This window comes from Arvicanthis niloticus, chromosome 18 (genome assembly GCF_011762505.2).
Source record: "Arvicanthis niloticus isolate mArvNil1 chromosome 18, mArvNil1.pat.X, whole genome shotgun sequence".
NCBI lineage: Eukaryota > Metazoa > Chordata > Mammalia > Rodentia > Muridae > Arvicanthis > Arvicanthis niloticus.
Window position 1 is genome coordinate 10,958,031 of NC_047675.1, and position 144,179 is coordinate 11,102,209.

General features: G+C 42.5%; 3 protein-coding genes across 19 annotated transcripts; 2 read left to right on the forward strand and 1 right to left on the reverse strand.

Annotated features, from left to right (window-relative positions):
* Positions 1–274: 274 nt before the first annotated feature.
* Positions 275–40,216, forward strand: Clgn (calmegin). Of its 4 annotated transcripts, none has more exons than XM_034523031.2 (16): positions 354–496; positions 5,133–5,280; positions 6,649–6,798; positions 8,166–8,242; positions 8,787–8,845; positions 13,091–13,232; positions 25,050–25,131; positions 26,354–26,546; positions 27,225–27,414; positions 30,756–30,869; positions 30,986–31,136; positions 32,998–33,213; positions 34,002–34,127; positions 34,443–34,605; positions 35,976–36,079; positions 37,101–39,167. In XM_034523031.2, the coding sequence occupies exons 2-16, from the start codon at positions 5,278–5,280 to the stop codon at positions 37,179–37,181; spliced, it is 1,851 nt and encodes a 616-aa protein (XP_034378922.1). In that variant the 5' UTR covers positions 354–496; positions 5,133–5,277; the 3' UTR covers positions 37,182–39,167. The 4 variants fall into 4 exon arrangements, with proteins under 4 accessions (XP_076771581.1, XP_034378922.1, XP_076771580.1 ...); XM_034523030.2 differs by having other exon boundaries at positions 369–615; XM_076915466.1 differs by lacking the exon at positions 25,050–25,131 and having other exon boundaries at positions 275–496; positions 37,101–40,216.
* Positions 40,217–45,012: 4,796 nt separating this feature from the next.
* Scoc (short coiled-coil protein) lies at positions 45,013–70,890 on the reverse strand. Of its 6 annotated transcripts, none has more exons than XM_076915469.1 (4): positions 70,735–70,890; positions 48,557–48,628; positions 48,125–48,205; positions 45,013–46,546 (listed from the first exon to the last, which is right to left on the reverse strand). In XM_076915469.1, the coding sequence occupies exons 1-4, from the start codon at positions 70,811–70,813 to the stop codon at positions 46,404–46,406; spliced, it is 375 nt and encodes a 124-aa protein (XP_076771584.1). In that variant the 5' UTR covers positions 70,814–70,890; the 3' UTR covers positions 45,013–46,403. The 6 variants fall into 6 exon arrangements, with proteins under 6 accessions (XP_076771584.1, XP_034378750.1, XP_076771585.1 ...); XM_034522859.2 differs by having other exon boundaries at positions 48,125–48,208; positions 70,735–70,889; XM_076915470.1 differs by lacking the exon at positions 70,735–70,890 and adding an exon at positions 51,468–51,609.
* Positions 70,891–122,843: 51,953 nt separating this feature from the next.
* On the forward strand, positions 122,844–129,498 carry LOC117723455 (olfactory receptor 10K2-like). Of its 9 annotated transcripts, none has more exons than XM_076915472.1 (4): positions 122,844–123,142; positions 124,037–124,337; positions 125,494–125,633; positions 127,039–129,498. In XM_076915472.1, the coding sequence occupies exon 4, from the start codon at positions 127,166–127,168 to the stop codon at positions 128,123–128,125; it is 960 nt and encodes a 319-aa protein (XP_076771587.1). In that variant the 5' UTR covers positions 122,844–123,142; positions 124,037–124,337; positions 125,494–125,633; positions 127,039–127,165; the 3' UTR covers positions 128,126–129,498. The 9 variants fall into 9 exon arrangements, 8 of the variants coding, with proteins under 8 accessions (XP_076771587.1, XP_076771590.1, XP_076771593.1 ...); XM_076915475.1 differs by having other exon boundaries at positions 124,226–124,337; XM_076915478.1 differs by having other exon boundaries at positions 124,263–124,337.
* Positions 129,499–144,179: the final 14,681 nt, after the last annotated feature.

Below are 144,179 nucleotides of genomic sequence, written 5' to 3' on the forward strand. Positions count from 1 at the left end.
AACTCCAAAAGTCAGGACGAAGGGAAGAAGGATCAAGAAGTTTAAGGTCATCGTTGGCTACACAAAGAGTTTGAGGCCAGCCTGGACTAGATAAGACCTCCCTGTCACAGAACAAAACAAGAGAAAGAAAAAAAACCAAAAAAAAAACTCTATCCATCCATCCATCATCCATCCGGGAGCCAATTAAGGCGCGACACGAAGAACCGAGCAGTCTGCAGAGCTGGCAGCCTGAGCTCCAGAGCGGGACTGACGTTGGGAGGACCTCATCCCCCCCAGGCGCGTGGCCGCTGGGTCCCGAGCGGCGGTTGAGCCGGCGGCTCGCGCACTGGGGCTGCCACTGCATCCTGCATCCTCCCGCGCGGCCGCTCGCGCACGCGCAGTTAGCAGTCGCTGCTGGGCGGCTGCCGACAAGATCGGTCTGGGGAGACGCCGGGCACCGAGTAGCGGCCAGTCGGACACCTGAGCTGCCGCTGCTGGACACAAGCCCGCAGGACAGGTTTGTAGACCGTGAGACACCATCCTGCAGCTTGTTCCCTGGGACCGGGTGAGAAATCGGATCCAGGTACCCGGCAGCACCCTATTCTGACACTAGAAGGCTCAGCTTGGTACGGCCAGGTGAGGCTGGAGGTTGAGTTCAGGGATGAATGTGCAGCGAGTTAGACTCTTAGGTGGGCTCTGCCAGCCTCGGGAACAGAGATCAGCCCTGGGTGGAGGGAGACGCCACCGCGAGTCCCTTGGGTCCTCCCCCTGCTTCGCTGACTCTGGGGAAGGCCAGGTTGCCCTGGCCAGCCTGGCGTCCCTCGAGTCCGTTATCCCAGCGTTGCCACGGCTGAGGTTGCCACTGTGGCCCGGTTCCACGGAACTCTACCCACGATCCCTGGAGAGTTCTTTGCATCTTTCTAGAAAACGCAAACAAAACCAACGTGGGCTCCTCATTTGCAGCCCACCTCTCTGCGAAGCCAAAAGGACCCTACCCCTCCCTCGCCCCCAACCCCCGGTGAAGGTGGCCAGAGAATCTTAGCCACTCCCTAGACACTTGGGTGGAGCCTAACAGAAGTCACTGGGGAGTGACCAGGAGTGTGTTGAATCCAGAAAACCTTAATGACTAGAGACTCATTATCGAAAGCCTGTTTACTATCAATCAGATACTTTAGCTGAATTTACGTGGCATCTGCCCCACCCAGGAGAAAGAAGCTATGCAGGGGTTTGGGGGGTTAAAGAGCAACAGGCTAGGAAGTTGGGAGCTGGAGACAGAAGGTGTAAACAGAAATAAACAAATTAGGCAAAATAAAAATTTTAAAAATTAGGTGGTCAATGGGTAAACATCTCCGAAGAAGATTAATTTATGTTGAAATTTTTGATGTATAAAATAGTAAAACATGGTTGCTTTTTCTTGCTCTGAAAATTTGACATCTCTCTAGGTAGCTCTTTTTATTTGGTAATTGTAATTTTGACCACTTTCTAGTCCATAGTCTGTTAGTTTGGTCATCCAGACACATTGTCCTGTCCCCTAAACTCAAGATAGATTTTTTTGTCTTGTTTTTCAGTTGGTCTTGTTGGTTTGTTGTCTGTAGGTGGCAGAGTGTGTTGATGGGTATGCAGCTAGCTGGTGGGTGCTGTAAAGGAGGCTCGGGCTTGTTCTGGTGTCATTAAATTTTCCTTCTTCATTACGTAATTAGAAAACAGCAACCATCAGCTTTGATAAGACTTTCTCTCATTTCATAGGAGACAAGAGGCCCAGAGCAGGGGACCAGCTCAGTTGTCCTTTGAACAACAGTGTTGGTCACTTAGTGTCAGGTATCAAGGGCAGAGAGCTTTCGAATGCTGTCGTTCTATAGCTGAGCTTCTGACGCCGCACGAAAGAATCACAGGGCATTTTCAAACATCACTTCAGAGGCACACAGATGATATCTGCTACCTCAGCCAGCCTCAGATCTGAGCACGGGCAAAAATCTTCGTGATAAGAGCATCAATTTACAGGCGTGTGAGTAAGTTAAATAGGAAAGTGCTGGGGATGGAGAGGACCCAGAGGTGGAGAACACACATTGCTTTCTGCAGAGGACCCGAATCCCACCCCCCAGCACCTGTAACTCCAGTTAGAGGGCATCTGATGATAGCCCTTTCTGGCCTCCTCTGGCACCCACACATATGTGTACATAACCACACAGAAGAGACACACACAGACACACACACCTAGAGGGGGGAGGGGGAGGGAGAAGGAGAGGGAGAGAGAGAAGGAGAGAGAGAGAGAGAGTAATAGAGAGAGGTGATGGGTAGATATATGGCAAATACTCAAGACAGAAGAATGAGTTGTGGAAGGAGCAGTGTATGACCAGAATCACTAAACATTTCTAAAGTAGTGTCTCATTTAAGAATTGTTTTTAGGGGCTGGAGAGATGGCTCAGCGGTTAAGAGCACTGATTGCTCTTCCAGAGGTCCTGAGTTCAATTACCAGCAACCACATCGTGGCTCACAACCATCTGTAATGGGATCTGATGCCCCCTTCTAGTGTGAAGGGGAATTAAAGACACAGACAAACATGTTCACAATTTTTAAAATTACATTTTTAAACCAGGTATGATTTATTAAACTAATCCCATCACTTGGGAGGCAGAGGCAGGTGGATCTCTGATTTCTAGGCCAGCCTGGTCTACGTAGTGAATTCCAAGACAGCCAGGGCTATACAGAAAGACCCTGTCTCAAAAAATAAAACTTGCACTTATGTGTTTATGGGTGGGGTGCTCGAGCACTACGACACATGTGGAGGTCAGAGGACAGCTGTGGGAATCAGTTCTTTCCCTCCACCATGTGGGTCCTGGGGGTTAAACTTGGGTCCTCAGGCTTAGCAGCAAGCTCTGAGCCATCTCAGTGGCCACAGTAAGCATATCTCAATTCAGAAGAAAGAGCAAGTTCAAATTAAGGAAGGCAGTGGGTCATCTTTGAGGGTGAATAAGTCCCCAAAGCTAAAGAATGACCTCTGAACTGTGAACTAAAGGTGACCTTTGAACTGTGAGTAAGTTTCAGGAATCCTCAGATAGCTTGAATAGAGAGAAGCAAAAAGTATATACAGTGAATGAAAAACTAAATCAGGAGAAAAGGAGAATGCATGACTGCTCCTAGGTGTGCTGCAGGAGCTAGATTACCCTAAACAAGAGGAGAGCAGCCAGAGAATGAGATGTCTGGGGAGCCCAGAGTCCTCAGGTCTTTGAACCCTGTGAGGAGAGGGTGGAGGAGAAAGGGGGAGGAGAGAGGGGAACCAGGTGCAGCAGCCAGGAGACCAAAAGTACCCATTTTGTCTAGATTTTATTGGGAAGAGTCTCCGGGGGAAGGGCAGCCCAGCTTTCATGGTAGACAGCAAAATATGCCAGACACTCTGTGACAGATAGGGACTGAGGGATGCTGGGGAAAACGTAGAGGCCAGGTCTGCTTTGGTATGTTAAATAGGCACCTCAGACATTTGTCCCGGGTTTGAAACTTAATACTTAGGAAGAGAAGCTAGTGTGATGTGCACCTGTAAGTCCCCCCACCCCCCCACCCCCGTGCTGGGGAGGCAGACAGCCCCCCTCATCCCTGGGTATCCTCAGAAGCTAAAAGCAGAATCGTCATATGATAAAGTGGACAGGAACATAGCCCCTTTGTTAATTCTCTTGTTGCTGAGACAGAAATGCTTGATAAAGGAACTAAGGGGAAGAGTTTATTCTGGCTTACAGTCTGAGGGAAGACAGTAGATCGAGGCTGGGAAGGCCTGGCAGCTGCTCACCCAGTGTTTGCAGTCAGGAAGCAGAGAGAGATGAATGCTGGTGCTAGGCTCACTGTCTCCTCTTCCTCAGTTCCGGGCCTCAGCCCACAGAATAGTGTCATCCTCACTAAGATGAGTCTTCACACCTCAACTAACACAGTCCAGACATGCCTGTGAACAGGCCTGCCCAAACATTTTTCTCTAGGTGATTCTAGAGTCTGTCAAGTTAACAATATGAACTCTCCAGGAACTTAAACTGAAATCTTATTTTGAAAGAAAAACATGTTTTCAAAATGATATTGATGTTCTTGGTTTTTTTTTACAATTATCTATTTATGTACTCTGTGTGTGTGTGTGTGTGTGTGTGTGTGTGTGTGTGTGTGTGTGTGTGTGTGTTTATTAGAGTCTGTTCTTCCAGCATGTGGGTTGTAGGGCTATAACTTACGTCTTCAATCTTGGCACCAAGCATCTTTCCTGCTGAGCCATCCCGCTGCCCTTGAGGCTCTTTGATACTGCTGTTATATTATACCATCCGCCTGTTGGGAGGGCTATTTTTTGATGGTTGTTGAAAAATGTCTTGTTCTGTATGGCTGGCCTGAGCTCCTGGCAATCTTGCCTCTCAGGCTCCTGTATGATGGGATGACAGGTGTGTGCCATGTGTCTAGCTTTTAAAAATATGTTTACTGGTTTGTTTTTTTTTTTCTTTTTTCTTTTTTCTTTTTTCTTTTTTCTTTTTTCTTTTCTTTCTTTTTTCTTTTCTTTTCTTTTATTTCTTTTTTTTTTTTTTTTGTACTAGAGATTAAACTTAGAACCTTGTGTGGGCAAGTACTCTGCAGGAAGCTCTCTCCCTCACTGAAGGAGTGAGAGCATAGCAAGTGTACCGTGAAGTGTGTCTCTATAAGTCATGAAAGGCTTAAAACAAGTTTTTAGGAGTAAGCTTTGCCATCTACAAGTGTTAGTTTCTGCACCAAAAAAATGTAGATAATTAAGAAAGCAGGCTGAATTCTTGTTACCGAGTCTAAGTGATGCCATGTCCTCTCCTGGAAATCACTCGTGTGTGTGTGTGTGTGTGTGTGTGTGTGTGTGTGTGTGTGTGTTGCCTCTGTCCATAAAAATGGCAGTACCTGAGTATAGAAAGCTCCTATTAAGGTAGATTTCTGTTTAGTGGTTTCCAGAATGTGCATTTTCAAAGTAAACACCTTTAGAAGAAATCAAGGTCATGTGGCTCAAACATCCATGTAAAGTTTTGATCTCAGGGGGAAAAAAGCTGTATCAGTTGAAGTAGTTATATGTAAAATAATGCTGTCTGTGATCTGTTTATAAAGTGTTCTAATAATATATAATTTGAGTATCATCAAGTTCAAGTGCTTAATGTGTGTAATTATATTTATAGACTTGGGTAACCACTACCAGATTCCAATATTGGACACTTGATCGCCCTCAGAAGAGACGCCCACTCGCTCTCTCCCTGAGCCCTGACTGGCTGGTCTCTCATCTGTTCTGCAGCGCTATAAGTTTTCTGACTTCTTTAAAGTGCAATGGTACAGCATTTATGATTTCTCATAACTGACTTTTCCCTAGGCATAATAGTTTTGTGTTCCTGCATTCCCGTCCTTTTCTGTTGCTGGATGCTTTTCCAGGGTTTGAGGGCTTCAACTTAGGTCTGTACACTCATGAGTTGATGGGCATTTGAATCGGTCCACGTTTGGATCGATACAGAAATGTATGTATGGCTTGTATCTAAGGATCTGTGAGGATGTTTTGGCTTACTTTAGCTATTGTTGAGTGGAATTGCTGGACATGTTGAGGCATCACATTTTTTCTACTACTGTTGGTATGATACATTGCCACACCTCAGCAGTGTGTGAGGGTTCCAGTTCCTCTGGTCTCTGTGGTTTTCAATCCTTACTGTTGATGATAACAGCAATCCTTGTGCTTGTAGCGCCATCTGTATCAGGTCCACCCTTCTTAAGTAGACCCATACACATCTGTAGTTATCAATTGTCTAAAGTCTTAGAGTTCTAAGAATCTACTTTAAAATTTTCCCCATGTTGATGTTAGCATTGTGGAAAGAGCAGTATACAAGAGGAGGAGTAGGGGGAGGAGGAAGAGTAGGAGGAGGAGGAAGAGGGAGAGGAGGAGGAAGGGGAGGAGGAGCAGGGAGAGGAGGAAGATGTATTATGGTGTGACTGCTTTTGAATCAATGACATGGAACTGTCTCAGTGCTCAACAGTACTCGTTTGAAAGTCTGTTGGTACTGTGGAAGAAATTTTGAATTAGTATATGCTGATGAGAGGCAACGAGAACATAATTACATAAGCCAAGCGCTTCTGCTAAGAGGACGGCAAGTTGCGTTTGGCCTTTGCTCCTCTGGAACACTGCAGCTCCGCATTGTTTGAAGAGACATGCAGTCAGATAACTAGGTGATGGAAGTTTAGGAATGGTGAGTTCAGAAGAATATGGTCCTCAGCAGACAGCTTGCTACGGCATGGGATTTGACTTTGGCAAAGCACTATTTCATTAAATGTATGATTAAAAATCCCTTAGCTTTTGGTGTTTAGATGTAAGTGGATTCTAGCGGTACAATTATCAGATGTCCCATTTTGTATAGACTTGAGCTACATTATGTAAAATAATATAAGTGAAAGTTTAGGGCTCGTGACATCTTTACATTATTTGTGTCTCATAGACACTTGCTGACATCTTTGTATTCTTGTACGTTAGCTCTTTGATTGTAGAAGACTTAGAAATGAAAGTTAGAAGTTGGTGTTTTACTTGTTCATGGCTTACTTTACATAATATTGTTAATGACTAAAGCATCCTAGAATAAAGGAGAAGTCATTTCTTCCTTTGATTCTTACCACCTGGCATCCCCACCTGGTTTTTCACTGCTGCTCTTCATTTCACAGAGAATCAGTATGCATTTCCAGGGTGTTGGACTATGCTTGGGTCTCCTGTTCATCGCAGTCAATGCAGATTTTATGGATGATGGTGTTGAGGTGGAAGACTTCAGTGAAAATTCAGACGAGAGTAATATTAAAGATGACTCTTCCTCAGGGGTAAGACGGTTGAGGAGTGAGTTATGAGCTATTCTTTCCATGGTCATAGGCGTGGCAGATCTCTCACCATATGTGTCCTTCCCTCCTGACAGCCTCTGTCCTCGAAAAAGATAGTAAACCTCCATTTTTCCAGCTGTGTTCCTTAGAGAGCCCTCATACAGCAAAAATTTGTGCTTGACGCTTAATCCAGTTGTGCTCAATAAGTACATGGGAAGTTTTTGCTGCCAAGACAGATGTGCAGGGGTTAAAGAGGGCCAAGTTCTTTAGCAAAGACAAAGGCCTTTGGTTTTAGTTCTGACAATACCAGCCTTCTCCAGACACAATGGAAGGGGCCACAATTTGTGGTTCTTCAGGATGTAAAGGGATTGGGTTTTGTTTATTTCTCTGTGGGTGAGAAAATGAGAGAGAAAGGGGCTTTAGCTGGGCTGAGCCAGGGCTCCGCCTCTGTGCTGTTAAGTTTGTACTCTGAGGACATGACTGCAGAACTCTACGAGGTTTCGGTGTATCCTGGCCATTCCCTAGAGCAGTGCTCTAGCTTCCTAGTGCTGCCACCCTTTAATGCAGCTCCTCATGTTGTGCTGACCCCGGCCAAAAAATTATTTTTGTTGCTACTTCATTACTGTAATCTTGCTACCATTATGAATTGGAACATAAGAATCCGTGTTTTCCGATAGTCTTAGGTGACCCCTGTGAAAGGGTCATTCCACCCCAGGCCCCAAGCCAAGGAGTCGTGTGTGACCCACAAGTTGAGAACCGTATCTCTGGCACTCTTACATTGAGTTTATTCACATTTAAAACTGTGATGACTAGAAATCATCCATCCTGTTATGCCTGCCAGCCTCTGTTTAAAGGGCCCAAAGAATTCAAAGAGAGCTCTCACAGATCCTTTTGCTTCCTCTCATACACACTGGATTTTTTAATATGCAAATATAAATGCTATTATCTGTTCGCAGGGAATATTTTGCTTCCCCTATTGAATCTCAGCCTCTGCACTGGTGTCTCTTTTGAAACCAGTCTTGTGATTTGCAAAGCAATGCTTAAAGTAACAACAGCTGGGGAGATACCCTACTACAGGGGTCTTTGGCAGTTCATACTTTAAAAAAAAATCAGCAAGACTGTTGATCATGCATGACTATATTTGGTGAGGTGACAAATGGTGACAAACATTAAAAATTCATTACCGAACACCAGTGTACAAAATAACAGGTTTCACTGTGCCATTGCTAAGACATGAGCTTTGTGACCAGAGTCCATGCCTCGGGCTCTCTGTTGCCCTGTGCGCTGTGTACTAGCTTCTGAACCAGCAGAATGACATCAGATATTTGCAAAAATAAATAACGTTAGCTTTTAAAAATTCTCTTTTCTAGACTATTAAATATAAGACACCTCAACCTATAGGAGAAGTATATTTCACAGAAACATTTGATAGTGGAAATCTGGCTGGGTGAGTGTTCCTGCATTTTCTTCGGTTTGATGAGTTTTCTGAAGCTATTTGTCTGTGAGAATCAGCTCTCCTGTGACCTTCTGGGATCATTTAAAGCTGTGTATTTATAGAAAGAGAGAGACACAAATTGGGAATGCAAAGAAAGCACACAGTGTTTGCTTGTTTTCATAAGACAGCTTTGAGTTTCTGTTGCAGCCACAGTGACAGTATGCACCTCTGTGAGGGTTAATACCTCCTGGTTACTGAGCCCCAGACCCTCTGCTAATAGCCAGATGTGTATTCCATCCCCATTTCCTACTGAGAACCTAGCCCTGGTGTGCATGCTTACTCCCACCCGACACCAGCAAAGCCGACCCGATTGAACTCCCACCCCTGGGATTGCTCAAAGGCTAGATTAATTTATCAACTTCTTAGTACTAATTCATTCTGAATGAAAAACCAGATTGTGTTGGGTAACAACTTCTTGTATTTTTACAGGCATTTTTATCTATAAATTGAAAATCTTATTTTAATAGCAAATATCTTTGTTCACCTTTATTTACAGGTGGGTCTTATCAAAAGCAAAGAAGGATGATGTGGACGCAGAGATTTCTATATATGATGGTAAAATACTTAGTCAAATATTAGTTGACTGCAGCCAGTGTTCACAGCCTTTGAGATTATATTTTTGTTACATTATGTTGGCTGGAAGTTCCACTCTGCCTTTCACTTGCTCCTCTACAGTGTTTCAGGCATTGCCTGCTCTAACCAGTTGTCTGACTCTCAGACTTTGGTTGGACTTTGGCCCCTGCACGCTCACTTGCACTGAGCTGCTCTGGACCTTTGGTCTCAAACCTGGGCACTCATAGGTTGAGTGCAGAGGTGTATTAATGAGCACTGTAAGACTGTGGTCACCAGGCAGCCTACAACTTCAGGCCATGCCCACTGTCCACAGGATCCCTGATGCTGCCGCCTTCAGACTTGCTATGGAAGTGTCCTTCAGGGTCATATTTCCTTCCCTAAAAGGACCACCTCAGAGAATGACATCCACAAGCAGATTCCCCAACCATCATGTCCAAAAGGAAGGTCTCCCTCTGCTCCAGCTGAGCAGGAGGGGAGTTCCACTGTCTCGGAGGTCCTCACACCCTGAAGCACGTGACCAAGGCAGTTAGAACACAGCATGTCCTAGGCTTCTATGGCCAATTTCTTGCTCCTGGCTTCCATAATTGTGTAAGACAAAGACCATGCCGGCCTGCCTGCCGGCCTGCCTGCCTCGTAGAAGACATTCTTTGTCCCTGCAGATCTCTAATGCTTCTACATGTGTGTACGCTTCAAATGAACCCATGGACAGACCAGTTTAAAGCCGTTTAGAGAATTCTTTCCCTCAAAGAAACAATGAGTCCAAGGAACATGCCGCCCAAAGTAAATCCAAATAAGTACAGTATTACTTACTGTCAACCAGGATGTCTGACTTTAAACATCTGTGCTTAAGCTCTTCACAGTCTCTAAGAGAAGCCAAGTAAAATGCTCATTCGGGAAAATAGAATACAAGGCGGCAGAGGGTGCTTTGCGGAAACCAGCAAGCATTTATTTTTTTTTAATTGTATTCATGTATTTATTCATTATTATACAAGGTTACATAAGAAAAATTTCACACAAGTATATAATGTACTTTGAACACATTTCTCATCTACCCAAAACATTTAAATTTATGACAGTTCTTACACATATGCACATGTGTGTGTGTATGCACACAATTACTCCCACCTCCCCACCCCCACAAATACTAGAAAACACAAAATTGTAGTACGAAACTACAAACTGCTTTAAGTATCCCAAAAGAAGTAGAGAATAGACATGGACCAAAAATTCACAAGGACCAAAACATAAAAACTAGGAAGAAACATGATTCTTTCTTTCTTGCCTTTTGTCCACCTACTATATATTCTTTTGCATCTTAATAATAGACTTTGTAGCTACAACTTTCTTTTTAGAAATGCCTAGTGTTTCAGTCTTTTTCAGCATATTTTTCTCACGTAAATATTAATTAAATGCACATCTATCATCAAACAAAATTTTTTCTGAATACATAAACATTAAATCATTTCCTATATCAGTAAGCTCTTTTTGTATTTATTTTTATTTTTTATTGGATATTTTATTTACAGTACAGATGTCATCCCCTTTCCCCATTTCCCCTCCCTAGAACCCCCTATTCCATCCCCCCTCCTCCTTTATGCTTTTATACCATTTTGATTACATGCATGTATTAAGTTCAGTTCTAGGTTGAGGGACTAACAATACAATAGATGCAAATAGTCAAGGAACAAGCAAGACAATAAACACAAATAGTCAAAGAACAAGCAAGGCATTACACCCAATTATGTGAACACTCCTGTGATCACTGATTCTAAGGGCTTATCAGGATGACCAAAGTATCTGAGCCTACTACTTCCCTGTCTTAGCCCAAGGTTATTTTCATGTCTGAAACCTACTTCCTTGTTCTAGCCTAAAATTTAGATTCCTGTCTGAAATTACTTTTTATTCTAGCCTAAGATTTAGATTTCTACCTGAAATTACTTCTTTGTTCTATCCTAATGTCAGATTCCTGCCTGAAGCCTACTTCCTTGTCCTTGGCCAATGTCATATTCATGCCAGGCAGCCCATTTCCTTGTTCTTGGCCCATGTCAGCTTCTTGCCAAGCAGCCCCAAAGGCTCTCCACCTCGCCCCCTTTTTTATTTCATTAACAAGACTGAGCCTGTCTTAGGTCATTCTGACAAGAATGCCTTCCTTACCCATCATGGAATATGCATTATCAAAAGCAACGCACTTCTGTCTTAGGTTGGTAAGGCTCTGTGCAGAATCTTATCCGTCCTTGGCTTGCCAGCCTGTTAATTTAATATCTCTGTCTGGGGGTCCATTTTCAGTTTCAAGCCATGTACTTGGCTGCCAGCATGTTGATGTTGTTGAAGAAAAGCTTTAACACAATGGGCAGAAATAAAAGAATTCCCAGGACAAAAAAAGGCTAGCATGATCAAGATATATATGCCATTTTTGAAGTTTGACCAAAATAGAAATACTGACCTCAGGCCATGGGTAATTTTATCTGCTGTATCTACTGCATCAACTCTCAGCAGAGCAGCATTCTTGAAATTCATAAGTTCCCTATGTATCGTTAAAACATCCCAAGAGGTGTTAGAATTATGCCAAATACACTGCATGTGTCATTAAACTTCTTTATAATTATAACGACTGCTACTGTAAATTGTACAACTAACATGAATTCAATGGTATTTGGCATTACACTAAAGATGGCTCCTTACCCTTAAATTCTGAACCTCCTTCCAGTAATTTGAATAGGATAAAGACCATCAACATTTATTTTTAAGATGGGTCTTGCTGTATAGCCTAGGCTGCCTTCAAACATTCAATCCTCCTGCCTCAGCTATGAGTAATGGTATGATTACAGGCATGTGCAACAATGTGTTGCTTCCTCCTGAAACTTTTTCTAAAGAGTACTTTTAAAATCCCAATAATTATACAAAATGACAAAAAATTCAAGCTGCTTTGATCATGGGACTTGAGGTAGATGGGCTGTTTTTTAGGAGGGAAAGCAGTCTAGTGATTTAAACATGCCCATTAAAATAATTGTGAGTTGAAACATTATAGCAAAGTAAGCATCTTTTACTGAATTGGGTTCGGTTAGAACAGACAAACATACATAATTTTCAAAACTGTAATATTTTATATAAATTAAACTAAGCTTGATTTTGTCCTTTTTTTTTTCTATTCTAAAAAGAGGTGGTGTCCAACACAGACCTCTGCGGCTACAGTTAGCCCACCTGGCTTATAGCCTGTGTAGCCCCATGGTCTGACAGAAGAAACATTCAGATCTGAACACTGAGATCCCAGCCCAGAGCCCCAGCTCAGCTTTGGGGCTTTGCTGGCTTAGGTCCTCTCTGGGCCATTGCTGCTTTTCTGTCCTGGAGCTCTCCCAGCCAGGAGCCTTAAGCAGGGAAGGGTTTGTGTGATGAGAGGGTTTTCAAGTGCTGCTGAAGTACTTGCAGGACGCGTTGTCAGAACACGTGAGGAGTGTGGCACAGACTGCGCTCTCTGGATTAATGATGTGCTTTTGTTTACTTCATGCACACTTTTAAATGTCTCCTTTTTCTAATTTTTTTTATTTTATCCATTTTATTTTAAGTATCTGGACAAGGCAAATTTTGCTCTTGATCAAGAGGGTGCACTCAGCAGGGTGACACACAGACAGGAATGCAGAGTCAGCATTCATAGAGCTCATGAGAGGAACCACATTGTTATCACCGTTGTTTTACTGAAAGTAGGTCAAGAAGACCTAATCTTAGAATCCATCTTAGAGGTATACCTGAAATGTTATTTATTACTCTTTGGAGTTTTTTAAAGATTTATTTATTAACTTTATGAGTACACTGTCTTTGTCTTCAGATGCATCAGAAGAGGGCATCGGATCCCATTACAGATGGTTGTGAGCCACTATGTGGTTGTTGGGAATTGGACTCAGGACCTCTGGAAAAGCAGCTCTTAACCGCTGAGCCATCTCTCCAGCTCCATCTTCTGAGTTTTAACTCAGGAAATGAAGCCAGTTTCTGACAAATGATAAGAAAAAGAAAGGAGGGGGGGTGGAGAAGAGAGGATAGAAAAAGAAAGGGAGAGAAAGGATGGGGAGGAAGGAGAGGGGGAAATACAGATTTCAGGAATTATTTTCTGATGCACTTTATGGTTTTATTTTCTCCGTAATCAGTTTTCATGGGAAAGGATGAGCACCGACAATGCTGAGAGGTGAAGTTGTGTCTTCTGCCGCAGTTCATTCCCTTTGCTTTCTCCTGCAGGAAGATGGGAAATCGAAGAGCTGAAGGAAAACCGGGTGCCTGGCGACAGAGGGCTGGTTCTGAAGTCTAAAGCCAAGCATCATGCGATATCTGCTGTCCTCGCAAAACCCTTTATTTTTGCCGATAAACCTTTGATAGTTCAGTAAGTTTTAAGACTTTTTCATTTGTATTAGTCTGCTATAACTTGGCATCTGAATGTATGTTAGGTTTTGATGCTGTGCACGCGCACGCGCGCGCACACGCGCACACACACACACACACACACCTTTCCCTTTCCAGGTCCATAGACAAACACGTGTATACATAACCACACCCTGGGCTGCGGGGTGGGTAGAATAGGTTAGTGACAAACAGTCACATCTCGTATCCTATAGGCACAATCCTGGCTCTGTAAAGGATGGCAGTTAAGTCACCACTCTTGTTTTAGCTTTTCTAGTTCCGTGCTGTTGAGACAGAAACCTTGGGATATTCAGAACAGAGCTCAAAGGAAGCAAATTGGCTTCAGCAGGGAAATGTGCTGCAGGGCAGTGTCCTTCGAGCATGCAGCTCTTTTTAAAGCCCCATGGTGTCTGAAATCTCTTCCCGGTGCACGGACATCTGCCCTGGGGTCTGCATGCGGACTGCCCCAAGGTCAGGTAGAAACTCACAACCTGCTCTCACCACAGAGCTTGAAGCCAAAGTGAGGGGGGCTCTGAAAACCCCTTCCTGTCCAACGGCAGAGGAAAGGAAGTGAGCCAGGGTTAATCACAGGCTGCCTTAGGTCAGAAACGGTCCCACATCAATATGTCTCCAGAGGAGCCATAGTACCCACAGGCCTGCAGACTCTGTCTGCCAGTACGGTGAGCGGTGAGCGGTGAGCGGTGAGCGGTGAGCGGTGAGCGGTGAGCGGTGAGCGGTGAGCACTCCTTCCTGGGCTAGCCGCCCCATCTCAGCTTAGTCTGTATGAGTCCGTTTCAATAGCTATCCAATCCCATGTAGACAAGGAGGGTTATATAAACTAATTAAAGTAACATTAGCTACATTGGTATTGTTTATTATTAAAATTTGGTCTGATTTTTTTGTTTTTCTTGATAATTTTCTTCTTTCCCCCCCCCACCCCCCCGCCATGGCCTTCCTCCATAGTGTGTGTGCAATTGTGTGTTTGTGTATGTATATATTTGTATGTGTACATAGAGGTCTGAGTTGATGCTGGGAAGCATCCTTCATCCACCCTATTCACAGACACAGTCTCTCTGTCTGCAGCATGGCTGATCTCTGTAGCCAGCCTGCTCTGTTAATCCCCTATCCCAGCCTGCTGAAGCTGGAGCCACAGGCTGGCCACCATGTTCACCTAGCGTTGTACATGGGTTCTGGGGATCTGAACTCTGGTCCTGATGCTTGGGTGTCAAGCACTTTCACTACTGAGCCATCCCCACAGCCCTCCCTGGAGAACTGGAAAGTAGCCTTTCTAGTCTCTTAGAAGTTAGGTGTACATACTGTCACTCTGTGAACACACCATTCATTTAAAAGGGGCTGTAAAGGAAGTCAAGACAAAATTCAAGTTCTCAGTAATGCTTTCAGTATATGTCACAAAAGAAAAAAAAAAGTCTTGCCAGATAAGAAGCAAACAAGAAAATACACCTAATAATTTCTCAAACAACTGTGAAATTATTATTTTGAAAAAATAGGGGGTCAAGAACTGAACAGCCATCAAATGGGCTAAAACGCTATGTTGAATGCTGTGAGTGGCACGTGGTTTCTGCTGACATTTGTGGTGCCATTTTTCCATGGCCATGTCAATGCATGTTTGAACATGCCTGACCTGAACTCTGAAATGCTTTGAAGTTTGGAACATTTTTCTAATCTCTGTGATCACTTCTTCAAATAGCAACAGTTTTGTGCTATTTTTTCTGTACAATATTTGTTTTAAACCTTAAGTTTACACATGTACTTGCTGTGTGGTGTTTGATCATTTAATATATGTGTTACAGTCGGTGTGGGATGCAACCTGACATTTCTGTCTCTTTAAACACTTGTCACATCTTTGTGTTGAGACCCTGTCTATCTTCTGGTCCTTTCTAGGACATAAGTTATTGTAGTCACCTACTGATGCAGAGGCCAGAGAACGTCCTCCTTTCTGAGTGTATTTGGTCCCTGGTCTTTCTCTTCCCTCCTTCCTTCCAAACCACCATTAACTCCTTTTCACTTCTATTAAATCAATATTTTCCTTCAAAAAAGGAATGAGAGCAGATGGTGTATGTCTGGGGTGGGTTTGCTGGAATTATCTTACTTAACGTGTTGCTGTGAATACGGTTACTTAATGCCTTCAGGTGGCGGATCAGTATTCCTGTGGACCACCTCTTCCTTAGCCACATGTCAGGCCACTGAGGACAGGCCAGCATCTTGTGAGCTGATGCACTCTCTCCCTGTGACTACATTCCCAGTCTTGGGAGAGCTGACAATGGCTCACGGTACACTTCTGATGCCGTTTCTCATCGTGGCTGCATTGATCTGTGGTCCCACCGTCAATGAATAAGAATTACCTTTTTGACATTATAAACAGTTTTTTGTTTATTTTGGGGTGTTTTGGGGTTTTTTTATTTTTGTTATCTGTTTTTCATTAAAACTATTCCAGCTGGGTAAGGTTTTGGTTGTGTTTTCCTGATTCATGGTAGAACATTTTTAAAATATGCTTCTTTACTCATGTGTGTCTTCTTTTGAGAAACGTCTGTGTAGGTCTGTTGCTTTTTTCTTTTCTTTCTTCTTTTTTTCTTTGTTTGTTTGTTTTCAGATGGAGTCTCTCTGTGTAGTTTTGGCTGTCCTGGATCTCACTCTGTAGACCAGGCTGGCCTCCAACTCAGAGATCGGCCTGCCTCAGCCTCCTGAGGCATGCATTCTTTTATTAATTTATTTACTTTACATCCGATTACAGCTTCAGTTCCCTCTCTCCTCTCAATCCCTCCCACTCACCTTCCTTCCCCCATTACCCTCCTCCCTTTCTTCTTAGGAAAGGGGAGGCCTCCCAAGGAGATCAACCAGCCTTGGCATCTCAAGTTACAGTGCAGTGCAACCAGGCACATCCTCTCCAAATGAGGCTAGACAAGGCAGCCCAGTTGGGGAAAGGGACCCAAGGGCAGGCAACAGAGTCAGAGGCAGCCCCTGCTCCTGTTGTTAGGGGTCCACTTGAAAACCCAGCTGCACAACTGTTACATCCGTGCAGAGGGCCTAGGTCTGTCTCTGTGGTGTGCACATACTTTTAATAGGATTTTTGAAAGTTTTTTTTTTTCTTTTTGCTCTTGAGTGTTCCATATAGTCTAAGTATTAGCCAATGGTTTCTAATTTGTGAGACTCATTGTGTAGACTAGCATGTGGTCTCTCATGGAGAAAGCCCAGGGGCCTGATGGGTAAAATGTGTATCTGCAGCTGCTCAAGAACACATTCTGTAGCCACTTGTTGGTCTGGAATAGTTTAAATCCAGTGAGTCTTTGCTTGACTGGTCTGTTCACTACCTGGTAAGAGGAGAGTCATACTCTTCCATTTGAATGACAAACCTCCTACTTCCCATCCCATCTCTCTGAATCTTACCTGTGCAGCGTGCTTCCTGTGTGCAGCTCAATAACCTAGCGTTTACACTGCTTCTGACCACGCTCATGCTTGCCTATCAAGATCAGTGGCCTCTACCAGTTTTGTGCAGCAGACAATGAATGCTAGGGTGCTGCCTGGGCAGGCTGCATTGGTTTAAGTTCTCCGTGGACATAATGGTGTGGTGTCACGTAGCATCTGCAGCTATTAACACTGACGGCTGCAGGAGTCTCAGTGATGTGGGTTTGCAGGGGGTTGTGGGATTTCTCTGTTGGCTGGAAATGTAGCTCTTTCAGATGGAGCATGTTTGGCAATTTCCTCGGGTTTGCTTTGGGTTTTTTGGGGGAGTGAACGGTACGCCAGTGGATTCAGGGTAGCATGGTGTAGCATTCCCACCAGTCGGGGCAGGGAACTCATTGGTTTCTGGGGGCTTAGCATGGGTCATGTTTGGGTAGCTGAAGGTCATACAGAGTCTCTAGAGCAAGGGCTCTCAACCTTCCTATTAATGCAAAATCTCCATTTGCATCTCTGCCATAGCCCTAGTATGCTTCACACTCTCCCTCAAAACGCCTTTAATCTAGTTACTCATGTTGTGGTGACCCCCAACCATAAAATTATTTTCATTGCTACCTTATAACTGTAATTTTGCTTAGAATATGAATTGTAATGCAAACATCTGATATGTGACCCCTGTGAAAAAGTATTTCAAACTTCAAAGGAGTCAGACAACATACAGGTTGAGAAATGACGCTTTCGATGCTGTGGTAGCACGTTCCTGCCTACGGGGCAGGATGCTCATCCAGCCGTGCACCACGGCCTTCGGAGGACCTTGTTAGACTGAGGTGGTGCTCAAGGTGGACGCCCCGATGCTTCCAGGAATTGAAGATCGATTTGCCTTGGCCTCTTGTTTGGAGCCTTGGTGGGCCAGTCTGTGTAGGGCAGACTTCTTGGTGCTTTCTAGGATGAGGGCAAATGAGTGGGCAGCTCACCTGCTCTGCGGGGCCACAGCTGGGCAGGTTCTCATCAGACACCATATGAGCTTGTGGGTAATTGCTGGGAACACTGAGGGTTCCTCCAGGCTGGAAGTTAGGCACAGCTGCTCTGGCTCCACAGTTCCTCTCGAGAAAGTCCATGGGTTTTTACAGCCTTTAATGTCATGGCAGATGGTGGATGAATCTGGATGCACCCCCCACAAAACCCAGGGCAGACCTGAGTTAAATAGGGAGGGAGAGAGGGGGAGGGGCTGGGGAAGAATGCTTAATTGGCTCCACTCTCTGGCCTTTAGGTACCTCATTAGTATGTAAATCTCTCTAGGGCCTGAGGCCTGTTCCTCATGACTGTTGGCCATAGACCTCTCAGTGGGAGGGGTTGTTGGAGGGCTGAAGCTAAATGAAAAGAACCAGGGTCTGGGAGCAGAGCTGAACTCCTGCCATCCACTAATGGTCTGGGGTTCCAAGCTCGTGCTCGACCAAGCACCCAGCTGCTTCTCACAGCCCACTGCCCCACAACTCCCCCCATTTTTTTAAAAGAAAAAGGGGGGGGTCACTGTCATTTGTAGTGAAAATTTTGGATGAGGAAGTCAAAAGAAAACACTATGAAGGCCATAGGGTGTGGCACAATTAAGCCACAGGGTAAGGGGAGCTGGGAGTGGGGGTTAGGAAGGCAAGGGATCATTGAAACAATTAAACACAGGTGGTACAGTTTGAAGGTAATAACATCTGATTAATCTAGATAGACATTATGTTTTCCTTACTAACATGTAACTTTTAGCTATGTGACTTTGACAAAAGAGTTCATCTGCAGCTGGAAGGTCTGGATCTGTCTTCTGTAGTGAGAGTCTCTGGGTTTGGCATGTGTCTCTGGATCTCAGTGTGCATCTCTGGGGTCTTCAGTCAGAAATGGTGGCTGGAAGAAGGTAGCTTGGCATCACAGGCAGGTTCCAGGAGATGGTGTTGTCTCTGCTGGACTTGTGAGAGCACCTATAGGATAATCACAACAGGGAAGCAGCACCCCGGCAGGGGGATGTCTGCAAAGGGTGTGTAGCAAGCATTAGGCTTCTTGGGAGCAAGCATGGTCTGTGGTTGAGATCCTAGAAAAGCAAAGGTGTTTGAGGAAATTCAGTCTTAGAAGGCACCTTTGCGTCTGCTTTGGATGTCTGAGGAAGAAAAACATGTTAATTATGTATCTGAGGTAGGCAGCAACAGTTTGTCTGTAGAAGGTAACTAGTTGTTAATTAAGAGCTGAAAAATGTTGATCAGCATGTTGATTTAACCTGTGGAAGTCGAGTAGATGACTTTTGAACCTTAAAGAAATCTTAAAAGTTGAAAAAAAGTTGGACATATATCACTAGTGTTAGAGAGAAAAGGAAACATTTAAACAACAACAACAAAAAAAAAAAACAAGAAAATTTTTGATTGAGAATCATGAACATTGTTGCTTCAGGTGTTCCTGTTAGGGAGAAAAGGAAACGTTTAAAATTTTTGCTTGAAAAACAGGAACGTTGTTGCAGGTCTTCCTGTTGGGGAGAAGAAGCACTAATGGCAGGTTAAGAAGCAGTGGGGGAGGGCCTGCCCTGTCATGTGGTGGCTGTTCCACCGTGTGGTGGCTGGGTGTTCCAGCAGAGAGGCCCCTGTATTCCCCATTTGTTTTTCTTAGCTGGTAAATCCTAAATGTAGAGAAGGAGAAGAAAGGCCAACCTTGGAAAAAGCTCAAAGCTAGAAACATAGGGGCTTGTTAGGAGAGTCAGAAGCAGTGAGAGTCTGTGTAAGACTAAGCCATAGGAGACACATGGGAGCTGGGTTGGAGCTGGCAGCTCCTGGGAGAAGCTGGCAGGCAGCAACCAGGCCTGGCATTTTTAGCCATGAGGAAGAAACTGTGAGGAACACAAGGGCGAAGGGAGCAAACAGGGTTTGCTTCAGGCAAGTAGGATGAACTAGGTAGTTGTAGCCTGCTGCAAATGACAGAGGAGGAGGGGAAGCCTATGCTAGCAGGCAGCGTGTGAAAGGCTGACCCCCTGGGGAAAACCCTGGGAACTAGAACTCAGAGTCAGTGTTCCTGAGAAGTTAGCAGGCTGCTCTCTAACGACTGACCCCTGGGGGAGGGGCAGAGAGTAGAGATCAGGAAGTCACCGCCATCTTGTTGAGTTGGAGAACACGTGGAAAGAGAGAAAGATAGAAACTTATGTTAGCAGGCAGCGCACAAAGTCTGAAGTTGGCGCTTCTGAGAGCTCAAAACAAAAGGGGCCAAGGGAAAGGGTCTTAGAACAAGGGACACAACAGGTGCTGTGGCTTGAAAGACAGCTGTTAGCTGTGAAGGAGCCCCTCTGAGGAGCTGGGGGGATGGGCAAAGTGGAGGCTAGAGACTCCATCATCTTGCCCTTGAGATGGAGAGCACGTGGAGAGGGAGAGACAGAGAGAAAGAGGAAGAGAGAGGAGTTAAAGCAGAGAAGCTGACCAGGAACACATGAAGAGAGAAAGAGAGGGACCTAGTCTTTTGAACTAGGCAGGAGCTAGCAAGGAACACGTGGAGAGAGAAAGAGGGGAAGGGAGACAGAGAGAAAGAGAGGCATGTCTGGTCTTGTGAACCAGGCTGGATTTACTCACTGTCCAATGAGAGGCTTTTTCCGCGGGCACCAGCCGGGGTGGGGGCACTCTTGGAGCTGGCTTTGCACGTGTCCTCTACCATCTTCATGGGCGTGAGTCTGTGTTGTGTTGTGGGTCTGTACATCTGTCACAACTCAGTTGACTGGAACTGTGGCTCAGCATGGCAGAAGCAGAAGTGAGGGATCTTTGACTGAGTTGGTTCCGCAACGCATGGGGGGGGGCACTACAGCCCCACCCAGCAGGGAAAGTTCTCTCACAATCTGAAGTTCCGTGGTGCAGAGCTCTTGGATGGGGACCCCCAGGCAAGAAGGTTTGTGGGGATCGACTGGTCTCAGACTCCTGGGCTCCCAGGCACGGTTGAAAGCTTCGGAAGAGTTGAGACTGGGGGCATGCAGGCTGGATCAGCCTGCAGCCGAGAGGGGCGAGAGGGAGAGCTCTGGTGGCGCCCCACAGGGTGAACGTCACTCACTTGGCAGGGTTGGCTAGCTTGGTTGAATCGGCAAGGAATGATTAGCTTGTGTGTGGGTGCAGGCATGGCTTTTTGAATCTCGTTGGGTTGTTGTGATTCCCACGGCTCCAAAGAGACTAGAGTGAAGCGAGGGAGTCTTGACTGAGTTCACTCCGCTCAAGGCACTGGGAGAGCGCAGCAGAGCCCTGCTGGGTGTGGGAAAATCTCAGTCTGTTTCCACAGGGGTGCAGAACTCTTGGATTGGGGATCCCTGGGCCCGGAGGTGGCCAGGGACTGACTGGTCTCAAGCCCTCGGGCTCTCAGACCGCTGAGAGGCCGAAGAAGGACCGAGACTGGGGGCATGTGGGAGAACGACCAGGTAGCCCACAGCCAAGAGAAATGAGGGATGGGGAGAAGAAAGAGGCCCTGGCAGCACCTCACAGGAGAGAGGTTACTGTACTTGCTTGGTTGCCTGGATGATCGAGCTCTACATTGGTCATGCCTGGGAACACTGAGGGTTCCTCCACAATGGTTGCTCGCCAGGCCACGAAAGACACGAAAAGTCCAGGATTCCAAAACGGCTTTATTAGCATGATGGATGATGGTTGAGTCTGGATGTGCACCCCCAGAAACCCAGGGCAGACCTGAGTTAAATAGGGAGGGAGGTGGGAGTGGCTGGGGAAGAATGCTTAATTGGCTCCACCCTCTGGCCTTCAGGTACCTCATTAGTATGTAAATCTCTCTAGGGCCTGAGGCCTGTTCCTCATGACTGTTGGCTATAGACCTCTCTGTGGGAGGGGCTGTGGAGGGCTGAAGCTAAAAGAACCAAAGTCCGGGAGCAGAGCCGAACTCCTGCCATCCACTAAAGGTCTGAGGTTCCAAGCTCGTTCTCGACCAAGCACCCAGCTGCTTCTCACAGCCCACCTCCCCACATGAGCTGGCATCAGACACTGTATGAGCTGGGTAGTTTTTTATGGTAATTTGGTGGTGTGGGTTTCCTAAGCTGAGCTGTGTTTGTGAAGGCTGTGTGGGCTTCTTCTGTAGCAACTAAGTCATCAACCATAGCATTAGTTGGCATTGTCAGAAGCCTCCTGCTGGCCCTTTATCCACTTTGTGAAACCCCTTTGGATTCAAAGTTGGTCTTGGCTGGAGAGATAGGATGATAGATGCTGTGTGCCTGACCCTTCTTTATGAGGTGCTCCCAGGTCTCCATTGTGCAGCTCTGCTGTACCCTTCACAAACTCCATAGCAATTGTGAAGTTAGGGTTGCATGTAATTAAAAAAAAAAAAAAAAAAAAAAAAGCTTCTGCCTTCTTGGGAGCTCTGCTCAAGCTCCCAGCTAGGCTCCGAGATCAGCAGCTGTTGGTCTCAGCTTTATCAACTGCCAATTGGCCGTTTTTCCCAGGAGCTGCTATGGCCTCCCCTTCCCCAGCCCCTCACAGCTACCTTCATCAGCCCCCAACAACTGCCCTGGCTACCCTCTTTCTCTTCCTGTCCACCTTAGCCCCACAATGGAAAACACTAGACAGTTTAATTATTTTAAAACTAGCCAGATAACTTAATGGCTAGCTCCCACCAACTTCCTTGGCCCCCTCCCTCGGCGGAGGCTACAAACTCTAGGTGCCCCAAAACCTATATGACTGCAGCTTCCTCCTCATTCGAAAGCCTGGACCAATTTCCTCTTTCTCTGAGTCTCTTCCTCCTGGGACCTGGAAGTCCTACCTTTTTCCCTTCGCCTAGCAATTTGCTTCCACCTCTTTTATTGACACAATCGAGAACCAATTAGAGAATCAACACCTCCCTCTATGGTTTGGGTTTTGGTTTGGGGTTTGTTTGTTTGTTTGTTTGTTTTTGCTATTTGTTTGGGGGTGCAGGCATGTTGTTGTGGGTCTCTTTCAGTTTCTCAAAGCACCTAAATTAGCTATTGCTCTGAAATTTGAAATAGTTTGATTGACCTCATGATTCTCAAAGTATTTTTGATTTTGGAGTGTTTCAGATTTCAGATTGGGATACACAGCAGGTATCCCTAGAACATGGGTCCCCAAAGGAGCATCCTGCCTGTGTTTGCTGTAAGATCACACAGGCTTTGAAAACTTGAGATGGTCGAGCTTAAGAAGAAAGCATGCGAGCCCATGTCAGGTTTGAAGATCTGCACATTAAACCGTTTGTAACTTTACTGTTATTTCCCCAAGCTTGCTTGACCATGTCCATTTGTTTTCCTCTGTTAACCATTTCATAGAATGGTTTGGTAAACAACATTTTCATTCCTGAGAAATGAGGATTAACACAGGGCTTTGTGTGCTCTCGGTTTCTTGTGGCTCGATATTTAGCAGCAGCCTCCTTATGTGATAAGAGACATTTTGTTGACCCCCTCCCCCAATCCACTGTGTATGGTTCATGCTAGCAGGTTAGTGCTCGTGAGTTTGTGGGTTTGTTTCTAATGGTTCTGGGGATTGAAACCAGAGCTTGCTGCATGCTGGGCAAATACTCTGTCTCTGATCCCCAGCTATTTGCAGTTTTTATTTTGAGACAAGGTCTCACCAAGTTGCTGGGCTCTATGTAACTTAAGCATCCTCCTGTCTCCGGTTCTGAAGTTTCTCAGATCACTGTCTTTGCAGACAGACCCTGCAGGGTCGATGTTCAGAAACAGAAAGTTAGCCGGTCGGTGGTGGTGCACGCCTTTAGTCCCAGCACTTGGGAGGCAGAGGCAGGCGGATTTCTGAGCTCAAGGCCAGCCTGGTCTACAGAGTGAGTTCCAGGACAGCCAGGGCTACACAGAGAAACCCTGTCTCTAAAAACAAAACAAAACAACAACAACAACAGCAAAAAACCAGAAACAGAACGTTTGCAGGATAAGAAATAAATAAACAAAGTGCCTGAGCCTCAGCCTGGCAGGATAGCAAAGCCGCTCACTGTCTGTCTATAGAGCTGTGTGTGACGTTCTTCTAGCATGTACACTTCCTGGAGGACTCTTTGGCCCTAAGTCACCTGGAATACAGCAATGTCTCTTCATATTTAAATTTCCTGAAAATGACCACCTTTAAACTACACCAGGCATCATTTCTCCTGTTTCATTCTTCAAAGATATGAGCCCCATGAAGAAACTGTCAAGTTGTGTTTTAAGTAAAACTTAACACTAGGGGAAACAAATGGTTTTTTCCAACAATTGTTTTTGCTAAGTCCCATAACAGAATGTGACATTTTTCAACCTTTATTCCTGTATCATTGAAATCACCTTAAGTTCTTTAAGTGGGTGAGGCCCAATCCCCACACCATAGGTAAGCAAATAGAATGCTGCTCACACGGGATGTGATGGGGGCAGGCAGATGGATCAAGAAGTAGTTTGGGTCTTTGCTACTTGAGAGGATTGCATAGAGCGCCCTCGTGTGGGCAACTTTGGAAATACAGCACAGGTGGGATCGTCCACAGGCTTGCAAGTTATATACTTAAATATTTCTCTCTTCCCCTCCCTCCTTCCCTCCCTCCCTCCCTCCCTCCCTCCCCCCCCTCTCTCTCTCTCTCTCTCTTCCTCTTTCTCTCTCTCTTTACTGTTTTTCATGTTAGCAACTACTTTATGGATCTTCCCCCATGTGGCTCATTAAGTCATCAGACACCTAGGCTTCTGTTTTGTTATCTTAGCAATGTTATTTTTTTTAAGACACAACCTAAAAAAGAATAAAATTGCCGGAGACTTGTCGTATGTTGCAAATCTATGAAAGACTCATAGCTGTCATCTTAGACAGTGGAGGTTTCCCTTTCTCGTGGCCATTTTGGTGAAAATCCAATTATTGGGTGAAAATCTGAAACCTCTTTGCTAGAGAAACTCAGTAAACTAAAACTGTTGGGCACAGTTTAGGTGGATTTGAGTTAAAATAAAGATTAGTGTTGGGTTCTGAATCTCCAAAGTTATCATTAGGCTCTGGGAAACCTGATGTAGCTCGTTTTATGCAGAACGTGGAGGCCAGGGACTGGCTCAGTAGTAAAGTGGTTGCCCTGGGTTTGATACTCCGCTAAGGAGACTGTAGGGAGAACTTACCGCATCATAGTTTGAGGTTTCCTGTTGCAGTTTTAGTTAAAAATCTCTTTATCCCCACGTTAATACTTTTGCTGAGAAATTATGTAAATGAGGTGTTTTTTCTTCCATTGACTGTAATTATTTCTAAACATTTTAACATCATAACTTGACTTGTAGATGAGACTAGCATTTCTGCTCACAATATTCTTCATATGAGAGAGCTTGGTGGTAATGTAATTCTGCTTAAGGGAGGTGAGAGTAATTCATTATACTTTAACAAGCAATGAGTAATGTTTACTTATCAGCAGTGTGGTTCTTTTTCCCTCCATTTAGATATGAAGTAAATTTTCAAGAAGGTATTGATTGTGGAGGTGCATACATTAAACTGCTAGCAGACACTGGTGATTTGATTCTGGTATGACATTTTAATATCTAAGAACACCTTGTTAAAGTCAGTAAGTATTTTAAGGGCTGGTTGACAACTGAAAATTCATTTTCAATGTCTTTACCAACATGAGTTTACATGGCCTTTACAGTTCACTGTCAAGATTCATACACAGCTGTACTGTGTAATGAAGACATCGACTCTGTGCTCTCTAGTAACATAAATAACTGTGCTCTATCTGTGGGTAGAAGTTACGGGTGCTTAGAGATGTTCATGAGGTATCAAACTGGAGTTCCTCACAAGTTTATTCAGAGAAGTCAAATGACGGCACAAAGCCCACATTAAAAGCTGCCTCTCCTGTGTTGTCTACGCACAGAAAAGACCAAAGTAGCTTTGGAGTTCTGATAGTTTGGGGACATTTCTTACAGGATTCCACAGTGGGATCTCTGCCAGGGGTCTGACTATAACAGAAGTAAGAGCCCCTGTTCTGGTTGAGATGGCTTTGCTGTGGGACAGCTCCATGGTGCACAGCAGAGACTGCTTTCTGCACTGCTGGCTTTAGGATCAGATAAGAGAGGCCGTCTGTAGGATGTAGTGACTCCTCTTTTAGATCTTGTAGGTCTTAGTGGAAGAGTGGCAAAGACATAGTTGGCTTAAATTCCTTTAAGTACTTAATTGGACCCAGCACATCCTCAGAGCCTTTCTAAGGTAGGAGCTGCCATCTCCACATTTGAGGCCTCACGGGAATCCCGAGGGCACAGAAGCCTGCTCAGCCTCAGTGTAGTAGCTGGAGGATCTGAGTGCAGCAGACACACGCTCTGGAGTCAGGATAGCATGCTGGAGGAACACACCCAACAAGGAATCAAGTATGGAGTGCCTCTCTGTGTCTGAGCACAGTTTTTTAAACTAAGGATCATTTTCTGGTAACTTCCTAATAATGGTAATGAATAATCATTTAGTCTAAGGTCATGGATAGATGTGCCTGGTTCCCCATGAGCTGCTAATACCAGTTTGCATAAAGCAACTCAAGCTCTTCCAAGTGTTCTCAGGAAGGAGTGATGTGTGCGTTTGTAAAGTAACACGATGCTTTGAAGCACAGTTTTCACTCTGCCATGTCCTTTATTGTCTTTGTGTCATTTGATAAGTTGGCATTTAATGTAGTCTGTACATTCTGCCCACTGGACAGAAGAGAGAAAGCCCAAGAGCGTGCCATGAACTCTGGACTAACTGGGACCATCCTCTCTCTTTGAAGGAAAACTTTTATGATAAAACATCCTATACCATCATGTTTGGACCAGATAAATGTGGAGAAGATTATAAACTTCATTTCATCTTCAGACACAAACATCCCAAAACTGGAGTTTTTGAAGAAAAGCATGCCAAACCTCCAGATGTCGATCTGAAAGAGTTCTTTACAGACAGGAAGACTCACCTCTATACCCTCGGTACGCCTTTGATTTATTCATTCAAAAGTTCTTGTTTCCATGGAGATGCTGATGGCTTGTGCTTTCAGGAGAAAATAAACCTTTAAGAAGTTTATCTTTGGGGGAAGATAAGTTGTGTTAAATAAATGGGGTGTGAGGGGCGTCAGAAGAGGAGATTCCAGAATGGCGGCTACTCAGCAATGCATCTCTCCTGGTTGTGTTCTCTGGGTGGGGTTATGTACATTTGTAGGAAAAACCATTTTTAAGAGCGCAATGTATGCTGGGTCAGGAACTCTCAAGTGGTTCTGAAATCGTTTTAAGTTCTTTGTGATATACTTGCAACCTCTTAAGTCTGAGAGGCTTGTCTTAGTATGAGGATGATTGGGCTATATTCTGTAACTGTAAAGAGGAATACTTTGTGGCCATGAATCCCCATGGGGGTCAGCTACCTGTTGGGTAATTTTACCTGTGGAGATAATGGAATTTTTCACTGTTGAAAAAATGAGTTTAAAACAATTTTATCTTCATTTTAGAAAATACTGTAGCTAGTGATTTCAGCAAGTTTTGATTCAATATATTGGTTTTCCCTGGCTAGGAGAACAAACATACCCATAAATTTTAGTCATTTTATTATTTAGAAGATTATCTTTCCATCTGTCCAGATACTAATCCTCAAGTGTTGAAATTTTTGTTCTTTAGTGATGAATCCAGATGATACGTTTGAAATATTAATCGATCAGAAAGTTGTGAACCAAGGGACCTTGCTAGATGATGTGGTCCCACCTATCAATCCACCCAGAGAAATTGATGACCCCAGTGATAAGAAGCCAGAGGAGTGGGATGACAGAGCCAAGATCCCTGATCCCACTGCAGTCAAGCCAGATGACTGGTAAGCCAAGGTCCTGGTTGCAGGCCTAGTCTGGCCTGTGCCAGCCCAGGAAGGCTCCATGACTGTTACAGCTAGTGAGACTACTGCTGACTTCAATGGTTTCCTATGAAATAATTTTCAGAAATTGATGTTGCATTGCCCTATCTTTTTAATTTCACTTTTTCTTTCATATGTTTACTTTGTTGCTTTTTTGTCATGTGCCATATATATATATATATATATATATATATATATATATATATATATATATATTACCAGTTCTGTGGGAAGATCCACAGAGTTTGAAACACCAAGGCTTTCATTTTAATTCCTGGCTTCTTGTTCTTCTTCTGTGTGTGGTGTTCTCTATAGTCATACACTTCTGACAGTCAGAGGACACCCCAAGGTAGTCAGTGCTCTCCTTCTTTAAGCAGGTCCTGGGGATTGAACTCAGGTCACCATGGTTGACAGCAGGCATCTTTATCCATTGAGCCATCTTGCTGGCCCTAAAGTGGGTTGCTTGCAGGCAACACACATTCAGTTCTTTCTTCTCTTCTTCCCATGAGTTCTCCCTGCTGTAACATGTCTGAAAATGTGTTTGTATCAGCGTAGTTTTTGAAGGATATTTTTCACTGACCGCTGAGCAGGGCTGAGCAGCGGCCTCTGACAAGGCACCCCTTTCCTGGAGACTCACAGTTCCTAATGGTGGGTAGATGATCTCTGCCCAGCGTGTCATTTATTTTCAATTTTAAGGTATTCTCCCACATTGCCGGTTTTCAGATGTTTGCTTTTGCTGTGTTCTGATACAGATTTCTTTTCCCTCTGGTGTCTTCCTGTTCTTTGAGCTTCTTAGAACATGGGCATGCAGTTTGTGTGGTGTGTAGATCTGGCCGCTACTCCACTGGGCATCCCGGCAGCTCTGTGCATGCATGTTTCATTGTTTGCCATTGTCTGATTTTGTTTTCTTTGTCTGTATGTGAAAAGTCATTTCCTCCAGTCACATGTTTGCAAACATCAGTGCAACCTGTGCAGGACACGGGGTCTTGTTCTTAGGAAAACTGAACTGTCAAATACTGCTGATCCAGAGACATGCTGCCTGTGGTGGGGATGCCCTTCCCTTCAGGCAAGCTTTACACAGGGTAGGAGCAGCGAGCACTTCCCGGCATCATTTGCTGTGAGTCCTACCGTGGAGCACAGTGGTGTGCCTCCCTGTGGACCCACACTGCTACAGGCTTGTAGACCCAGAAAGAGAAAGAAGCTCTAGATAACAGCGCCATGTTTAGTGAATTCTTTAGATTTGTGTTAGGAAATACCAAAAGAAAGGCTTTGTCAAAAGCCAGCGTCTGTTTGCTGTGAGTGTTCAGAGACTGACCCTGAGGTCGGGTTGGCTGTCTGTGCATTGATACAACTGGGTTCAGTCTGTGTTGCAGCTTGAAGTTTTCATGAGAAGCCGTGAGTGAGCTGATGGGGTCACGGCATCCACTTTTCCCTGGTGGTGACGTCATGGTGACGTCATGGTCATTGTACTAACACTCACCACACTCATGCTCCTCAGGGTTTTCTTCCTAAGTCAGTGTTGCTTTTTAAATTAAAACACTAGCTGTAAATATGGAGAGCATGAAGAATCTTTTTACATATGACATGAAGTAGAAAAATCATAAAATGCTAATTTAGCTTCTTGATAACATATGGTTTGTATATGGCAAAAGGAACAACAGAGTCATGTTAAAGGCCAGGCACTGTGTTAGGAACACGTAGCTCAGACTTGGAAAGTGTGAGCAGGAGGGTCAGGACATTCAAGTTATTCTTGACTACACAGAAAGTTCTAGGCTAGCATGGGTTACATGAGACCCTGTCTAAAGAAGGAAAGGAAAAGAAAGGAAAAGGAAAGGGAAGAAAGGGAGGAAAGGAAAGACCAGAAACATTTATTTTAAAACACATGAGGGCTGGTGAGGTGACACATTGGGTGAAGGTGCCCACCCCTGGAGCCCACATGGAAGAGAGAACCAATTTCTACAAGTTGTCCTCTGACCTCTTGTGTGCTGTGGCATAAGTGTACAATCACACAGACATGCATACGTGTCTGTGCTCTTGTGTGTGCACACACAGACACATACAGAGAAATGAATAATTAAACATGGTTTTAAAAAAAACTGAAAAGTAGAAAGTGGAAAGATTATATTTATTTTTACAGATTGTATTTTTACAGTACATAGCCAACAAAGGGCTGGTTTCTTAATGTCAAATAAATAAGCTGCCTAGAGACGTCGAATGGCTTGGCAGTGCCCTTGAACTGCTATGTGCACCCAGCTTGGATGGAGATACCTTACTCCTGGGTATCCGGGCTGGGCTCTACTCCCTACATTCCTCTCCGCATCTCCTGTCTTACCTGAGCTATGCACAGGCTTGCCCTCTGAGCTCCTGGTTCTGGCCCTGCAACCTCTTTCTACGTTGAGTCTACTCTGAAACTTTCCCAAGCCATTCTCCCACACAGACATGTTCCAGAGGCTAGGTTCCAGAAGTAGGTGTGGTTGTGGAAATGAACACATTCCTTGGTGCAAAGTGTCTGGTTAGATTGTCTTCACTGTGACAAACACACTCAGGAGTCAACACAGGAGCCAGAAATACCTGGTCTCAGCGTCAGCCATTTTTTTCCAGAGGTACAGCCACTGTTGGTGGGTGTGTCCTCAGGACACCTCGGGAAGGAGCCTGTTGTGGAACAGAGCTGCCCGCACTGTGGCATCGGGGAGCAGAGAGGATCGCTTTCTAACCCTCTGCTCGAAGTCCATTAAACTAGAGATCTGAACATAGATTAGTTTGTGAATCAAAACCTTCATGACTCAGTCACCTAACCTCTAAAGTCACCTCACTGGGAACTGAGCCTTCAACATAGAAAGCAAACCATAGCACAAAGCGTCCGGTGCATAGTTTTTGACTGAGTTTGAGTGGCAAAGGCGAAATTGAGCATGCTGAGTATGCAGCGTTAGCATTTATGTAAAAAAGTGTGTGCAATGTGTGCATGGAACATGAGACCACATACAACAAAATGGGGTGTATGTGTGTTGGCGTGTAAGATGTCCTTAGTAGGCACATAGACCAAATGATAGGACATACTGCCATGGCACCTTCTGGACATTTTGACATGCATATTTAAGAACTTTTTAAGCTGGGCAGTGGTGGTGCACGCCTTTAATCCCAGCACTTGGGAGGCAGAGGCAGGCGGATTTCTGAGTTCGAGGCCAGCCTGGTCTACAGAGTGAGTTCCAGGACAGCCAGGGCTACACAGAGAAACCCTGTCTCAGAAAAAAAAAAAAAGAACTTTTTAAAACAGTCACTGCATTATTGTAATGATGTATACACAGGGATGAGAATGAACCTGCCCAAATAGAAGACTCAAGCGCTGTTAAACCTGATGGCTGGCTTGATGATGAACCAAAATTTATCCCCAATCCTAAAGCTAAGAAACCTGAGGACTGGTAAGCATTCTTCAGTTCCACACATGGAGCCAAATGTATCTTGATTATTTACTAATTTTTATTGCTTCCTACAAAGACTTGGGATTAGTGTATTATTTGTGTTCTGATCATTTCAGGAGTGACGACATGGACGGAGAATGGGAGGCGCCACACATTCCTAATCCAGCCTGTCAAATCGGATGTGGAGAATGGAAACCTCCCATGATAGATAACCCAAAATACAAAGGAATCTGGAAACCACCGATGATCAATAATCCTAACTACCAGGTGATAGCACTGCCTCCATTCTGTAGTACGGTTGGATTGTTTTTTCTAATCCTCACCGGTGTCTGCAGCTCTTAAAAGTTTCATTTGTAATTTTATGAAGTTAAAGTCGACTGATTTAGTTTGGAAAGAAGAGGGGGCTGGGGTGGGGACTACATGGATCTCCCCAGGAGGGGAAGATAGAATAGATTTTATGGGTAGACTAGGGATGGGTGGGGACGGGAGTGGGGGAATCAGATTGGGGAGTGATGGGGTAGAGACAAGAATAAAGGGGGAGATGGCTGGGATTGGGGGGGTATTTGGGGGTGGTATAGGAACCTAGTTCAGTGAAAAGTTCCTGGAATCTATGAAGGTGATCCTAGTGAGGACTCCTGGTAATGGGGAATACAGAGTCCCAACCAGTCATCTCTCATAGCCAGGGAGGCCTCCAGTGCTGAGAGCAGGGCACAGTCACTTGAGTTGTTGGCTAAGGGGATCCCATAGAAATACCTAAACAACCCAGGCTGTTGCTGAAACAAAGGGCTCCTGTCTGAAAGCTGATGGGGGTGGGGGCGGGGAGAGTGGGGGCAAGAGAATTGTACCCAGACACTCCCGTGACCACGGAGAGAGTGGGGGCAGGAGAATTGTACCCAGACACTTCCATGACCACGGAGAGGTTGCAGTGTTGTCTACATGGAGCCCTCGCCCCGAGTTCCAGTCTGTGGTGCAGGAAGGTGCTCTGCAGGCTACTGAGAGAGAAGCATGGATGCCAGCCCTGCCAAGCTACTGAGAGAGAAGCATGGACGCCAGCCCAGCCAAGCTACTGAGAGAGAAACACGGACACCAGCCCAGTCAAGCTACTGAGAGAGAAAGAAACACGGACACCAGCCCAGCCACAAAGCCTTCAACCTACAGTCTGTCCTGCCTGCAAGATATGTTAGGGCATTGTGGCACAGAACTTGGTGAGAGTGGCCAAGCAGTGTCTGATTTGACTTATGGCCCACTCCATGAGAAGGAACTCATACCCAACACTGCTTGGGTGACCTAGAACCAGAGACTAGATAGCACAGAACCCTAGGGTAAAACCAAATAGTAATAATCTTTTAAAATAAAGTATCAATAAAAAAATTAATGTAGCATCTTTTGTTGGATATGGTCGCACACACCTTTAATTCCAGTACTCAAGAGATACAGTTAGGAGGATCTATGTAAGTTCAAGTCCAGCCTGGTCTACAGAACAAGTTCTAGGACAGCCAGGGCTATATAGAAAAACCATCTCTGTCTCTCTCTCTCTCTCTCTCTCTCTCTCTCTCTCTCTCTCTCTCTTTCTCTTTCTCCCAGATAGATAGATAGATAGATAGATAGATAGATAGATAGATAGATAGATAGATGAAGATAGAATGATGGTATTACACACACACAAATATGGTTATATATTCTAATTCTTCACTGTAGTTTTTCTTCATAGCATTCATTTATCACGAGGTGGGTGGGTTTGCATGTGCATGTATGTGTGATTGTCTTCATCTTAATTGTTTTTGAGACATTGTCTCTCATTAAGCCTGGATCTTTCTGACTCAAGTAGACTAACTGGCCAACAAATTCCAGGGATGTCCTGTCTCCATCTCCTCAGGACTGGGATTACAGCCACTGTCTGACAGCATCAGCTTTTTAAATGGTGCTAGAGACTAAACTCAGCTCCTGTGCCGTCACACAGGGGCACACGTGCCACCGCCTGAGCCCTCGGCTCCTGTGCCTTCACACGGGCACACGTGCCACCTCCTGAGCCATTTCCCCGTCCCTTAAAAAGGCTGCTTCTGCTCCTTTTTATTTGTTTAATGACATCACTTTATTTAAAAGTTTCTTCATTTATTATTTCTTCCAGGGAATCTGGAGTCCTCAGAAAATTCCTAACCCGGATTATTTTGAAGACGACCACCCGTTCCTTCTGACTTCCTTCAGTGCTCTGGGCTTAGAGCTTTGGTCCATGACTCCTGACATCTACTTTGATAATTTTATCATCTGCTCAGAAGAGGAGGTGGCAGACCAGTGGGCTACAGACAGCTGGGAGCTGAAGATAGCGGTGGCAAATGCTAATGAGGTGTGACAGTGACCACAGACAAGTCATGTAGCTGTGGAGCCTCATGGGACCCACTCCTGGCCATGGGTGACACAGACGCAGTAACTGCTAAATGCCAAGGAAATTGACTTGAATACATTTTATAGACAGAATATCTAGCTTTTCTGCACAGACCTCATGGTGAATTTAAATTATAGCAGTCCTAATGAGATTCAAAGTCCAATTGTAGTTTATAGCCTTAAACAAGACATCTTTGCGTTGTCGTGTTGGCAGTGCAAGGCTGAGTGTGACAGTAATCTATATGCATTTCAACTATTTTTACTTAGAGAAATGCCAAGAAATCTAATCCAACATTAGTGTATTTGTTTCCACTGCTCTGGGCTAGCTGGCCTTGTGAGCCTGTGACTTGGCTTCCCTTCTCACCCCCACCCCAGGGTGCTGGGATTACAAACACAGGCCACTGCATCCTGCATTTTTTGAGGGCGTCGGCACTTTAATCTGCTGAGCCATTTACCCACACTCAGTTGGTTTCTTTAGACACTTGATTGTTACGAGTGAAATATGTTGTGGCCTCAGATTTTATTTTAATAAAATTCATACACAAGGACCACTTGTAAAATTGTTCATATAAAAAGAAAAAGAGAACACAATAATCCCTGAGTGATCTTACCAGGAAGCTTTTTAACAGAACGTATTATCAAGGTATCTTTTCAGTGTGTGTGTGTGTGTGTGTGTGTGTGTGTGTGTGTGTGTGTTACTGGGTAGCAGTGTAAAATGTACATAATCACTCTGTGCTGATTTCTCCACAGCCTGGTCTATTCAGACAGCTGACGACAGCTGCAGAGGAACGCCCCTGGCTCTGGCTCATGTACCTGGTAATGGTCGGGTTGCCCATTGCATTAGTGACTTCATTTTGTTGGCCAAGAAAAGTAAAGGTAAAGAAAACACACCTTTTTTTCAACTTTGTTTTTTCAGATTTGCTTGTGTTCCAGAGTTGTCTGGATCAAGCAGTGTAATGAATTCAATACAAATGTAATAACTTCAATTTCCTGTAAGATTTACTAAGTTTATTATGTACCTCATCAGTTAGTGCAACAAACAAACAAACAAAAACCAGGTAGATAAATGCCCTGATGGAGAGGACATGCACTGTCCGTTTCAATAATTAGTGTCTGTGCACTAAAAAAGAAAGATAAAATAAAAATAGGGCTTAGCCTTTAGTAAAACCAGCTTTTGTTAAACTACCACAGAAAAAATATGAAGACATGGGGCCTAAAAAAACTGAGTTATGCAAACTGCAAAGCAAGGCCACTCTGGAGCAAGAGGCAGAGGAGGAGAAGGCCCCAGAGAAGCCAGAAGATTTGCAAGAGGAAAAGAAGCCAAGTGAAGCTGAAGTCATTATCGTGGAGAAGGGTAAGACTGTGCTGGTGACTTGTGGCGCCTGCCCTGGCCTGACAACAGTGACAACTGTCTGCCCTGCTCCGTGTCTAATGTGCACAGGACCTGCCAAGAGTATGTGACTTTGGGAGCGTGATTAGCAATCCTCTGAGAGGGACAGCCCTTTGAGCAGCCTCCCTGTCTACCCTGCTGGTCCTTATGGCACAGCCTCTTGTGCTTCCGAGAGCACGGATGAGCTGCAGTGTGTGCACAGTTGTGTGACCAGGCATACCCTCACCCCATGGGGCACCTCAGTCCAAACAGTTCCATGAAAGTCTAGCTTGATGAACCAGTGGGTGGGTTCCTTACAGGTGCATGGGTGACTCAAAGGCGGCATGCATGTGTGCACATGTATGTGTCATGGGTCACCTGTAGAAGTCAGGACAAAGCACAGGACTAAGTTCTTTGAAAAGAACAGGGTGTGTGTGTGTGTGTGTGTGTGTGTGTGTGTGTGTGTAAATTCTTTAGGTTGTAAGTTCTCAGAGTCTTTGTAACTTATTAGTGTGTTATGTTAATGTTTGTCTACTTTAGAGAACATTCACAAATAACTAATTTGGGAGTACTTAACTATCAAAGGGGCCTTGTTTTAGAAGGCAACTTTGCACTTCCGCTCTGTCTTGCACTGTACAGGAAAGCAGAGGTGGCATAAGCTGGCTTTCGTTTCCTCAAACCTAAGTTTTGGCAAAGTAAATTTTTTACTTTTTATAATTCTCAGGACATGTTCTCTTTTTTGTGGTGGAATCTCCTCTTTCCCCTTCTTCTTCCTCTTCCCCCTTCTTCCTCTTCTTCTTCTTCTTCTTCTTTTTCCTCTTCTTCCTCCTCTTCCTCCTCCTCCCCCTCCTCTTCTTCCTCCTCAGGCCTGCTCCTCTCCTTATCCCCCCTCTCTTCCTCTTTTCCCTCCTCCCTGTCTTTCTATAAAGACAGTGACAAGCTGGAGATTTGGCTAAACAGAGTTTATAGGAGATTCAGTAACTGAGAAAGGTAGAGGTGACGCCCACAGGCTCCAAGATAAAGCGATAGCCAGCTGAAGAGCACAAAGGCCACCTGAGTGAAGGGGTGTCTGTCACTAAGACGTGACCACCAGAAAGCTGAGCATCCTTTGGGTTTTCTGTATGACATCATCATAATTTTAGGAACTCACCCTTTGCTTCAAAAAATGATTTATTTATAAATGTAAAATAATGAGTATTTACAATTAGCTCATTTTTTTTTCTTTTCAGTTTTAAAGGATTGAAAATAGCTTTTTAATTTTAGAATTTAAATAAATTCCACTTAATTCTTAATACTTTTCAGTAGCAAAATCCTAACTCATGTGGTCTCTGCCTTTAATGAAATCTGTATTCCAGAAGAAGTAATTGGTGAACCGGAAGAGAAGAATGAGGAAGACGGAGAAACCATAGAAGGGCAGGAGGAAGTGAGCAAGTTGAGTAAATCTGGATCAGAGGATGAGGTAAGCCCTCCCTCCCCACTCCCTCCCCACTCCCTCCCCACTCCCTCCCCACTCCCTCCCCACTCCCTCCCCACTCCCTCCCCACTCCCTCCCCACTCCCTCCCCACTCCCTCCCCACTCCCTCCCCACTCCCTCCCCACTCCCTCCCCACAGGAGCAAGCTTCCACCCCCACCCCACCCCCACTCCCCCACCTCGGCTCCTTGAGTAAGAGAAGGCAGAAAAATGCTGACACGTTGTTACCACGTCACCTGTACTCCTCACTATGTAAAGGTAGACTGCACTGGCAAAATGATCGGAGCTCTGTCAGTAGCAATGGCCAGAGATGGCAGAGTCTGTAAAATGCAGTCCTCCTGTGGAAACAGAGCTGCTGCCAGACTGTTGCCTCATCCACCCTCTAGCTGTTTTGTTTTCTGTGATATATTTGTCAATAAGGTAAGTCATTTTTGAATAGCATCAGTTTGTGAAATTGGTGTGAATGTCACATTGTGAACGATGTTAGGTGCATAATGTCTTCACGCATGTATTTTGTTCTTAAAGTTTGCTCTGAGGTACAACCAAACATCCTGGAAGTACAGAGGGAAAACTGTCAGCACGTCTTTTTACCTCTCTTCTCTTTTCTCTGGAAACTTTCATTCCAGAAGTTCTGAAATGATCTCTGTAAAACCAGCTCAGGATTCATTACTCAGAGAAACCCTGTAATGAAGTTTCTTTATCAGTGGAAATGGGCATGGCTACTTCCTATGAGACTGAGGCCCTGTTCTGAGTTGTAAATAATGTTTGGGGGGGGGGGGGGGCTAGCAGCCGTGTTTCTTGTCATGTGCCTACTTGATAAGCAGGGTTATTTGGGAAGTGACATCAGGCCAGTGTAAACAAACAAACCCAAGGCATCTTTGTGAATTCAGGAGTCACACAGGACTTGACGATTAGTGCACATAGATTAAAGAATGCGGAATAAGCCTGCTGTTGTTGACTAGTTAGATTACGTGAAAGGAAACATTCCCATCATTCATTGTTTTCCAGATGAAGGATGCTGATGAGAGCACAGGATCTGGAGATGCACCACTGAAGTCATTACGCAAGAGGAGGGTACGCAAGGACTGATGAACTGAACATCAAGTATCGCAGATCCCGGAGAGAGCAAGCTGGCGTCGAGAGTTAGGGTGCCCAAAACGACAGTGACTCTGGGCATCCGCACAAACTCTTTCTAAGTATCTAGCAATGTTACTCTTTCAGACACTTCTTTCTTTCTTTCTTTTGGGGGGCGGGGGGAAGTAACTTTGAAGTTAACTGGTCTTTGAATTTAGAATAAAAGAAAAGTGGCACATTACATGAGAGCCAAGAGATTCATCTCCTTAGAAGTTACAGTTTTAACAGTTGGAAGGAAAATCGTTTTGGTTTTATGGAGCAAAGATAACGTGCTTTTTGCTCCCATGCTATTGGAACGCCTGCTGTTGGGCTTTCCTCTTCAGTGCCTACACAGGAAGAAGCAGGTTAGTTTTATCCTGAGGTATGGGTGTGCTCTGTTGTACAGGCTGAAGGTGATGGAGTCAGTGGGTGATACTGTCAGCACTATAGAGTGTGTGAGCGAGCCACATTTCCCTGGCTTGTGTGACACTGTACTTAGCTTAGAGATTCCTTGAAGAGGTGCTGTTGGCAGACATGTCAACTGAGTGACCGTTTAACCATCACTCGCTCCATCGATGGGGAACGCTCAAGCATAGCTTACAAGATAGCAGGCTTGTCTAAACCAGATAATGTACACTTTGTTTTCAAGGTCTTGGAGCCCATGGCTTACCTCATTCACCAGATTGTGTGTGCACACACTGCTCTGGAAAATGAAATTTAAATATGTTTCCCATTTAAATTATACCCTCTGTATGGATCATAACTGGGAAGGCCTCATTTATTAGTGTGGGATTCTAATGGCTATATCCAATTCTGTAGCTATGTCTTCTTACCATGCTTCCCGCTGACAAGGTCACCCTCACAGCTGCACCTGAAGTGGGTGCCCAAACTAACTACCTTATCAGCACTATTGCTGTATTTAAAATGGTTTATTGAAGAACTTTCTACACTTAAGTACCAGGTGTCAACCCTTTGAAAGGCCATTCAAGTCCACATGAAGACCAGGGTATGACTTTAATACTGAGTCTCTTTGGAACTTCTTATGAGTTGGGGTTTATTTTGTAGACTTGCCCACCTCACTTTCTGACTCCCTCACATAGGTACATTCAGAACTCACACACTGAAAACAAACCCTAGCTTTACCTCTGTAAAAGAAGCTAAGCCGAGCCAATGACGTTGTGTGCATCTTCCGGAGTGATGTAAAAAGGGGAGCGAGTGGCTGCCCTGTGGCCAGCCATGCACTAATGTTTATAGACTCCTGGTGAATTTCTAACATAGCTAACCATAACTAGAATCTACTTAGCAATTATAGGGCTTAACATAGCTTTCAAGGGCTCCTTTTTTTTCCTTTGAACTAGCCATTTGAAATAATTATAAATAAAAATATATCTCAAAATAAACAACTATGCTTCAGAGAGATAAACCCTTTCTTACCTTGATAAAAATCGGCTTGACCTCTGACTTGTGTGTGAACACATTTTCTGAAGATTGGTTAGAACTGTTTTAACTCTTGGTTGCAGATTGACTCTGCATGGACATTTGATTAAACTTCAGGCTCTTGCAGTGGTAACATCTGAGCAACCAAGTTTTATTTTTATAATTTATTTTGTCGATACAAGGTTTTACTCTGTAGCTCAAGCTGGCTTGGATCTCTTGTGTAGCCCAGGCTGCACTCATACTTGATGCAATCCTCCTGCATCAGCTCCTCAGTGCTGGGATGGCAAGCGTAAGAAACCATGCAAATATCACTACAAATTCCCGGTTATGTTTCCCTTTGTGGATGTGCCGACAGGTCAATCCAAACTAAAACCCTGCAAGTAACACATGGCATCTATGCAACTGACAAGAGTTTTAGTAGCCAAGTGACTTTTTTCTTTTTCCTAATCTGACTTTATTTTTTATAATTACTTGAATTTATCATTTTCCCTAATAAAATATAAAATATATATGTGTATATATGAATATGTGTTTTGCTTTCTTGTTTTTTTTTTCTGCTTTTGACTAAAGTAATGTTCTAAAGATTTATTTTACTTGTATGTTCATGTGCCTGGATGTGTGTATGTACACAGGTATGCAGGTGCCATGGAGACCCAAAGAGGGCACTCACTGGCCATGAGCTTCCATGCTGGTGCTGGGAACTGAACTTGACTCCTCTGTAAGAGCCAGCCTGTGCTCTTATTGGCTAAGCTGTCTTGTCAGCCTTTGCTTCTTTTCCTTGAGAATACTCTTCAGCTGGGCTCACTTCCATCCACCGTTCTCTAGGATGACATCCATGTTGGTTAGTCTCCATTTGGAGGAATACATGGTAGAAGTTGTAGTAAATAATTATTAAAAATCCCACTGCAGGGTTTCTATCTGCCTTTGACCATTTATGTTCCCAGATGAAAGACGCACACACAGCCTTTATATCTTAATATGCCTTAGGCAGTATAATTACAGGGCAACGGCCTACTCTCCATGCTGTTAGCGTTTACCTTCCCATCGGTAACACCACGCCAGCACTGTTTACTGTGTTCCATCTGGACTGCTCTTAGCTCCAATTGGCCAGCCCACGATTCCTTAACTCCTACCCCTTGGCGGCTCACTGTCTCCCCCTCCTGGTCATTCTTTTTTCTATCATCTCTCCTCTCACACAAGCCCTCAAAATCTCAACCCCACCTATTTCTCTTCTGCCCAGCTATTGGCTGCCGGCATCTTTATTCACCAATCAGAATTAACTTGGGGGCAGACTTCAGGTCTTGGGGCCATACTTAGCATTACAATAGACAGTAAAAGACAAAACCTCAACAGGAAGTGCTTGTATAAGATGAACCACTGTGAGGCTGGAGAGATGGCTCAGTGGTTAAGAGCACTGACTGCCCTTCCAGAGGTCATGAGTTCAATTCCCAGCAACCATATGGTGGCTCACAACCATCTGTAATGGGATCCAATGCTCTCTTCTGATGTGTCTGAAGACAATGACAGTGTGCTCACATATATTAAAAATAAATAAATCTTTAAAAAAAGATGAACCACTGTGATTGATTGAGTGTACCATAAAATCTAAGGAGAGATCTGAGTTCCAAAGTTCTCCTCTGAGGAGATATGTGTGTGTGCATGCACATTTAAACTAATTTTGTATTTAATAGAAACTGTTCAGAATAGTCAACACATAACTTACACCTACCTATATGATTCTCTTCTAGATTTTTGGCTGTATGTTTTACCTTTAGCAAGATGTAAAGATGAAATATAGGGTGACTCAGACAATTGCTTAAATCTTATATATAAAATAATTTTCAGAAAACATTTCTAGTAATCTTCATTTATTTTCAAAGTATATAGATACTATATTTACGTATGAGGTGGTTAGGAAATGAAGCTCTTAATTTTTTTCTACTCCTGTGATAAGACACCATAACAAAGGTACTTATTTTTTTAAAAGTATTTAATTGGGTTTATGGTTTCTGCCAATTACACTCCACAATGGCAGAGCAAAGGTATGGCAGTGTAAGAATCCGAAAATTGCTGAAGGAAGACTCAGATAGTATGCAAAAACAAAGAGCATTTATTCTGCAGAAACATCCAGTGTGCAGGGGGTCAACCATTCTCTAAAATGGTGACCCTCAGACAAAGGCCTTCTTGTAGGGAACCGTGTAACTCTCTAGGACTAGGTAATCTGAAATTTCATTGGTGGATGCTAGGAGGTCACAGGTGGTCAGTGGTCTGCATTCCTGTCATGTACGTTTAACCATGTGATGAAATAGGGCTGCCCAGTGCAGATGCCCCATTCTGAGATATTTCCCCATTGTTGTGGTTATCCCCAGGCTGTTCTTTGGGAGGGGTTTTTATGATTTTGTTTTGGATTTTATGGTCTGTCCCTGGAGCTAGTATCTTATGACTTAGTTTCTGGGACTTAGGATCTGTTGCTGGAGCTGGTGCTTTGGGACCTTTTTGTGAAATCAGGAGACAAATGGGGTTTGTGTTGTCCTTCTAGCAGCAGGAACAGCTGAGAACTTATGTCTTGATCTGCAAGTAGGAAGCAAAGAATCCACTGGGAATGGCACAAATCTTTTGAAACCTCAAGGCCCACCCCAGTGACACACATCCTCCAACAAGGTCATACCTCCTAATCCTCCCCAGATAGCTCCACTATCCAGGACCATGTATTCAAATATAAGAGCCCATGGGGCCGTTTTCATTCAGAGCACCACAGATGCCTCTTGATGGGTTAGATTAGGCAGGCTGATGGGGAGAGCATGAACTTGGAAACATTGAAAGGTTTCATTGTTTTTTTTGTTGTGGTGGTGGTTTTTTTTTGTTTTGCTTTACTTTTTAGTTTATGTGTACGTCTACCTGGGGTAGCCTGTACCTGGGCACCCCCTGTGTTTACAGGAAGTTGTGATCTGTGCACTCAAGTGCTGGGAACTTGGCAAGAATGATATGAACTTAGCCACTGAGCCTTTTCTCCAGCCTTTGGAAACATTTAGTGTCTATGAAGACCCCGGTGCACAGAACAGTAAGGACAGTCTTAGGTAGGCACAGGACAGTAAGGACAGTCTTAGGTAGGCACAGGACAGTAAGGACAGTCTTAGGTAGGCACAGAACAGTAAGGACAGTCTTAGGTAGGCACAGGACAACTAGAAAACCATCTTTTCACACCCACCACTGTATCTTACACATTTGGTGGGTGTCTGTTAAATGAATGCAATCTGCATTCATTGTTATCTTAGGGTCATCAATAACAGACACTTGATAAGTCTTAAAATAAGATAAATACATAACTGATTACCACACATGACTTCAGCTCTGTCAAGACAGATAAACTCTGGGCTGGGCATGGTGGTACACACTTTTAATCCCAGCACTTGGGAGATAGAGGCAGGTGGATCTTTCTGTGTTACAGCCAGCCTGGCCTATACAATGAGTTCCAAGACTACACAGAGACACTGTGATGGAGTGACTTAAGTCTTTGTTATACTGAATTTGTCATTTAGATTTCATTAACTTCTGGTTTTAGTGGGGTCGACTGTAGTTTAATGGAAGAAGTAGCTAAAAGGCAATCCTATTCATTCACAGTTGTCCATGTAACAGTCTCACTTGACAAGCAATCTTAAGAATGAAAGCAACCTCTGATACTTGGTGGTGGTCATCTTGGTTATGACAACAATGAAGATGTTCCTGGCAACAATCTGGAATGGAGGACTAACTCAAGGCTGAAGAAAGCATTATCAAACAGCTAAGCTTTACAGGCTAAAGAATTAAGACCCGATTTTCTTTGCTTTTGACCTTAAAATTAATCTCAGTTTCTAAAATTCTACTCTCACTTGTATCCACATATTAAAGGGGAAAGGACTGGCCAGGAGTAAGGGTGAGGCATTACAACACAACTGGAAGTAGGTGCTTACATGACTTTTACAACAAGAGTTTATTGCTTTGTATAGTTCAAGAAAGGAAAAACTATCTCTGTTCAAGTAAATTCACAACCATGACCAGAACTCACTCAGTAGCCCAACCTGACCTCTAAGGTAGACTTGTGTATGCACTGAACAGTCACTGCATCCCATTTACCACTCATGAATTCTCATGCAAAAACAAGTTGCCAATAAATCATAACATTGTATAAAATCTGGAAGATGCTGAGTATCTGGCCCTCTAAGTTCCAAATAAAGGACCGTAGTATGCAGTGGGATTGTAGTCAGCAGTGAGAAGTTACAAGAGTCAGTATTGAAGGAAGCTCTTCTTTGGGACCCAGTGGGGAGGAGCCACCATCTGTCTGACTGCTGTCAAAATCTACAATTTAGGTGACTTCTAAACAGTAAATTTATTTCCACAGTCTAGAGGCCAAGGCGAAGCTAAGTGTCTCAGTGTCTATAGAGACACCATGAGCTGGGCAATTCAGACGTTTAGTCCATTATCATCATGGCAGGAAGCATGGCAGCATCCAGGCAGGCAAGGTGCTGGGGAAGGAGCTGAGAGTTTTATCTTTTTTTTTTTTTTTTCATTTTTTTAAACTTTTTGATTCTTTATGAATCTTACATTTTGTACCCCAATCCTAATCATCTCCCCATCCCTTCATACCTGCCCTCTACCCTTGTAACCTGCCTCATAAGACAAAAAAAAAAAATCCTGTTATGGAAACTGTAGTGTGAGAGACTGTGTCCCACAGTACACCCTCTTGTCACACTTCCTCACTTGCAAATGTTGTGGTTTGAGGCCTGCTACACTCATAGTACTGGATCCTTCCTAGGACTCCTCTTGGATATCCTGGCTTTGTCCCGTGTCAGAGATCCCACCACTTTGGACCTGCAAGGCGAGTCCCTTACAAGCTCCAGAAGTTCATGGATGATGTAGATGTTGAGGTGGGCCAGCTTTAAAAAATAATTTTTTTTTTTTTTTAAATTTGGGCCTGGGTTGTAGCTGAGCTGTCAGATCACCAGCTCTCCAACACCCAAACCACCAGGGCAAGCTCTCCAGCAACCTGGCTTACCCAATGCCACAGTCAGCCAGGGGCAAAGCCAGCTCTTCTGCTCTCATGCCCCAGGAGGTCAGCTGCCCAGGCGAGGTGCAGAGCCTACTCTCCCAAAGTATTGCAGCCAGTGAGGGGCAAGGCTAGCTCTCTAGCTCTGCAGCCCCCAGGGCCAGCTCTCCCACCTGCATTTCAGTTGGTCCTAAGGTAGTCTCCTCTGTTATAGAGTCAAGTCTTAGAGAAAAAAAGCTTATGAGTCAGGGCTAGAAGAAAGTTTGGCTGTCCCTCACACAGAGACTAAGAGTACAAAGATAAAAGGCTTCAAAGCAAGATGGCTCAGGTTAGGGTCAACCTGACTGTATGAGCTTAGTTCTCAGAACTCACGGGGATGAGAGGACAGACTCCTGTAGTCATCCTCCAACCTCAGTGTACACACACTCAAACAGATGGAACAGGTGTAGACTAGGTAAAACGCTTCAGGTTTTTGAGAAAGTTATACTAGCAAAAACAAAATTGAGCTTGACTTAAAATAATGGGCACCAAGCTCTTGCCAACAAGTGGACTGTTCTCAGCCTGAGGGGTGGAGGTGGGTTGGGTATGAAATAACTTCGAAGGGGGAAGCCACAGGAGCTAGTGAGAGGAAACCCTTGGTAAGAGTCAGGGTCTACATCAAGGGACTTGTCTCCAACTACCATTTCATGATTGCCTCAGACCTGAGTATCTCTATTCCACTTTCTATACTGAGAGCTTTTTACTTGGCTATCCTGTCCTATAACACGCTAGACCAGGGAAAGAGTGAGAACAGAGAGGCTGGGGGACCTCAAGGGAGGTCTTGGATTTTTGAGCTCACTCCTTACCTGGATGGGGCTGGGGGTGCTGGAATGCTTTCTCTGTGATAAAAAGTAGTTCCAGATACTTTGTAGCAAGAGATCAAGCTGTGGCTGGGGCTGCTATGACAAGTCCTTCACTTCCTTCTACAAGTAAGAAATCACACTGCTCAGCCAATCCAAGGCTTTGGATGTAAAGAGTCCTGGACCATTTCAAGACAGAACCCTTAATACCTAGATTCACAGTCTTTCCTGCAAAAGGAATAATGTAATTGGTGATGCAGAAGCTATGGCTAAAAATGGCAGAACAATCTATGCAACAGAGCCCTCTAGGCTGGGAACAAGGGAGTGTAAGGAGCCTAATCCAGACCCAGCCCCCTCCCTAGAACTTTAATAGAAGGGTAAGCTTCTACAACACTGTGTTACTAAAAGGTTACCGCTGTAGCAGTCTTGGGCCTTAAATAAGATACACTATTACAATGTGGTACCCAATGCAGATGCACATAGCAAGTGTATCAAAACACACACAACCTCTGAAACAGCTTTTTATTAAACAGCAAAGCAGAACTTGAACACAATTTTAAATATTTGTAACAAGATCACAAAAGGGTTGCAAAACGTCTGCAATGTGAGGATTACACATCCATACAGCTAAGGTCACTCATCAAGGCTTACATTAATACACAGATGATCCCACGAGTCAAAGCAGCCCAGTCTGAGAGCCACCAGCTACATTAGTGGGTCTTCCCTATTATAAGACTTTACTATATTTCTGATATTAGCTCCTTATCAAATGGAAGCTACAAATGGAACTTTTAAAATTTGTTAAAAGAATGACTAAAATTCTGCAAACTAAGTTGAGTTTACAGAAATTCTGGGAAAACTGAGATAAGATACTAAGGTTAATAATTATCACATATACAAAACTCTCTTATATTCATGATTCTGATACTAATATACTCTCAATTAATTTTGTAAAAGTTCATCTCCTGGGTACAAACAAACTTTGAGACCAAAGTCTTAACTGGTCTCTCTTAATCCACTTACATTAGACTCAGTCCACTTTCATATATGTCCCAAAAGTGCAGCTGTGGGCCAGAGGTAATGCACATCTGGAGGGAAACACTGGGAGGGTCTTTCTGTTTATCCAGTTTTCCTTCCTATTTCTATCTTTCCTCAACTTTTTTTCCTCAACATATGTAACCAGCATTCCGATCTTTTCAACACCAAATGGACTACTTTATGCAACAGGGAGTTTTTAGCTTCTCAGTATGACAGTTTACAATTCAAAGAAAACCCTTTATTTTTTATAGCTTCAATCTATTTTCAATTGATTAAAGAGAAACCAGCAATCCTATCTTATCACTAAATATCACAAATGGCAAGCCTTAGATAAGAAAGTATCTTATTTTGGTTAAGTGTCAACAATTACAGTTCAGGTTACTCTTGCAGGAGATGACTACTGAAGTTACTGTCAGGAAGGGAGATGGGAAGGAAGAGGCAGATGGAGGAGAGGCACAAGACGGTGCACAAGGTACAGAAGCTGTGCATTCAGTACATGGTTTTGGTCACTTTTTCACAACATGGTTATTTTCTTGTATATTTTACTAGTTAGGCTTATGATAAAAGACAGTGCTAAACCTATATATATATAAGCAAATTGGCAAAACATTCATCTTCAAGATTCATAAATATCTGTAATTCTAATATAAAGTCTCTACATGTGCACATTTTCATAGACTAACGTATACGTGTAACATTAACTCAGAGATGCTCTGTTGAGTGTTAGTATTACCTAGATCTGACATTCTCTTTATAAATACTCAGGGAAGCAAACAAAGAAACTCTAACTTTTGGATCATATCCAAGCCTTAAAGGGGAAGAAAAAAGCAGCAATCCATAGAAGAGAGGGAGGTGAACCCTTTACTTCCTTTTGCTTTTTGTATCAGTTGTTTGAAACACACTAGAAGCAGACATGAGGTTTTCTATATATTGTCCAAGAACTTGATTTTCCGATTTTAGCTTCAGATTTTCTTCCTTAACTGCATCTACTCTTGCAGAAAGATCTATATTAAAAAAATAAATAAAAATACAATTATCAATAAAGTCATGGCAATGACTCCATGTTATGAAATGAAAGACCAAGCTGAAGGGTGTGACTCAATGCTATAGCCCTAGCATGTGTGAGACCCTGAATTTGATTCCTAGCACTAACCAGAAATAAATATGACAATTTGTAGATTTTCTGTTTTTTAATTCAGATTCCTGAGGGGAAAGGCTTAGGTTAAAAAACTTTTCCTGAGTACAAATCAGAAGATTGTGACTGTTAATGGTGTTTCCCAGGAGACTTGGGAGTCTGTTAGAGCCTTTCTGTCGGCTCTTACGGTGATTAAGAAAACACTGTATTTCTAACGTATGCATATCCTCACACAAGATGACAGTGTCTTTACTGGAAATGTTTACAATGCACAGCTTAACACACTGGATTCCTACGTTGGATAAAAGATCCAAGCAGCTGCTCTTTTTATAGTTTTATATTAGTTAAAAATTCAAAAGATGCAGGTCCTAATGAACAAATAAAAATTACATCCATTCACATATTTAACAAACATATATAGACCAACAGAAGCAGGCATCATTCTAGATGCAACGGAGAACAAACATGATTGTATGTGGGCACCTGGTCAGTAACGTGGGGCCCAGGTATCAGGAATAAACATTAAACGTCAATATACAGTATGTCACAACTTCTCTAGAGAAAAAGCAAAACTGGTCAAGGGTCCTAAAAGCAGATTAGAAGCGCTGCTTTAGAGTTAACTCTTTTGCTAAGGGTCATCTGAGCAGAGGTCTGGAGGAACTCAGGAAACAAGCTTCACAGGCATGTAAAGGAAGGGACTTAAAGCAGCATTTAAAGAGATTACAGCAATTTAAAGAGAACAGCGTCAGTCAGCCCTCAGCCCGTGTTCCCGGGTAATCTGAGGTGGAGTGTGTGACTGTTACTGTCAAATGAGGAGCTACTGCTCACGTTGTGCCCCAAACAAAAGAAAACAATACTTAATGTCATTAAACATCAAAAACCAGGTAGGTGGTAGTATTAATTTTATGGAAGGAAGTTATAAAATGAAGAAAAAACCCTCAGATCAATTTTAATCTCTAGAAGTAGTGTTTCCTTTTAATTTAATAGAGCTTTCTTGAAACAAGTTGAGTAACACATTGCCAGGATTTAAAAAGAGCGCACACACTAAGTCAGCACATCTGAAGGCCTTAAAGAGGAGAGCAGTGACTGGTCTGAGGGAGGCACATGTGCCCTGGAAACCACAGCCAAACTGTAGACAGCAGGAAGAAGGGAAAACAACTGGGGCAGCAGCGTGACTCCCTGGGTAAAGACATCGCCACCCATACTAAGGACCTGAGTTCAATTCCAAGATGCATGGAATAGAAGGAATGATTCCCACAAGTTACCCTCTGACTTCCACAAGGGTACCCTGGCACACACCCACCACACAGACAAATAAGGGATATATATACATACACATGCACTTACATATATATCAATCACAAAATAACGACAACAACAAAACTACTAACACGGTCTTTGAAGTTAACTAGATGTCATTCACGAAAACTACTAAATGCAATCTAACCTTCAAGTGTGTGTTGGAGTTCCAACACCTGATTAATAAGTCGAGTCTTTTCTTCCAGTTCCACCTGATTTTCAGCATCAACTGCTGTAATAAAAAGTGTTAAACGTATTATTAATACCCACTGTGCCAGTTGTGGCATGTAACACTTAAGATTCTGCACATTTTATAACCATTATCTTAGCTGTCTTAACACAGTCCTTAACTGAGATATACAGAGCCTCTACTTCACAACATTAAGCAGAAAATAACAGATGAACTTGCCACACAGTTACAGAATGGAAGCCACCTTGGGTGCTTTCTAAAGTAAAGGGGAAGAAGTTAGTCCAGACCTAAAGCTCTAAAGACTGTTTCTCTGCTCTTCCCATTGCTTAATGAAGCAAAAGCATCCAGAAAGCCAAAAGCATCCCAGACACCAGAGGGTGAAGACCTCACCGTCCATGTCAGCATTCATCATCTTGGGTAACAGACTTTTAGCTCTTGAACGCAAACTCTTTAATGAATGGTCTGCAGAAAGAAAAAGAAACATATAATAGTAAAACACACGCTTGTTTTACAGAAGACAATACAGTTAATGTGACCCAGAGGAACGCCTGCTGTCCATGCTTTACTGCTCTGAAGTATTAAGTGTGCGTGCATAGATTAGCAAAGGACACAGCAGGACAGTTCCAGTGAGAAGCATAAGGAAAGATGACGCTGGGCTGCTCAGAAATCAAGTACCTGAAGTTAAATGCTGCACACTGCTTACTTATATCATGTGACATGTGCTAGCACAGGGAGATGAAAATGTAAATACTCAAAACAGGAAACATCTTAACTACAATCTTGGGACATCAGGATAAAGAAAGATTCAGCAACGCTGTAAATCTTTTCACTAAGGACAATTATAAAAGGAGCAAAGGTACACACACAAATCTTTCCAAGACAGAACGCCCAGGGTACAAATATGAAAGTGGACTCTCAGGCAGCTCAGTCTGAAAGCTACTGAGTAACCTTACACAGCACTACCAAACAACTAGAAAGCTAAGCCCGCTCCTGAGTGCACAAAGCCTGCTTTCTCATGCTTTCCACGGCCGCTTACAGAGTCCCTGCCCATCAAAAAAAGTAAATTACTAGTTTTTTTTTTTTTCAAAATTCTATTTTTAAAGTTATTCAACCTACTACAGTATTTGAAAATCACACTTAAAGAATTCTTCTAGTCAACAAAAGTATGAAACACTGCATGGTCATTTTCTGAAAAGTAGTATTTCCTTTCAGCTTAATCAATGTTCAATTTTTAAATTGGCATAAACTTGCTTTATGTGTACATTTATGTCTGTGTACATGTTTATGTGTATGTGCATGTCTTTGTGCACATGTAGAGGCCAGAAGCAACGTTGGCTATCTCCCTCAATCCCTCTTCCACTGTTTTGCCTTGTTTTGTCTCATTTTGAAGACCTTGAACCTGGAATTCACCAGTTCAATCAGTGTTTGTGAGCAAGCCCCAGAGGTCTTACCTCCACCTCCCAAACATGCATACTGCCAAGCCTGTAATTTGTGGGTTCACTGAATGCTGCACACGGGTACACACACAAACACATACAACCTTATACAATTATTTTGTAACTTACCACCTGCCCATTATTCTCTGAGATCTTTATGTCAGTGCTTTAAAAGACTTTTTTAAAAAATAAAAAAAATCACAGGAAATCTCAATGCCTGTGTGTATCTAGCTTGTTAGTGGATAAGAACCTTTTATAATTTAAATCCAGAATGCAGAAAAGGTAGAAGAGATCAACTTCAGGGATATGAAAAATGCTAGCCCAGGATTAATTTAAATTACCCTTGCATGTTCACTCTGTACCTTCTAAAACTTCTTCTCGAGACGATGTTTAGCACTGTGATTAAAAATCCTCACTCTCTATTTAGGCTCTGAAATTTGGTCAAGTTTAAAAATCTCAGCCTCAGTATCCTCATCCATAAAATGGACCTAATAACTATGAATCGCATGGGTCTGTTCTGAGAATTTAATACGTCCAAATATGTGTTTGTGTCCTTAGTAAGTATTCAACAGATGTTAGCAAACCTTCTAATCTCTGCTCTCTTGTATGGACCACAGAAGACACTTTAGAAAAACCATGCAGCCGAAGGACTCATATTAGGACTCATGGTCTAATCTGAGAGTGGCTTAATTCACATCACAGTAGTCATCTAGAGTCAAGGATACAGTCAATGTCCAGTCTGCTTTCCCATCATTCCACCTCAGCTCCCCTTAACTTCTCAAGGATGAGTCTGACACTCCCCTAATATCCTTCCAAACTCAACCTCCAGACTTCTCTGAAATTAATGTTTTCCACCTGTCATCCACTCACCAGAAATACAGTATTTTTAAAACTTAAAAGTCCAATGCACTACAGTAGTGCACTAAACACTTTACATATACAGTTTTATCAAAAAAGAAGGAAGCTGCAATTCACGGATGTGAATGCTAAGCCTTACAAAGGCTAGAGGCCTTGCCTCACGTTTCATTGCCAAGATATAATTAAGGTCCTAACCCAAGTTTGAAAAACTCGACTCCTTTTGGCGTTTCCACAAACAAAACAAATATAAAATTTCATCTTGCTTCAAGCTGCATCTACTCCTGCGAGATGTTTCTATCCATTCACGTTCTGCTTTGACATTTTGGGGGTTTCAAAATCAATGGAAATCGAGGAACTACATGGTCAATAAGGATCAAACTTAAGTTGGATTCCCTGGGAGCTAGCAGCATATTTAATCACTGGAGCATACAGACACTAGGATTCCTACGCACAGCTTTGAGTCTCAGAAACGGATAACGGTTTGGGGAACCTCTGTCCTTATGGCTATTACGACGTCAGTCTCCGATGGTGTAACAGAAATCTTGGTTTTTCGGGAACCTATGATTTCTCCCTCCCAAACCTTACTCCCCAATATTTGTTCCGCAGGACGCTTGAGAAAAGCTGACAAAGAAACAAACGCAAAGACATCCGTCCCACCCCAGACAGGCATGGGCCACCACGCCTGCAAACCAATCCTAGCACTCGAGAGGCTGAAGCAGGAGGATTGCGGCGAGCTGGAAGACAGCTCGGGCTGTAGAACGTCCTCTCCCATCACCGGGTCCCATCACACCCCCATGGCGTCCGGGTCCCGCACCGTCGGGCTCTTCCCACTGAGCCCGCGGCGTGCGGCCGGGAAGGCGGCTGCGCAGCGATCGGCGGGGTGTCGGGCCTCGCGGCCCCGCGATCGAGCGCCCAGGCCGCCGTCCGAGTCCCCGTTCCATCCGCCCCGCCCCGCAGGGCCTCGGCGGCCCTCCAACCCCGGCCCTCGGCGCCCCCGACTGCCTCACCTTGCGTCTGAGGCGCCGGGAGGAGGCGGGATGGGTAGGAAACCTCAGGCCGCGGCTCTCGGACCAACTGACAGCATCAGCTCCGCCCTTCCCGCCCACGGAGCGTGCGCGGAGCCGAGCGAGGAGGCGTACTCCCACCAATCCTAACGCGAGAGTACACGCCTGCGCACTGGCTGCTAGAGGCCGCGAGAAGCCGGTGGCAAAGCACCAAGGGTCCACCTTTGCCCTAACAAAAGGGCATTGACGCCCAATCAGGATTGTTGGGCGTGTCCTTAAAAAAGCAGCGACCAATCACGGATCAGAAAAGGAGATGCGCCCAAGAAAGCGGTCTTGGCTGAGGATCTTTTGTCTTGCTAGGAGCCTGGAAAGTGAGGTTGGAAGTCTCTCTAGGTTAAAAAAGAGAGTGGGAGGTGGGGAGACAGGAAGACACCGCTGTCCCTCAATTCTAAAAGCACATTTTCCTTCCCACCTCCCATTTCTAAAATTAGAAAACGCACCAAGCTATACCATTAATGGATGTTTCTCTTCGTACCCCATATTCTGGACAATTTTTAAACTTACCGTTCACCTGACCACTTCATGATGCCTTACATCAGTAGTCGCCTGACCTCGCTCGCAGAAAACCCGAGGCTTAATTAAAATTGTGTTTCTTATTCGAGTGTACATGTACAATGCCAGACTTTGGTTTGCCAGGTGGCTTCATTATAACCTAACCTTTGAAACAAAAGTGACTTGCTGTTAGCGGTCACTGACCCCATCTGCAAAGCATTCTCACTTTGACTTTATCAAAACCTTCTGATCTATAGAGGAGAGCTTACAAATACTTCTCGGCCTTTCTTTTTTATATAAGACTCTATTTTTAATTCCATGAATATGTGGCGGGGTGTGTGTGCACGTGTGCAAGGTGCCTACAGATGCCAGAAGAGGGAATCAGATCCCTGGAATTGGGGTTACAGGTGGTTGGGAACCACCTAATGAGCATGCTAAGGCCCCAACTCAGCTTCCTGTGCAAGAGCAATAAGGGCTGTTAACTGCTGAGCCATTTCTACAGCTCCCAGGTGCCTGTCCCCCACCTAACGGAACTTGCCAACTTGTGACCTTAATCCTTTATAAATAAAGTATCTTCCATTTGGTGTTTGAGCAGAATGTGTGTGGCTGGGACTACAATTCGGGATTTGAGGAAAGGAGAAAACAATGAATACGAGAAAATTGGGAAACCCTGGGTAACTCTAAGAGGAATGCCAACAAAATAACAGAGAGAATGAATAGGGGCAGCATTCAAAGAACGATGGGATTTTCCACACACTTTCTTTTCAAATGCACATGGGAGGGTCATAGAAATGGGTTTTTAAAAAAAAATTCGATTTTTTTTTATTGTATGTGTATTTTACTTGCATGTATTTCTCTGAAACACTTGGGTACCCAGTACCCGAGAAAGCCAGAAAAGAGAATTTGATCTCCTGGAACTAGAGTTTCAGACAGTTATGAGCTGCTTTGTGGGTGCTGGAAATTGAACCTGGGACCTCTGGAAAAGCTGTCAGTGCTCTTAACTGTGGAACCATCTCTCCAGCCCCTTCATTTTATTTAATTACATGTATGTGTCTGCGTGCCATTGTGCACATGAGTGATGTGTTCTCTGAGCCCAGACAGGATGTTATCTGAATCCTGGAGCTGGAGTTACAGGCTTTTGTGAGCTGCCGAGCACTGGTGCTGTGACTCAAACTTGTGTTCTCTACAAGAAGAACAGTTCTTGATCATCTCTCCAGCCCCCAACTGATCTCTTGCCTGAAAAGAAGCATCAACAAATTTAGAGTAGCTTACATAGTTGAAATCATACAAATTATTTTCTCTACCCACCTAGAAATTAAATTTGAAATCAGTAAGAAAAAAATATTTTGAAATTCCTGAAAAATTGGAAATTAAAATACACACTTCCCACAAACTGTGAGTCATGGGGGCAATCATGGGAAAATATTTAATTAAGTTAAAATATAAACATATTAAAAATAGTTTAATTAATGTGAGCCTACCAATACATTAAGTTTAAATGTAAACATCAAAATTTGTGGATACAGCTGAAGGAATGCTTAGAAACATTTTTTTACTATTACAGACTTATTTGGAAAATCAAGAAAGCATTCAAATTATAAATCTAAGTATCCCCTTTAAGAAATTAGGAAAAGAAGAACAAGGTTTTTTGCCCCAGTCCCATGAGGCATTGAACTGGGATCAGAAGACCTGGAAGAGAGAACTGGAGGACAGGGGTACACAAAGAATAACGGCTTGTCTATAATCTGATCAAACCATCATTTTAATTTTTTAAATTAAAATTTAAATAGGGTTGTATACACATAGAGGCAGGATGTGGGGAGGGGGATGACACAGGAGCATAGGTATTCTCAGGGCAAGTACAGATATCTTCCAGAACAGAGTTTTGGCTGGGTCAAGAAGCAGGGAACAAGTCACTATGACTCTGTCTATGATTCATTTGTTCTTATCCAAGCTGGTACTTTCCACCAAGGCTACCTACCCACAAGACCTATGACTACTTGTTCTTATCTAAATTGGTAGTTTTCCACCAAGGCTACCTGTCTTCAAGATCTATAGCTATCTCTTCTAGGACCAGTGTTTTCCCACAGAGACCAAGACTTTGTGTTAGCAGGCATGTATGGCTGACTTAGGCCTATGGCTGATTTAGGCCTTCAGTGTATAAGCAAGGTTGCTGCCAACAGTTTTTTTTTTGTTTTGTTTTGTTTTTTTGTTTTTTTTGTTTTTTTGTTTTTTTGGGTTTTTTTTTGTTTTTTTTTTGTTTGTTTGTTTGTTTTTTGTTTGTTTGTTTGGTTTTTAACAAGCAGAAAGAAGGAAACTAGATAATCTGAAGTCAAAAACTTTTGCTCCAGGTTTTTTGGCACACACCTAAGGTTCCAGCATCCAGTATACGGAGGCAGAAGGCCTGTGTGCTGGAGACCAGTCTGGGTTGCATTACAGCCTGTTTCAGTATTCCCCACCAGCCTCTTATCAGATGAGAAAACCATACAATCATGGGAAAAGTGAAACAGAAAGGCAGTATCTTAATTACCTTTCTACTGATGTGACCAAACACCATGACCAAGGCAAATGCTAGAAGGATGGGTTTATTTGGAGCTTATAGTTCCAGAGGGAGGGAAGTCCATCATCATCATGGTGGAGGGCATGGCAGCAGGCAGGCAGGCATACCACTAGAGCAGCAGCTGGGCACTTATATCCCCTCCTCAAAGGGAAGCATCAAGTGCAGTGGGGATGGCAAGAGGCTTTTAAAACCTCAAAGACCACCCCCAGTGATGCATCTCCTCCAGTGAGGCCACACCTCCTTATCCTTTCCAAAGAGTTCCACCAACTAGGAACCAAGGATTCTAATATATGAGCCTATGGGGGCCATTCTCATTCAAACCACAAACCACAGCACGTGTGTGTGTGTGTGTGTGTGTGTGTGTGTGTGTGTGTGTGTGTGTCTATGTGTCTATGTGTCTATGTGTCTTTGTGTCTGTGTGTGTATCTGTGTGGTGTGTGTGTCTGTGTGGTGTGTGTGTGTGTGTGTGTGTGTCTATGTGTCTTTGTGTCTGTGTGTGTATCTGTGTGGTGTGTGTGTCTGTGTGGTGTGTGTGTGTGTGTGTGTGTATGTCTGTGTCTATGTGTCTTTGTGTCTGTGTGTGTCTGTATGGTGTGTGTGTCTGTGTGTCTGTGTGGTGTGTGTGTGTGTATGTCTGTGTCTATGTGTCTTTGTGTCTGTGTGTGTGTGTGTGTGTGGTGTGTGTGTCTGTGTGTCTGTGTGGTGTGTGTGTCTATGTGTCTTTGTGTCTGTGTGTGTATCTGTGTGGTGTGTGTGTCTGTGTGGTGTATGTGTGTGTGTCTGTGTGGTGTATGTGTGTGTGTGTGTGTGTGTGTATGTCTGTGTCTATGTGTCTTTGTGTCTGTGTGTGTATCTGTGTGGTGTGTGTGTCTGTGTGGTGTATGTGTGTGTGTATGTGTGTGTGTATGTCTGTGTCTATGTGTCTTTGTGTCTGTGTGTGTGTGTGTGTGGTGTGTGTGTCTGTGTGGTGTGTGTGTGTGTGTCTATGTGTCTTTGTGTCTGTGTGTGTATCTGTGTGGTGTGTGTGTCTGTGTGGTGTGTGTGTCTGTGTGGTGTATGTGTGTGTGTATGTGTGTGTGTGTGTTCTGATGCTGCATTGAAGTCCCATACAAGCCAAGCATGTGATTTACCACTGAGTTACAAGAGTGGGTTGGTTTTTTTGTTGTTTTTTTTTGTTTTGTTTTGTTTTGTTTTGTTTTTTAAGGAATGGTAAAATTTACAATCAAGGAAGATTCATCCTGAAAGAGAGGTGGGGACATTACTAATTACCAACATCAGTGATTAAAGCCAGGGCCTCACGGTCCATCCTGTAGATGTCAAAGGCTATAAAGATACTACAGCAGCCTTGCAGCAGGGTATGGAACTTGGAGGAAACTGACAATTCTTTGAAAAGAAAAACAACACCAAAGCTCACAAGAACAGATGACACCCAGATGACATCTCTATTTAAAACTGTCAGTGAGCTGTTCCTACAAAGACTATTGCAGATCCGGAAGGATCTGTGGTAAAATTTTCCAGAATTTTTAACAAAATTCAATTCTGTACAGTCTTCCAGGAAACACACAGAAGAGACCATTCTCCAAATTTCAAAAAATTCCTTCAAATTTCAAAAGGAGGAAAAGTCCACTAGTCAGAGGCTGGGAACACCTCAAAAGAAATGATGGCACTTTAGGGATGCCTGTGGCATGAATCAGGTGGCATTTTGTAGCTTACTCCTGACCTTTCTTTTACACCATTTAACCTAACTTCTCCACACTTCCAGGCTGGGTGAGAGTGCAGTGGGTAATTTGCCATGCTAGCATGAGGACCTGTGGAGACAAACCCAAGTGTGGTGGTGAGCACTTTTAATTCCCTTGTTGGGGAGAAGACTAACAGATATCCAGGGTTTGCTGAACTGGTGAGTCCCAGACCAGGGAGAGACTCTGTCTTAAAAACACAAGGTGGGGTAGGCATCCTAAGGAATGTTTTCCAAGGTTGACCTGTGGCCTCTACAAGCACAGGTGTATGTGTAGCGACCTAGAAACACATACACACAAGGGGGTGTAAATAAAAACCTACATGTGATTTGTTTTAAACAATTGGCTAAACTAACCACAGGGAAACAGGGCCAGACCCCTCTGCTCATCCTGGCAAAAGCAGAATGTTCTGAAAAGCCTTGCCACTAGGGGGCCAAGGCTGTTCTAAAATTCAGTGGCAACTAGTTTAAGTCTTAAGAGATGTTAAGCTATGTTGGGGGGTGGGGGGTGGGGAAATTCCTGAAGTTAAACACAGAACCCGATATGTCAGATGCATTCCGGACAAGAGTGAAACCTGGGTTTCCCTTGTTTCATTGTGAGTAGATCACAAACAAGCATCTCTCAGTGGGAAGGAATGTAACACGCGTCTCCTTCATCCACAGATGTAGGACATCTGCGTGGATCTCTCCACCCCTGGTGTTCATTGGTACAATGTCTTTTCCATCCCAAGAGTTTTGTGCCAAAATAAATGTTACCAGACGTTTGCTAACAACCTTCATAGACCACAGTCCAGTCAACAGTTTAACATTTCATGCAAATGTATTTGTGGTTCTCTTTTAGATTTGATGTAAAAGGCCTATCATGTCCTCTATTAGAGAAATGACAGCCCCAGCCTCAGGCAGACACACACCATAATCCCAGCACTTGGGAGGCAGAGGCAGGAGAGTACAGATTCATGACCAGCCTGGACTGCATGGCCTGAACTGCACCGAAAGTTCCTGTCTTAAACAAAGCACACTGACCTCACTGTGCCGCTTCAGACTACAGAAACAGAATCCCCGTTTTGCCTTTCATGTTTGCAGGGAAGATAAGATAAACAGAAGGGAAGCCTGAGTATCAACTGGAGCTGAACAGAAATCCCTGCATCTGATTTCTTATATTCCTTGAGGACAGCAACTGTGTTCTGTCCACAAATGGAGCTGCACTGCCCAGCATCTCGATGTGATTCATAAACTGCCTGTATTCCTCCCTGGGCTCTCCACTTTTCTGGGTTGAGAGAAGCATGCTTGTTTGGCATGATCTCCATGTCATGGTACACTACTGACCTCTAGTGGTGAAACTTAGTCAAAATAAGTTTCTCCACACGCAGAACTTTATGTTTCATATGACATTTTCTGCTTGTTAAGTGACTTTGCCACTTTACGTGGTGATTAGTGTCTGTTTGTACTCAAAAGGCATAATTTTGGCATTTCTTATAGAACATTTTAGCTGAAGAGTTGTCAAATGATTTGTGGGGTTTGGGGGCTTTTTGTTTTTGTTTTCTATCCTATGCAGAAAATGAGGTCAGAAGAATAAAATCCTTCCTGACTCTCTGCAAGATCAAGACTGAAACTCTCAAGGGTCTAATCATGCCTCCACTGTGGCTCCCTCTTACCAGCTGATGTAAGCCCCTTGCTGAAGGGAAACAGTCTTATATACAGCTCTACTCAGGGCAGGCACACGACCACCATCCTTCCCCGGTGACACCATTGTATGTGTGAGCAAAGCCAAATCTGTTTCTATAACTTACACATCCTCTGGTAGATTGACTGAACAGGAAAGGCTGTGTCTGCCTGTGGATCTGCACCAAGACCCCACATCTGGAGCCTGCACATGACATCACACTAGCTGAGACTTCAAAGGGGGGAATCTTTGAAGAAACTGAGTGTATTCTGAATGCGGGAGGTTGTAAGCAGCTTTTTCAGCATGTCCAGAAGAACAACTGACTGAGTAACTGGACAGTGAATTCTTTGGATTTCTCCCAAGCATTATTGCCCATATTCCTTCCCATTTTGAATCTGAACAGGTTTGAATTGCTTCCTCCCATGAATTGTGACGTGCTCTGAGGAAAATTCATCACCAAGAATAAGTAGGACTTCCCAGAGACCCTTGTCCTGATGTCCTAAAAAGGCCATGTTTGGGGGCTCTGATTGACAGCTCCAGCTCAACAATCAGGCTATATCTGCATCCAATGTCATCAATACTTTAGGGTAGTAGTGACCCCTTTGGGGGTCACATATCAGATATCCTTCATATCAGATATTTACATTACAATCCATAATAGTAGCAAAATTACAGTTATGAAGTAGCAACAAAATAATTTTATGGTTGGAGGTCACCACAGCATGAGGAACTGTATTAAAGAGTCTTTGCATTAGGAAGGTTAAGGTGTGTGGCCAGAGGCTTACAAACTGTTGAGGCCAGGAATTGTACTCAGTACTTTTCCTTCTGCTATGACCACATACCTGAGAAGAAACAACTCACGGGAATAGAATTCATTTCAGCTTATCATGCAAGGGGAAATTCACCATGGTGAGGAAGGGCATCTGAGCCCATCATGGCCTCAGTCAGGAGGCAGGAAGTGAACAGGAAGTGGAGCTAGAACAAGAAACCTCCGAGTATGGCCCTACTGATCCTGGCCCAATACTTTCAGCCAGGACCCACCTGTTAATGAACACACAGCCTCCAAACACGCCCACCAGCTGGAGAACTGGGGAGCAATTTCACATTCAGACCACAGCAGGCATGAGATCCAGTTAAGAGGAGGACCAAGAAGCCCATGGGATATGAGGCATGTGGAGGCAAGGCCACAGAGAAGAGTGAGAGAGCCTAAGAGGCAGAGTAAAGGTCAATGGGGAGCCCTGTGGGGTACAGATTATGAGGTACTTTTCAGTTAAGATGCCTTACTCATAAGCCTCCCTTAGAAGAGTAAAAGTGAGACCAGATATTGTCCTTAAAAAATATAGGAGCACCTACAGCCAAACAGTAGGCTTGGGGGCTCTTATGGAAGAATAGGAGGAAGAACTGAGTCCCTGAAGGGGATGGGAACTCCTCAGGAAGACAACAGAGTCAACTAATCTGGATCCTTGGGGTCTCAGAGTCTGAACCACCAACCACAGAACGTACTCTGGCTGGACCATGTTGGTCACTGTGGTGGTTTGAAGATGCTTGGCCCAGGGAGTGGCACTGTTTTTGAGTAGGTGTGGCCTTGTTGGAGAAAGTGTGTCATTGTGGAGGGTAGGCTTTGAGACCCTCCTACCTGCCTGCTCCAAAGTCAGTCTTCTCCTGTTTGCCTTTGAAACAAAATGTAAAATTCTCAGCTCCTCTAGTGCCATGCCTGCCTAGACGCTGCCATGCTTCCCACCATGATGATAATGGATTGAACCTCAGAACCTGTAAGCCAACCCAGAATAAATGTTGTCCTTCATAAGAGTTGCCTTGGTCATGGTGTCTCTTCACAGCAATGGAAACCCTAAGACAGTCACCCTGCCTTATTCTTATTGGAGATAAATCTGGAGGGTAATTTTTAGAAATGAAGTGGATGCAGATGAAAGATTTGAACAATTCAAGGTAGTGGTATTAGAATCTCTGCACACTTCTTCAAAGTGTTATCTTAAAATTATAAAACACTAGTTTATACATTAAAACCACATATAAAAATTTAACTTGGAAAAACACACATGAAGTAAATCTTTTTTAAAGAGAGAGAATTTCTTTTAAAGTACTTATAAATCTTCCATAAATTGATCTTTTCAAATATAATAAAAAAAAAAAACTGGCAAGCCATGATTGCTCTGAGGGGAACACTTTCGGCTTATACTGTATCACCTACTTTCTCCTCATACCTCATGCTGAATCCCCCACTTCCTAGCATTGATTTTTCTAAGACAACTCTTACACGCATTAGCAAAATTCCAGATGGGCATAACATAAGCACCATTGCTTCAAGTGTTTTTCAGAATCCGATCAGTTCCCTGTTCCCATAAATCAGTCAATCTGCACCAAAAAAAAAAAAAAAAAAAAAAAAAAAAAAAAAAAAAAAAAAAAAAAAAACCTTGTAGTAGTGTGTCCCCACTTTTTGTCCTTTTCATAGACTCAGGCTGATTGGCAGAGTGATGTCAGCTAAGACAGACTCATGGGCTGTGTAGGACTGTAAAAGGCAGCCTGGTTCCTGGTTGAGCAAAGGCTAGAAACCCCAGTGACCCTCAAGGGACGGCAGATGTTTTGCCTGGTTCCTCGACACTAGGCTCCTGACATGACAACCCTCATAGATTTGTGACCATCAGTCACATAAGGGCAATGCCCCAAGCCCCTCCACAGAACATGACCACAGGTCATGTAGGCTCAAGACAGATCTCCATTGTAATGATGTACCTAAAGGCCTGAAGGGCTTATCCAATTAAGCTTTCCTTTCCAGACACTCCTGCTTGCAAAAGGTATTTAACCTCCGGCTTGCCCTGAGAAATGGGGTACCGTTTTACTCATCTACTCTCCACCATGACAATAAATGTCTTAAAACCATGGACTGTATCTTTTCATCGGGATCCGCCCATGAGGAGTCATAGAGAGGGCCTTCACCCATAGAACTGCCATCTAGTCTCCCTTACAAGGCTCTCTGTGCTCCCAGCCACAACCACCAAGCCAAGCCAGCCGCCTGCCAACAAGCCACAGACTCTATCCTTGTGGGACCCAGCTAGAGCTCTCCTTTCCCCCTCTGCCCTGGGCTAGATCCAGCCTTGAGGCCCCACTCGGTTCTCAGATCTTCCAAGGCTCTGAGGACCAAATGGCACTGACCTCCCTGCAGGACCAGGGACTCCCAAGCAAGCTCTGGCTGTCCTGGAGCAGTGTCCCCTGCCTTCCCCATAGCCCAACACCTGCCCTTTGACAGCGTGGGGTAAGCACAGTGAAAACTCCCATGTCCTGCTCCCCCAGCATGGAGACCTGTGGTAGAGTGGATGGGGGACCCCATTAACCCTACAGGGATGAGACAAGACCTGTGGAGGACACATGATGTTTGGAGGAACTATAAATAGACTCAACAGGAAATAAAGGAGGCAGAGCTTGGCTTGTTTATAGAGCTAGTTGTGCGATGCTTGTTGGTCTTGTGTCTTTGCTGATCTTTCCTTCACTGAGAGTGACACAGCTGAGAACTTTTCTTGGAGCTCCTGTTGACCTTGGTTCCTCCTGCTGACTTGTGCTGAGGCTGGGGCCTGGCTGTTTCTGCTAGGTCATGCCACGGCTGCTGATTCTTGTTTGCTATCCCAACTCTACCAAATGGAACTGGACTGCTGGTGTATCCATGAAGTGTTTGTGAGTGGATCGAGTTGCTGCTACTGACCTGTGAACCAAACTGTTAATTTCCTGACAACACAGATGGGATTTACTCCAAAGAACCATTTCTAAACAGGTCTACTTCCCCGGTATCCTTTCTTTTCCATTCCTCTGGTGGGTGGTAGACAAGAAGGGAAGTTAAAGCATTTAAGAATTGTCACTTAAAGTAGACGTTAAAACAATTAAGGTTACAACCCACCATCCTGAGTAAGGTAACCCAGACCCAGAAAGACAAATATGGTATGTGCTCACTTATATGTGGGTGTTAGATGATAAGTCATTGATAAGCTACAATGTGCATAACCACAGAGATTATATAGAGAGGAAGGGGCTGGAAGGACAGAAGGATAGATGGATAGATTTTTCTGGGAAGGGGAAATAGACTATATAGTTTGGGTGAACAGGGTTTGGGGATGGGGGGGTGGCTGAAACTGAAGGGTCAAACACTGAGTGGAAGAGAAGAGGGATTGGGGAGGGAATGGGTGAAGAGACAGCTAAAACTAAAGGCTATTAGGAGTCTAAGGAATTCCAATACAGTAGAAGCTTCCTAAAATGTATACATATATGATCTATATTAAATCACCAAATAATGGGGAAGACAAAGCCCTACCTGGATATCTCTTGTCACCAAAGGAAGCTTCCAATACCCAGAGTGCATCATATCTAATTGAGTTGTGGCCAAAGTAGTTCTGAGAGAATGCCCAAACAGCCCAGGCTAAGGCTGTTGGTTTCGCTCAAACTGACAGTAAGGCTCTATTGCTGAAGCCAACACCTACACAACACGAAGAAGTTGCAAGGTAAGCTGATGCAGTCGTAGCTCAAAGCTCAAAGCTTGCAGGAATAACCAGCCAATAAATCACGCCATGAGATGGAGCTCACACCCCACAATGCTTGGGTGGTCAACAACCTGAGGCTAGATAGGGACCTGAGGTAAAACCAGACAGTACTGGTCTGCTAGAGGAACATAACAATAAGATGACTCCTAATGACATTCTGTTCTATGGATCAGTGCCTTGCTCAGCGCCATCAGAGAAGTTTCCTCCTTCAGTAGATGAACAAACACAGAGACCCACAGAAATAGGTAAGCAGTGAGAGACTTCAGGACACTCAGCCCTAAAACTTTTAGAGCTTTTAGTCTAAAAAGGATGTCTCCATCCAATCCCTTCCCTCGGGGCTCAAGGCACTGGGTGGAGGAGACAGAAAGAGGGCACGAGCCATCTCCCAGCGCCATGCACGCACTTCCTAGGAGCTGTTCCTCATTCTTGACATTAATCTTTGAGACATATAGCTAGCTATAAAACATGGGCTTACTTCCAATATTTACTTTTGTAACTTTCTTCATTATGTGATAAGGGTTTCTTTTCAATATAGTCACTAGTTGTCTGAGTTTCTAAAGAAGTCAACATATTTCCTAATTGTCAGGAGAAACAAGGACCTTCAGGAAAACCACAATGATGGGTCATCTTTCTGCAAGGCCTGTCTGGGTTTTTCTGCCTCTCACACAGGAATTTATATTTTTTAAAACATGGCCTCCAAAATACAGTCATGGGGGCACAACAGCACCTGCCGGTTATGACTTCATGTAATATTTTTTCATCAAATGATTACATATTAAGCAAAAAGGATAATGTTCCAAATTACAAAGTGAACAAATAAAAGGATTAGAATTTATGATAGTTTAAAAATAACATGATGTACAAAATATGTTCTTGGAGAAACACTTTGAAGTATAGGCTTACCCAGGGCACTTCTCTAGAGACACACAGGCTGAGAAATTTACTTTTCTGAGATCAACAGTCACTACCAAGTAAAGAGTCCCTCATTATCCACCTGAATCAAGTCTGTGAGAAGGCTCAAAGCAAGAACAGAAACCCACTGTGCAAGGGTTGCCTGGGGAAGCTCGTTCTAGCGGGGAGCTCAAGCCACTAAGAACTGCAAAGGGATTTTAAAGTGATAAGAACATGGTATAGAAGCATGACCTCTTTCATGGGGTGAAAGCTAAATAGTAACCTTCTCTCCTTCCCCCTACCCCTCTCCATGCTGCTCTCCTCTCCCTCCCCTTCCATCACACAGGACCCTGGAGCATGGTTAGCCAGTATATGGAAGTAAATAAAACTACAATCTTTGGGAGTCCCCTGAGGGAAATCATAGCGCAATCATCAAAAATTCTGAATACGTCAACGTGAAAAGAAATCTAATTCCACTTCTTTTTCTTGTTGTTGTTGTTCTTGTTGCTGCTGTTGTTGTTGTTAATCTAGTGAAGGGGAAAAAATCTCTGTTTTTATAAGGAGACTTATCAACAGTTTTGTCTTTTAAAGGAAAAGTCAAAGTAGCAATACTTATCTTTTGGTGAGAAAATGAAGCAACGCTCTTGACGACGGCAAACATTTAGATGTTGCTCCAGCAGGCTGTTTGTTAACCTTGTTTATTAACTGATTTGTTTAATTATGCTAAATCATTTGTTTCAGTCAAGAGGACTTATCTGACTGAAGACGGTTCTACAGAGAGAACATTTAACAATGAGTAGTGATGCATCAGAGATCAGTGGGCCACTGCAGAGCAGTCAGCTAATGGCCTTCTTAAATGGCTTACATTAAGCCTCGAAGACAATTTTTTTCCAGACCCAGGGAGGAATTCCTAATGCCACTGTCATATAGTCTTTATCCTACAGGGACAGATGTCTCATAGTGCCAATGTCATGATCCATACTCAGAGGGACTTGAATGCCAACAAGACTGCTGAGACCTTCTGCCATCTGCAATGAATATACTTGTTTGTTTCCAAGAAAGACAATGTTTCCATGATAAAACAGTCTTTTCTGGCACCTTTAAAGGTATCTGAACAACCTCTGTACATGGTGTGTGCGAGTGTGCACATATGAGTGTAAAGGTCAGAGATTGACATTAGTTGCCTCTATCACTATCCGAGTTGTTTTGAGACAGAGTCTCTCACTCAGCTTAAAGCTCACTGATTAGGTGAGACTAGCTGCTGGTTGGCAAGCCCTGGGGACTCTGGTTTCTGTTTCTCTGACTTGGGTTACAACACATACTGCTTGCCTTGTCTGGTGGCTTCTTCTTCTTCTTCTTCTTCTTCTTCTTCTTCTTCTTCTTCTTCTTCTTCTTCTTCTTCTTCTTCTTCATCCTCCTCCTCTTCATCTTCTTCCTCCTCTTCCTTTTCCTCCTCTTCCTTTTCCTCCTCCTTCTCCTCTTCTTCTATCTCTTACTCCTCTTCTTTTTTCTTCTTCCTCCTCCTCATCTTTTTCTTCCTCTTCCTTCTTTTCTTCTTCTCCTCCTTTTCCTTCTTCTTCCTCTTTTAGAAATAGAGTCTCATTATGTAGCCCTAGAACTCACTCTGTAGACCCAACTTGAGCTCATGGAGATCTGCCTGCCTCTGCCTCTTGAGTGCTAGAATAAAAGGCGGTGCTACCATCCCAGATCCGTGACTGGGTTTCTACATAAGTGCGTAGGATCAGAATTCAGATCCTCATGCCTGCATGGAATACCAGTTGTTTTCTGTTACTATGATAAAACACTGAGCAAGAACGACTCAGGGGAAAGGGCTTTATTTTGCTCATAGTTCCACATTTCAGCCTATCACTCAGGGAAGTCAGGGCCAGAATTCAAGGAAGAACCTTGAAGCAGAAACCACAGAGGAATGCTACCGACTGACTCGATCTCCATGAATTGCACAGCTTGCTGACCAGCCTAAGGGGAACACCACCCATAGTGATCTGGACCCTCCCACACCAGTCATTAGTCCAGAAAATGCACCCACAGACTTGTCCACAGACCAACCCGATGAGGGCAATTCCTCAGTTGAAGTTCTCTCTCCCCAGGTGACTCTAGTTTGTGTCAAGTTGACAAAAACACACTACATGTGTGGCAATGACTGAGCAATCTCCCCAGCTCCCTAAATTACCTTTTAAATTACTGTTCATAGAAAAATTCTACAGGGGGTGTAAACAGACACAACACATGGGAATTCCACTAATTCTGACCAGCATCCCACCTGCCACACCTGTGTGCATGTGTATACATATGGATGACATTCTCCGGGTCAATCTTGTTCAATCATATGTCCATTCCAGAATGTTCCTTAGCATAACTGACTCCCAGGGTATCCATGGTAACCCAAAGAAGCCATTTACAGTCACATGAGAGACATGGAAGTGAGATGTTGGCTGCAGATGCTGGCTCCCTTTAGCACCAAGGCCTCTTCAAGAGCAAGACTCCTACTATGGGTCAGGGTCTCTTTAGGCTGGACAGACACAAATCTATTTCCCTTTTTACCTCATGTTATAGTGGCAGATGAGATAAAAAGGAACCCAGGCCCTTTCTACCTTTTCCTTGGATTGCTAACTGATGTCTGATCTTCCACTTGGCAGCAGAAACAGCACATGGCTTTCTGAATTTCAAACCAGGCTTGTTTGAGCCGTCGTGGGAGCTATAGAGACTCCTTCTGAATGCTGGGAGAAAGCAGTACTAAGTAAAAAGCACATAGCAACTATGCCACTTGCCTGAGAAGCACATTGCAACCTGACAGTGGGGACCAATTGGCTGATGCCAACAGAAACTTTGAATATGATTAAAGACAGGTTTTAGAAAACAGAGTGAGGAAGGAGGTTGGGGCACAATGGAAGGGAAGGACATTGAGGAGCAAGTACAGAGCACAATGATGAGAGGAGCCTTGTTGTGAGAATGGACCTGCGCTCCTGGGTGGAGAGCGTATGCACGTCCACCTCTCTCAGGCACCTTTAGTAGGACTACATCAACAACCAGTTCAGGCTTAGAGCACAATGTGACACCTTGATGTGGTGACACCACTCTGCGGTTACCACGAAAACTGATGTGTCCTCTTCCAGCCTAGAAGGAAACCCTGCTGAAGCTCCTTGAAGTAAGAGCAGAGGGTCAAGGGTCTACAATGTGCTGGCTGGGTGGCAGGCTGGATCAAGACACCTCTTTGTTAGCTCAGTCTTCAGAGGGATTCCTGGGCATTTTCTTAGGGTCACTTTGCATCTGATGAGTTCAGGCTCTGCAGTGCCCACTAGCTACTCAGAGCCTCACAGAATCACATCCTGGAATCTCCTACTCCAGAGCTCAGGCCCTTCCTGCCACCCCACCTGCTGGCTCTTTAGCTAAGCAGGTCTCATCTACTGCCTGGCAGATGAGAGTATTTGATCATTATTTCCTGAAAGAAGAAGCGAAGTGATCCAAAAGTAAGTATAGGAAAAGGAGCTCAAATAAAACTGCAGAAATAATTTAGGAATGGCTGTCTACCTAATTTGTTCTCAGCTGAGCAAACAAATCCAGTCAGAATTATGCAGCAAAAAAAAAAAAAAAAAAAAAAAAAAATGTATTGAGAGCCCATTATGGGTCAGACTCTGTGCTTCATGCCTGAGGGACAGACATGTAAAACCTGTGTTGTGTCTCCTAGATAGATGCTCATAGTCTGTTGAGTGAGATATACATGCACATCGCATGTATGTTCAACTTGCTTGTATTGCTTACATCGTATGTATGTACAATATCCTGGCATTGCTTACTTTCCTTGTTATGAGGAAATCCCTGAGAAGAAGAAAGTAAAGGGAGGATGTTGTTTGAATTCATAGTGTGAGGGTACAGTCGATCATGGCAGAGAAGTCGTAGCAGCAGGAACATGAGGCTGGTGATCACACTGCATCTGCTGTCAGGAAGCAGAGAGCCATGTTCAGCTCACCTTCTCCTTTTTAGTCAGTCTGGGACTCCAGACTATGGAAGGATGACACCCACATTTAGAGTGGGTTTCTCTGTAGCAAGATGGTTTCCTGCTGCTGCTACATTGTTTGCAGTGGAGCTGATGGGGGAGGAGCTAATGTGGGAGGAGCGAAGAGAGAGAAGGGAGGAAGGGGAGGAGACAAAGGGAGGAGGCAGGAGAGAAAATGGCTGGAGACATCTGTGTGTCTTTAGCAGTCTCAGGTCTCATATCTAGGTTAGTTAATTGGGTTAACAATTCTAATTGTGTGGACATCTTGTTAATTGAGCATTACCAAATTTATAAAGCTTTTGGATAATAAGTATTAGAGTCTCACTTCTGCCGGGTACCGTGTGAATGGCAGTTATTATCAGGGGCTCAGTCAAGCTTTGTGGAGACAGTGTGGTGGATTGGCAGAGCCAGTTACCACAATGGCATCTCATGGATACCAGGGCTGGTGTTTCTGGCTGGCTGGAACCGCAGTCTTTCGGGTCTAGTTGTGGTACATGTGGCCTCTGGCCGCTTCCAGCTGTGGTGTGCGTGGCTTCTGGCAACGGAGCATGGCAGCCTGAGGTAAGCATAGCCACCACTGCTGCTTAGATAGTCGCTCAGCTCATGCAGCGGCATTTTAAAAGTATTAACCACAACATTTCTCCACATCAGTTAACCCACTGTATAGACTCCCTCACAGGCACAGCCAAAGGCTTACCTCACAGGTTGGTCTAGATCCTGGCCGGTTGACACAGTGCTATCCAGCAATACTAATAAGGAGTGCTCATGGACCTTAAGGCAGAAAGAAGAAAGTAGCCCAGTCTGAGGCAATCATGGAGGGCTTTCAGGAGGAGATGCTGCCTGAGTGCAATCTTCTGGGAAAGTAGGAGTTAGCCAGGTAAATACAGGTAGATGGTATTATTTCAAGCAGTGGAGGAACCACTTGAAGCCCAGAGACATGAAATAGGCATCGTGTACAGGGAATATTAAATGTCCCCATAAAGCCCATATAATGTGACAGGAAATGACACTGAAATGACAGGCAGATGCAGGAAATTGAAACTGAATAGTAACTAAGATTAGTCGACAGGGATGGAGAGGCAAAGACTGTAGGTGAAGAAATAAGACTTGGACTGAGAACAGCTGAGGGGTTGGTGCTGTGGCTACCGGGAAGTGGGTGACAGAGGAAGTGGGGGCAGGGTTGGAGAAGGTCATATCTAGGTATAGCTAGTGGGCTGGGGGGCATAGGTTACAGGGTGGGCAGCAGAGACCTTGGCTAGAATTAGTATACAAAAGTGGGAATAGATTGGAGAGATGGAAGATCACCTGGGTCTATTGATAACCAAATTAACAAAAGCCTTACTTAGGGTTTCCATTGCTGTGAAGAGACACTATGACTAAGGCAACTCTTATAAGGACAACATTTAGTTGAGGCTGGCTTACAGGTTCTGAGATTCAGTCAATTATTATCATGGCAGGAAGCATGACAGCGTCCAGGCAGTCGTGACGTTGGAGGAGCTGAGAGCTTTACATCTTCATCCAAAGGAAGCCAGGAGCAGACTGTCCCCAGGTGCCTAGGAGAAGGGTCTCAAAGCCCACCCCCACAGAGACACACTTCCTCCAACAAGGACACACCTACTCCAAATAGGCCACATTTAAAAGTGCTATTCCAAACATATTCAAACCACCACGGGTGGTGTCCACTAACAGTGACGTAGTGACGTAGTGACGTAGTGTTCAGCCATAAGAGGGAAGGAAATCCCTCCAGCTGCATTAACATGGGCGCACTTGGGGTTATCATAAGGAGCGAAAAAGCCAGACACAGAGAGGCAAATGCTCTCTTACTTGTAGAGGGAACTAAGAATGCCAAGCTTACAGAACAGGAATAGAAATGTGGGGTAACTGAGGTCGGGAGCCAAGGAGGTCAGGGGAGACGCTGGGTAAAAGATGAAAAATACTATATAAGAAATGGATAAACAGACTTAAGAAATCTGGTATAGATTATGCTGACGGTCGTTGGTAGCAGCATGTTGTATACTCCAAATTACTGAGGGTGGGTTTGAAGTGTTCTCATCAGAAGAGCAGGCTAAGTAGCTGAATTTTTTAAGCTATTTATGTGATATTTTATTTGTATATAATAACTAGGGTGCGAGTGGGTAGGGTGAACAAAGAGGGGAAATGTTTCAGAAAGTCTCCCTTCTCTCAGGCTCAGCCCACTTCACAAAGCACACAGAGTGTGGCCTGGCTTTGTCCAGGTTCTCCGTAGGAGTCTCCCAGATCAGAGTTCAGGCACTTGGCGTGCACCAGCTGTGCATCCAGCCCTCTGGAAGCCAAGAATTGAGCTTCCTCTCTGCCTTCGCTTCCTTTGCTGCTTTCCTCTGTGAAAGCAGCAAGCAGTGCCCCACGCCATCCCCAGGCCTGTACCTTGTACCTTTCTCTCCGTAAGAAGGTACAAAGTACTCTGAATTCCCAAGAGCCTCCCATGTTTATAGCAGCTTTCCCATGCAGCTGACTGGTGGTTTGTGTTCACTGTCTGGCTACACTTCAGAAAGACACTTTCTGAATTTGAGTATTTAGGAAGAAACTGAAAAAGCTCGGCCACAGGAAACAGCGATTGATGTTGAGTGTTCAAGCTTTTCCTCCCAGCTCAACACAGTAACTCCCAAGGCTTAGCTGCTGGCTTTCTTATGATGATTGTGCTAGAGAGACTTAGAAAACCATCATGTCACACACACACACACACACACACACACACACACACACACACACACACACTTGGCAGGTTGTATTTCTGGATCGCTCCAGCAACTCACAGTTCAGCAATGTCTCTTTTTCTCTGAGAAGTTGGGTGTGTAACAGTTCTGGGTTTCCCTCTCCCATGTAAAATTTGGCAAATTTTGTCTTTGCTTAACACTAAACATTTCTGACACAGGTCTCAAAGCTACTTGGAGCATATTTGAGCATTTTTCAGAAATAATAAACTATTTGAAAAAGTGGAGAAGAAATGAACAGTAATATCATAGACTTAACAGCAACTTTGAGGCTGTGTTCCCCGGACTAGGAAATGAACACTTTATATTTGGGAGGTTTCCGTATTTATTTTTTATAAGTCCATCTAATGAATGTAATTGTGGGAACCATGGCTATCAGTTCATTTAAAAGAAAGAAGAAAACCTGTTCTTAATTAAATACTGACTTTTGTAGCTATATTTTTCAAGTCTTTTCCAACGAGTGTGCCTTGCTGCTGTAATAAATGTAATAAAGGTTATATTTTTAACCGCCTAGCAATCACAGAACTTTCTGTCCGAGCATTCATCCACATGGTTCTTACCTGTGTCGTCCGTGAGAGAAATGCTGGTGAACGTGCTGTCTTCCTCCTTCCCCGTGCCCAACCCGTCCATCTTGTTCATGAGCAATGCCAGCGAGGACTGGCGGCTGCCCCTTGTGCTAGCCCTTGAGGACTGGCGGCTGGCCCGTGTGCTCACCCTAGAGGAGTGGCAGCTGCCCGTGTGCTCGCCCTTGCTGAATCATTAATAAGCACCCCAGCAGGAGCTATCCGATCCTCCATCTTCCTCAGCCTCTCTCGGCTTTCCACTTGAGCTTTGTACGCTCAGCCAGAAACCAGACCCAAGTTAAAGAGTTACAGCGCTTCTTCATGCAAAGCCGGCTGCCACTGCTGCTGTAGCCTGGCAGACAGTGGTGCCGTGTCTTCAATCCCACAGTGTAGTTTCTGTGGGCTGGATTGTGGGTTGGTTACAGAAATTACCCCGAAAGCTTTTGGGGGATGAAATTGAAGGGAAGAGATTGAGTTTGTTTGTTTGACAACTTCTGGATACCTGTTAGAAACCTCTCCGGGAGCTGATCAAGGAACTCGGCTGACCTGGGGGGAAAATTACTTAATCTGCGTATAACCCGAGACTAAGTCTATTGTAAGGGATGGGTTAAAAGTAACTGATACATAAAGTGGAATTGATAAATGGCATTATGTATGTTGGAACATTCATGTACACATAGCTTGCATGTGCTGGCCAAAGATCAGCACTGGCTGTCTTTCTCAGTCTGTCTCCATCTTATATTTTTGAGGCAGGATCTTTTACTCGGAGCCCAACAATTTGCTAGAGGGTTGACAGTGAACTCCTGGACCTGCTGGCCTTCACCCTACCCCAGTAGCATGCTACTGTAACCATCTTTTAGGGTGATGGGATTCCTAACTCAGGTCTCAATGCAAGCAAGCACTTTATTCACTGAGGCATCTCTTCAGCCCTGGAGGTAACATTCTTTACAACTGTTTTCCCAGGGTCCACTACTCCACACCCATATACATAAACAAACCCAAAACTATTTTAGAATTTCAAATCATCACTCTTCTGGGGGCAGGGAATCAACCAAATTTAATGAAGAATTTTCAACAGATACTCAAATAGAATTTGCTGTCTTCTGCACTAAGTGTTTTGATACATAGGATTTTCTCACTCCAGTGCATTGTTGCTAAGTCCAGTAAAATGGATGTGTGAGCTGTAGGAAATTGTAAGTGCAAACAATTAAATTCACTGGAATAGAAGTCCCTCTGATTTTTCAATTACATTTTCCAAATACTGAGTTCCCTGTTCTGTATAAGCTGGAAACACAGGAGGACTCAGAGGAGGTTTGTTTGTTGTTATTAGTAAGCCCATGAAGGAGTTAGAAAGTACGTGCCCTGGAAGTTTAAAAAGAGTTTATCAAGTCTGCCAGCATTGCAGCCCTCCTGTGCTGCTTTGGATAGGTATCGCCCCCCCGCCCCCAGACTCTTGTGTTTGAATCTTTGACCCATCAGAAGTGGGGCTTATAAGGAGGTGTGGCCTTGTTGGTGTGGATGTGGACTTGTTGGAGGAAGTGTGACACTGCGGAGGTGGGGTTTGAGGTCTCCTAAACTCAAACTCAAGTGTGGAAGACAGTCCTCTTCTGTTTCCTGCAGATAAAGATTTAGAACTCTTGGCTCTTCTAGTACACGATGTCTGCATGCATGCTGCCGTGCTTCCTGCCATAGTAATGGACTAGACCTCTGAAACTGCCCCCAGCCCCAATTCAATGTCTTTCTTCATAAGAGTTGTCATGGTCATGGTATCTTTTCACAGCAATCGAACCCTAACTTAGACACCTCCCAGCATTCACAGGACAGTCATGATGGAGAAGGACCTCGGTTTCAACTAAGGTAGAACATTATCTGTCTGTTTAAAATATACATAAGGAATATTCATCTCTGTGCTTTTTTCTGCTGATTTCTATCACTTTAGCTCCTATGCATAGTCCATCAAACCATTTGAGTTATCTTTGTATCTAGAGTGCGAGGTAGCATCATTCTTTTACATTTGGGGACCCAGTTGCCATACCACTGTTTGTTAGTTGGAGTACATTCCCCGACTGGAGGCCTTGGTATCCTTTGGGGAAATCAACTGGCAGTAGACTATTGGGTGTAGTTTTACGCTACTGCCCTTGCTCTTGAATCAGCCATGCTACCAGGTCCTACCCAGCTTCCCTTCTGCTCTACCCACCTTTAGCTCCAGGAAGCAACTGAACTACCAGCCCCCTCCCAGCTTCCCTTGAATCTGCAAATAAAAGACGCACACACACACACACACACAGTTTGTTTCTTTTCAACTTGCATTAGAACACAACTTCTAGGCGTTACTATTCCACCTAGAAAAGTGTGCCCTCAATAATATTTTTATCTCTGCTCCTCCCACCTCCCTGGGCTTCAGTAACTAGTCCCACCTAGCCCCTGTCAAACATCCCTAGCCACCTGCCTGTAGTAGTGGTCACAGGCCCCAGCTCCTCCTGAGACCACACATGGTTGCTGGCTTCTTCTCCCTCCAAAGCATGACAAAATCTCCCCGTCTCCTTCTTTGCATCTGCCTTTTCCTTCTGGGACCCATAAGTCCCACCTTCCACCCAGCATTTGGCCCTCAGCTGTCTTTAATGACAAATAAAGAACCAACTGGGGAACAGGACCTTAGACAGAGACATTAAATAAGTAATTGAGGCCTTGATCTTGTGAAAGTCCAGGCAGGGGACAGTGGGAGCACTGTTTTAACAAATAATATTTGTTTAGATTGCTTTATTTGCTTTGAATTGTTTTAATTACCAAAATGGGTGTGATTTTTGAGTTTGGTGGTTATATTGGGATTCCTCTGGGAGAGGAAAAGTTAAAGATTTTTCCAGTTACTGGCTCAAGGACATGCTATTTTGGGAGAAAAGCTCTGCATTTGTGTTGACAGGAAAGGAGAATAGCCTCTGGACCCGTTTCAGAGTGATATGGATCAGATATGACAGGTGGAGACTCCCTGAAGAACTAGATAAATTCAAGAGAATCAAACAGGGAGCAGAGTTTTGTCCTTGACTGGTCTGTGCACCCTGCACAATTTATGCAGATATATTAATGGTACTAAAATTTTGGTTGTGAGATTTATATATTACAGAATGCACAGCTTTGGTGAGAGTCAGCCTCAGAGATGCTGAACTGACCTGCTGGGACTCCCTGTGTCACAGATTCCAGGTTGTCTTGCTTCATTCAACCTTTCAGATGTATCTAGTCAGAACTTCAGTCAATCCCTGAGCCTTCTAAACATACAGAAACTGAAAACCAGATGTTAAAATTGACTTTCTTGAAGTCTAACCAAATTTTCTAATTTTCCTACTCTATTCCTTCCTCCTCTTTAAAGAATTTTCATTGCCCCTGTTTAGGCAGAAGAAATTATGGAGAGTCATCAGCCCAGTTCCCTGGGTTTGGAAAATCTGTTAATGGTTATTTTACAAATTATACAAAAGTTGCCATTTTTAAGGGATAATTTGGGAATAGTCATAATTTTGAATATGGAAAAAATAGGTGGAATTGGTTGTATAGCCATAATCTTAATTGGTAGAAATCTTTGTATTGATGCAACGTTGAAGTTATAATTTCTTACATTGGTACAGAATTTATTTTGATACAGATTTAAGGTTTTCATTGGTATGAATTTCTTATATTGATACAAAATTTGGGATTAACATTGTTACTCTTAGATAGGCATTGTGCCTATGCAACTCATTTAAGAATACAAAGCTTAGACCCAGTCCTTCTATAAACTACTATTGCAAACTGTTTTAGATGACTGAGCAATGCAAGTTAAGGGCCAGATTGCAAACTCATGGTTATGTTTGATTCTGATTTAATTATAAAAGGGTGTTTTAGTGATATTTCAACTAGAAATGACTTTGAGTCAAGGTTTGACAGTTCAGATTACCTTATATACAGAGATACTCTTCAAAAACATCAGAAATCCACAGAATGTGACATTTAATCATTTGACAGTAAGACATATCTGCTCCTCACAGCACCCCCTTCTTGGTTCAATGAAGATTTTGAGCATCTTCATCTCCAGGCAAGGTTGCTTGTCATGGCAAGGTAGCCACTGGGCAGAAATTGCCTATTTCATCTGCAGACAAAATACTGTCCAGGAAAAGGACACATTGTGCAGAATGCTGGCTTTGCCAAGACAGGGTAAGCAGTCCTTAATAATTCTGCCTTGCAAGGTCTGATGATTCAGGGCCAGAAGGCCAAAGACCAATGCTCCAAGGTTTTGAGGAATGAGGATCTGTCCAGGTAGTCAGCCGTCTCTACGGTTGTTTGAGAAGTTATATTTGGTGCTTCCTAAAATCCCAGGTAATGTTTAAGTCAGTCTCAGATTTCTGACTGGGTTGAAGACTAGTTTTAGTCTCATAATCAAACTCAAGTTGTTTAACATTGAAAGAGAGAATTTACACAGTGAAAGACATGGTTTTCGGGTGGTGTTACAAGCTAAAATCTAAATATAATCTAAGGATAGAATCATAATTCTTTCAGTTAGGAATGATGATAGAGTACTTTATCTTGTTGACAAATATGATGGACTGGATGTCATTTATATATCATACTGTGTAATTTACATGATTGTTATGGGTTTGTTCAATTTATGTCTGGGAGAAGACTTTGGTTTTTTGTTTTTGTTTTTATTGGACAGAAAAGGTGGGGTGAAGAGGGTGGTTCTGATGTTAAGGCTCTATTCCACAATTGGTTCTTGATCTGTCACTAAAGAAAGCCAGAAGTCAATTGCTGGACCGAAGGCACAAGAGGAACTTCATGGTCCCAGAAGGAAAAAGCAGGTGCAAGGAGGAAAGGGGGAGTTTTTGCCATGCTTTGAAGGGTGAAGAAGCCAGCAACCACATGGAGTCTTAGGAGGAGCTGGGGCCTGTGGCCACTACTGCAGTCAGGTGGCCAGGGATGTTTGACAGGAGCTAGGTGGGACTAGTGACTAAAGTTTAGGGCAGGTGAGCAGAGCAGAGATGAAAATTTTATTGAGGGCACGCTTTTCCAGATGGGAGATAGTAATACCCAGCAATTGTGTCATTAGGCAAGTTGAGAAGGAAAAGAACTCTGTGTGTGTGTGTGTGTGTGTGTGTGTGTGTGTGTGTGTGTGTGTGTGTGTTTTATCTGTGGATTCAAGGGAAGCTGGGAGAGAGCTAGTGGTGCAGTTGATCCTGGAGCAAAGGTGGTAGCATAAAACTACACAGAACAGTAGACTTTTGAGTTTGTTTTTGGAATCTCTTCTATTTGACTGGTTCCTACATCTTGTGGGGAACTGACAGAAGGTGGCTATCATCCTTGCAGACATCTTGAGCCATATACCCTGACAAGAGACTTGTTTATAATAGCCTACAACAGCTGAGCACACTCTGATAACATCTTGTTTTAGATACCCAGGATTTTCCCTTGGGTGTGTGAGACTTAAAGGTGTAACTTAAAGGTGTAATTTAGAGATAAGACTTAAAGGTGTGACTTAGAAGTGAGACATATAAAAGGCAGAGGCAGACAGAAGAAATTATTAGACACTTGTACTTAGACTAGAGCACTTGAGACTTGAAACTTGGAAGAGAGCTTGGAACTGGGAAAGAGACTAGCAACTTAGAACTAGGGATAAGAACTTGAGACATATTACAGCTGGAACTAGGATTAGGACTTGAGACTTGGTGCTAGGAACTAGGGACTTGGAACTAGGGACTTGGAGAGAAGAAGAGAGACTGAAGACTAAACGGGATTGAATCACACTCTGTCTGGTCTCCATTCTTCATGTCTGTCCTCACTCTCTCTCGTGCTGAACCCCAACCCTCAAACTGGAGCAGCCTGGGGCAGTGCGGGCTCTAACAATTTAGCCCCCAAGGCTTTTGGCAGTGCAGGTTCCAACATTGACAGAGGGTCCATGACATTTTGGCCCACAAGCATGGGGCAGAGCGGTTCTCAACATTTTTGGCGCCCAACATGGGGCAGTGCGGTTCTCAACACATCTGCTCACATCAGTGCCACACAGTTTAGATTATGATAGCTTTGTTGCAAAGTCTGAGTTTGAGGGAGTGCAAACATTTCACTTTTCTGTTTTTATTTATGTTTTAGGTATCTTGGATTCTTTCAAAACCTCTTGTAAATTAAAAGGTTGGTGTGTTTGGCAATAGGTTCTTAGATTATTATCAAAAAGCATAGCAACAGAGGAAGGGTAAATAAACTTGATATCATAAAACATTAGGCATGATTTGAAAATGGGGAAAAAAAGAAAATTGGAAGGGGAAAATTGTAAATCACATATGTGGTCACATATACGAAAATTGCATACAAGTTGGTTGTGATGATGCATGACAGTAATCCCAGCACTGAGGAGGCTGAAGTGAAAGAACTCTGAATTCAGGCTAGCCTCACCTACATAGCAAGTCCTAGGCCAGCCTGAGTCACCCAGGAAACTCCATATAAAATAATCAACAAAGAATTCTGACATTCAACATAACCAAATGCCAGAAGAGGGCTTTGGAGCACTTGAAGCTGGAGATACCAGCCCTTATAAGCTACCCAGTGTGGATGCTGGGCTCAAACTTGGATGCTTTACCAGAGTAGCATGTGCTGTTGAGGGATGAGCTCTCTCCTCTAACTTTGAAAACAAAAATGTGCAATGAAAAGTGTGGGAAGAGTGGGGTGTCTTCATGTTAGTGTATACTGGAAGTAACATGACCTGAAGAAACCATAAAATTGGGGGTATTCATGAACTAATCAACACTTAAAAATTCCCTTGTCATGATGTCAAAATGTATGTATAACAAAGCTTATGGGAAGTCAATGTTTGCCTACTTGCTCTAGAACCTTCAAGGTTTTTCTTTCTTTTCTTTCTCTCTCTCTCTTTCTCTCTCTGTGTGTGTGTGTGTGTGTGTGTGTGTGTGTGTGTTCTCTCTCCCTCCCTCTCTCCCTCTCTCTTTGTCTTAAAGTTTTCATTGCTGTGAAGAGACACCATGACTAAGGCAACTTTATAAGGGACAACATTTAATTGGGGCTAGCTTACAGTTCAGAGGGTCAGTCCATTAACATCACGGCAGGAAGCATAGCAGCATCTAGGTAGACATAGCACTGGAGAAGAAGCCAAGAGTTCTACATCTTGATCCCAAGGCAGTCAGGCATCAAGGAGGAGAGTCTCAAAGGCCACCCCCAAAGTGACACACTTCCTTCAACAAGGCCACACCTACTCCAACAAAGCCACACCTCTAATAATGCCACTCCCTGGGCTTAGCATATTCAAACCACCACCACCTCTCTCTGTCTCTGTTTCTCTCTCTGTCTCTGTCTCTGTCTCTGTCTCTCTCTCTCTCTCTCTGTGTGTGTGTGTGTGTGTGTGTGTGTGTGTGTGTGTGTGTGTATTCATATATGTGCAGGTACGTGTTTGTTCATGCATGTGTAGGCCAAAGGACAGCCTGGGGTGTTATGCAGCAAGAGTCATCCACCTTATTTTTGAAACAGTCTCTCACCAGCCTGGAGCTTCACTGAGTATGCTAGACTTGTCCTCCAGCAAATACAGGAATTTTCCTGTCTCTACCTCCTGATCTGGGAATCACAAGTGTGTGCTACCAGGTCCAGCTTTTTCTGTAGATTCTGGGAATCTAACTCAGGTCTTCAAGCTTGCAATATATACATTTTACTGTGAGAAGCTGACAGAAGGTGGCTATCATCCTTGCAGCCATCTTGAGCCATATACCCTGACAAGAGACTTGATTACAACAGCCTACAACAGCTGAGCACACTCTGATAATATCTTGTTTTAGATACCCAGGATTTTTTTGGGGGGTGTGTGAGACTTAAAGGTGTGTGACTTAAGGGCGTGACTTAGAGATCAGATTTACAGACAAGACCTAAGGGCATGACTTAAAGGCGTGACTTAAAGGCGTGGCTTAGAAGTGAGACATATAAAAGGGAGGGGCAGACAGAAGAAATTATGATTATTAGGTATTAAGTATTGGGCACTTGGAAGGGAGCTTGGAAAGGAGAAAGAACTTGGAGGCACTAGAGACTCTGAAGAATAGGCGGGATTGAATCACACTCTATCTAGTCTCCATTCTTTGCGTCTGTCCTCACTCTCTCTCTTGCTGAATCCCAACCCATGGACTGGAGCAGCTTGGGGCAGTGCAGACTCTAACAATTTAGCCCCCAAGGCTTTGGCAGTGCGAGTTCCAACATTGATAGAGCAGTCCCTGACATTTTACCAACTGAGCCATCACCCAGGCCCCTTCAGTACTTTATCTAAACAACATATGAGGGAATGCAACTGGTGTCTCTGAGCACCAAATTGTGACATCTGGGTACTGCCATCAGGATATTCCTGGAGAGATGGTAGTGTCTCTAAAGAAGGCTCTTAGCACTCCTGTTTAGTCCAAATGGTTCTCATTCTTCAGAGATAATTTCATGGAAAACTATTTGGTTATTTTTGAAAAATTAGTGCAGCTTGGATTAACTCAGCTCATTAGCTGCTGTGGAAGACCTTGGTGGAGAGCCTTAGTTCTCATTATGTGTGGCTAATGGCTTGTGTTTGTTGTGTGATTCCTCTTTGCTGGTGCACTTTCAGTGCTTTACCTAGTCCACTTCATTTCTCCTCACAACAGCCCAGGAGAAAACAGAAACAGAGGCATGCTTGGCTCAAGATTCACAGCATTATCTGGGATTCAGATCTAGGCATACCAGGTTCAAAAACAACAAAGAGCCCGAGTTCATCCACACATAACAACACACTGCTGCAGGTTCCCATAACAACACACTGCTGTGGGTTCCCATAACAACACACTGCTGCAGGTTCCCATAACAACACACTGCTGTGGGTTCCCATAACAACACACTGCTGCAGGTTCCCATAACAACACACTGCTGTGGGTTCCCATTGCATTTTAAGTCTGTGTGTTCTGTGCATGTACACTCCAGCATGAAAGTAAAGACGTATCAACCTAAGATGTTTTTCTCGGGTGCCATTTCCCCTGGGTTTTGAGTAAGGCTCTCTCACTGGCCTAGAGCTTGCCCATTAGGTTAGGCTGGCCATCTAGTGAGTTCCAGGAATCCTTCTGCCTCTCACTTCCCAGTGCTGGGATGATAAGCTTGCACCACCAAGCCCACCATTTGTACACAGTTTGTGGAGATGGGACTAAATTGTCATAATTTTGAAGAAAGCATTTATCAACCTACCTATTTCCCCAGGCCTTGCATATTTTAGTGTTGTAGGTTTGTGTTATTCCACCTAGTATGTCATAGAGGTTCATTCACATTGTCACATTTTGTAGGACTTCTTTTTTTTCTGAAGGGTGAGAATGACCCCCATTCCTATGTGCCAGATGCTGTATCAACCTTACAGAGGGATCTAACACAGGTCCACTACTGTGGGAGCCATGTGCTGGCAGTACAAGTGCAGAGCAAGTGCAGCATGGGGATTTGATGGGTACAGAGTTTCTGTTTTTCCAAAAAGAATAATTCCTAGATCATGCCTGCAGGAAAGAGGATGCACTGCATACTTAAAATGTTGTTAAAAGGGTAGATCTCATATTAACGGCTCACACAAAACTGAAAAAAAAACTGAGAAAAAACTTCAGTCATCCGTGTGTCCTTTGGAAAAATTTTCCTTAATTATACTCTTTTTGTTTTAAGTAAATTTATGTTTGGATTTTCACAAGTTCATAAATCACAAGTCATTCAAGTTCAGCAAATACACTTGGGCCTGCTAACAGCTTACTTCCTGCTAGAATATTTGCATAAACAATTAGCTTTGGCAGTAGGGTAATAAAGAAACCCCCCTATTCCTGACTTTGCCAGGAGATATTTGCTCCTGAAATGTCAGTCCGGGTTCTTCAACATTAACAGTTAAACAAGACACACCTGCTGTTCAGTTGGCTAGATCCATCCCATATCTAATCAACAAATATCAAACATCTACATGTTAAGCATTGGTCTAAGCATGTTCTAAGCATGTTCAACAATTGCTCGTGTTCACTGGGAACATAAATGAGGCAGAATATTTTTTATCATAAAGATGATGTTCTTGGTGGGGAATGAACCGACATGTAGACATGCACAAATGTATGTGTGTACAAATACAAACATTTTGTGGACACATACCAAAACACTCCATACACCACAGAGAAATTCTATAAAGAAAATTAACACGGGACAAAACAGGTAAAGAGGGATTAGAAATTTAAGTCTATTAGAACATACATATCCGGGAAGACTGGCTAGTCGAGTGATTTGGAGACTGATGGAGCTGAAGGAGTTTGTTCATGGGACTCTCAGGAAGGATTTCCAGCTTAGTGATGAGCAGTTAGAGACCTTGAGGTGAGTGTGGGTTTGCATACTACAAGAAAGTTAAAGGACAAAGAAGTTTGATTGATAGCCAAAAACAGAGCAGTTGACTGACCACCATGGGAGCATGCTGGCTCTTCAGGTTCCTGGGGTGACACTCTGAGAGGAAAGTAGGGCACACACAGAGAAGAGCTGGCTGTAAAGCAGACAACCAAGAATGGCTACCAAATAATCTTAGCCTAAAAATCTTGTCTTGAGGCTAATAATGGCCACTTGTTCCTACTATTCTGGCTTTATTGGCTTCCTCTGGTGGATAAATGATGTGAACATTAATTTCAGGTCTTCATTAACAAAAATCTTCTAGAATTTTGAAACATTGGGGAGCTTTACATATTCCAAGTGAATAACACTAGGTGCCCAGATTCTATGATAAGTGGGTCACCTTGGGAGAGGAGCAATGGTGTGAGAGAGAGAGCACATATGTGTGTAGGGGTGTGTGTGTGTGTAGGGGTGTGTGTGTTGTGTGTAGGGGTATGTGTATGCATGTGTGTATAGGGATATGTGTGTGAAGAGGTCTGTGGTGTGTGTGTATATTGTAGAGTGAAAAATTATAAAGGCCATTTTATGAAATATGTGTAGATTTATTTGCCCTTAGACCTGGGCAGAAAAATGCAGGTCCCAGAATGCGGAACTGAAAATAAGATTTCAGGCCTTCACTACCCCAGGTCACTTGCTGGATGAATTACATTCCTTAAGCCTCAGGCAGTAGGCCCACTTATGGGTGGGAGAGGCCCAAGGCAGGAAGACACATTCCTGACCATGCAAGCCGCCTAGATGGGGCTATAGCCAGAAGAAGTGAAGATAGTTAATCTGAAATAGTTGGTAAATGACAGGGTGGGACACAGTGACATGGTAAACCATTCAGGGTAGGTTTCTCTGGAATGTTTCACTATTCTTATGTTATGTATCCTTGGCAACCCCTCACCCCTTCCCCACTCCCCTGGTTTGTGGTTTTCCTCTTTAAAAGACCCCTTAATCCATCACTCAGGCCAAACCTTGCTCTTGAGAGAGAGCTTGTGGTTTGACCGCTGGCCAACTTCCCTAATAAAGCCTCTGCTGATTGTATCCAGGTATGGTTTCTTGTGATCTTTGGGTGGTCGTGATTTCCTGAGACTTGAGGAAGGGTCTCCCGGGTATAGGGGTCTTCATATATGTGTGCATGTGTCTAGGGGTGTATGATTGTTGTGCCCAGATTGGGAAAACCCCAAAGAAACCAACAGGAACCACAACTCTGATGCAAGCACATGAAAGTCTTTATTCAAGCTTGAGCTCTGGCCACAAACCTTCCTGATACAACAGGATAGGAGAGCAGCCCTGAGATCTAGGGGAAGGCAGGTTATAAAGGAAAACACCACAAGCAGGGTTTTCCAAGCCTTGGTGTTACATGAGAAGGTAAAGAAATGTTGGCCTTTAAGCTAACTGTTTTCCAGCACCTGGTTAAACTGAAAGGGTTAAAATTTTTCAAAAACTCCTAGCAGGCAGAGCAGAACCAAGAGTGCAGGTCAGCTTGGTTGTGAGTTCTGTGTTTCAGGAACTTGGCTGACCACAAGATAGATGGTTGATTACAAATAGGCTCTTAGAGAATAGCCTATATAAAATGTTCCCCATGACTGTTCCTTGGACCTTGTCACAAACGGAATAATGGGCTGGGACTTCCCACAGGTACTCTCCAATAACCCTCCTTTACTCCCTCTGGGTTGTGGTTTCCCCCCTGAGTTGTGGTTTTTACTTTAAATTCTCTCTGTCTCCAAAGCCCCGGGGTCAGACCCCATTGCCCCTGCATGGGCTACAGGTCTTGACCTCAACATGTTAATAGAAATATACCTCTTGCTGATTGCATCAAGTTCAGTGTCTTGTGAGTTACTGGGTGGCTGAGAATTCCTGAGGCTTGGGTGAGGTCCTCCCTTCGTGGGGGCCTTACAAAACTATAAGGAGGGAGCATATATCAAAAAAAGAGCATCTTGACCTGGGAAAAACTTACGTTTTCTTAGCCCACTCTGGTGTTATCAGCCAGCTGCAGCTGCTGTGTCTATTTTGTAACTGCCAGGGACATTTCATGATTTTTCTCAGACCTCAAAGGTGGAAGCCATACCTCTCTAAGGGCAAGTTAACTTAGAACGGAGTCTTAAAAACAAAATGGAGTTTATTCTGCTACTCTAATGTTGGGCCTAACACGAGGTCTAATCTCCATTCCACCTTCACCCTTCAGTCAGGTACACAGGTGGAGGGAGTGAACAGGCCCTAGAGAGATTTACATACTAATGAGGTACCTAAAGGCCAGAGGTGGAGCCAATTAAACATTCCTCCCCAGTCCCTCCTCTCCCCTCCCCTCCCCTCCCCTCCCCTTTTAACTCAGGTCCATCCTGGGTTTTTAGGGGGTATGCATCCAGATCCATCCATCATCTGCCATGTGAATAAACTGGTTTTAGAAACCCAAGGACTTCCTCGTGTGTTGGGGCCACACTGCCATGAGGAATCATGAGGAGCCGGGGAGAGACTTTTAGTTAATGAGCAGTTGGGCCCAACTTCCCGCTGGAGGAACCCAGAGCGTTCCCAGCCAACTACCCACAGCATGGCGGGAGGAACCCTGGGATCCCCAGCCTTATTTTTTCCCTACACTCTAATCCCTACAGAATGTGTGTGTGTGTGTGTGTGTGTGTGTGTGTGTGTGTGTGTGTGTGTGTGTGTATAGGTGTGCAATGTGTGTATATGTGTGCATGTATGTATGAGTATGTGATGTGTGTGCGTAGGGGTGTGTGGTGTGTGTGTGTGTATGTATATGCACGTGTGTAGGGGTGTTTGAAGTGGAAACTTAAGGGTTCTTTGAAAGTTGGTTGGATGGTCTTTTCTGGGGCAAATGAATGAAGGAATGTTTTGTTAAAGTGGACACAGGTGTGGAAGGCTAAGGCAGACTCCTGAAGGAACGTTTTGCTGAAGCAGACACAGAGAGAGGATTTTTGGTAAAGAAGCACGTGAAAGGATACGTGATGAAGGATTCTTTGCTAACAACATGCATGCATTTATCTGCCTCAGGATGCCATAAACAGAAATTCACCAAAATACTTCTGGTGGTGTACTGCAGTTTTTTGCCACTTCCAAGGACTCAGCTAATTACATGTACATGCTGAAGCAAGGCACATGGAGAACACGTGGAGGGTATAAATAGGGCTCCACTGAGTGATGGAGACAGAGCTTGGCTTGCTGATACAGCTAGCTGTGTAAGCTTGTGGGTCTTGCATCTTTGATGATCTTCAATTCCCTGATTGAGGCACAGCTGAGAATTCCTGATGTTCCTGTTGGCCTTTGTTGCTGACTCTAGCTGAGGCTGAGGCTGAGGCTGAGGCCGCTGTCTCTGCTAGATCATGTCACCACTGTTGCTAACCCAACTCTACCAAACTAAACACATTTTTTTATTTTGAGAACTAACATATAAGAGGAAACTTATGCAACATAAAGGTTGGATTGCTTTTTAGCACTCTACCAAAAGGCATACAATGTGTTAAATGCACTGAGATGACAACATGTTGGGTAGAGAGGTTGATCTATTGTGGCACACTGTCCTCCACTCCCAAGTGAAAAAAAAAAAAAAAACACATTTTTTGTCCCTTTGCTTGGGTGTCTTTGTCACTTTGCCCTCTCACCAGAATAATTTCCACTCCTCTTCCATCTCCTCAGTTCAAATCACATGATGCACTGCACGTTGTATGCTCAAGGCTTTGAGTGAAGGTAATTGTGACACTTTCCTCTCAGCAAAAGTAAGAAATGGTGACTAATGCAATGGATAAGAATGACAGCAATAGGAGTTAACAGTATGATCCATGTGCTAACCTCTACCTGCTCACTGTGATGATTTGTTTATGCTCAGCCCAGGGAGTGGCACTATTAAAAGGTGTAGCCCTGTTAGAGTGACTGTGGCCCTGTTGGAGTAGGTGTGTCACTGTGGGTGTGGGCTTTAAGACCCTCATCCTAGCTGCCTAGAAGCCAGTATTCTGCTAGCAGCCTTCAGATGAAGATGTAGAACTCTCAGCTCTTCCAGCACCATGCCTGCCTGGACACTGCTGTTGTGAACTGACTTTGAGCAGAAAGTGGCTATCAACTTTGCAGCCATCTGGAATCATATACCCTGATAGAGACTTGTTTTTCAACAGCCTACAACAACTGAAGCACACTCTGATAAAAATCTTGTTTATCCCACATAGCTTGTTTTGCTGTTTAGTGACCCCAGCTGCATGGTACATGTGGTAAAATGTCTTCACCTGTGTTCTCCTGCTTGTGCTTATAAATACCTAGGATTTTCTTGTAAAAGAAAGAATAGGGGAAATAAAGGAGTAACCAGACTTGACTACAGATCCTCTGTCTTGTCTTTATTCTTCAAGTCTCTTGCCCCTCCATCTCTACTCTCTCTCTTGACCAGAACACTTAGCCCCAAAGCAGGGGACAGAATGGTCAACAACATAGTAGCCGCCAAACATGGAGAGTGCGATTCTCAACATTTTGGCGCCCAATGTGAGGCTCCAGTAAGCGGGATACAGTGAAGGACACCACAGAAATTGGAAGCTGCCATCCTCGCTCCTGCGCTGGAGAACCTGTTGACTGACAGAGCCTCAATGTTTGAGCTCCAATAAGTGGGATACAGTGAGAACATGTCAGCTGATGGAGCTGGTTGAATTCAAAGGTGAAACAAAGGTGATTGCAGGGAGACCAGTAGGTCATAGAAATGAAAATGGGGCAAGAAATAAGTAAACAGAAACAGATGAAAAAGGCTTTAAAGATGAAAGGAGTAAATTGCAGGCTGCTCTGAGTCAAGAGAGCCAAACAGATAAATAGATAAATAGAAGGTTGCTCTAGGCAGAGAGCTGAGCAGAATAATGTTAATTGATTTAACTTTTAAAATGGGTGTGATTCTGAGTTGTATAGTTATATTTTTCCTCTGGATAAAAGGTCAATATAAAGGCTTTTCTGGTTACTGGCCAAAGGATAGACAGATTTGGGAAAAAGGGTTTTTCTATGAGTTTTCTGATGAGGTCATTAAGATAGTAATTATATCTTCCAGAATTATATGGATCAGACATGACAGAGGTAGGCCTCCAGAACACTAGATTCCAGAGAAACAAAATAATTATCTTGATACTAAAATTTGTTTTGAGATTTGTATATTCCAGAATACACAGCCTTGGTGAATGAATCTTCTTATCACCTGCATGTTCACTGATGCCCTGGACTTCCAGCTGGATACAGTTAAGACAGACGTCAGAGGCTTATCAATTTACCCTTCCCCTCATCCCTCTTCTAATATCTCAATGCCCATGTTCAGCTTGAAGAAGTTAATGAAGAATCAGCGCCCCAATTCCCTGAACTTGGGGACTGAGGTGGTTAACATTAGGCTGTCTTTCTAGAGAAAATTAATGATTTTATTAGAACAGGGAGAAAGAGCTAAAATTGATTACACAGCCATAATCTATTGGTAGAAATCTATATAATTGCTACTAAGTTGATGCAAATTCAAAGATTTCATTGATATAATTTCTTCTATTGAAAATTTGTGGGTACAAGGCTTAGACCTTTTACTTCTCCAACAGGGAAAGTTGTGTGTTGCCTTAAAGAGTGTTACTTTTATATCAACTATTTAGACATTAAGTCTCTTGTCTCTCGGGTTCATACTGGTCAACAAACTGATGGCTTTTGTATGGCAACAGATAACAAATGAAACTCATACAGGTCCACTATTACAGGCTGGAAGCAGGGGACTCTGAAACCTCTGTCATCAAGACTGATGAAGATTAACCCATAACTTACGCGCTAAGCCAGATAGTCAATGAGAACATATCGAGACCCTTGCCCCTAAAAGAAGGGAGGCCTCACCATCCTAAGACAGGAGCTCAACCAATGGCTGTTGAGTATCCAAGGACGAGAAAGGGAGGCTGGGGTCCTTTGTTCCAACCTAGGACAGACACGGTTTCCGTAAGTTTTCCCAGCCTTCCCTTTTGAAAAAAAAAATTTAAAAAGGGGGACCTGTTGGGAGCTGACTTTAAGCAGAAAGCGGCTATCAACTTTGCAGCCATCTGGAATCATATACCCTGATAGAGACTTGTTTTTCAACAGCCTACAATAGCTGAAGCACACTCTGATAAAAATCTTGTTTATCCCACATAGCTTGTTTTGCTGTTTAGTGACCCCAGCTGCATGGTACACGTGGTAAAATGTTTTCACCTGTGTCCTCCTGCTTGTGCTTATGAATACCCAGGATTTTCTTGTAATAGAGAGAATAGGGGAAATAAAGGAGTAACCAGACTTTGTTGGGGGCCGACTTTTAGCAGAAAGTGGTTATCAGCTTTGCAGCCATCTTGAGCCATATACCCTGACATGAGACTTGGATTACAATAGCCTACAACAGCTGAGCACACTCTGATAATCTTGGTTTAGATACCTTGGGTGCGTGAGATTAAAGGTGTGTGAGATTAAAGGTGTGTGACTTAAGAGTGTGACCTAGAGATCAGATTTAGAGACAAGACCTAAGGGCATGGTTACAGGTGTAACTTAGAGGCATGGCTTAGAAGTGAGACATATAAAGACAGACAAAAGAGAGATGAGAGAATCAGACACAGCAGAGAGAAGACAGAGAAGCAGGCACTTGGAAGAGAACTTGGAAGAAGTAACTTTGAACTTGGAGGCACTAGGAACTAGGAACTCAAGACTTGGGACTTGGACTAGGAAGAGAGACTGAAGAATAAATGGGATTGAATCACGCTCTATCTGGTCTCCATTCTTCGAGTCCATCCTCACTCTTTCTCTTGCTGAACCCCAACACGCAGACCAGAGCAGCAACTTGGGATACAGTGGCCGCCCAAACTCGGGGCAGCCCGGGCCTCAACATTTTGCTCGGGCCTCAACAAGACTTGATTACAGATCCTCTGTATTGTCTTTATTCTTCGAGTCTCTTGCCCCTCCATCTCTACTCTCTCTCTTGACCAGAACACTTAGCCCCAAAACATGGGACAGAACTGTCAACAACATAGTAGCCATCAAACATGGAGAGTGAGATTCTCAACACACTGCCATATTCCTGCCTTGATGATAATGAACCTCAGAACCTGTAAGCCAGCCCCAATTAAATGTTGTCTTTATAAGAGTTGCCTTGGTCATGGTGTCTGTTCACAGTAGTAAAACCCTAACTAAGACACTCACCCTTCCTCTCAGTATGCCACCAGTGCAGGGAAACAAATAAAAATGACTTCGTTTTACCTGTCTAGATTCTCTGGCTGAGACACGAGTTATATTGCTATATATGCATGTTTGCTTCGAGTCCCACAAACTCCAGACTCAGAGGAGAAAGAGTTAGATGGTGATCCTTACATAGCATCTGAACTGCAGAAGGAATCGGTTTGGTGCAAGTGGTTAATCTCAAGTTAAGGATAAGGGAAGGAACTCTCTGGTGACTAATGGTGGCCTTGGTGTTCTTATCACACAAAGTCCTTTAGGCTTTGTGTGCAGCAGCCCTCAAAAGAAGGGTCAGTCCATCTGGCGTGATGTCAACCCCTAGCCTCCTCTATTGTGCTCTTGCCTGGTTGACAGATTCATGGGTCGGGAACTCAAGACAACAACTGATCATTTTGGAGAATCAATTCGGCAGGTCAGGGAGACTTGAGAAAGCTACTATCTACTCATATGAACACAAACATACATGTATGAACATAAACAGACCTATGCACATATATAAGCAAACACATGAACAGGCAAAGGTAAGCACATACTTACATATGCATACATGTGCATATGAACATGTGTACATATGAATGCAAACATTTATTTGTGTATATAAATCCATATACATTTGCACATGTGACACAATGCACATATGAATATAGATTTGCAGATATGACCACACACATTTATATATGAATGAAAACATGCACACATTAACACACATGTACATATGGATACACAATTGTACGTGCACATATATATGTACATAAGAGCACATGAAGTTCATATGAACACACATATGCACATTCACCTCTAAATATACACATGAACAAATGGACACAGATATATACATGTGCATATGAAAGGGCACATACACATATGAATACACACATACACATGCAAAGGAGAATACATCAATATACATATACATGTGACCTGAACCAAAGATCACTCTTCAGTGACAGGAGCCTGAGAGAGATGACTAAGAGGTCAGAAGATAAGGAGATAGAAGACAGAGAAGATAAAGTCTGGGATCCATTGAAGTGGAAACTTAAGGGTTCTTTGGCGAGTCAGTTGTGTAGAATAGTGTTTTGCTGGGGAAAACCCGTGAAAGAGTGTTTTCCTCAAGTGGACACAGGTGGAGGACTAAAACAGACTCATGAAGGAACGTTGCACTGAAACAGACACAGGAGAAAGCCTGGTCTGCTAAAGCAAGCATGTAAAAGGACACGTGATGAGGGCTTCTTTGCTAATGGCACGCCTGTATTGGTCTGCCTTACAGTGCACAGTTGAGTCGCATTTGTTGGGACTTCACAGAGAGAAATGCACCCAAAAGCTTCTGGTGCTGTGCTGCAGTTTCTTGCTGCTTCTGCAGACTTAGGCTGATTGGCAGAGTGATGTCAGCTGAGACAGACTCAGACTCATGTGCTGAGGCAAGACACATGGAGGACACGTGATGTTTGGAGAGAGTTAAAAAGGACTCGACAGACAGTGATGGAGGCTGAGCTTGGCTTGCTTATAAAGCTACCTGTGCAACACTTGTGGGTCTCAGTCTTCGCTGATCTTTGTGTCACTGAGAGAGGCACAGCTGAGAACTTTTCCTGGCGTTCCCTCCTGCTGACTTGTGCTGAGACTAAGGCCTGGCTGTCTCTGCTAGGTTGTGTCACCACTGCTGATTCGTGTTTGCTATCCCAAATCTACAGAACTGGACTGCTGGTGCATTCCTAAAGTGTTTGCGAGTGGATTGAGCTGCTGCTGCCTGCTAACCTATGAACTGAACTGTGATTTCCAGACAACACAGATGGAAGTTGCTCAAAAAAAACTTTCTAAACAGGTCCACTTCCCCGATATCCTTTCTTTTCCACTACCTCTGGTGGGTAGTGGGCTAAAAGAGAGGTTAAAGCATTTAAGAACCATCAATAAAAATTGGTTTTGAAAAAAATTAAAATTACAATTAGGAGGTCTTGCACCTCTCTGTCTTATGCAAAACAAAAACAAAAAAAAACCTTATTAAGAAGTATAGAGGTATAGAACCTTGGGCTGGAAAGATGGCTCAGTGGTTAAGAGCACTTGTTGCTCTTCCAGAGGTCCCAGTTTCAATTCTAAGTACCTGTGCAATGTTATGAGAGAGACAATGTTATGAGAGAGACAATGTTATGAGAGAGAGAGAGAGAGAGAGAGAGAGAGAGAGAGAGAGAGAGAGAGAGATACAGCTACTTATATAGTATTTCCAGGAAAGAAATGGAACAGAGTAGTAAAATCTCCATACAGTGGGACAAAGTCGGGAGGAGGCTACTGAAGCAGTGCTGGCTGTGTATCTGTCTGCAGAGACTGCTCACTCCAGTCTCTCAAGGGGAAAAACCAAGTTCCCAGGAAAACCTGTAACTTCTCTGAGGATCCAGCTTCAGCTCCAAAGTGGTCTTACCATGCCTGATCCTGAGCAAGGACAGAGAACCAGGTTCTTTTGGTCCTTTCATCTAGACTGCTGAGAAACCCTTGGATAGGTCCAGCTTTCAATAAATATGAATACACACATACCCACATGTACACACAGAAACAGTTCACCTATCAAAAGCACATAAATGAACATATTAACACATATAGGTGCTGCACCTCTAAATATATGCATGAACAGATAAACACTGATATACCCATTGTCTTAGTCAGTGTTCTATTGCTGGGAAAAGACACCATAAACATGGCAACTCTTATTTTACAAAAAAAAAAAAAAAAGGGACTGGCTTACAGTTTCAGAAGTTTAGTCTATTTTAATCATGGCAGAACAGAGCCCTACATGGTGCCTTGCAAGTAGACATGGGCTAGAGGTGTAGCTGAGAGTTCTACATCCAGAACTGCAGGCAGCAAGAAGAGAGAGTGAGCTATTGTGCCTGGCTTGAGCTTCTGAAACCTTAAACCTCACCCCCAGTGACACATTTTCTCCATCAAGGCCACACCTAACCCTTTCAAATAGTGCCATTCCCTGGTGACCAAGTATTCAAATACATCAGCCAATGAGAGTCCCTCTCATTCAAATCACCACACCTATGTACATATAAACATATATGTTGCAGTCCGAGCTGCCCTACGTTGGGCACCAAAAATGTTGAGAACCTCACTGCCCCACGTTTGGGAGCCAGAAATGTCCTGGACCACTCTATCAATGTTGGAACCCACACTGCCAAAAGCCTTGGGGGCTAAACTGTTAGAGCCTGCACTGCCCCAAGCTGCTCCAGTCGGCAGGTCAGGGTTCAGCAAGAGAGAGAGAGAGTGAGGACAGATTCGAAGAATGCAGACCAGGCAGAGTATGATTCAATCCCGTTTATACTTTAGTCTCTCTTCTTCTCTCCAAGTCCCAAGTCTTGAGTTCCTAATCCCTAGTTCCTAGTCCCTAGTTCCTAGTACCAAGTCTCAAATCCTAATTCCAGTTCTAAGTTGCTAGACTCTTTCCCAGTTCCAAGTTACCTGTCTCAAGTCTCAAGTACTCTTCCAAATACAAGTGTCTAATCCAAGTGTCTAATTCCTAGTTGCCTGTCTCAAGTCTCAAGTGCCTACTCCAAGTACAAGTGTCTAATAATTTCTTCTGTCTGCCTCTCACTTTTATATGTCTCATTTCTAAGCCACGCCTTTAAGTCATGCCTTTAAATCATGCCTTTAGGTCTTATCTCTAAATCACACCTTTAAGTCTCACACACCCAAGGGAAAATCCTGGGTATCTAAAACAAGATGTTATCAGAGTGTGCTCAGCTGTTGTAGGCTATTGTAAACAAGTCTCTTGTCAGGGTATATAGCTCAAGATGGCTGCAAGGATGATAGCCGCCTTCTGTCGGCTCCCCACACATATACATATGCACATATTAACACACACACATATGCAGGCATGAATCAAATAATATACATGCACAGGTACATATAAACACATACCTGCATATATAGACATTATGAATATGCAAATATATGTACATATAAATGCAAACACATTCACTTCATATATGAACACATACAAGCACACATGACACATATACACATATAAACACAGAAATGCACATATGATCCAACACTTATACTTTTGAATCAAAACATATGCATATGAATGCACACATGAGCATACATATGCCTGTATGAACACACATGCACATAAACACAAACATAAACATGCTCATATGAACATATACATGAGCATATGAATTTAGATATATTCATGCACATATGAACATACACATGGAAGCTAAACATAAAAACACACATGCACACATGAATAAAAACACACATGTGCAGATGAATGTGTGCTTATGAATACATCATGAACATACACATTAAAAAAAGTCTCATCCCCAGCCCTGTCAGACACCACTTGTAAGGGCCTGTACCACTGTCATCATTCCCTGGGAACTCCACAGCTGCTCTTACGAGACCCAGCCTTCCTACCTCACCCCCTTCCTTTGTGTTGGCCACCACTACCTCCTGGAGGCACTCTCTACCAGGACATGCTGTCTACTGAGGCATGGGAATAAGGTAGGTGATCCTCATTCTGCTTCCTGGCATGTGTTTTATATTCCCCAGTTTCAGCCTAGCCCTGTAGCAGACCATTTGCCTGGGCATGTCCTGTCTCTGACTCCACTCCCTTGAGACTCCAGAGAACATCCTGGAAGAGCCACCTTTCCTCCTTCCTGTGGACTATTTCAGCCACCCCCACCTCCACCCCCATGCCCACTCCACTCCTGCTCCAAGATCATCCCCATTCTTTATGCCAGGCCTACCAGGTGACCCACAGCCACCAAAGATCTTGAAAGGCCAAAACAAAATGAGGAAAGAAACACCACCCAACAAAGACAAGACCATCTATGAACAACTAGAATCACAATCATCTTAAACCCTTATGCCTAGACAGCAGTGCAAAAATACAGCCATAATAGCCAAGACAACATTCCTGCACCAGCATCCAGAAACACCACTAGAGTAGGCCGTGAGAAATGCAGTGTGGCTGAAGCACAAGGCAAGGATTTCAAAATAGCTAATATGAATATGCTCAAACCTAAAAGAGAATATAAATAACTCCCTTAATGAAGTCTGCAGAAGCACAAACCGTGGAATAAAATGTTGAAACAGTTCAAGATACAAAAGTAGGAACAGAATCACTAAAGAAAACCCAAACTGAGGTTAAGCTGGAAATGAAAAATATAGAAAAAAATCAAATGAAAACTTCAGAGGTAAGACTCACCAAGAGAATACAAGTCATGGAAGAGAGAAATTCAGGCACTGAAGAAAAAATAGAAGAAATAAATATCTTGGTAAAAGAAAATATTAAATCTAAAAAATTCAGACAAAAAAAATCCAGAAAATTTGGGACACCATGAAAAGAAGAAATTTATGAATAATAGGAATAGAGGAAGGAGAAGAAATCCAAGTTAAAGTCACAGAAGTTATTTTCAACAAAATGAAAGAAGAAAATTTCCCTCACCTAAAGAACAAGTCTTTCAAGGTACAAGAAACATACAGAACATCAAATAGACTGGACCAGAACAAAAATTCCCCTCAGGACACAATAATCAAAACACTAAACATACAGAACAAAGAAAGAATATTAAAAACTGCAAGGGGAAAAGACCAGGTAACATATAAAGGCAGGCATTTTGGAATAACACCTCACTTTTCAATGAACCTCGAACAATGAAAGCTGCAAGGGCCTGGAGACATGTTCTACAAACTCTGAGAGGCCACAAATGCCAGGTCAAACTACTATACCCAACAAAACTATCAATCACAATCAACAGAGAAAGAATAACATTCCACTATAAAAACAAATTTAAGCAAAACCTATGTACAAATTCAGAGTTACAGAAGGTTCTAGAAGAAAATTTTCAGCCTAAAGAGGTTAACCACACACTCCAAAATACAAAGAATAAATAATCCCAGACTAGAAAATAAAAAGAGGAGACCCCATACCATAACAACAAAATAATAGGAATCGACAAGCACTGCTTATGGATAAGCTCCAGGACAGCCAGAGCAACGTAATTGGGACCTTTCTCAAAACAAGCAAACCAACAAAAAGAAACATAATTACAGACCATGAATATAGATGCAAAGATACTCCAAAAACTACTTGCAAACCAAATCCAAGAATACATAAAACAGACAATTTAATATGAACAAGTAGGCTTCATTCCAGAGAAGCACAGATGGTTTAACCTATGTAAGTCAATAAATTTAATCCATTATATGAAAATACAGAAAGACAAAACTACATGATCATCTCATTTGATATAAAAAATAGCCTTTGGAAACAATCCAACACCCCTTCATGATAAAAATACTGGAAAGACTAAGGATACAATGGACATAGGTCAACATAATAAAGACAATGCAAAGAAAACCCAAAGCCAACACCAACCCAAAAAGAGAAAAACTTAAAACGTTTTCACTAAAATCAGGAACAAGACAAAGATGCCCATTCTATACCTATTCACTATAGGGTATGAACTCTTAGCTAGAACAGTTAAGACAACAGAAGGAGATCAAGGGGATACATATAGGAAAGAAAGAAGTCAACGTATCTTTATTTGTAGATAACATGATTGTATACATAAATAACCCTAAAAGTTCCATCAGAAAACTCCCAAAATTTCTATCAGGAAACTCCTGATATACACTTTCAGCAAAGTAATATGATACAAAATTAATACACAAAAATACATACAAATACAGACCTATCAGAATTACACCTGAGTTGTTAACAGACACCCTAAAAGTCTAGACAGATGTCTTGTCAACCCTAAGAGACCACAGATGCCAGCTCAGACTACTATACCCAGCAAAATTTTAATTACCATAGATGTAGAAAACAAGATATTCCATGACAAAACCAAATTTAAACACTATCTTTCTACTAATCCAGCCCTGAGGATACTTCAAGAAAAACTTCAACACAAGAAGGGTAACTACACCCAAGAAATTAATCATCTCACAACAAAACCAAAAGAAGCGAATCACACACACACACACACACACACACACACACACACGCACACAGTACCACCACTAACATTAAAATAACAGTAACTAACAACCATTTGTCATTAATATCTCTCAACATTAATGGACTCGATTAACCAATAAAAAGACACAGCTAACAGAATTGGTACAAAAACAGAATCCATAATTTTGCTGCATATAATAAACACACCTTAACAATAAAGATAGCTACTACCTCACAGTAAAGGCCTGGGGGAAAGGTTTGCAAGAAAACAGTACTAAGAAATAAGCTTGAGTAGCCATTCTAATATCTAATAAAATAGACTGTCAGCCAAAAGTAATCAGAAGAGTTGGGGAGGGACACTTCATACTCATCAAATGAAAAATCTACCAAGATGATGTCCCAATTCTCAACATATATGCCCCAAATGCAAAGGCACCAACATTCATAAAAGAAACTTTACTAAAGCTCAAACCACACAATAATAGTGGGGGACTTCAACACCTCACTTTCAACAATGGACAGGTCATTGAAACAGAAACTAAACAAAAAAAAAACAATGAAACTAACAGATGTTATGAACCAAATGGATCTAACAGACATTTACAGAACCTTTCACTCAGCACTTCATGGAACCTTCTCCAAATTCAATGAGATAGTCAGGCACAAATCAAGCCTCAACAGATACGAGCTTGAATAACCCCTTGCATCTTATCAGATCACCATGAATTAAGGCTGGACTTCAACATCAATGGAAACAACAGTAAAACCACATACTCGTGGAAACTAAACAACTCTCTGATCAATGATGCTTCACTTAGTCAGGGAAGAAATAAAAAAAGAAATTAAAAAAATTCTAGAATTCAATGAAAATGAAGACACAGCATACCCAAGCTTGTAGGATACAATGAAAGTAGTAAAAAGACAAAAATTCCTAGCACTAAGATGCCTTCAAAAAGAAATCGGAGAGATCTCATACTAGTAGCTTAACATCACACCTGAAAGCTCTATGACAGAAAGAAGCAAACACAACCAAGAAGAGTAGATGGCAGGAAATAGTCAAACTCTGGGCTGAAGTTAATCAATTGTAAACAAAAAGAACAGTACAAAGAATCAACAAAACCAATAGCTGGTTCTTTAAGAAAAGCAACAAAATAGATAGTCACTTAGCCAAGATAATTAAAGGCACAGAGACAGTATTCAAATTAACAAAATCAGAAATGAAAAAGGAAGACATAGCAACAGAAACTGAGGAAAATTTAAAAACCATTAAGTCTTACTTCAAAAGCCTGTGTTCCACAAAACCAGAAAAATCTAAGTGAATGGATGATTTTATAGACAGATACCCCTTACCAAAGTTAAATCAAGGTCAGGTAAACTACCTAAGCAGTCCTATAACCTCTAAGCAAATAGAATCAGTTGTTAAAAGTTCCCCAACCAAAAAAAAAGCTGAGGGCCAGATAGTCTTAGTGCAGAATTCTACCAGACTTTCAAAGAAGAGCTAATACCAATACTCCTTAAACAAGTCCAGAAGATAGAAACAGAAGAAACAAAGTCACCCTGAAACCTAAACCAAACAAAGATTCAACAAAAAAAAAGAAAATTTCAGACAATTTCACTTATGAACATCAATTCAAAAATATTCAATAAAATTCTCACAAACTAAATCCAAAAACACATTAAAAACATCATTCACCATGATCAAGTAAGTGTCATCCCAGAGATGCAGGGATGGTTCAATATATGAAAATTCATCAATGTAATTTGCTATATAAATGAACTGAAAGGAAAAAAATCACATGGTCTTCTCATCAGAAACTGAAAAAGCCTTCAACAAAATTCAACACCCCTTCATGTTAAAAGTCTTGGGGAGATCAGAAATTCAAGGGACATACCTAAACATAATAAAAACAATATACAGCAAGCTACTTGTGAGCATCAAATTAAATGTAGAAAAACTTAAAACAATCCCAATAAGATCAGGGACAAGACAAGGCTGTCCAGTCTCTGCCTGTCTATTTAATAGAGTTCTTCAAAGTTCTAGCTAGAGGAATAAGACAACAAAAAGAGATCAAGGGAATATGAATTGGAAAAAAGACATCAAGATATCATTATTCACAGATAATATGATGGTGTAGAAGTTCTCTGATAAAATTTCAGGGGTCACTTATGTATACTATAATGTCATTCACTAAAGAGGCTGAATATAAAATTAACTCAAAGAAGTCAGTATCCCTCCTTTATACAAATGATAAATGGTCTGAGAAAGAAATCAGGAAAACAACCACCTTCACAGTAGCCACAAACAATATAAAATATCTTGGTGTAAATATAACCAAGAAAGTGAAAGATCTGTATAACAAGAATTTCAAGCCCCTGAAGAAAAAAATTTGAAAAAGATATCAAAAGATGGAAAGATCTCCCATGCTCATGGATACATAGAATTAACATAGTGAAAATGGTCATCTTACAAAAAGCAATCTAAAGATTCAATGCAATTTTCATTAAAATTCCAACACAATTTTTACAGACCTTGAAAGAGCAATCCTCAACTTCATATGGAAAAACAAAAAACCCAGGATAGCCAAAACAATCCTGAACAATAAAGTGTCTTCTGGAGGTATCACCATCCCTCATCTCAAGCTGTACTACAGGAAAAAAAATTTAAAAATACATGGTATTTGTATAGGAACCAACAAATTGACCGATGGAATTGAATCAAAGACCCTGAAATAAACCCACACACCTATGGCACTTGATTTTTGACAAAAATTCCAAAACCATACAGTGTAAAAGAAAAAAGCATCTTCCACAAATGATGCTGGTCTAACTGGATGACTGCATGTAGAAGAATGCTAATAGATCCATATTTATCACTCTGCATAAAACCAACTCCAAGTGGATCAAGGACCTCAACATAAAACTGGATACACTGAATCTAATACAAGAGAAAGTGGGAAAGAGCCTTGAACACATTGGCAATTTCCTGAACAGAACACCAGTGGTTCAAGCCCTAAGATCAACAATTGATAAATGGAACCTCATGAAACTAAAAAGCTTCTGTAAGGAAAAGGGCTCCATCAGTAGGACAAAATGACAGCCGACAGATTGAGAAAAGAACCTTCACTAACTCTACATCCAACATAGGGCTAATATCCAAAATACAGAAAGAACTTAAGAAGTTAACCTCCAACAACCCAAATAACCTAATTTTAATATGGGGTACAGTGCTAAAGAGAGAATTCTCAACATAGAAATTTCGAATGGCTGAGAGGTACTTAAAAAAAAAATGTTCAACATCCTTAGTGATCAGGAAAATGGAAATCAAAATGATCCTGAGATTCCACCTTACACCAATCAGAATGGCTAAGATTAATAACTCAAACAACTGCACGTGCTGGCAAGGATGTGGCAAAGGGGGAACACTCCTTCAAATCCCAGTTTGGTGGGATTGCAAACTGGTACAAACCACTCTGGAAATCAATCTGGCAGTTTCTCAGAAAATTGGAAGTGGTTCTACACTTATCCCTACTGATGTGAGTAGAGTAGCACCCAACACAGTGGTAGGTTTCAAAAAATTTTAGCCTACATTATCCAGACCAAAAAAAAAAAAAAAAAAAAAAAAACTGTACTGAGAAATACTGGCGTTAAATAACATCATAAATCAAATTAACCTGGCAGACATTTATAGAACATTTCAACCAAACACAAAAGAATATACCTTCTTTTCAGCACCTCACTCCTAAGGTCCCCTAGGTTGCCAATGCACATCAGAGGATATGTGGCAGTGGGTAAGAGTATAAGATATAGATGAGGCTGTATGCCAATATAGGACAACTACAAGAGGGTGATGGCTTGATTTACTAATTGCAGGGCCCTTTGACCCTCAAAGGTAAGCTCTCTAGAAAAAGAGGGGTTGTAAGAGTCCAAAAATCACTGAAGGAAGACCCCAGACTCAGATAGTATGAAAAGACACACAGCATCTCTTCTGTAGAAACAACCAACATGTGAGGGTTAACCATTTTCCAAAATGGCAACCCCAGACAAAGGGGCACAGGCATTCTTAAAGAGAATTAGAGGAATTTTCTAGAAGGATTAGGTAATCTAAAATTTTATTGGTGGGTGCTGGGGAGTCACAGGGATTGGCTTCTGTTAGGCTTGTGCTCGATGGTCAGTGGTCTGCAATCCTATGTCATGAATGTTTAACCACAGGATGAGATGGGGCTGCCCAGCACAGCCAGCCTATCCTCAGATATTTTCCCGTTCTTGTGGTTATCTTCAGACTGTTCTTAGGGAGGGGATTTTATGACCTTGTTCCTGGATTTTATGGTCCGTTCCTGAAGCTGATACCTGAGGACCTAGTTCCTGGGACTTACGGTCTGTTTCTGGAGCTGGTGCCTTGTGAACTTTTTTGTTTTAATCAGGCCTGGTCCTTAAGTGAAGACAAATGGGTTTATTGTCATCCTTCCGGGTTCATTATCCACTTTTAAGATGGAAAATAGAGGAGTCCAATCTTTTGTAGTAAGTTTCTGGGAAGATGTAAACCAAATAATGTCTCCTAGCATTTTTGGAAAATCATTAAGTGTTAGCAGTTGATCTATATGGATCTGGACCTATGGTAGGAAAATTGTGTATGCTTCTGTGATATGACCTAAATAAGAAGGGGGAGTTTTAAGCTGTAACTTTTCTGGAAAAAAAAAACTTTCAACTGTGCATGTTATGAATGCAGCTGGACAGTGAGAAATATCTGAGTTAAGAGCAGGTGTAGGGTGCCTGCCTTTAATTCCAGCCCTTGGATCTCTGTGAGTTCACGGCCAGCCTGCTCTCCATATTAAATTTCAGAACAACTAGAGTTATGTAGAATAACCCCGTCACAAAACAAAACAGCAACAGCAGCCACAACAACAACCCCCAAAACTTGAGTTAATCCTCAACAGGTACTAGTGAAGGTAAATCACCCATGTAATGAGCAGTCATGAGAGGAGGACAATTCTCTAACCAGGAGGAAACTCAAGCAGAACATTGTTGACACGAGGTGGGGCTGGGCCAAACCTTGTAGCTGCACCTTCCATTTATATCTCTAAATAGGTTCCTGAAAATTAGAAGGAAGGCTAAAAACACAGTGAGGAAGATCCTGAGGTTAAAGCAAAATAGTAAGAACACATCCTTTATGTCACAAGGTGCCAAGCAAAAGGCACAGCAAGGGAGAAGGGAGACCAGGCTTCAAAGCCCCCATAGGCTGCATCATATCACGACAGCTTCCAATAACCTCCATTTTCCAGACCTTTCCTTATTAACAAAAATAGGAGTTTTCCAGGGAACTAGAGCGGGGCTCACCATGTCCAGTGAAAGCTGCTCCTCAGCCAAACATGAAGCAGCTGGTAGCTCTTCCTGTGTAAGCGGCCACTGGTCCACCAGCCTGGCTGTTTAGTGAGGCTGGACAACAGGCTGTCCGTGCTGGGGTGGTGGAGAAATCAGTTCCCTATGGCAAACCCTGAGCCTTTTCTCCCAGAATTGGGGGGAAAGCATACTAAGAGAAATCATTACTTGACCATCTCCGCCTACCACTCCCCCCTCACACCCCATCACTGGGGTCATATCCTTGCTGGAACATTTGATGAGCAACACTGGACACTTTTACATCAGTTTTTAGTTAACTGTTACATACAAAAGGCAGGATCAGAGAAGCCAAAACATTTTGCTCCTGTGGGACCAATAAGCACATGATTATTCTTCTTTGACAAGAGGGACTTTAAGCAATTGAGTTGTAGACTGATTATAGCAAATAGTAGAAATTCCTTGAGGAGAATGAGCCATAACTTTAATTTCTCCTGTAACATCAGCATCAAGGATAGCAAGCAGAACATAAAATCACAGTCAGACTAGATCTATGTTCTATAAAATATTTACTAAATCCTAATAATGGGTTTCTTCCCCCGTTTGACCCCCTTTTAGTCCAATAAAAGGCTCTTTTCTCTCAGATATAAATTGAACACCATTATAACAATTATGAAACATAAGATAAGTTTTTCCCTTTAAATACCCTTCTTCCCTTAGGCTCGGGGTCAAACTCCCCTACCCCTGCGCAGGTTATGAGTCTCAAGCTCAGCCAGCTGATCCTGAAATAAAGCCTCTTGATGTTTGCATCAAGATCAGTGTCTTGCAAGTTATTGGGTGGCCATGATATCTCGAGACTTGAGTGAGGGTCTCCCCTCTCGGGGGGGGTCTTTCATTATAACATCCAGTCTATCACATTTGGCAATTTAGATAAAGCACTCTATCATCTATCCTAGCTTAATGAGTTTACAATTCTGTACCTCCATCGTGTTTGATATCAACTTATATTACCATCTGAAAATCATCATTTCAAATCTGGAATGTCTTCTTTAATACTTTAAACAACTTACGTTCAATTGTGAGACTATAACTAGTCTTCAACCCCATCAGAGATTTGAGAAGAAATTAAATATTACCTGAATATGCACAAAGACACTGCTTATGTCTCCCTTTTCATTTCTGATTTTGTTAATTTGGGTACTGTCTCTGTGCCCTCTAGTTAGTCTAGTTAAGGGTTTATCTATCTTGTTGATTTTCTCAAAGAACCAGCTCCAGGTTTTGTTGATTCTTTGTATAGTTCTTTTTGTTTCTACTTGGTTGATTTCACCACTGAGTTTGATTATTTCCTGCATCTACTCCTTTTGGGTGTATTTGCTTCTTTATGTTCTAGAGTTTTCAGGTGTGCTGTCAAGTTGTTAATGTATGCTGTCTTCAATTTCCTTATGGAGGCACTCAGAGCTATGAGTTTTCCTCTTAGCACTGCTGTCATTGTATCCCATAAGTTTGGATATGTTGTGCCTTCATTTTCATTAAATTCTAAAAAGTCTTTAATTTCTTTACTTCTTCCATGACCAAGTTATCGTTGAGTAGATAGTTGTTCAGCTTCCATGTGTATGTGGGCTTTCTGTTGTTTTTTATGTTATTGATGACCAGTCTTAGTTGTGGTAATCTGATAGGAAACATGGGATTATTTCAATCTTCTTGTATCAGTTAAGGCTTGTTTTGTGTTCGATTATATGGTCAATATTAAAGAAGGTACCATGAGGTGCTGAAAAGAAGGTATATTCTTTTGTTTTAGGGTGAAATGTTCTGTAGATATCTGTTAACTCCATTTGGTCCATAACTTCTGTTAGTCTCACTGTGTCTCTGTTGAGTTTCTGTTTCCATGATATGTCCATTGGTGAGAGAGGAGTGTTAAAGTCTCCCACTATTATTGTGTGAGGTGCAATGTGTGCTTTGAGCCTTTGTAATGTTTCTTTTACAAATGTGGGTGCCCTTGCATTTGGGGCATAGATATTCATAATTGAGAGTTCATCTTGGTAGATTTTTCCTTTGATGAGTATGAAGTGTCCTTTCTCATCTTTTTTGATAACTTTTGGTTGAAAGTTGATTTTATTCAATATTAGAATGGCTACTCCAGCTTGTTTCTTGGGACCATTTGCTTAGAAAATTTTTTTCCAGCCTTTTACTCTGAGGTAGTGTCTGTCTTTGTCACTGAGGTGTGTTTCCTGTATGCAGCAAAATGCTGGGTCCTGTTAATGTATCCAGTCTGTTAGTCTATGTCTTTTTATTAGGGAATTGAGTCCATTGATGTTAAGAGATTGATATTAAGAGATAATTAAGATTGTTGCTTCCTAATAGTTTTGTTGTTAGAGGTGGAAGTATATTTGTGTGGCTCTCTTCTTGTGAGTTTGTTGTGAGGAGATTAATTTCTTGCTTTTTCTTAGGTGTAGTTTCCCTCTTTGTATTGGAGTTTTTCATCTATTATCCTTTGTAGGGCTGGATTTGTGGCAAGATATTGTTTAAATTTGGTTTTGTTGTGAGATATCTTGGTTTCTCCCTCCATGATAACTGAGAGTTTGGCTGGGTAAAGTTGTCTGGGCTGACATTTTTGTTCTTTTAGGGCCTGTATGACATCTGCCCAGGATATTCTGGCTTTTATAGTCTCTGGTGAGAAGTCTGATGTAATTCTGATAGGTCTTTCTTTATATGTTACTTGAACTTTTTACCTTACAGCTTTTAATAGGCTTTCTTTGTTCTGTACATTTGGTGTTTTGATTGCTATGTGATGGGAGTAATTTCTTTTCTTTCAAATCTATTTGGAGTTCTGTAAGCTTCTTGTATGTTTATGGGAATCTCTTTCTTAAGGTTAGGGAAGTTTTCTTCTATAATTATGTTTGGCCCTTTAAGTTGGGAATCTTCATTCTCTTCTATACTTATTATCCTTAGGTTTGGTCCTTTCATTGTGTTCTGAACTTCCTGGATGTTTTGGGTTAGGAGCTTTTTGCATTTTGCATTTTCTTTGACTGTTGTGTCAATGTTTTCTATGGCATCTTCTACACCTGAGATTCTCTCTTCTATTTCTTGTATTCTGTTGGTAATACTTGCATCTATGACTGCTGACTTCTTTCCTAGGTTCTGCATCTCCAGAGTTGTCACCCTTTGTGATTTCTTGATTGTTTCTATTTCCATTTTTAGATCCTAGATTGTTTTGTTTACTTCTTTCACCTGTTTTGTTATGTTTTCCTGTATTTCTTTTAGGGATTTATGTGTTTTCTCTTTAAGAGCTTCTACCTGTTTACCCATGCTCTCCTGTATTTCTTTAAGGGATTTATTTATGTCCTTCTTAAAGTCCTCTATCATCATGGTCATGAGATGGGATATTAGATCAGACTCTTGCTTTTCAGGTGTGTTGGGGGTATCCAGGGCTTGCTGTGGAGGGAGAACTGGGTTCTGATGATCCCAAGTGGCATTGGTTTTTATTGCTTCTGTTCTTGCACTTGCCTCTGGCCATCTGGTTGTCTCTGGTGTTAGCTGGTTTGCTATTTCTGACTGGAATCTGTCCCTCCTGTGAGCCTGAAAGCCTGAGTGTGTCAGAACTCCTGGGGGTCAAGCTGTCACTGTTAGCCTGTGAGCCAGGGTATGTCTGGACTCCTAGAGTCAAGCTTTCCCTAGGTGTGATTGGGGTACAGAGGGCTGTAGGACAGGGTATGCTCCCGGGCACAGATGCAAACCAGAAGAATCTTGTCCCAGGCTAGGCAGCAGTTCCTGCATCCCCTGGGCCTTGGGCAAGTCCCAGTTAGACTAGGTATTGGGGCAGTAGTGGTGTACTCATCTGTGAGACTGGGAGTGTCAGAACTCCTGGGGATCAGCTTTCTCTGGGTGTGATTGGGGTATGGAGGGCTGTAGCACAGGCCAGTGACAGTTTCGAGTGGAGCATTATCTAAATCTTTCTGGGCTGGTTCTATGGAACCCACCACAAATTCTTTTCCAGCAACAGTGTATGGGGGTTTCCTTTTCTCACACTTCTCCAGCATTTGTGGTCAGTTTTGTTGGACTTGTCCATTCTTACTGGTATAACATAAAATAACAAAGTTACTTTGATTTGTATTTATATAATGTCTAGGGATGAAGAACTTTTTTGAGATACTTTGTAGTCATGTTTTTTCCTTTGAGAACTTTCTATGCAGGTCACAGGCCCATTTCTTGAATAGGTCATTTATCCTTTTGACTTTTTGGTTTTTGAGTTCTTTGTTTATTCTGAATATTAATCCTCTGCCAGATGTACGGCTAGCTAAGATTCTCTGCTGTTGGTGGCTACCTCTTCGCTTGGTTGATTTTTTTTTTTTTTTTTTTTTTAGCTGTGCAGAAGCTTGTTGCTGGAATTTCCAACCCCAGTAAGCCCATATAAAAAACACGCAATCCAGTTGTTGTTGTTGTTATTATTATTATTATTATTATTATTATTATTATTATTATTACTAGATATATGCCTAGATTAGGCAGATCTAACACTATACTAATTTATTCCCCAGCTATAAGACCCCTTGCTACTTGCAATCTCTCCTAGCCATATGGTTCAGGTCCATCATGACTTCTTCTTCCTCTGTCCTCTCTCCTTCCCCTCTGTCCTCTTCTCTCCACCATGAGAATCATTGTAAATGTGACCCAGGTTCTAATATTGGTTTTGCCATAACCTTTTAGTCTTAGGAAATTATTCTATTTTTCATAGCCCAAGAAGTCAGGATTTGTTTTTACAAATGGCGAATACATTCCAAAATTAATGATACTTTCTTTAAATTTTCTCAGTTCTAATGTTGGGGTCCAAGCTGCCCCACTTTGGGCGGCCAAAAATGTTGCAGCCCTCTCCACTCCACACTTGGCGGCCACTGTATCCGGGCCCAAGCTGCTGCTCCAGTCCGCGGGTTGGGGTTCAGCAAGAGAAAGAGTGAGGACAGACTTGAAGAATGGAGACCAGACAGAGTGTGATTCAATCCCATTTATTCTTCAGTCTCTCTTCCTAGTCCAAGTCCCAAGTCTTGAGTTCCTGATTCCTAGTTCCTAGCTGTACTCCTACTGTTCTCTTCCAAGTGTCTAATGTCTACTCCTACTCCTAGTGTCTGAATCTGTTACTCCAAATTGTTCTTCTCTCTCCTGTCTGCCTCTCGCCTTTTATATGTCTCACTCCTAAGCCATGCCTTTAGGTCACACCTTTAAGTCATGCCCTTAGGTCTTGTCTCTAAATCTGATCTCTAAGTCACACCTTTAAGTCACACACCTTTAATCTCATACACCCAAGGAAAGTCCTGGGTATCTAAAGCAAGATGTTATCAGAGTGTGCTCAGCTGTTGTAGGGTATTGTAATCCAAGTCTCATGTCAGGGTATATGGCTCAAGATGGCTGCAATGCTGATAGCCGCTTTCTGCTAAAAGTCGGCTCCCAAGATTCTAACACATCTATGGGTTGTCATTTGAATTACTGATAACCCTGTGAATGATCATCATCTGCTGGTCTTTGTTGTATACTAACCAGAAAACTAAAGTTTGTTTTCTGACAACCTTTGCTTAGCTTTCTCTAATTTTAGCTCCTGCCCGTCCCTGAATATTTTCCCTAGTTAATATTTTAACTTCCCTCTTCAGGTCCGTGCCCATGCTTTGTATCTACCTTTTGTTGTTCCTGTTCCCTGAGTTCCTGTATCCTCTGTTATTTAAGATTCTGCTTCCACGTTTTAATGTTTTTCTTTATATTGTAATTCTGATATTCTGATGTCTACTTTATTTTGATTGATTAATTTTAAAAGGTTCTCCTCCAAGCCTTGCTTCCAGTCCTCATTATTTTCTGTCTGCTGCTAGTCTGATCTGTGAGATGTCTCATCCTTTGTTCGAGCATCTTTTCCAGCTCCTGTCTCCAACCTTCATTTTCCTCTCTGTTGTTCAGTCTGATCTATGAAGTTCTACAATTTTTTGTTTTATGATCATTTTCACAAAATCAATTCTACCAATACATGAATATGGGGTATCTTTCCATTTTCTAGTGACTTTCTCAGTCTTTTGCTTCATGAACATTTTCACTGTAAATATCCTTTAGGTCCTTTTCTTGAGGTTAGTATGAATGGGAATATGCCCATGTTTCTCTCTATGTCTGTTGTTGGTATACAAAAAAATCGAGTGAGTTGTGCAAGTTGTCTATACCCTGCAACATTAGTGAATTTGTCATTTCTAGACATTTCCTGGTAAACTTCTTGGGATCTTTAGTGTACATCACATCATGTGCAAATAGGGATATTCTGACTTCTCTTTTTCCCAATTTGTGTTCCCTTAATTGCAGGAATTTGTTCCTGTTCAGCTTATATTTAGACAGTCATGTTGTTGAGATGACACTTTATAGGCGTAGCTTCTGACATTACTAAGAAACACAGTTATTTGTTTTCTTGATGTCCAAGATTCTTTATAACTTTATATACTTTGGTTATTAGCCTCTGTTGGATGTGTAGTTGGAAAAAAAAAAAAAAACCAACATTTCTCATTCTTTAGGCTGCCACTTTTTCAGAAAAAAAGGATCTCCTTTACCATACAGAAGCTGCTCAGTTTCATGATGTCCATTTATGAATTGTTGATCTTAGTGCCTGTGCTAACAGTGTTCTGCTCAGAAAGTCCTTTCCTGTGCCAATGAGTTCAAGACAATTTCTCACTCTCTCTTCTGTCAGATTCAGTGTATCTGGCCTTATGATGAGGTCTTTGCTCCCTCTGGACTTGAGTTTTGCATAGGTGGTTAAGAATAAATCTATTTGCATAGGTCTACATGCAGCCACCCAATTTTACCAGCACCATTTGTTAACAAGATGTTTCTCTTTGTCTCTTCTGATTAATTTTAGTTTGAAGTCTATTTTGTCAAATATTAAGATAGTTTTGCCTGCTTGCTTTCTGGTCCCATTTGATTAGAGCACTTTTGTCCATAAGGCTGTGCCTGTCTTTAAGTTAACATATATTTTTTGTAGGCAACAGATAGATTTTGTTTCTTCCTTCATTCAATTTTCTTTTGATGGGAGAATTAAGGCCAGTGATATTTAATGTTATTAAATTTAAAGTTAAATTAAATTGAATTAAATTTAAATTTAAATTTAATTAAAAATTAAATTAAATTGAAGTATGTGTGTTAATCATTGTCATCATGCCATGATTTTGATGTTGTTTGTGTTTCAATAATTATGGCTTTCTATTTCTTTCCACAGTCTCTTTACTATGCTCCTGCCAGAATCCTTGTCCAGGCAGTTCAGTAATCTGGAACAGAGCTGTGGAGTCAGTAAAAACGAGGACTATGACTACTTGTAGTCTTTCAAGCAAGTGGCCTTGAATAGCTCAAGCTGTCTCTATTTGTACAGAATTTTAGAGCACTCAAACACATAGTTTCAGATTTTTCTTAATTATTATCCAAGGCAAGTACTTATCAAAATTCATTTTAAGTTCCCCTTATTTCCTTGTGGTCAGTAATTAACCTTTTTCTATATATAAGCACTATAATATTACAATCCAAATGATTGTTATAGCTAAGCACACCTGAATATTGCAAGCCAAAATGATTTAAGTATTGTATTGCAAGTCAAATGATTATATCTAGCCAAGCACATCTAGTTTGTGCACAGGCAGGCAGCAGACATGAAGTTTCAAGGCAAAAGACAATTAGACTCCAAATAAAGGGTTTTTAAATTTTATTTATTTCATTTATATGATATACACTGTAACTGTCTGCAGACACACCAGAAGAGGCATCAGATTCTATTATAGATGGTTGTGAGCCACCATGTGGTTGCCGGGAATTGAATTCAAGATGTCTGGAAGAGCAAACAGCCAGTGCTCTTAACCTTTGAGCCATCTCTCCAGAGGGGGCCTAAATAAGCTTTTAACAGGTACATAACCTTATGCTTTATCATCTTCTGATTCAGTATGTTCACAATGTATTGTAAGTTGTCTTTATGCCATAATCTGTCTGTGTTTTACAGTATGGCCCTGCCCTGTACAATTCTTATCTAAGGAGCAGAAACTAACAATTAACACCTATCCATCAACTCATACTGTTTCCTTCTTTTGTATAAGCCCTTACCTAAGGCAGAGATGAATCTATCCAGCTTATATCACTTTTAAGAACATAGCAAATTCTACTTTCTAACTGATCGTAAGAATAAACTAACTTGTGCTGGTATTGACCTCTTTACTGTTGACTTTTAGGTCCTATCTTCTCTAAGTGAGTTTTGAACTCTCCCTCTCTTCAGTGTACTGGCATGCTTGAGTCCTCAGAAGTAGTTGACATTGTCAAGCCCCTTTCTTTCTCCTTGTATATTCCGATTCATTTTGAGACCATTCAATAAGGGATCTTCTTTAAAGGTCTTAATCAGTCATGACTTTACTTAACCTTTTAAATAAGCAGGAATCAGAGCTCAGTTTCCAAAAGGCTACATCTCCAAAGGATTGACACAGTTGTTCTGATTATCATTCCCACTGGTTCTTGCCAAATGAAAAAAATAAACCCCAAAGGGCCTTGCCTCAAGGAGGTTATTCACAGAACATTCATGCACCTTTTCCAAGAGAGACAACATGGCTCCCGCCATGTTCCTTCCTCTCTTCTGTTGCGTGTAATTGTTAAATCCACCCTTGCTCCAGCTAGGCTCTGGGGCTAGCAGCAAATCACCAGCAGCCTAGTCAGCAGCCCCCATGGCTAGCTAATGCTTTCCTGAGATCCTGGCTATGCTCTAAAAACAGCTGCCACCTGTATTCCCAAGAGTGCAGGCCAGTCTTCCTTGCCTGGTGCCGGCAATGGCCCTCTCACCCAGCTCCATTTAACCCTGAGAAAGGTAAACACTAGACACTTTTATATTTTAAAACTGACCAGATAACTCAAAGGCTGGGTGAAGACCTGTACAAACTATAGGTCGCCAGAGACCTATGTAAGACTCTAGTGAGCAGAGCCTTAGTTTGCTGGAGACCCCCTGAGTGAACCACGCAGAGACAAAATTGCTGCAAAATGCAAGAGGAATTTTTAATGATCCCACATGCATTGGAGTAGTCCTACACCGAAGGTGGAGTGGCGACCCCTAACCACCCATTTAGTTGGTTCATATATCGTTTAAGGGGTAGACTAGAGAAAGAGCAACTAGGTACAATATGATTGGCTGAACAGTGTCGCTTTTAAACTGATTGGTTTTCAGGCAATGAGGTGACAGGGGCTACTCTTGCCCATGGGTGGCCAACGATCTGTCGGTCTTGTGAGACCAAGAAGCATTTAGCTATGCAAGCAAGCCAAGCTCAGGTCTCTCACAGCCCACTGAGTCCTATTTATATTTCCTCCAAACATCACAGTACTCCACAGGTCTTGCTTTGCCTCAGGTCTTACCTCAGCACATGACTCTGACTTAGCAAAACTCCAGGTGAGTCTGTTTCAGCTGACATCACTCTGGAGTCTGTGAAAGTGGCAAGAAGCCATAGCACACCACCAGAAGTTTTTTGGTGTGTTTCTTTTTATGGAGTCCTGTCTCAGACTGTGCCCCAAGTTGGGCGCTAAGATGTTGAGGACAGCACTGCTCCACGCTTGGGGACTAAGTGCTCCGGTCCAAGGGCATCAGACAACAGGGTCTAGCAAGAGAGAGTGGGGATGGAGGGGCAAGAGACATGAAGAATGGAGGTAAGACAGAGAGACTGGTCAAGTCCCGTTTATTGAAAGGAAATCATGGGTATATATAAGCACAAGCAGGGGAACAGAGCTGAAGACTCTACCACATACACCTTGCAGCTGGGGGCACTAAACAACAAAACAAGGTATGTGGGGAAAACAAGATGTTTATCAGAGTGTGCTCAGCTGTTGTAGGCTGTTGAAAACAAGTCTCTTGTCAGGGTATATGGCTCGAGATGGCTGCAAAGATGATAGCCACTTTCTGCTAGAAGTCTGCTCCCAACAGAGTCCCAACAAGAGGAGCTTAACTACACATTGTAAGGCAGACCAATACATGCATGTTATTAGCAAAGAATTTTTTATCACATGTCCTTTCACACTCTTGCTTTACCAAAACATCCTTTCACCTAGGTCTGCTTCAAAAAAAAAAAAAAAAGGTTCCTTCGTGTGTCTGCCTTAGAAAAACATCATCTGACCTGTGTCCACTGCAGGAAAATATTCAGCACATGTTTGCCCCAGCAAAACGCCATCCAACACAATGACTTTCCAAAGAACCTTTAAGTTTCCACTTCACTCTACTTTATATTTGAGTCATAATAGTCTATCTTCTGCTTGATTTATTCTACATGTAAGGCTTTCCTTTGAGTTTTAGAGTTGAACTTTTGGGTTTTTAAATTACATCTTTATTTTAGTTTGAGTGCCCCTCAGCATTTCCATCAATCTCACATTTGTGTTTGCGTGGGCTTCACTCGGGCAGTTACTCTTCTTAACCTCCTTCTCCTTAATTTCACTGAGCTCCGTGTGTGTGTGTGTGTGTGTGTGTGTGTGTGTGTGTGTCTGTCTGTCTGTCTGTCTGTGTGTATGTATGTATGTATGTATTTGTGTCTTTCTGTGTATGTGTGTGTTCTTTAAACTCCTTGTATTACTTGTTGGTGTTAATGATTGTCCTGTTACACTGGGACTCAACTCAGAAATTCTCCTTGTCAAACTTTTCTAGAGAACTGGTGGGTTTGATTGTTGATCCTTTTTTTCTATTGAAAATAGATTCTTCTCTCATACCATACATCTCGACCCACATTCCCCTTCCCTCCACTCCTTCCAGCTCTCCCCATCCACAACCTCCCCAAGATCCGCTCCTCATTTGTTTCCACTTCAGAAAAGAGTAGGCCTCTGAAAGCCAACAGTCAGATAAGACGAGGTAAAATAAAACAAGGCAAAGGGCCTCATATCAGGGCTAGACAAAGTAACCCAATAGGAGGAAAAGAGTCCCAAGAGCAGGCAGAAGAGTTAAAGATATGCCTGCCCCCACTGTTAGGAGTTCTACAAAAACACCAAGCTAACAGCCCTGCTTAGTTGTTTCATCTGGCCATGTTCTCCTGGTGTCCTCCTTCCACTCTGACTCCTAAAATCTTCCCTCCTCTTCCTCAGTGGGATTCTACAAGCACTGAGGAAAGGGACCCAGTGAAGACCTCCAATTTAGATTCTCTCTTGACATAATGTCTGGCTGTGGGTCTACACACCTGCTCGAATCTACTGCTGAAGGAAGCCTCTCTGATGATAAGACAAAGCACCTGCCTATGGAAACAGTAGAATGTCATTAGGAATCATTTCTTTTCAAGTTGTGTTTGGTTCTATCTTAGGGCTCTGGGGTATCCAGCCTATGATTCCTGACCATCCAGGTAGTGTACGGCACGAGCTTCCTCTCATAACATAAGCCTCAATTAAACAAGATATTGATTGGAAACTTTCACATGTTTTGCACTACAATTGCTCCAGCACATCTTGCAGGCAGGATAGATTATAGGTCAAGGGTTTTTGTGGATAGACTGGTGTCCATATTCCTCTTTCTATGGGCTTCGGAGTACCCTCCCAGGCCAAAGAGACTAAAACCACAGGATGAAGGGTCCAAAAAGGCAAGAATGATTTCCAAGGTGTCTGCACTAGTGTGCATTTCTCCCCAGCAGTGCGAAGCACTGTCATGTCCTCAGTTCCACCCCCGTGTGTTACCATTTGTATTCCAATAGTGAGCACTCTGTTTAGCTAAGATCAAATCTTAGTATGGTTTTAGCCCGGGTTTCCCTGGTGGCTAAAGATGTTGAACACTTTAAAAGGGGCTTATTAGCCGTTTGTTTTTCTTCATTTGAGGACATTCTCTTCTCTCCATAGCTCATTTTTCTGGGTTGTCCATTGTCTTGATGTTTAAATTTTGTGGTCATTATATATTTGGAATATCTAAATCTCTAAATCTGTGTTCCTGGACTATGATGACTTGTAGTTGCTCCAGGATAAACTATTTCGTTTCTCTGAAGGAGATCTGTGTTTGTGTCAACACAGCCCTGCTGTATCTCCTCAGAGGTAAGGACTACACACACACCATTCTTCTGGGCAATTATGGCCCATTCCTGACCCCACTGGGTATACCTCATTTATCATTTAATCAACTTGGTCAACTTCCAAGCTCTTTCCCTCTTGTGGGAATCTTCTAGTGCTAGATCTCCAGAGTCTTTCCTTTGAACTATGAGTCTCTAACCACACTGCAAATGTAAGCACATAACTCTTCCTTATTCTTCAGAGCCTGCACATTCACACAACCATTTCCCAGAACTGATAGTTTGTTTCAAGTGGCTGCCATCATGTGGCTTTCTTAGCTGAATTTGTATTATAGCAGCCAACAACATACCAGAAAATAAAATCACATAGACACTTGAGTAAATATTTGAGACTTCTTCCATTATATGAGACAGATAGAAGACTCACTCTAAGACAATGTGAGCGATAGACATAGAGACTTAGGGTTAAGAAAATACACACATGGTAGCCCAAGAGATTGGAAACTGGTCATCTATAAAGAAATATGTCAAATAATATTTACAGGAGATGAAAATTTTCCACAATATAAAATATTATGTGTTAATGTTGTTACTGCTGTTTATTCTTATCAAATGGTTTTTAAATAAATATTTCTTTAGGGGCACAAATATTGGATTAAAAGGGACCTGGTAGTAGCTAAGTATTAGCTGTTTTCACACCTTAAAGTAGGACATGCTTGCTGATCAAAAGGACAGACATATCTGCTTTGGATGCCTGCAAGGTCTTCCCCATGACAACACCCTGTAATCTGTGTACTCAGTGTTAAATGGTGTCCTAACACTCTTCCCTAGGACATAAGGCTTGCATGATAGGACACATACTTTTGCTTGTATGATTAACTTTGTAGCCAAAGTAACAGAAATGCTATAGTTTTTTGTATAAATATACATACAAAGTTTGATTAATTTTTTCATCTTGGCTGATTGCCCCCTTCAAGAGCCAAAGATCACCTGTTTTAGTTAGAGCTTCTATTGCTGCAGTGAAACACCATGACCAAAACACAAGTTGAGGAAGAAAGGGTTTAACTGGCTACACTTCTGTAGCAGTGAGTTGGCTAACTGCTCTGTGCTCCTACCGGGTCACACTCCCAGCCACCCACCAGAGCCCTCTGTCTTTTTTATGAGTTAACTTTATCAATAGTCAATTGTGATAAATCTTCATTCATGCCATATGAAGGTGGGCACGAAGAATCTTAAGAATTCTATAACCAGTAAGATTTACTGTGTAATCTTAGCTGAAGTTTTGGCTAGAGACATTTTTATGTCTAAGCCAGTTATTGGTCTATTCCTATGTTGACAAATCAGCAGATCAAGTCACCTTTCCTGTTTGGTTTTCCTGAATTTTTCTTTTCTGTATCCAAGAGCTTCAGGGGGTCTTCCCCTGTCATATTTAATTCATAACACTCTGGAAGGAATCAAAATCTTTTCCTGTCAACACAAATACAAAGCCTCTCTCCCAGAATAACATGCCCTTGGTCCAATAACTGGAAATCATTAAAGGCAGAGCTTGACCTATCTCTCAGAGGAATTTTAATTTAAAATTCACCGAGCTACTCTACACCTCATGAACTTTCTCCAAAATTAACCACATTGTTGAATACAAAGCAAGTCTCAACAGATACAAGAAAATTGACCACCATGGATTAAAGCTGGATATCAACAACAGAAACAACAGAAAGCTTACAAACTGATAGAAACTGAATAACTCTTTACTGAATGAAAACTGGGTAAAAACAGAAATTAGGAAATTAAAGACGTTCTCGAATAGAATGATGTTGGGCCCCATTTCAGCCCTGGTTTGGGCCTTGTGGATAAACCCGAGCCTGGCTCGAGTTTCTGCAGCCTTGTGGAAGTGTCTAAGCCTGGCTCAAGTTTTAAGAACTGTTTCAGTCACTTCCATACAGGGGTGACTCAACAGGACCTGTATGGCCCTGCCTCTGCTCAGCTGTTGCTGATGTAGAGCTTTGCCATTGACCCTGTCAGTCACCACACACCCTCCTCACCCTTCCCTACCTCCTACGTCATCTCACCTCTACAAACCCCCCCTTCCTATGCTCCGAGTTTATATAAACAAGAGGTTGTTACATCAAAGTTGAGTTCCTGCTTTGACAAGACTCCTGGTCAGTGTGTTTCTTTGTCAACACTCACCATCCCCCTTAGCCCCAGAGAGATCCGGCTGGATCGGGATCTCTCTCCTCTTGCCTGGACCTGCCAGCAAGGAGCCAACAGACTGAAAATGAATAAACACCATACCCAAACTTATGGGATAATAAAGGTAGTTCTAAGAGGCAAGTTCATAGCACTAAGAACCTACATAAACAAAACGGAACACTGAAGAGACCTCGTACAAGCAACTTAACAGCACACTCAAAAGCTCTGGAACAAAAAGAAGAAATCACACCCAAAAAGAGGAAATGGCAAGAAATAATCTCAGGGATGAAATTAGTAAAATAGAAACTAAGAGAACAATATGAGTCAATGAAACAAAGAGTTGGTTCTTTGAGAAAAATAAATAAGACTAACAAAAAGTCAGAGAGTATATCTAAATTAACAAAATCAGAGATAGACTTGCTAGCAAGGTGAGGACAAGGACGCAAAGAACAAAAGTTTCCTTCTTCCAGGTCATTATACAGGCTCCCAGCAGACAGTGTAGCCCAAGGTAGAGGTGAATCTTCCCAGCTCAAAAGACATGGATTAAAGGCATGTCTTCCTACCTCAAGTGTCTACATTAGCAGTGAACCTTCCTACTTTAAATTAAGAAAAAAAAATCCCTCACAAGTGTGTCCTCCATTTTTGGTTTTTAGTTCATTTAGTTAATTTAGGTGTAGTCTAGTTGAGAAACAAGAACAGCCATCACAGAAGTCATATTGCTACGTTCCTTGACAGAACAATAGTATTTGACTTTCTCCAAGTTCCATGACCTACCTTGGCTACCCAGGCAGTGTCAGACATGGGTTCCATCCCATGGAATGGCCCTTAAATCTGATCAGACCGTGGTTAGTTACTCTCACAGTTGTACCACTATTGTAGCAGTGTATCCTGCAGGCAGATCACTGTGCAGATCACCACAGGGTTTGTAGCTGGGTTGGTGTTTACCTTTCTTCTCTTGAAGCATGCAGAGTATCCTCCAGTATTATGAACACTAGTCAACAGGGGTATCGTCTATAGTTAGGAACCAGCTCAACTTCTCCATATTCAATCAGGAAGTTAGGTGTTGTCTTCAGAGATAGTGCCTTACCATTAGTTTTTGGAGAGCAACCCATAGCCTTGGCAATAGCCAGAGATGTTTGGGGCTTTTCATGGACCTCTCTGCCAACAGCTCAATTAGATGTAACTCCTAGAACTGGAGATTTCAGTTGGCAGTAAAAGATGTCTAATTGGGACTTTGCCTCCCCTGTTATTTGGTGACTGCATTTAGATTTGTTTCATATATGGACATATTTTAAGAGGCTTCTACTATAGTAGGCTTTCATATGACCCCCTCAAATGACCCTCAGTGTTAGCTATCCCTCTCCATGTCCCTCCATTGACCCTCTTCCTTCCCTTCCATTTAATCCTCCCATTTTATTGTCCTGTCTGTCTCTCCATAATTGTATATTCTATTTTTCCTACATTAGCAGTTTCTTTGCCCCCTCTTAGTCCCTTACTCTATACTCAACCTCTGATTATATGGATCATAGCGTGGTTATCAAAGATTTAAAATTTAACCTCACATATAAGAGAATATATGCCATGTTTGTTTTTGGGGGGGGGGGGTTATCTCAGAGTGATGTTTTTTCTACCTGTATCCACTCACCTGTAAAGTTTTTTAAATAGCTGAGTAGTGTGCCATTATAATGTAAATAAACCACATTTTCATCATCCATGTGACGGGCATCTAGGCTGTTTCCAAGTTCTGGCTATTGCGAATAGAGGAGCAGTGAACACGGATAAGCAAGCGTCTCTGTATCAGGACGTAGAGTCTTTCAGGTTCAAGAGTGGTGTAGCTTGTTCTTGAGGCAGATTGATTCCCAGCTTTCTGAGGAACCACCACGTGATTTCCATGTACCAGCAATGGATGACTGTTACCCTTATACCTCACCCTTTCCAGCATAAGGTGCACTTGTTTTATGGATCCCAGTAATTCTGACTGTTGTAAAATCAAAGTAGTTTTGATTTAGATTGCCCTGATGACTAAGTTGTTGAACATTTCTTAAGTGCTTCTCAGCCATTTGTCTCATCTTTTTAAGACCTTTCTTGTTAGATTTATTTATCATTTTAAAATTGGGTTATTTGTTTGCTCACTGTTCAGTTTTTTAGTTCTTTATATATTGGATATTAGCCCTTTATCAGATATGTAATTAATAAAGATCTTTTCCCGTTCTGTAGCTTACCACTTTGTCTGAATGACAGTGTTCTTTGTCATACAAACACTTTTCAGTTTCATAAGGTTCCATTATTAATTGTTGGTCTTAGTGCCTGAACTATCAGCTATCAGTGTCTGATTCAAAAAGTCATTTTGTGTGCCAATGAGTTCAAGGCTATTCCCCATCTTCTTTTCCCCTTCCTTCTCTCCTTCCTTCTCCTCCTCCTCCTTCCCCTCCTTCTCCCCCTCCTCCTTTCCCTTCTTTTCCCCCTCCTCCTTCCCTTCCCCCTCCTCCTCCTCCTCTTCCTCCTCCTCTTCCTCCTCTTCCTCCTCTTCCTCCTCCTTCCCTTCCCCCTCCTCCTCCTCCTCCTCCTCCTTCTTCTTCTTCAAAATTGGATTCGATGGTTTTGACCTTATGTTGAGACTTTTGATTCACTTCAAGTTGAATTTTGTGCACAGTGATAAACAGGAATCTATCTGTGTTCTACATGCTGTCAGCCAGTTTGGCCAGCATCATTTGTTGAATATGCTGTCTTTTTTCAGTGTGTATTTCTGGCTTCTTTCATCAAAAAATCAAGTGTTAATGTGTGTGTGGGCATATGCCTGGGTCTTCACTTTGATTCCATTGATGAATATGTCTGTTTTTGTACCAATACCAATACCATGATGGGTTTATTATTATTATTACTATAGCTCTGTAGTACAGCTTAAAATCTGGGACGGTAATATATCTAACAGTTATTTTATAATTCAGAATTGCTTCAGTGCATGCACGCGCACGCGTGTGTGTGTGTGTGTGTGTGTGTGTATTTCTTTAAGAAGTTGAAAATTGCCCCTAAAATTTCTGTAAGGAATTACATTGAAATTTGGAGGAGATTGCAGTGAATTTGTAGATTTTGGTAGGATGGCCTTTTTTACTATACTATCCTACTGATCAGGAGCATGGGAGAACTTTCCATCCTCTGAAACGTCTTCAGTTTCATTCTTTAAGTCTTCAAGTCTTCAAGTTTTTTTTTTAATAGAAATCTTTCACTTGCTTGGTTAGAGTTGTCCTCAAGGTTTTCTTTCCTTCCTTTTTTTCCTTTCTTTCTTTCTTTTTTGAATGTATTGTGAAAGGTATTGTTTCCTTGATTTCTTTCTCAGTTCATTTACCATTGTTATATAGGAAGACTATTGATTATCCGGTATTAATTTTGTACCCTGCTACTTTACTGAAAATGTTTATCAGCTGTAGGAGTTTCCTGGTGAAGTTATTAGAGTCATTTACATATACAACCATATCATCTGCAAATAAAGATACTTTAAGTTTCCATTTTTCTATTTGTATCAAGTTATTGAATAAGTATAGAGAGTGGGAATATTCTCTCTGGGTTGATGTTGTCTGCGGGCTTGCTGTAAACTGCCTTATTATGCTGAGGTATGTCCTTGTATCCATGTTCTCTCTGGGGCATTTACCATGAAGGGATGTTGGATCTGTTAAGAGCCTTTTCTGAGTCTAATTAGATCGTGTGGTTTTTATGTTGTGAATTACGTTTATCAATTTGCATATGTTGAGCCGTACAAGCCTATTAGATGACAGTGAATCATTTTTTGATGTGTTCTTTGATTTGGCTTGCAAGTATTTTACAGAGAATTTTTTTATCTATGTTCATAAGGAGAATTGGTCTGTAATTCTCTTTCTTTGTTGGATCTTAGTGTGGTTTAGGTGTCAAGGTAGTTGTAGAACTGTAGAAAGAATTGGATGATCTTTCTTTAGTTTCTGTTTTGTGGAATAATTTGGGGAGTAATGGCGTTAATTCTTTGGTGATCTGGTAAAATTTTGCACTGAATTCATTTTGCACTGAGCTTTTTTGGGGGGAGAGAATTTTAATTACTGCTTCTATTTCACTTGGTTATGGGTCTTTTTTTAATTGCTTATCTTCTTTCTTTCTTTCTTTCCTTCTCTTTTTTTCTTTCTTTCTTTTTGAGACAAAGTTTTTCTGTGTAGCCTTGGCTGACCTGGAACTTGCTCTGTAGATCAGACTAGCCTTGAAGTCAGAGAAGTGCTATATGGCATCACACTCTGCTTTGCTTATCTCATTTTGACTTAACTTTTGTAGGTCGTATATATAAAGAAGTTTATTTGGGTTTTTAGATTTTCCAGTTTGGTGGAGTGCAAATTTTTAAAGTATGTCCTTTTAATTCTCTGAATTTCCTCAGTGTCTATTTTGATGTCCTTCTTTTGCCTTATTTTATTTATGGTAATTAAAAGGTTTTCTGGGTATAATAATCTGGGCTGGCATCTGTGGTCTCTTAGAGTCTGCAGAACATTTTCATACACCCCATGTCAATGTCATTTTCTTGGGCTTCAGCTGTGTGTGAATATTCAGTGCCTGCTGTGGTGGGTTCCTGGACTCTAGTGGAGAGGTATTATTCTGGATATTATTGGTTTTATGCTAATTTCTAGGCATTTGGGATTAGGATAATTATAGGTCTAGGTGATGATATCTGGATTTGACTCTGTTCCTTGGTTTCTGCTTCCTGCCTGGACTTTAGGAGAGTGTGGTGTCTATGTGCTGCCTAATAGAAAATTTTTTGTGGACCCATTTTCCTGGCCTGCTCAGCTGGTGTGTCCCAGAGTATGCCTTTGTTGGAGGCAAGGATAATGAGATGAGTCAGGAAAAGAAAGTTTGGGCAGGAAGATCTTTGTGATCCATTGGGGATGGGGTATGGGGTCTGTGTGTGTGTGTGTGTGTGTGTGTGTGTGTGTGTGTGTGTATGTGTATGTTGGTGTGTACATGCCATTGCATGCATGTGAAGGTCAAATGATAATTTCCCCTTCCACCATGCTTATTCTAGGGATCCCCTGGTACTGGAGTTTCAGATGGTTATGAGCCACCATGACAGTGTTGAACTCTAGTCCTCTGCAAGAGCAACAAATGCTCTTAATACTGAGCCAACTCATCATCCATGAAAAACATTTTTAATTTAAAAATTAAAAATAACCCACAAAAAAAGAAAAGAAACAATCCATCTAAAAATAGGACATGAGACTAAACAATGAATTCTTAAAAGATGAAACACAAATAGCGGAGAAACTTTAAGGATTATCCTCAGCATCCTCAGTCATCAGGCAAATGCAAATTAAACTACTTGGTATCCTGCCCCAGTCAGAAAGGCTAAGATCAAAAGAAAAATGATGCCATTCCTGGAGGGGGTGTGGGGAGGGAGTGTGGGAGGGTGTGGGATGGGGAGGGAATGTGGGGAGGGGTAGAGGGAGGGGATGGGGGTGGGGAGGGGATGTGGGGAAAAGGGAATACTCAATCATTGTTGGTGAGAATACAAACTGGTGCCACCACTCTGGGAACCATTATGGAAGTTCCTCAAGAAGCTGAAAACCATGACTCCATCTGTACATGAAGGGGAGGATGGCCTTGTCTGGCATAGGTGGGAGAGGAGATTCTTGGTCCCATGAAGGATTAACACCGAGTGGGGGGGGGTTCAAGGGTGGGGAGGTGGGAGTGGGGGGTAGGTGGGGGCACATCCTCATAGAAGCATGAGGAGGGGGGATGGGATAGGAGGTTCCTAGGTGGTGGGGAGAAGGGAGGTTAGGGGATAAAATCTGAAATGTAAATATAATATCCAATAAAAATGAAAATAAAAAAGAAAATAAAATAAAACTTAAACAACAAGAGAACAAGAAGAAAAAAAAAAAAAGAAGCTGAAAGCAGACTTGCCATATGAGCTAGCTAGACCACTCAGACATATACTCAAGGGACCCTATAACCTAGGATGGAGATATTTGCTCATCCATGTTCATTGCTGCTCTATTCAACTTCTGTTCAGGAAATTGAAATGGGCTAGATGTTCATTAACTGACGAGTGGTTAATGAAAATGTCATTTACAGAGGTGAATATTACACAGCTGTTAAGAAAAGCGGAAGTGTGGAACTCATGGGTAAATGGCTGGAGCTAAAAGCATTCATTCTGAGTGAGGTAGCCAAGACCCAGAGAGACAGACGCTCCATGCTTCCTCTCATTCGTGGATGCTGGCGTCAACTCCTTAAGTATGTGATGTTTCATCTGAAATACCGTAGACGTCAGGGAATCACTGAGGGGCCACGGGAAGGGGCTTTCAGGAGAGGAGAGAGAGAGAATGCACTGGCATAAAGGGAAGGGGTAAACTGGTGTGGGAGGAGAGGACAGGGCAAAAGAGGGAAACTGAAAAGAACGTTACACTACAGACTTTTCAAAAGAAGTCATATGGGAACTACTGTACAAGCGCCTTAAAGTAGCTCAATCCACGGACATAAAAAGAGATAAAATGCAGTTGTCCAGTAATGTAGCAACAGAGGCTAACAAAGGCCCAGTCCCGGGACGGAGATACTTCTTTTGTAGTTATTACCCAGTACATCACCAAACATTACAGATGACTTCCGATGCTCTTGGTTACTGCCCAGAACTTGATGGTTAAGACTATATTGCTGAAAACACCGTATACTTGAGTCACAGAATCTGGAGAAATCAAGTTGGTACTGTAATGGAGGCTTCATCTTACTGGCTAGTTTCCATTGTGCTGCCAGAGGAGAAAATAATCACCAATCATACACAGATGTGAACCTCATGAGCGACAGTTATGAGTGGCTTGGCAAGACCTGTTCACTGGCACAATAGTGGCTTGGATGCTGTGGAGGTAACTAACCCCACCTTGATCATGCTTAAGGTCCACTGCACAAGATGAAACCTTCATTGTATCATTATTGGTCCAAGATCAGACACTCTGAGAATATATTACCATTATTCTACTAAATGAACATAAGTATTAAACCAAGGCCTCACGATTTATCATTTTATCCATATATTAAGGCACATCTTTATGCCCAACACTTTGGTTCGCAGTAGATAGTGATTAACACAGAGACCTATAACTGAGCAAGTGTAGAGAGTAAGAGACTGTAGAATGTTCAGCCCAAACTGGAACATATAAACCCTATTCCTACTCCAAAGGTTCGAGGCTCACTGTAGAAGAGGAAGCAGGAAGACTGTAAGAGCCAAAGGTTAACAGCCATAAAGAGAAATTGGAGGGCAGCACAAGTCCAAGGACCTTGGTCAGACTCAGCAGAAAAGCACACAGATCTGGATACAGGCTGTGCCTGGGGCAAGAGAGATCAGACATTGACTCCTACCTGGGCCTGGAGGGGAGACGTGGATGGAGGACAGAGTGAAGATCCTGGGCTTGGATCCTAACTGGGACTGGACATGTAGCTGGGCTATGTGTCCAGATAAACTGAGTCAGACTCATGGAGAGAGCATGCAAATGTGGCTTCACCTGAGTCTGGGCCTGGAGGACTGGAGTGGACAAGCACTGTGGCTTGGAGTTAGAGTGCTGGATCAGCCTCAGCCAGAGGGTGTAGAGATGCCCAGACTAGGGTTGTGTATGTCATTAAGATTATTATATCACTCATTTTTCCAGCACTCAACACGCATTTAATGTTTCTGGTTTGCATTATTAGTTTTTGTCTGATGGAGTAGAATCACAATATTAACTTAGAGATTAGAACGCTGCATCCTGTGCATAAATATTCCCTTCTGTAGCTTTACAAACATGGCAGATTAAGATTGATCAAATTTTCTAAATTTGTTGCCTCTGAGAGCGACTCGGAGGATTCTATGCCCTGAGCCCTGATGCCTGGGCCCAATTTTGAGCATCTTATGTTTGGTGACTTGTGTCTATTTTCTACAACCAAGCAAGCTGTTAATTAAACCCAGTGCAGCATCTCCATGGCAATGACTTTGGCATCAGGAGACCCACTGAAGACCTTGTACTACCAAAAATGAAGCAACTACCTTATGGTCACTATTAGCTGTGACTGTGATGCTTGGTTAGTTAATATAAAAGGGCATGAGAAGGTTGTTTTGGTCTGGGTCTCAGACTCCAGACTACGATCCCATAGCTGCTTCTGAGTAGACAGCAGTGGACTTTAACTCTGTCGTACTTTCTCTTCAATGTAACTTCTGTCCTGGTGCCTCTGTGTCACTGGGCTTTCTCAGGGATAGAAAGGGGAAAAGAGGAGCTTTGGATAGCAGACATCTTCCTTCGGCTGACACTATTAACACTGGGAAACAAGATTAAACATCTGCCTCCAACAACATAAAAATGTCATATCTCAGGTAAGAAAGAGAGAAGGCTGGTGGGTCTAACCTAGAGCAGAGCCAGTAACAAAAAAAGAAAAGCCACATTTAGAGATGGAGGTTCCAAACAACGTTGGTCAGGAATAGTTAACCCTGAAGTGAGTTTCTACAAAACTAGACTTATGAATTCCACACCTATTCTAAATTAACTTAATTGTTGCTCTGCTTAAATTTACACAGACCTCTTCATTCAGTTCTGATTTAATTCAGCAAGTCACTCAATACCACTTTAACTGTGAGAAGTTAAGTAATGAACTTTCTACAAAGTGGAGAGGTGCTAGGTAAGAGTTAGAAAAATTATACAATTAACAGTTGTGTTGATAATTCAGTAAATGTACAAATAACTATAGCTGAAAAGCGTAAGGAAACCCTGCATTCTGGAAACACAGACTACAAACGGGCAAGAACACAGGCAGAAACGCATAAAGAACAGGTAGATGGATTGTAAAATATGAGAGAAACTTCTATGTAAAGAGAGAGATCTCCAAGAGTCTCCCAAACAGAGCCATCTATGATAATGTGAGTGACCCTGCCCTTACTATCTTCAGCTTCCCTTAAGATCGGCCATGGCTGTAACACTCACAGCTCTGGCTTCCTAAAGCCCCTTCTGTAAATGATGGGGATTAGCCAGTGCTGTGGAGAATGGTCATCAAGCTTGTCCTACCAATGTTGTTCTTAAACCAATAAAAGTGCAAAAGGCACGTGCATATTTCTCTCAAAGCTGACAGCTGTCCACCCCACCCTTTCTCAGTTTTTTATCAGTTCTTTGAAATTTTCATACAATGCGTATTGATTATATTCAACTCTTTATCTCACCTCCAAAAACTGTCTCCTCTTCACAGCCCACATAACTGTCTTTTCTTTAACCATCAGGTCCAATTCGTGCTGCCCAAATATGTTTGAATGTGTGACCCTCATTGGATAGCAGGCCACCCACCACAGTCCGCATGCTTAAAGAACACTGACCTCCCTTCTCCCAGCACCTATTAGTCACCAATACCTCCTTAGCTTAGGTTGGTACTTGGTGCACACCTCCCCTCTCTGTGCTGAAATTTTGTTTAGACAAGAAAGCATCGTCCTCTCATTGTTCTTGATGAAGGAACTCATAGAAAAGGACAGCTGCTAACATCTGTCTGGACCCCGGCCCCAGCTCCAGCATGCATTAACTTTCAAGGTAAAATGGATATGTGTGTGTGTTTGTGTGCACGCATGTGTGCATGAATATTATGTATAAATCATATATGTATGTGTTTATGTCTGATTTTAAAATAATAGAGATATATATAATTTCTATTAACCCCCACTAGCCTTGAGAAGCATGGATTGCCCATTTCACCAGAACAGTTAAAAAATCAGAGTTATAGAATTTACATCAGTACAAGTCAGCATCAGAAATAAAACCTAAATCTGTCAGGTCTCAAAGCACATCTTAATCCTGTGTTATCCTACTTTGCATGGGGGTGTGCAGAAATTCACTAGCAGGCCAAGAATTTTAAAACTTGTAGTCAGAATGGAGAATAGATTTACCAGACTATTAGGCAGTAAAATGCTCTATGTGAGGGTTGGGCAAGTAACCAGAAACGTAAGTAAGAGAAGAGGCTATCTGTCCCTTCCACAGGTTTAAGGGGTGTTACGAACAATTATAAAACAAAACAAAACAAAACAAAAAAAAACACATCAGAAATAAGACGGCTCTCCTCCAGAAGCAATGAGAAGCCATTGTGCACACTGGGACTATTTGTCTGCTTGGATTAAAATTATAGCTGCTAAATATCACCCATCTCACAAACGCTGTACCCAAAAAAGCTTTGGTCATATAACAGATAAAAGAACCGAGGATACATTTAAAACATTGTTTTACAAGAATGTACACAGGTGCTTCTAAACACGTATCTATGTTTCAAGCATCATAATTTTAGCAATAATCTCTTCTTTCGTATATGCCTTATCTTTTAACCATGAGCAAATAGATGCCTTGGAGCAGGACCTGTTTATATATTTATTATTACTGCAGATCTAGTTCCTAAAAATTAGTGTGATCACACAGCTTCGTATTTCTCATTACTATTTGATAGCTTCTATTGTGGTATCTCCTAAGGGAGGCTACATTGTCAAACTCTTTATTATTAACATTAGTTAAGGTAATAATTTTAATTGTTTTTAAATGTGATGTATACATAGATATATTTACTATACCTTTCTCACCCCCTGTGATTTCCATGCTCTAGAGAGCAGCAAATGCACTCAAGCTTCAGAATAACAATGCCCCTGTAAACCCAGATTCTCTTCCATTCTTCTTCATAATTTCTAAACTAAGATTTGTCTTTAAGATTTGCATAGGTGACACCAAGACCATGTGGCACATAAACCCTTGAGATGTATTAATGCTAAGTAATCCTCATGCCCATGAAGAAATAGCTCTGAGGACACTGTGACTCTGGGCTCTCATAAGAGCCCAACCAGAACTGAGGTCAGTGACAACACAGCAGCCTAGTCTTGCAGAATAGTTAATAATGACTTGCTGAGAGGCTGTTAAGTCCTTTATGTGATCTTAGTCATGCTAGAAAACTGCATGAATTTATCAATATTTATCAAATTCACATCTTTCCCTCAAGGGTACAAAATGTAGTTTTAAAAAGCTAGCAGAGCGACCCAACACAAATTCAATTCAAAATTAAGAGAATGTCATATCAAGTTTTTCATTCAATGCCTATGTGAGTTCTGAGAAAGAAAGAGTTCCTTTTATTGGGAATTACCAAAAGGTTTGGTAAATGTGTGATTTGAATGAAGCCTAAATACAAAGCATCTATAAATAAAAATATGCATAAGCTAACTTAAACAAGCAGAAGCAAGGAAGCACAGCGCTCCTCCTTCCTGTCCTGTGGGCTACACACCAGAAGAGCATGGTGAGGAGCAGCTTTGGTTTCTCAAATGAAACACTGAAATACGTAAAGAGTTTGAACTATGCAGTGGCCAGGAAGAAAATTTTATGAGGGGATTAATGTTATAACATGGTTTATATGCAAGAATATTTATATGCAAGAAGATTGATCTGCCATCAGGGGACAATATGGTGAAGATATACAAGAAAGGCAATCACAGAGCAACTTCGAGGGTGTGGAGGGAAGTGGTAAAAGTTGGCCAGAATCCTCTCGAAAGACTGAAGTTCTCTCTAAGGGAGGACAGACTCTCAGACAAGAACTGAATTGTAGATAGAATATTCTGTCTTGGAACGGATAGGAAGGAAACAATGTGCCAAAAATTTGACTTTGGAGCAAAATAAAAATACAGAAGGGTCACCATGATAAGGATATGAGAAGGTAAAACTATGGCTCCTTCTAGAAAGTAATGAGGCAATAAGAATATGTAGGTACATATTACGGAAAAACTAAAACCAGTTTAGATGTACAGAGAATGAAAAACCACGGAGGGTTGCGTGAATTGTAGATGGGCGGGGCGACTTGGGGAGCTTGCTGTGTAGCTGTGGAAAGATTTCCCTGAGAGAGTGTAGACTTCAGTGAGGCAGATGAATGCCTGCTGCGGTGCTCAGGGTCCAAAGTCAAGCCTTATCAACAGACTGAGGGCTAGACAGGTGGCTCACCACACAGTCTGCTCTGCCTGAGGTCCTGAGTTCAATTCTCAGCAGCCACAGGGTGGCTGACAACCATCTATATTGGGATCCAATGCCCTCTTCTAGCATGCAAGTGTACATGCAGATAGAGCACTCATACACAAAATAAATAAATAAATAAATATTTTAAAGTACAATTCCGTCAGAAATTTAAGAACTTTGGGGCTGTGTTATCAAACTACTTTGAAGACGACATCTGATGTACAACAGTTTGATTTGGAATTTTCATTTCTTGGACAAACAGGAAGGAGGAATGGCAAGTTTAGAAGTAAAACCTGGGAGCACTGTACTGTGCGGCTGTCAGTCTCCCAGGCTTCTCTAGCGTAGAAGGATTTCTTCCGTGCCCCCTCCCCATCTGGGGCTGATCTCTGATGATACAGCCTTCAATGGAGTGTGTAAATAAGACTGTGGTCAGAGAATTTGTCTTCCTTGGCTTCTCGTCTCTAGCTGAGCTGCAGCTGCTGCTCTTCGCCGTCTTCCTGTCCCTCTACTTGTTCACTCTGAGCACCAACGCTGTGATTGTCGCCACCATTGTGCTAGACCGAGCCCTTCATACACCCATGTACTTCTTCCTTTCTGTTTTGTCCTGCTCGGAGATCTGCTACACCTTCGTCATTGTGCCCAAGATGCTGGTTGACTTGCTGGCTCGGAAGAAGAGCATCTCCTTCCTCGGCTGCGCCATCCAAATGTTCACTTTCCTTTTCCTCGGCTGTTCTCACTCCTTCCTGCTGGCAGCCATGGGTTATGATCGCTACGTGGCCATTTGCCACCCTCTGCGCTACACGGTGCTCATGGGACACAGGGCATGTGTGGGGCTAGTAGCTGCCGCATGTGTCTGTGGCTTCGCTGTGGCGCAGATAATCACATCTCTGGTGTTCCATCTACCCTTCCGCTCTTCCAATCAACTCCACCACTTTTTCTGTGACATCTCCCCTGTTCTCCAATTGGCATCCCATCGCCCTCACTCCACTCAGATCACCATCGTCCTGCTTTGCGCGCTGGTCCTGGTTATCCCTCTCTTGTTGATCCTGGTATCATACATTCACATCATTTCTGCCATCCTCCAGTTCCCTTCCACGCTGGGCAGGTACAAAGCGTTTTCCACCTGTGCCTCTCACCTCATAGTTGTCGTAGTGCACTATGGCTGTGCCTCTTTTATCTACCTACGGCCCACGTCCAGCTACTCCTCAAGCCAGGATGCACTGATATCAGTGTCCTACACTATCCTAACCCCGTTATTCAATCCAGTCATCTACAGCCTAAGAAACAAAGAGTTCAAATCAGCTCTCCATAGGGTTATAGGAAGAACAGTTACCCTACGACAATGCTGATCTGTAGAAGGCTTTTTATTTCTCAAATAGCTAAGAATAATGGACTCAGAGGGAAATTCTCAACACGGAAATCACTAAGCAATTGAGCATCATAGGCTGAAAGAGAATTTTTTCCCCCTCACTTTCATTATAAAACTCAGAAACACACGATGTCTTGCCTTGATACCATGAATTATTGTCCACTAAAGAATATTACATGAACCTGTCTCTGTTCTAGGGAGCCAGTGTTGTGACCAATCTCCACTGTCAATTCGAATAGAATCTAGAATCAGCTAAGATACGTGATGTGTAAAACCATTCCCAGAAGGGATCAGCTAAGGGGAGATTTTTCCCTCAGCGTGAACCGAACCTTTCAACTTGTAGCCTGTGGACCTAAGGAGGTCTGAGGCAAAGGGTGTTTGCTGCCTGCTTTCCCATCCTGCATCTCCGAGTGTTGTTTTTGTTGTTGCTGTGGCTGCCACCGTCCTTTGATGACTTCTTTAGAATCCCAACATGGACAGAGGACAAGTGAATCTCAGGGAACCTTCCAGGTCTTTAGCACAAACTTTTTGAAAGCTGAGAAGTCGGCTTCACGGAAGAAGCATCTATACTGTTCTCGGCCTCTGCAACATGCAAATAGCCACTACTGACTACCCAGGCAGTCTCCTACCGTGTGGGTCACACTACTGGGTCTGTTACTACAGACAACCCTGTCTAATGCACATAGGAAGCTCTCTTTTTGAAGGTTGTGCATAACTTCTGAATTCTATTATTTCAATGTAATTAACTTACAATTTTAATGAACTAATCGGACAAGTACCAGTACAAAATTTGGTGTATATGATATAGCCAATTAATGCTCTCATGAGAAAGTTAGAGAACATCTACCTGGTGTTCTTTTTTTAATTAATTATTTTTTAAGTTTTTATTCACATATACTGTATGCTGATAATATCAGTGTGTCTAATAAATATGACTCTTATGCACTTCGACAAATGTAAGTTCAAAGCCTATTTTATTCAAAATTAACCATGTGAAAAAACTCTGCACAAAGAGTCACCAGCATCTGATCTTCATGTGACTTGGGAGTCTACATGTGTCTAGGGCTAGAACTAGAGAAAGCTGTCTTGTTTGTCTCTTTATGACAGACAAGGAAACAGATAGAACACTGCAATCCAGACACCTGTTTGTGGTTCTTCCCAGGATCTGCCCGTGAATGATGGTTTCTGGATTCATTTTTTTCTTCCTGTTTTCCTTTTCTCTCACAAATTACTTCTGTAGTGACGAAGATTGGCAGCATAGATCTTCCAGAAACTGAAAAAAAGAGAAAAAGAAGAGTGATCACCCAGCCAGAAATCTGTTTATTTTACAGAATAAAGCCTGTCCACTAAGAATGTTAGTCCACTTCATTTCTTCCATAGCTTTAAAGCTTGAGACATTATGGGCTTGAAGAAAAATGAATATTAAAGCAAACCCAATTTAATTTATGTAGCCACTCAATTACTTATTTCATTTGCCTGACAATTACCTCAGTCTTCTGGCCTATCAGGCTGCCTCATGAAAAGTAAATAGATGTATAACCCCTAATATGAGTCCATTTAGTATGTCAATTATTTATGCTTGTACTGCATGATATTTCTTTGAAATGTTGCTTCGTGTATACATTAAAGCAGCCTTGAGAAGTATGTATACTGTAGATGATAAACTGATGCTAAGAGAGCCAAAGTGCTTTCCCAGCTGACACAGAGAACTGGCGTTGGATCCACACCTGGTGCTAAGCAGCGCCCGCCTGCGATCCTTCACACCCCTGACTGCTCTCATTCACAGAGGGTAGAACACAAACGCATACAACCTTAACTGTAAAACACAAGTCCCCTGACATCTGTGGAAAACACATCGGCCTCTGGTAAATAGCCTTAAAATCTTGTTCTTTTCCCAGGACAGTGGACACTATGGATTTGCTGTCAGATTACAGAGGACTAACAAGTAGGAAGATCATAAGTATAAGGGTCAGCAAGGTGACTCAGAGGGCAAAGGTGTGAGCTGCCAAGCCTGAACCTCTGAGTCCAATCCCTACAACAAGCGTGGTGGAAGGGGAAATTATCATTTGACCTCCGCAAGCATGCAATGGCATGTACACACCAACATACACGTACACACATCTGATAAATAATGTAAAACCCTTAAAATAGAAAATGAACAGTGCCCCCTCAAACTCAAAGAAACACTGGATATTAGGTTTTTGATTCTGATTATTATTTTTTCATATGACTATAGAGTTAATATACCCCTGTCTCTCAAGTTTAAACTGAACTTCTGGATCATTCCAGACACACACACACACACACACCTTGATAACTTTATCTGTGTATTCTAAATATAACTTGAAGGAAAATGGTACAATTCTGAGATTTGACGTTTGCTTTCGGAGAGACCAAAATCCTGCAGGCTCTCTGCCTAAGCTATAAATTCCTCTGAGTTTACTAAGACACCAGACCTTGAGTTTCAGGCATAAACTCAAGTACTAGTAATAACTGTGGAATTATAGTGACACAGAGAGGAAAAAGTCTAGGGAAGAAGGAAGTTCTGCTCCCCACAGCTGATATGCTTTCACTGCTGAAGAAGACAAGACAACAGACTCCATGCAAAACAGCCTAAAGGTCTACCAACACAGTACATGTTTCCTAAAAGATGTCCTGGAAAAGACGATAAGTAAACTGATGTCACACAATAATGCATCCAAGAAATATCTCCATCAAGAATACCAAGGGCAATAGTCTGGGCTTACTTAAGGCAAAAATGATACATGAATTTACATAAGAACCATTTTAATTTTTTTTTTTACTTAATTAGCACTGAGTAGTGAGCTAGGATTTTACTATCAGGCCTGGTTTTCCTCTTGTAAAGCAGGTCATAAGTCCAATTGGAGAGTTGTTGGTTACTGCCTCACCATTGGGGTGGGTTATCAAGACCTGTTGGTCATTGATATGGTTCATAGTCATAATAGCTGGGGAAAACTGTTGGTTGTTTCCCTCCTTTGTACCATGAAAGGTGGTCCTCATCTTCAGCAGTAAAGACTAACCTGACACCTGTGGGAGGCAACCAAGAGCAACAGCTATACGCTGTGTGTTTTAGCAGTCTCCTGAGCAACCCTGACCAACAACTCAAAACAGAGTTTCTCATGCCTGGTATTTGTTTTTGTTTTTTGTTGTTTTGTTTTTTTTTTAAGGTGATACATTGAGTAGTTTTATGTCACCTTGACACAAGTTAAAGTCATCTGAGAGGACAGAACTTTGATTAAGAAGATGCCTCCACAAGAACAAATTATAGAAAGGCCTAAAAGGCATTTTCTTAATTATGATTGATTGATTGATTGATTGGTGAAGGCACAGCATATGGTGGGTGGTGATGGCCCTAAGCAGGTGGTCCCGGGCTCAATTAAAAAGCAGACTGAGCAAGCTACAAGGAACAAGCCAGTAAGCAGGACCAATTCCATGGTTTCTGCATCAGCTCCTGACACCCTGTTTGAGTTCCTGTACTGACTTCCTTCAATGATGAACAGTGATATGGAAGCATAAGTCAAACAAACCATTTCCTCCTCAATTTGCTTTTAGTCATGGTATTTCATCACAGCAATGAAAATCCTAACCAATCACATGAAGTAGGTGAGCAACTAGAGCTGGCCTCAGTAATTCCCCTCTCCTTCATGCACACAGAAGCCCCCCTGCTCCTTCCCACCACTTAACTCTCCCAAAAGGACACATGCTGAGAGCCCACAACTCCTCATTCCAATAGCAACTCCCTAAGTGTGAATCCCCCCTCCCCGGAACGGAAAGGCAATATCAGCCTGAGAACAGATAAGCAGATGCAGCTTTCAGCCTCCATGCCTCCAAGCTGGCACCCTCTGATGGATGGCCAAACACTCCCCGACACAGGTGGCTTATGGACTTGCGAAAAGTAAAAGCCACACATCCTTAGAGAGAAATCAAGCCAATTAAGCATTCCCAGGCAGCTGTGACCAGTTTATAAAAACACTTAACCCTGATAACACCATAAAAGCCAAAAGAACACCCTCCCCAAGTGAGACCCTGCCCGCTGACCCTGTCTGCCACCCAAACAGGTGAAATTATAGCTTTCCTTATCCACCATGTAACCCTAAAGCCCCAGAACCAGCTTGTATAAATTCCCTAAACCCCTAGACTCGGCATCACAACTTTGCTCTATACAGTTTGCAATCCAAACCTGGGTTTGAATTAAAGGCTTTTTGTTTCTCTACATAAGATATGGCAATTCTTTGAGATCTCTTGGAGACCTGGAGACCTGGGCATAACACACACATACCTATAATCCTTCTGTCTGTAATACAGACACACCCTTAGTAGATGTCCAAGCAATGAAGGCAAAGTTAGTTTGTAGAAGCAAGCAGCTATGTTTAAAAGTAACATCTAGTCGTGGTGGCACATGCCTTTAATCCCGGCACTTGGGAGGCAGAGGCAGGTAGATTTCTGAGTTCAAGGCCAGCCTGGTCTACAGAGTGAGTTCCAGGACAGCCAGGGATACACAGAGAAACCCTGTCTTGAAAACCCACAAAAAATAAACAATAATAACATCTAATTGAGGGGCAGACAAAGTGATAAATCAGGGAAAGATTTGACAAAATGAGTCAGAGATAGGATATACCTGTTATGTGTAGCTTTCATTACCCTGCCTTAACTCTGGGAATGGGCTACACTACCAGCCCACACCCAGCTTCCCTTGAATCCATGGATAAAACACACACACAGATTACTCATTTTCAACTCTCTTTCTGACACAATTGCTGGGTGCTACTATCTACCACCTGGAAAATCGTGCCCTCCTCAATATTCTTTTTTCTTTTTTTCTTTTTTTCTTTTTTTCTTTCTTTTTTTTTTGTTTTTTTTTTTGTTTGTTTTTTTGTTTTGTTTTGTTTTGTTTTGTTTTTGTTTTTGTTTTTCGAGACAGGGTTTCTCTGTGTAGCCCTGGCTGTCCTGGAACTCACTATATAGACCAGGCTGGCCTCGAACTCAGAAATCCACCTGCCTCTGCCTCCCGAGTGCTGGGATTAAAGTCATGCACCACCACTGCCCGGCTCCTCATCAATATTCTTATCTCTGCACCTCCCACCTGCCCTAACTTTAGTTGTTTAGTGGAGTATAGTCCCTGCTAAACATTCCTGACCACCCGCCTTTAGGAGCAGCCTGTGTGACTACTCCATTTCAAGGTCTCACATGGCTGGTCAACTTTTCTTCATCGACTCTCTCTTCCTTGCTGCATCTCTCCTCTTGCCCCCAGGAACCTGAAAGTCCTACCTAACCCTTCCACCCAACAACTGGCCCATGGCTTCTTTACTGACAGATCAAGAACCAATTGGGAGAACAGGACCTTAGCAACAGAACCACCCCTACGTATACCCAACTCTCATAAAAACAGACAGGAAAAAGAAGTGACTTAGGCAGTGCAGAGAGAAAGAGGCAACAGTTTTACCAAGACTGTTTTACAGAGACAGGTTGCAGATGAAGACAGGACAAGCCAGAGAATGAGGAACTTAAAGATTAGGACAGGCCGGGCAGTGGGCACGCCTTTAATCCCAGCACTTAGGAGGCAGAGGCAGGTGGATTTCTGAGTTCGAGGCCAGCCTGGTCTACAGAGTGAGTTCCAGGACAGCTAGGGCTACACAGAGAAACCCTGTCTCGAAAAACCAAAAAAAAAAAAAAAAAAAAAAAAAAAAGAGTAGGACAGATTGCCAGAGTTAATTTGAGGCCAAGCAGATCAATTCAGGTCAGAGGCCAAGAGAAGCCAATTTGAATGAATCAGCATGGAGCAGAATTTTGGGCCAGAACAGCTGGATGGTAACAGGCAGCCAGAATTCAGAAACAACTAGAAAGGGTAAGCTTATTCAGCAGTAAGCCTCAGAGATGACAATTACATCAGGCAAATGAAAGTTACATTTACAAACGACAGTTTCCAATTGTCTGCTAATAAAATAACTTAAATATCTAATTCACTGCTTAAATTCATGTAATAAATAAATAAACAATGCCTCATAAACTGTTAAGATGTAATGGGCTTCTTCTTCTGGAAAACACCAAATGACAGATGATGCTTGCAGCAGGAGGACCAGGATTAGGAGGCCACAGACTTCCATGGAAGATTTGGCAGTAGTCTTAGGAGCCTTAGTCAATGTCAAGGCTGTGGCAATGGTCAAAGCCACAGAGCTAGTGGAGTTCCCTCCACCAGGTTCCCTACGCCAGCCAAAGACAGGTGCAACTTTAATTTTTTTCAAACCTTGTTTTTAATGATGGTTCTTAAATGCTTTAACCTCCCTTATAGTCCACCATCCACCAAAGGAAGTGGAGAAGAAAAGATATGGGGAAAGTGGACCTGTTTAGAAAAGTTCTTTGGAGCAACTCCTGTCTGTGTTGTCTGGAAACCAGCAGTTCAGTCCACAGGTTAGCAGTCAGCAGCAGCTCAGTCCACTCACAAACACTTCATGGATACACCAGCAGTCCAGTTTTGTAGAACTGTGTTAGCAACAGCAGTGACATGACCTAGCAGAGACAGCCAGACCTCAGCCCTGGCTCGAGTCAGCAGGAGGGACAAACAGGAACACCAGGAGAAGTTCTTGGCTGTGCTTCTCTCAGGGAAGCAAAGATCAGCAAAGACATGAGATTCCTAAGTGTTACACAGATAGCTGTACCAGCAAGCCAAGCTCTGTTTCAGTTACACTGTGGAGTCCTACTTATGCCCTCCAAACATCACGTGTCCTCCACGTGCCTTGCCTCAACATGTGTCTTGCCTTAGCACCTGCATCCCATCAGGCTGAGTCCTTAGAAGTGGCAACAAACTGCAGTGCACCAGAAGTTTTTTGGTGCGTTTCTTTCTATGGAGTCCTGACAAATGCAACTCAACTACACAATGTAAGGCAGACAAATGCATGCTTGTTGTTAGCAAAACATCCTTCATCATGTGTCCTTTCACTTGTTGCTTCAGCAGAACATCCTTTCTCCTGTGTCTGCTTCAGCAACATGTACCTTCACAAGTCAGCCTTAGCCTTCCACACCCGTGTCCACTTTAACGAAACATCTCTTCATATGTTTCTCCAGGAAAACACTATCCAGCTGACTTTCCACAGAACCCTTAAAGTTTCCACTTCAGACAGGGAGTGTAGATTCATTGCTTGTGATTAAAGGTGTGTGAAGACAAGGCAATTGAACCCTGTCACTGAGCTGGGCCATCTGCTTAAGGACATGAAGATCAAGTCCCTGCAGATTTACCTGTTCTACCTGCCCATTAATTTTCCTGGGCACATTTCTTTTTATTTTTATTAGATATGTTATTTATTTATTTACTTATTTATTTACAATACAGATGTCATCCCCTTTCCCCATTTCCCCTCCCTAGAACCCCCTATCCTATACCCCCTCTTCCTTTATGCTTTTATACCATTTTGATTGCATGCATGTATTAAGGTCAGTTCTAGGTTGAGGGTCTAGCAATACAATAGATGCAAATAGTCGAGGAACAAGCAATACAATAAATACAAATAGTCAAAGAAAAAGCAAGGCATTAAACCCAGTTACATGAACACTTCCATGACCACAGTTTCTAAAGGCTTATCAGGATGACTGAAGTATCTGAGCCCTATCCTAGCCTAAGGTCATTTTCATGTCTGAAGCCTACTTCCTTGTTCAAGCCTAAAATTTAGAATCCTGTCTGAAATTACTTCTTTGTTCTGGCCTAATATTTAGATTCCTGCCTGAGATTACTTCTTTGTTCTAGTCTGTCATATTCCTGCTTGAAGCCTACTTCCTTGTCCTTGGCCCATGTCAGCTTCTTGCCAAGCAGCCCCAAAGGCTCTCCACCTCTCCCCCTTTTTTATTTCATTAACAAGACTGAGCCTGTCTTAGGTCATTCTGACAAGAATGCCTTTCTTATCCATCATGGAATATGCATTATCAAAGGCAATGCACTTCTGTCTTAGGTTGGTAAGGCTCTGTGCAGAATCTTACCCGTTCTTGGCTTGCCAGCCTGTTAATTTAATAACTTTGACAGGGGGCCAGGGCACATTTCTAAAGGATGAGGTTCTGAAGATCCTGCCAGTGCAGAAGCAGACTCAAGTTGAACAGAGAACCAGATTCAAGTCTTTTGTCACTATTGGGAACTAGAGTAGTCACATTGGTCTTGATGTTAAATGCTCCAAGCAAATAGCCACTGCCATCCAAGGGGCCATCATCTGGGCTAAGCTTCCCATCTTCCCTGTGCAGACAGACTACTCAGGGAACAAGACTGGCAAACCCCACACTGTTCCCTACAAGGTGACAGGCCACGTGGCTCTGTGTTGGTGAATCTCATCCCTGACCCCAGAGGCAATGATCTCTGCTCCTGTGCCCAAGAAGCTACCGATGATGGCCAGTATTGATGACAGCTGCACATCAGCCAGGGGCTGCACTGCCACCCTGGGCATCTTGGCCAAGGCCACCTTTGATACCATCTCCAAGACCTGCAGCTACCTGACCCTGACATTTGGAAAGAGACTGTGTTTACCCAGTTTTCTTATCAGGAATTCACTATCTTGTGGAAATCCACACTAGCCTGCTCAGAGGACCCAGGCTCCATCTGTGGCTACTACATAGGGGTTTTTATATAAGAAAAATAAAGGAAATTAAGTCTGTTTTTTAAAAAAGATGTTGTAATGGTATTTTAGATATAGCTGTCTGGGTTTTTATTACAGAGAAAATTCATCTTACGAAGATGTTTTCTGGGTGCTGGAGAAATGACTCACTGAGTGGGTAGAGTATGTGGATCAGGGTTTAGTTTCCAACACCCATATTGATAATGACACCACCTGTTCTCCAGCTCCAGGCAACATAACATCCTCCTCCATCACATCTCCTCTGGTCTCTGTGGGCATCTTCAGTCATGCCACAATACCCACACAAGTAAATGATAAACAGGAAAATCACCATGCAGGAAGCTGGCTAATTCCCAAGGGATGATGGAACTTCAGCACCACAAATGGCTATTCTTAGAGCTATGTTCAAGGTTCCCCCACAACATCTACACCCAAATGATATTTCTGTGCAATAATTATGTTCTTTGCCATCTATGAGAAATGCCAAGGACAACTGTCATAGAAGTCCAGATGACCATGACATGAGAACAGCAGCACAAAGAGAACCTGTACCGTTTGTGAGGGAAAGTGTCATGGTTATCCCTTATATCTGAAATGGATGCTCAGTCTTCCAACACTTAGTACTCAGAGTAAATCTATATCAGATTATGAGTTGTACCTTAATGGCTTGCTGTGACCCTCATGGTTCTTGGGGACCTCCTGGTGGGAAAAGCCATGATAGTTGAAGAAAAAAAATTATGACATGGCCTAACAATTTGTTGCATGATTTATTGGTTATGTTTTGATATTCTGAGCGATATCTTTACATCCAGAATTCCATCAGGTAATGATCCTGTGAGCTCTTAGCTCTATAGTATTTTCCCATGACTCTCTTAGAAAAGTTGAGACATTTTAAAGACTTTAATCTTCAGATGTGAAAACATCTCCTAGAATAACTTCAGAAACAAGGAAAGTAAAAAAGGACCACATTGGAGTAGGAAGTCAATAAAGAAGCTGAGACTTTAAAAATAATTTTATTTGGGGAATTATTCTTTCACCTCCTTCCAAGCCTTCCCAAATACTCACATCCTACTCTCCTTCAGATTCAAGACCTCTTTTTCTTTAATGAGTGATACACACACAGTCCTAAAAAATATACATAGAGCCTGCTCAACATATGCAATGTTGCTTGTATGTCATTTTCATTGCTGACTTTTTAGTCTTACATAACTGACTAGTGTGCTCTTCCCTGGGGCAGACTAGTGCCCCCTGTTTCAGCAGATATATATAATTTTGTTTTGCATTTGGCTTGTTCAGAAGGTTCATTTATTTCTTTGTTGAAGTTACAGAACTTGGTTTTGCCTGGCTCGAGGGCTCTGAAGAGAACTTCTTGGGAGGTGTGGTGTGAAGCTCTGTGCCTGTCACCAGTGACATCCTTTTGAATATTCATCATTTTCTATTATGGATATACTGTTTTTGTATATAGTACATGAAAAGAAAAGAATAAACTGAGGTACAGTTATAGCATTTCTGATACTTTGGCCACAAAGTTAATCATACAAGTAAAAGAATATGCCCTATCACGCAGGCCTTGTGTTCTAGGGCAGATTGTTAGGACATCGTTTAACACTGAGGACACAGACTACAGGAGTTGTCATGGGGGAGACCCTACTAACACCCAGACCAAATGTGTCATGGGCTTTGATCAACAAGCATGTCCTACTTTAAGCTGTGAAAACAGCTGATGCTTAGCTGCCACCAGATCCCTATAAACCCAATGTTTGTGTCCCCAAAGAAATGTTTATTTTAAAACCATTGGATAAGAACAAGGTGCAGTAACAACAGTAACACACAATATATTGTATTGTGGAAATTATTCATCTCCTGTAAATATTATTTCACACATTTCTTTATTTCTTTATAGACAAGCAGTCTCCAATCTCTTGGCCTACCATGTGTGTATTTTCTTAACCCTAAGTCTCTATGTCTATTGCTCACACTGTCTTAGAGTGAGTCTTCTATCTGTCTCATATAATGGAAGAAGTCTCAAATATTTACTCAAGTGTCTATGTGATTTTATTTTCTGGTATGTTGTTGGCTGCTATAATACAAATTCAGCTAAGAAAGCCACGTGATGGCAGCTACTTGAAACAAACAGTCAGTTCTGGGAAATGGTTGTGTGGATGTGCAGGCTCTGTAGAATAAGGAAGAGTTATGTGCTTACACTTGCAGTGTGGTTAGAGACTCATAGTTCAAAGGAAAGACTCTGGAGATCTAGCACTAGAAGATTCCCACAAGAGGGAAAGAGCTTGGAAGTTGACCAAGTTGATTAAATGATAAATGAGGTATACCCAGTGGGGTCAGGAATGGGCCATAATTGCCCAGAAGAATGGTGTGTGTGTAGTCCTTACCTCTGAGGAGATACAGCAGGGCTGTGTTGACACAAACACAGATCTCCTTCAGAGAAACGAAATAGTTTATCCTGGAGCAACTACAAGTCATCATAGTCCAGGAACACAGATTTAGAGATTTAGATATTCCAAATATACAATGACCACAAAATTTAAACATCAAGACAATGGACAACCCAGAAAAATGAGCTATGGAGAGAAGAGAATGTCCTCAAATGAAGAAAAACAAATGGCTAATAAGCCCCTTTTAAAGTGTTCAACATCTTTAGCCACCAGGGAAACCCAGGTTAAAACTATACTAAGATTTGATCTTAGCTAAACAGAGTGCTCATCATTGGAATACAAATGATAACACACGGGGGTGGAACTGAGGACATGGCAGTGCTTCACACTGCTGGGGAGAAATGCACCCTAGTGCAGACACCTTGGAAATCAATCTTTGAGTTTCCCCAAAAACTAGAAAAAAACTGCCACATGACCATATACCACTCTAGCCTGGTCTCCCTGACCCTCCTTTATCCACCCCTTCTCCCAAACCCACATGTACCTCAGATCCAACACCAAATGCTCCAGCCTAGCTTGGATATCCAGTCAATCACTAGCTACCTGCTACCACCCACAAGTCCCTTCTGAAGCACACCAAACTTTCTACCCAGTAGGATCTCCATGTTATTCTCAAATAACTAGGCTTGTGAGACTTACAATCCATACTTTCTCTCCAGCCCACCAAATCTAGCCTGGGACCCACATCCAGTGTTCTGGCCTTATCTTGTCATCCTTGCATATTGCAACCTACCTTTTGCCAAGACCCTCCCTCCCTATCCAAACCATCAGGCCAATCCCATGACACATCTGACCTGCCCACCTAGCCAGGTCCACTCCATACTCTAGTCTTGGACAAGGAGGCACATCCTGTACATCAGGCCTGACCCCTCTGTCCACCTGACCTCATGCCCCCCCAAGCTACTTCCAACCATTAGGTCCTACCCACCCTCACATCCTCATTTCTGTCTCAACCAGCTCCATCCATACCAGACTGAAAACAAACTCCCCATCCCCAGATCTCATCACAGTAATACCAACAACATGAAAGATCAAATCAGCATCTTCTAAAATCCAGCACTCCTGTAGAAAAGTTTCACAGTGAGAATTTCCTAGTTGAACCTCAAGACACAAAATTAAAAAAGAACAATTATGTAGTTCATTTTTTAAAAGTTTAAGGAGTTTAAAAGAGACCAGAAAATCTGGGTGAAATTACAGAGAAAGAGATTAAGAAGAATAAACACCAGAGCAATGCCACGAAAATACAGGCATGAGGCAGAGGACGTGAGGAAGACAAGCTAATCCTCAAGAACAAAGATCAATAAGGAGACAGAAAAGCTGAAGAGAGCTCAAGCTCAAATGAAGATGTAATTTTAAAAGCTGACAGCTCAACTCTAAAACCCAAAGGAAAGCCTTACAAGTAGAATAAATCAAGCAGAAGACAGAATATCATGGCTCAAAGATAAAGTAGACCATTTAGACCAAATAAGTAAGGAATATAAAAAATGTAAACACATGTGTGGGGAGCCGACAGAAGGCAGCTATCATCGTTGCAGCCATCTTGAGCCATATACCCTGACAAGAGATTTGATTACATTAGCCTACAACAGCTGAGCACACTCTGATAACATCTTATTTTAGATACCCAGGATCTTCCCTTGGGTGTGTGAGACTTAAAGGTGTGATTTAGAGCGGAGGTTTAAGAGTGTGACTTAAGGTGTGATTTAGAGATAAGACCTAAGGGTGTGACTTAGAAGTGTGGCTTAGAAGTGAGACATAAAAAGGCAGAGGCAGACAGAAGAAAACAACAGATGATTATTAGGTATTAGGCACTTGGAAGAAGAGCACTTGAGACTTTGAGCTGGAAGAATTATAAGGTATTAGGCAAAGAGAATTAGACATTAGGCACTTAGCACTTGGAAGAAGAAACTTGGAACTTGGAGGCACTAGGGACTAGGAACTCAAGACGTGGGACTTGGAGAGAAGAAGAGAGACTGAAGAATAAACAGGATTGAATCACACTCTGTCTGGTCTCCATTCCTCTTCCGTCCTCACTCTCTCTTGCTGAACCCTGACCCACTGACCAGAGCAGCTTGGGGCAATGCTGGCTCTAACACTTAGCCCCCAAGGCTTTTGTCAGTGCAGGTTCCAACATTGATAGAGCGGTCTGCTACATTTTGGCCCCAAACATGGGGCAGCTCGGGCCGCAACACACATGAAATGAATATATAGGAACTGTAAAGCATGGTGAGAAAAAAAAGACAAACCTTCAAATTATTGCCATAAATTAAGGAGAATTATTCCAAGCCAATGGCATAGACCAGATCTTCAATAAGATCATAGAAAAAACTTCCCCAGACTAAGGAAAGACACCACATCAATACAAAAAGCACATAGGGCACCAAATAGACAAGACTAGAAAAATATCTCCCATGGCATATCACAGCAAAAACACGAAGTGTACATAACATATAAACTGAATGGAATTTTTTTTTTAAATGGAAGGAAGACCCACCCAAAAAATAGCTGACTTCTCAACGGAAACTTTGAAAGCCAGAAGATACTGGAGCAGCAAATTCCAAGGCCTAAAGACCACCTAGAACATGATACCCAGAAAAATACACACTAAAATTGAAAGAGAAGGAAAAGCTTTCCACTCTATAAACAGTCTAAAAATATATATATATTCAAAAAAATTTAAACCTGAAGGGAAATAGGAAGCAATATTTCAAGCAATATTTCAGCACATATATTTCAATCATAACATTAAATATCAATGGCCTCAATTCTCCAAAAGGCTCAGGCTTACTGAGTGGATCAAAAAAACAACATCCATCTCCCTGTTGTCTATAAGAAACACATCCTAGCTTTACATATAGAGACCTCCTTGATATCAAATGACAGACAAAAATTCTCCAATCAAATGGGATCTGGAAGCAAGCACACATCATTAATCTAGTATCTGAAAAAACAGACTTTGACCTAAAGCTAATCAGGAGAGATAGGAAGGATACTTTATTCTAGTAGACATTACTCTAAACACAGAACTCTGGTGCACTCCATTTCATAAAAAACTAGATTTAAAGACACAGATCAACATCAAGCCATTTATTGATGATTTCAATAAGTCACTCTCTCCAGTGGGTATATCATCTGCATGAAAAATAAACAACTAAACATCAAAAACAATTGGCATCATACTTTAAATGGATTCAAGGGAGATGTACAGAGTATTATACCCAAACACACAAAAAATGTACATTCTACTTGGCAAGAAGCTTTTCTAAAATAGACCACATTCTGGAATACAAAACAAATCTTTAGAAACTGAAAAGGTGATCTGGGAGAGATGGCTCAGAGGTTAAGAGCACTGACTGCTCTTCCAGAAGTTCCAAGTTCAATTCCCAGCAACCACATGGTGGCTCATAACCATCTATAATGAGATCTGGTGCCCCCTTCTGGCTGTGCAGGCAGAACATTTACTTAATAAATAAACCTAAAAAGAAAATTTCTAATTTGAAAAGATTGAAATCACTCCTTGTATCCTATCTGTCCACAATGCAATAAAATTTAAAGTTGACAACAAACAAATAAATACACAAACATGCAGAGATTAAGCAACTAATTACTGAACCATGAATGGGTCAAAGAAAAAATAAAAATAAATAAAAAATTAAATAAACCTTCCTGGAACTAAATGAAAATGAAAAGACAACAAAATAGAACCCCTGGGATTCAAGGAAAGCAATCCTATCAGGGGAATTTACAGTTCTAAGTACAAGAAATAACTGTCTTATGATGCAGTACAAAAGCTTAGAAAAATAAGAACAAACCAAATTCAAACCCAGCTGATGGCAAGAAATAATGAAAATCAGAGTAGAAATTAACAGAATAGATATAAAGAAAACAATACAAAGAATCAGCTAATCTAAGAACTTGTTCTTCAGAAAAGATAAAAGAAATCAAAAGACCATTGATCCAACTAACCAAAAGAGAGAGAGGACCCAAATTAACAGACTCTGTAGACTTAGATTTCTCAAGATTTACTTCATTTAGGGTTCTTAAATGCTTCATCCTCCCTTCAAGCTCACTGATCAATAGGGAAAGTGGGTTTGGACATATTGAAAAGTAGTTCTCTCAGGTGACTTCACTCTTCATTGTCAGAGTGCCAGAAGTTCAGTTCAACAGCAAACCCCAAACACAGGATCAATAGTGCTGTCTCATCCAACAGCAACAGCAAGGCTCCACAGAGTCTGTGTAACTAAGCAGAAGGGGCCAGAATCAGTCAGATTACCACAAGAAGTTCTTTGGTGCATTTCTTTCAATGAAGTGAAGACCAACGAAGATCAACAAAGACCAGAGAAGTAAGACCAGTGAAGACCAGTGAAAAAGCGAAGCTTGCAAGGTTTAGCAGTGCAAAGCTTCCTCTCTCTGTTTGTGGGGTTCTATTTATACTCTTTCTAAACATCATGTGCCCTCTCACAAAATGGTTTGCAGAAAAACATAACGTGACATAACTGAGTTGTTAAAGAAACTAGAAATGTCTACTTCATATCCCCCTTTCTGTTTTTTAAAGCCTTTTCTCTAACATTAACAATATACACAAAATAAAAATAATTATGAGAACCTAAAACTAGAACTTTACATCACATTTTTAAACAAGCTGTTTGTATACAATATACCAAATAATAGACAAATAAAACGGCCTTACATTTCTATCAAGATATATTAATCTTGTCAGGCAGTGGTGGCGCATGCCTTTAGTCCCGGCACTTGGGAGGCAGAGGCAGGCGGATTTCTGAGTTCAAGGCCAGCCTGGTCTACAGAGTGAGTTCCAGGACAGCCAGGGCTACACAGAGAAATCTGTCTCAAAAAACAAAAAAGGATATATTAATCTATAACAAAGTAAAATATTTAAGATTAGTATTTTATTATTGTTTATTTGTTGTTGTTATTATGAGTTCCTTTTTCCCTCTTTTCCCCCATTACT

What these genes read in the sequence shown, in the direction of transcription:
- Clgn (XM_034523031.2), top strand. An exon ending in ACACTGGTGATTTGATTCTG is followed by an intron (nt 25,132 to 26,353) that starts GTATGACATTTT and finishes CTCTCTTTGAAG; the next exon opens with GAAAACTTTTATGATAAAAC. An exon ending in AATCTGGATCAGAGGATGAG is followed by an intron (nt 36,080 to 37,100) that starts GTAAGCCCTCCC and finishes ATTGTTTTCCAG; the next exon opens with ATGAAGGATGCTGATGAGAG.
- Scoc (XM_076915467.1), bottom strand. Translation starts at nt 51,401, where the DNA reads ATGGAACGGGGACTCGGACGGCGGCCTGGGCGCTCGATCGCGGGGCCG. An exon ending in TCAGTGGGAAGAGCCCGACG is followed by an intron (nt 48,629 to 51,274) that starts GTGCGGGACCCG and finishes TTCTTTCTGCAG; the next exon opens with ACCATTCATTAAAGAGTTTG. An exon ending in ACTCCAACACACACTTGAAG is followed by an intron (nt 46,547 to 48,124) that starts GTTAGATTGCAT and finishes TTTTTAATATAG; the next exon opens with ATCTTTCTGCAAGAGTAGAT.
- LOC117723455 (XM_076915472.1), top strand. Translation starts at nt 127,166, where the DNA reads ATGATACAGCCTTCAATGGAGTGTGTAAATAAGACTGTGGTCAGAGAA.